At 42.2% G+C, this 135,548-nt stretch overlaps 4 protein-coding genes, 2 long non-coding RNA genes and 2 pseudogenes across 15 annotated transcripts; 2 read left to right on the plus strand and 6 right to left on the minus strand.

Moving 5' to 3' along the window:
• Positions 1-961: 961 nt before the first annotated feature.
• LOC124043868 lies at positions 962-44,102 on the minus strand (annotated as a pseudogene). The gene is made up of 11 exons (XR_006840392.1): positions 43,921-44,102; positions 43,716-43,807; positions 42,193-42,336; positions 41,133-41,260; positions 22,447-22,622; positions 19,300-19,380; positions 18,607-18,704; positions 7,184-7,325; positions 6,512-6,608; positions 4,268-4,390; positions 962-1,473 (listed from the first exon to the last, which is right to left on the minus strand). The product of XR_006840392.1 is annotated as an obg-like ATPase 1 (transcript).
• Positions 44,103-47,262: 3,160 nt separating this feature from the next.
• Positions 47,263-48,997, minus strand: LOC124043870. Its single transcript, XR_006840393.1, has 3 exons — positions 48,805-48,997; positions 47,834-48,047; positions 47,263-47,418 (listed from the first exon to the last, which is right to left on the minus strand). It is a non-coding gene; the product is annotated as an uncharacterized LOC124043870 (long non-coding RNA).
• Positions 48,021-50,885, plus strand: LOC124043869 (transcription factor Sp9-like). The gene is made up of 2 exons (XM_046362960.1): positions 48,021-48,155; positions 48,717-50,885. The coding sequence occupies exons 1-2, from the start codon at positions 48,135-48,137 to the stop codon at positions 50,001-50,003; spliced, it is 1,308 nt and encodes a 435-aa protein (XP_046218916.1). The 5' UTR covers positions 48,021-48,134; the 3' UTR covers positions 50,004-50,885.
• A 4,054-nt stretch (positions 50,886-54,939) lies between these two features.
• On the minus strand, positions 54,940-58,565 carry LOC124043871. 8 transcript variants are annotated; one of them, XR_006840395.1, is made up of 7 exons: positions 58,419-58,564; positions 57,588-57,661; positions 57,277-57,329; positions 56,658-56,746; positions 55,941-56,047; positions 55,256-55,341; positions 54,940-55,122 (listed from the first exon to the last, which is right to left on the minus strand). It is a non-coding gene; the product is annotated as an uncharacterized LOC124043871 (long non-coding RNA). The 8 variants fall into 8 exon arrangements; XR_006840401.1 differs by having other exon boundaries at positions 58,025-58,552; XR_006840402.1 differs by having other exon boundaries at positions 55,941-56,789; positions 58,419-58,565.
• A 980-nt stretch (positions 58,566-59,545) lies between these two features.
• On the plus strand, positions 59,546-62,314 carry LOC124044414 (annotated as a pseudogene).
• A 6,079-nt stretch (positions 62,315-68,393) lies between these two features.
• On the minus strand, positions 68,394-80,646 carry LOC124043872 (integral membrane protein GPR155-like). 2 transcript variants are annotated; one of them, XM_046362961.1, is made up of 15 exons: positions 80,555-80,646; positions 79,245-79,770; positions 78,660-79,059; positions 77,690-77,861; positions 77,440-77,595; positions 76,222-76,305; positions 75,899-76,019; positions 75,644-75,728; positions 75,451-75,541; positions 75,145-75,367; positions 73,365-73,489; positions 71,214-71,309; positions 71,051-71,115; positions 70,818-70,955; positions 68,394-69,096 (listed from the first exon to the last, which is right to left on the minus strand). In XM_046362961.1, exons 2-15 carry the CDS (start codon positions 79,669-79,671, stop codon positions 68,901-68,903), a joined length of 2,379 nt encoding a protein of 792 aa, XP_046218917.1. In that variant the 5' UTR covers positions 79,672-79,770; positions 80,555-80,646; the 3' UTR covers positions 68,394-68,900. The 2 variants fall into 2 exon arrangements, with proteins under 2 accessions (XP_046218917.1, XP_046218918.1); XM_046362962.1 differs by having other exon boundaries at positions 68,913-69,148; positions 79,245-80,643.
• A 236-nt stretch (positions 80,647-80,882) lies between these two features.
• On the minus strand, positions 80,883-87,190 carry LOC124043873 (acetylcholine receptor subunit alpha-like). The gene is made up of 9 exons (XM_046362964.1): positions 86,991-87,190; positions 85,975-86,117; positions 85,825-85,869; positions 85,364-85,473; positions 84,783-84,978; positions 84,328-84,565; positions 82,630-82,853; positions 81,817-82,056; positions 80,883-81,725 (listed from the first exon to the last, which is right to left on the minus strand). The coding sequence occupies exons 1-9, from the start codon at positions 87,034-87,036 to the stop codon at positions 81,594-81,596; spliced, it is 1,374 nt and encodes a 457-aa protein (XP_046218920.1). The 5' UTR covers positions 87,037-87,190; the 3' UTR covers positions 80,883-81,593.
• Positions 87,191-89,278: 2,088 nt separating this feature from the next.
• Positions 89,279-106,339, minus strand: LOC124043874 (N-chimaerin-like). Its single transcript, XM_046362965.1, has 7 exons — positions 105,610-106,339; positions 103,808-103,892; positions 95,754-95,927; positions 95,025-95,102; positions 94,061-94,198; positions 92,158-92,263; positions 89,279-92,011 (listed from the first exon to the last, which is right to left on the minus strand). Exons 1-7 carry the CDS (start codon positions 105,862-105,864, stop codon positions 91,840-91,842), a joined length of 1,008 nt encoding a protein of 335 aa, XP_046218921.1. The 5' UTR covers positions 105,865-106,339; the 3' UTR covers positions 89,279-91,839.
• Positions 106,340-135,548: the final 29,209 nt, after the last annotated feature.

Below are 135,548 nucleotides of genomic sequence, written 5' to 3' on the forward strand. Positions count from 1 at the left end.
TGATCCTAGTTTTTGGTCATGATTCTATTTTTGATTATATCTTGAAGACAGTAATACAACTTTATTTCAATGCCAAACACTATGCTTTGCAGGGTTTGTGCAGTCTTTGTTTGGTCAACACACAATTTCTTTAAGCTAGTGCATGCAATGCACTTCCAGAGAAATGACAATTTTTATTCAATCTTTGTGCCTCTACGAGAAGGCCATTTTGTTCTCTGCAGAGAGGGGTATTTATAGAGGCAAGATATTCAGCGAAGGAGCTTGATCCGCTCTGTGTTCTCACTCCTGTGGAGCAGACAATTTCACTTTGCAGCAGCGTCCGCAGCTCCAGCCATACCATTCCATCAGCATAAATGCCTCAAAAACACTTACACACAAAGTATACAGGTGAGAAAAACACTACTTCAGTGGGACTAGGAATGTTTTTTTGTGTTTTTCTTTTTTAGTTGTGCTCCCGAATTGTGACTTCTATTTTATTTTAGACTTATTTTCTATTTTAGACTTAAGTGAAGACTATTCGAATGGAAATTGTTTTGGTTTAGTTGTTGCGTTTTCCCGGTCATTCAGTAGAATGGCGACACAGAGGAATTATTACAGAAACAGCCTTCAGGCATACCTAAGTCTAATGATAATGGCACTCTCAATAATAATGGGGTGCACATTTATAAGCAGTCTCTTTAAATACAGAACATCTCAGAATATCAGGACTCACCATGGAGAGGAACGGTTCATTCAAACACAATTTCACCTGACCAATTCTCTTGTATGAAATAATCAATATCCCACACTTAGGCCTCTACAATAAGAATCGCTTTACAGATACAATTATGGTTGTCCTCTCTCTGCCAGAGCCACTGTCAACTGTGTCTTTTAATTCTGTAATCAGTTGCCAGCAGGACCCACTATCGCCGTCTGCAACCCGCGCGCCAGTCAATACAGACATCCCCAAACACACACAGGCTGGTTTTGTCAAATGTTTTATTGAGTATAGACATCTGGGCTACTGTAAAACATGCATTATCTCCGGAAAGAGGAGAGGAGCAGGTCGCATTGTCCCTGCTGTCAGCTGTGTCAGGCCTGGCACCAGTGATGGAGATTAATGAAGTATCAAGAGAGTAATACGCTTCTTCAAATGCTCCTACCAAAAGCTGTCAACGTTTAGTGGACCTTTTCTTTGGCAAGGGGGACTGTATGGAATTCTCCTGAACCAAAAACAAACAGGGATAATGTGGCAGAGTGGGCAGTAGGTAGGACTGAGCCGACCTGGCAGGTATCAATCACAATCTCCAGCTTCATTCTGTCTAAAACAAAGAAGAGGAATTATCTAACGGCACAGTCCATTCTGGTAGCCAACAGACTGTGACGGAGTCACTTCTTAGTCTTGGGCTGGTTCGGCGTGTTGAATTTGAAAAAGATGACGTCTCCGTCCTCCACAATGTAGGTTTTCCCCTGTTGTCTGTATTTCCCCGATGCCTGTAAAACAGAGAAACACAACACATAATTAATGACAGTAATGAAAAACAAGAAATGGCTATAAATAGTAAATTAGCAATGAACACACGTGATCATCTCACTCTTTCCTGAAAACAGCATATACACACAGTCATGTTTTATTCATGGGGTGACTAGATTCCCACTGAGTGAACAACCCTCTTCTCTGTCAATTTCCATTCATATGTACAAGTAAAATGTTAATAACGCTCTTCATTATAGCAACCTCATACTTCTCAAGGAAACAAAATAAGTTCCAACATTTCTTTTGTATACATTAGATGTGTTTGTTCCCCTTCCCGGGCAAACTCAAAATAATTGACTTGAAGTGCTAATACGGACGGGTTTATGCATTCTGGTTCTGCACAGAGCACAATTAATTAGAAGAATCAATGTCCCTTTAAAGGCTCAGGAGACCATTTAATCCAGACTCTATAGCACCAGAAACACTGCTTGGAGGGGGGGGGGGGATCAATGGCTATTTGTGATTCCAGAGTATGTATTAAACCAGACACGTCTAACTGGTTCATTTGCACTTGAAAGCAGCCATCTGGAGGAGCAAGCTTGGCTTAAGCAGATATGATTACTAATAATGTGATATCCCTGTACGCTGGCCTATTCAAACAGCCCATTCCCACAACTGACATGAACTAGCATTGGCCTTAATGCTGCAGTCAAAAATGCTCCATGTCCACATATACACGAGGGAACGGGGATTGGAAGGAGAGCATGCAACAGGACCTGAGGCTCTGACGTCAGGCTTCTGTAACAATCATGTTCAAACCCCTAGAGCCCTGCACATTTCACCCTCTCCTGACACTTTAGGAACTAGTAACCAGAAATACATTACAGAGGATTTATACACATTTTTTTTTAAAGAATTGAGGTGAAATATTATTGAATTATTCAAATGTTTTGGTCATTTCCAGATCCCTATAGGGTTAGTAATGTAGTGCATGGATATCTGCCAGACAGAGGATTTGGAGATCTACTGGGTGACATTAGGAGTCAGTATGCCAAGCTCTCACTCCTTGCCAGTGCTAATCATACATCTCCTGCACAGGATTTAGGAGGGATTACTGTCTGATACTCATCTAGAAACTCTGTGATCTCCACTTTGTCCACATCCCTAATGGTTTAATCCATATATTCCATTGGTGAAACAAACTTCTCACTGTTACTTTTAGACCTGCTGCATTTTAAAACAGAAACCAGGCCAATTTCAGGTTAAAAAGTATCCAATTACCACATGGTTTGATGTCATCAACAGCTATTGGCTGGTGGTCAAGTTCAATCGTGTTTGAAGCTTAAGTACCACAACTATCTACATAATAGGACTGTGAAGGGCTTTGTACCCACTAATAACAGATGCCAGTCAAGGTTCTGGAGGTAAACCAATAGAGGCACTTCCTCCAGACACGTGCTAACCACTGACACGGACAGATTCATGTCCTGCTGTGTCAAGGGCAGGACCATACAAGACAAACCAACAGCATCAGACGCACTAGTCACGGTGGGTGTCGGGAAATTGCTACAATCCATTGTGTGACATGGAACACTTTGGAATGTTGTTCCTTGCCCTGAGCTTTCTTCTGAAAAAAGAAAACGCAAGACCCAATAGCGTTAACTCGACCAGGCCCGACAAGAGGTGTTGTAGTTGAAGCCAATGTCTTACAGTTACCCTGAGCATTTCCATGCACTCATAGACTGCGAATAAAAACGTTTAATGATCCAATGCAGCCATTTTTATCTCAATATCAAATCATTTCTGGGTCAAAATTAAGTACCTTGCTGTGATTGTTTTAAATTAAAATGGACAAAAAGAAACAAAACTGGCTGGGACTGTAGGGGAGTGGTCTGAGTGGGGAGGGGCAAACTCAAAACTAGCTGTTATTGACCAAGAGATTTGGAACTATTTCTTATTGGTCTATTAACCAATTTACCGCCTGGTGATGTTACCAGGCAGGCCAAAACTCAATCCTAACCAAACAGGCTGAGATTTCAGGCAGTCTTTTCAAACAGCCCTTACACTAAAAGGGCATTATCATAATTTTCACAGTATTATTCCAACCTCATAGTGTGGAAGTATGTACAACCACAGGCAAATCACGTTTTTGACTGCACTGGGCCTTTAAGTGCTCAGCGACATAACCTGCTGTATTTATCGTAGAGCTATTGTCTTCACAAATTCACCATGAAGTACAGTGATTATATTTGACAGAGCAGAGCCCATTTAAAAGCCACATCCCAGTAAAAAGGTCAAAACAAACATTGGCAGTTACATTGGCAGTTATAAAAGAAGATATGCAGGCCACACTTATGTGCTGTTCATCCGTGAAACAGTCCTTGTGTAAAAAAAAATGTCACACTTTATTTAACTTGCCCCTTTATATCGCTGTAACAGTGCTGCTACAGTGGCTTGGGGATTTGGCGGCAAAGAGTGTAAATAAAGCTAACGGTGTGCTCTAAAGATGTGACTGGTTAACGCCTGGTGGGGTACCGAGAGCTTCCTCTGAGCGGCTGGTCTGAGGTATAAGAAAGGCCTACCATGAGCCTGTTAGAGCAGATTGGGATAAAGATATGTGTAGCAGGAGTAGAATTGCAGTGTTTAGAGACGGAATCAGTTGGCTTGTCAGGTGCGCTGGCGGAGTGTGTGCAGTAATTTCTTCCCCTGAGTAAAGGTGAAGAGCATTTGCAGTGCGAGCGGTGTGGTGACTGTCAGCTCCACTGATCACAGGAGACTTCCCTCATCTCCTGGCGCACCCCGACGGCTCACCTTGACAGCGTTCTCACTGCCTCCCTCTTTAAAATCCTCAAATTTCATTACTTCAGCCATAATGAAGCCCTTCTCAAAGTCCGTGTGGATCTTGCCGGCTGCCTGTGGAGCCTTGGTTCCTTTCTGTCAGGAGGAGGAAAGAGAAAGGACACACAAGGTAAATTAATTGTTTTGGAGAAGATGGATTACAGCACAGGACTGACATGCTGTTTGATAGGGGGATGGTGAAGTGAGCATGGCTAGGGGGTGTGTTGGGGGTTATTCTTACCTCGCTCCTGATTTCTGGATAGCACTACACACCGTTGTGCATTGGTAGAGCAGCCTTGAGGCCGATAAGGAGTCAGAGCTGCTATCAATGCCCACCAGCAATTTCTGATTCCCATTCCAGGGTGCTATTGATTTCTGTCCAAGCAATCTTGCCTCATTGTGGGTTGCGACTTTGGCCTCAGGTCGTCAGAGAGCGAGAGGGGCAGTGTTGCAGTGGGAGAGACACTATATTGACCTGGCTGTATCATACCTGACCATTTTGAAATAGAAACGTTCACTATATTTTATATACAGTGTATACTGTCTGCATATGTATTTGTACATATTCTTACTCCTCTTTGTCATGTTTGAACTTCCTCAAAAGGTTTTCATAGCACAGCAGATGATTGAAGGGCAATGTAAAAGTTCCCTTTATGGAATATACATTTGAATTGAAACGGAACATACATTATAATGGAATAACCATGGAAAATATCAAATTGATTGTTTTAGATGTCCATTCCGAGTACCAAAAACAACTGTTTTCCCTAACTGTTTTATAAATTCTTTCTACATTAAATCCCATTTAGCGCTAGAAGTTACAACTGTCTCTGATAAAATACGCAATTTATATGCATTGAAATAATGCTGGGGGAAATTGACAAATGACCCAAATAAGTGACATTCCTGCTCTGCATCATTATGACTTGTGCCTGTCGACCTGCTCTCCCTCTCTCCCTCTCCCTGCTCTGTAGCACTGTGCCTCGAAACTGTTGAGCAATTTTAATTATGTATATAATCAGGTTGGGGTCAACATATTTCATGCCAAAAGAATGATGTGTATTTAATGACTCCAATACATTACCATCCCTATGCAATCTCATTGACGGAGTGCTTGTAAGTTTAACTACCATTAATCAGCATCAAGGTTTGTCTAGGTGGAGAAAAATAGATTAGGGGATGATTTTGTCCTATGCCACACTACAAGAGGTACACATCATAGTAGTTAACAGCTATGCAGAGCAGCCTGATAGATAATGGTCACCTCGAGGCTGCCTAATAAAGCATGCTAAAGGGCTTAGCAGCACCACGTTACAGAGTGCAGTTTTTACAATGTAAGATGTATTGGGTTAATATAGTTACTCACCGATGCTTACCAGACTAAATGCCTCTCACACACAATCAAGGCTAGCCATACTCAGTTATGTCAAAGGAGACAAGCCCACAGGAGAGAAAGGCTTGGAGGACTTCTGTTACTTTCCTAAACACACCGAGGACATCACTCATGGCTGGGAGGAGGTGGCTCATATATTATTGGCAATCAAAAACTTTAAGCTCAAAGTCGTCTTTTTCTTAAGAACGTACTGTACATACTTTCAGTTTAGCCAGTTGTCTTAAACACTGCTCACGTTACTTACATGTGTTAGGATGAACCAATGCATCGGTATGCTACTCCTGACAGGTAGAACACATTATTAGGACGGCCCTTAATCCTTTTATTCCCTCTAAAACATTTGCACAATACCAGTGTGCCGAGCCAACATCTGTATCGATGTCAATCCGCCTGTGATTCAGTGTCACCCAGGCTCTCGGCGGGCTCAGTAAACTGAGACACAGGGAGGAGGAGCCCCCAGCAGGGCCCACAAATGGTCAAATGAAAAGCCACATCAATTTCAGCACAGACAACCCCCGTCACACAGATTAGGCAGGCACAATGCTAGGGCCCCTTATCTCCCGCGGCAGGAGGAGGGCAGGCAGATCTGCACTGGATGGAAACATTCTCAGGACGTAATGGGCAAAATCAATTGTTGCCCTCCTCAATCAATGTAGCCCCCCACTTTCACTGTTCAGCAGCTCACCAGTAATTGAAGTTATCCTTGGCCTGTAATGACTAGCTAAAGCAGGACCATGACAAAGTTGAAAGTGGCTGATATCAGGCTGGATGCCAGCAGGGTGGAACGGCTCGCGGCGCGGCCAGCCGCTGGGACAGGGTCTTACCCGGATGGTCCACGCACGGACCTCGTCTGGTCCAGCTGTGAAGAAGTACTCCAACTGTAGGGCTCCATAGCCAGCCTTGATGATCCTTGTCAGAACGCTGTCAGAATAAGCAGGGTGAAAGCAATATCAATTTTCATGTTGTTCACGGTGCTGTAAATGCTAGGTCATTTAGGGTATTTTAGTATTGCTTTGATTCGTAGCCACCTCTCTGGCAAGACCACATCAATCCCGGCATATAAACTCATTAAATAAATAAAATAGGATCACTTCGTTTAACATAGAGCATTTAATTCTCCAGTGATTTTTTTGGATTAATTGGCACGCTTGCCGTCTCATTTAGCACCTTTAAGAATTCATCCCAACGTCTCTCAGAGCTCGGGAGAAGAAAAAAAAATCTGCTGTCACAATTTCTCTTCCTCCATAGAGGTTTTCACATATGAACAATACACCCAAAATGCCCAAGTTATAATTATACCTGTAGATGACAGATGACAGTTAAAAACTTCATTTAGAAGAAAACCCTTGGACTGAGTTGTTCCCGTTAAGAGAGGGATCCTCGCTTTATAATGGTAATTACTCTCCCATTTATTATTCTATCAGCGCATGTAATTAAAGGAGTGCGTGGAGGGCACAGTTGATAATAAAGTGTGGGGAGACTGAATGCTAATTAACCTCTGAGCCTTGTGCTCGGTGCAGTACTTCTGAATCTCCTCTTCACTCATGTCCTGCAGGACACTCTCCACTCCTCCGCTGAAGGGGATGACCAGCGCCCCCGGGGTCATGACTGTCCACCCACTCCTTGATTTTCACCAACCTGGACAGTAGACACAACAACACAGACAGGATGGAGCTTCGTGGTGTTGGTGTTGACTGACAGAACAGAACAGAGTAGCGTTTGTTATCCGTCGGCTGGCCTATGCATATTCATGAGAGAACAGCCCGGCCTGTTTACCATGCCGTTTCGGAACATTGCCCTGCCAAGGTCGCCCTGCGATTGCACAGTTTCACTTTGTTGCTAAGTTTCGGTTATTAACAAGTTCCCAGTTCAGGACTACGTTTATGTGACATTATTATATTATTATTATGTCATGTGTAGGTATGAAAGAATACATGCAATGACATCCCATTAAGAAAAAGCAGATTGTTGACAATTATATAGTTAAAATGGCAATGTTTTACCCTAAATCCATCCTTACGGTTGGTTGAATCTTTACTGTAAAGGACAAGTAGATTTATTTCAAACCGTTAGCACCCAGTCCAATAATTGGTCTAAGGCCTGCAGGATGGATGTAAGTATAGTGTTCCCACTTATGAACATCTTAGTTATTCACTTCCCTTAAAGCCGTTTTAAGAGGTTTTTCTGCCCTGTGACTCAGCGGGAAACCTGACATTGCAGGACAAAGATATCCTCACAGTTAATGGTAACTCTCTGCCAGAACAATGTGGGAGGGGGTCGGATAATTATGAGATTAGCCCCACACGCTTTCAGCCTGGCCTGGGATTGGACGAAACCCAACGAGCAGCATCACACAGACCCGTTTTAACACTTTGGGCCCGACAGAGAGAGCTCCCAGACTTGATTCTAAAGGCCCCTGTCATTATCTGTAATCCTACTTTCCTGTTTAAAAACCTATAAATCAAAAGGCAGGGAGTGACCGCACAACCTCAATGCCACAGCTATTCCAATAACAATGTCAACCGTTTATCATCTCGCTATTGGATCACTGGTGCAGTCAAATCAACTCTAGTGTATTTCTACCGCTCACAGCTTACAACAATACAATCAATGCTAAATATGGGAAAAGAATGACAACTTCAGGGAAATGTCATAGCAGCGGTTGCTTGGATGCTTTTTTTGATCATTTAATTTATCTTACTGAGTGATGCCAAAATTCGCTTCTTACACCATCAATGGATTCCCTCTGCAGTAAACATAACTATCTATCTAGAACCATCGCCTAATATTTCCCTTCCTGCTAAGAGTGAGGCTGTGATGCGCTTAAACGAGAGTTGAGGATTTGACAGCCGCCACTATGAGCTGGCCACCACTTCCCATGAAGGGAAAGAAACAACATTTAGTGGAAACCTCCAGCTTGAAAGCTAAGGAGATGACTGCCTCTCCAAGAGGGGAAAAGAATCCAATCTGGGATAATAACAGCTGTAGCCTGTCACTTTTCGGAGCCCAGCCGTCTATTGGCTGGCAGATTATTTGCATTCCTCAGGTATCGCATTCTCTACAGGCAGCCGAATAATGATTCACAAATCACTCTCCCCACACCAGTCAAGGGCTGTGATCCTGTGAATAGACCATTGTACCTGCGACTGTAATTGGTGAAGACTTGACAGAAGCGAGCTTCGCCAGCCAAGTAACAAAGAGGCTCTTGGTGGAGCGCTGAGGGATGATTTTAATAATGCGGATGCCGAGATGGAGAATGTGAGCGCCAAATGAGCACGAGGGTCCCTGGGTCCTCGCATCGAGTGACACAGGAGCAGACAAACACCTTGCCACGGGAACAAGGTACACCCCCTTCTCCCAACAGAGGCAACGCAGCACTGTCAATTAAGAGATTTGATGTTCTGTCAACATGACTTCTCCGACCAATTTCAGGAACTTCACCACTGTCTAGTCACGCCACTTTACAGTAGCTACATCCTCTCCAATTATTTGTGTGAGAACGCGTCTTGACAAATGAATCGGGTAAATGTTCATGCCAAAACATCAAGAATATTGCTCCTCTCCAAGAGGCTATTCCATCACGCATACATTGGTAAATAATGACATGCAAAGTGTCATGTGATGTCAGTCCGTCATGACAGAGTCGGACCGTGCAGGTAATAAGTGAAAAGTTGTCTGCACTCAGATGGGTCCATGTCCTGTATCTTTAATGCGCTGACAACTTGATACTGAGTCTGGGCCATCTGTCTCAACTATGCACTCTACAATCTAAGCAATGCCGAGCTTAATTCATCAGAAACGGGCAAATAAAATGTATATTCTATTGTCGAAATGTTTCACTTTCAGTATACAGTTTACACAGTGTTGACTCAATCCAAGAATGCTTCAAAGTACTCGTACTATTTGAGAAAAAAAACATGTTTCTTAACATGCTGTGCAATTGAGTTCAAATGTGTTGTTTGTAAAAGCAGGGTGACCACTGTCAAAGATGCCAAAATATCAAAGTAGATACAATACATTACTGGGGGAAGAGAACAAAAGACTGTGAAAGAAAAGACACTCTGTGTGTGTGTGTGTCTTGTCACTGTCCCATTATGCCTCAGTATAGAGTGCCATCTCTCACAGCTCTGCTAATAGAAAGATTCAGCACTTTCAAATCTAGATCTCCTTCTCTGAACAAATGACGCCTGAAATTTTTATTCTTTTTATAATGGAATTTCAATGGCCTTCGCTGCAAATCTAGTGGAAATTTTTGCATATCAAGTAGGAAAAATTGAATGTTAACCACGTTTTAATGTGATTAAGGGTGACAGGGACATTATTTCTGCTAATCACTCACCGGCCTAAAAGCCTCAAACAAGACTGGGGAACGAGCCAGGTTTCTGCTGCTTTTCCTGCTAGTCTCCTAAAACAAAGTATGTATATATATCCCGTATATAATCATTTAAAAGCAAATATAATACATCAATATTTTCTTTAAAACCAGCCTCCAACGATTTCTATTTCTAAATGTATTTATTTTAATCTCTATTCAACCTAATATATATTCATTAAATTATGCATATTTCTGGTATGTCTTCATAATACTCTAACAGTATTTTCTTGCGGTCATGTTATTTCGATTATTCAAAACAACCACATCCTAAACATGCTGTTATTCGATACCCTAATAGCCTTTTTTGTGTGTCGCCTACATATTTTATTCCACAATAAGCCGACAATACCTACACATAAATTAACACAGGTTATTAGCTCTACAATACACGCCTGCAGCAATTACAATACGTCTGTCTATTCAACGGAACAACCTATGGTAAAGTAATGACAACCTACTAAAAACAAAAGAGCTTCCAACACACAGTAGGCTGGAATGAACACTTCCCACAGGGGTGTCTTGTCTATTTGTCTTGTTCTGTGAGAGAATCCTGAAGGGGGAATAATTCCTGTGTTTCCGCCTGCCTGGGGCTGCCCTGGGCTTTGTCACAGCTTTGATCTGCTTAAACGACTCAGGAGGGAGGACACAATGGGAGCTCCTAAAGTACAGGTGCAGTTACCTGAGCCTGTGACCTGGGCCTGTGTCTGCCGTGCATTCATACGGACCGGCTTCATTATCACTGCTTAGTCAGGTAAGCCTGTAAAAAGGTGAGGACAAAGGGACCCAGCACCTAGGCCCAGAGTGGCCTCCTTTCAGATGCAATTGAATGCTGACAGGACTGAGAAGTAATCCTCTAACAATCTCTCCCTCTCCACTACTTCATTACTGACCCACCCACAGGTGGACAGACACACAGCCAAACAAAGCTCCTCAGCACTTGAACCTGGATAGCACGCGCGCGCACACACACACACACACACACACACACACACACACACACACACACACACACACACACACACACACACACACACACACACACACACACACACACACACACACACACACACACACACACACACACACACACACACACACACACACACACACACAGCTAAAGGATTCCCCATCTGTCTGCTGTTGCTGCTGCTGGCTTGCATGCCATGCACCAACTAATACAATAACAACCCAGAGGCTTTATCCCCCCCCCCCTCTCTGTTTCTCAGTTCCCGCTGAACGCTCTGGAGCACGCAGCATCTCGACCAGCTCTCCACCCCTCCTCCCTCAGTGGAGGGGGGAGATGAGAGGTATGAGCTCACGGTGCCGTTTGAGGCTGGGAAGTCAGGGGCTCTGTGGGACGCTTTTCATCCTCCCAGTGGTGCGCTCCTGTGAGGACACGAGTGCAGAAGCTCTCTGCTCCTCGTGGCCACGGCTGGATGGAGAGGCGAAGAGAGGCAATACATACAGCCCTGAGAGGCAAGCAGCCAGCACACAACCTCAGCCTCTCTCACTGCTTTCCTCACATCACAAGCAAATATTGTGAACTTGTTTCCCTCTTCACGGCTGAGGGGAGCAGAGCGGTACCGGCACAATGGGAAGAGGCTTAATTAAGAGCATCCTCTTGCTCTCTTTTCTCAAGCTGCACAACAAGGCCATGCTAACAACAGGCTTTTTCAATTGTTTTTTTCGCTAACAACTTTCTTTCATGAAGTACAAATACTTGAAAACAAACATAGATCAAATCCATAGTGAATTTGGCTTTATTGAATGAACAAACACTCCATAAAAATACAAAAACTAATATCACGATCAGAAATTCAAACAGTAACTCCCAAGAGTACATCCTACATCACCCTAAATAATTCTCTATACGGGGCAGCAGGGCTGTCATTCATTGCAATTGACTGCGAGCAAGAACACGAGGGGGGAGAAAGTCATCAAGATGTGACAATTGTGACAAGAGCAGGCAAAGTGTAGCGCAAGCAGCAGAATGTAAAGCGGTGGATTTCTCCATCTCTCCCTCTCTCTTCCTGGATGACAGCTTAATGTGTACCACATGCAATATTTATTCTCATCTTGTGTCAGACTGTCTACCCGTCCAAGGGAGTACAAAGAATGGCACTTATTAGAATAAAAGCAGAGGGAAGGTAATCAAGGACATATGGAACATCAGCCAATCATGCACCCCCCTCCATCACCCCCCCCCGTTTCCTTTTTCCATTCATAACAGTTCAACAATCACTCTGATAACAAGCTTTCAGGAGCTGTATGTGGCAACACTAAATTCATTAATTTATCTCATTAAAGCTGTCAGGCTGCAGGACACTTGCTGTGACATGTGTGTTTTGTTTTAACCCTTATCACAAAAGATAATAAACAGCACAACTTGCCAAAGCTATCAAAATATATCATTAGCTTGACTTAAAACACACAGAGATTCTTATGCTCTCAATAGCACAAAGAATGCTTCCGAGGGCTTCCCCCCACCCCACCCCACCACAGACCTGCTTCTGAATGCTTTGGAAGAGTTAGCATACTGTGTTACAACAGAAATGGCTATTCTTATCAAAAGAACACGGACTGAACGGAATGAGGCTGTGATCGTGTATTATATGCTGACACACACGATTCAAGCAGCGGATTCAAACCAAATGCAGCGTTGTCACGGCAGTTGACCTAGTTAGTAACACAGAAAGTATGGCCAGAGAAAGTAGTGACACAATAATCCCTGTGTGTCCTACGAGCGGGTCAAGAGCAAGAGGTAAGTCAAATCAAATCAAATTTATTTATATAGCCCTTCGTACATCAGCTGATATCTCAAAGTGCTGTACAGAAACCCAGCCTAAAACCCCAAACAGCAAACAATGCAGGTGTAAAAGCACGGTGGCTAGGAAAAACTCCCTAGAAAGGCCAATTTGATTTGATTTGATTTGATTTGAAGAGGTAAGTGAGCTTTACTCAGTTCAAAATGGGACTTCTGATCAGTATCGAACCTGAAGCTATGCCCTCTGGTCAAGTATGTAGCCCAGGTTCACCCACTTGGCATTGTCCCAATCTTTATTACACAAGGGGACCGTTTCGGGGAACACGTCGCTGTCTTGTGAGGTCAAATGAGAACAAACGAGTGTCTGCTTTGTTCCTATGGCCAGGAAGGAAGGCTGTGACACTCACCGTTAGGATCTCATTAGTGATAACAACAACCGAACAGAGCCGTCCCTGCCTGCGTGTCTTCCCCAACAAACCAGACCTCACCAGACCAGACCACAACAAAAGGCAGCCAGGCTACCCAGTGTCTTCTACTCATCCAACATGGTGAACAACAACAGTGTGATAGACCAGGCAAACAGACCAGGGACGGTCAATAACAAAGCCAAGTGAACTGATGCTCCGGGACTTTTATTAGAGCCCATGTGGATATGGTTTACTCCTCTCCGAGCCTCTCAAAGTCATCCACACTCATTACAAAGCCTAACTGAAGGCTTCCACTAGGAGTGTGTGTTTTCAGCAGGGTACATGTCTTCCTTCCACGGGAACGCGGTTTTTCTCTCCAGGATCCCACAGTACATAAGGGGAGAGGGGACGGCTGTGGATAGAGTGAAAGGGGACCCACTGATCATATATGTCCCACATCGCTTTGAAAGGCAAACCGTGACTCCCTAGACAGCAGTTCCTTAAAACTTGGATGGAGCCAGCGGTTTTGCACTCAATAAACGTTCAATTCTGTTTACGGGAATTATGGTTTGGAGTAGTGGGCTGCTGCCACCGCTTTCCTGTAACGGTTCTCAGCAGACCACAACAATGCCTTCCCTCGGTGACAGTCTGCCTCACAATCTGATGGGGACCGAGATGCGCCCGCTTGCCAGTTCATTAACAAATCCTCTAACATTAAAGAAAATGTACAGTTATCATTACTCTGCACCAAAATAAAAGTTAAAAACAAAGTCAATCCTGAAATCAAATGAATAGAAGACCTGCACAAAATACAGATGAGTAGGTTGTAGAGAGAAGCCGAGGGACAAACGGAGCACGTCCTCTCAGAGAGTGCGATCTTAAAACTAAACGTGGCTAGACCATCACCCTGCTGCGATTCACTGCAGAGGTACCTTTACTTGAATTGTCAAAGCACCACCTACAGGCCAGCTGGGGTAGTTCAATAAGCAAACATACCTGCTGGTTCACTTTCCATAACAAGAGAGAAATGAAGAGACAGCCAGTAAGAACAAAGTAACATGTCTGGAGACACACAACATAAGCAGGAAGAAAGTAATAAACATACGACCAATCCACAGACAGACACGTGCCAGACACACACACACGCAGACAGAGACAGACAGACAGATACACCCCTTGCATGTAAAAGCCCCCTGTGAAGAGCCACCCCGCTCACGGTACAAACTCTGCACACTCAGAGAGGTCACGCTTTCCGGTTTTCTTAAAGGTCAACACACCTACTTAAGAGGCTCCAATTTACTTTAAAGCACATTATGAGGAGGAAAAAAAACTCTTCAGCAAAACAGGCTGGCTCTCAAGTGGAGCTTTGCGTTTACTAAATGCGATGACAGTTGGCTGTCTGCTAAGGACATTGGATTAAATATCTGATAATATCGAGGCTAATGAAAATATTTAAAAAGGTTGAAAACTCCACCGACCAGGAGCTTTTAAATTACCAGCTTGTGCCTTGACAAGTGAAAACATACAAACAGCAGACAAACACCCACATTATAAACTGAGGAGTAATGACCCTCTCTAATACACAAACTATGTGACACAGACAAAAGTGTTCCAGGCAGCCTACTGACGCCGAGGGAAGAGAAAGCCTCTTGGTAGACTCTTGTAGATGCCATTCCCTATCACGCAATGCCTCTCAGTCATAAACACATGACAAATGCGGCCTTAATCATTTTTTACGAGCGGGGATGTGCAGGAGGCAGCGCATGGCTGGAGGGGAGAGGGGAGCTGCGCGAGCAGCAGGCAGCCCCCGCTCCACAGAGGAGAGGGCCGGAGTGGTAAAGGCTCCTCTGGAACATCACTCGGCCAGCCGGCCTTTGATCTCCACACCGCAATTACGCCAACATCCATATGAGCATGGAGTCGCCTCGGCAACAGACTTCAAACATGCACATGGACACATTCTCATACACACGCACTGTACTGTACTGTATGGAATTATACCCACGTGCTCCTCTCTACAGTAAATGATGTACCGTCTCCAGCAGAGAACCTGGGGATGAAAGGAGGCCCTGTTCCCTCTCTGATCCCTCCATTAATGATGGCTGCTTGCTAACGCTAATACAGTTTACTCTTGTTGAAATGAGGTCAGCTTGGTATGTAGTGGTTTACAACACTGCACTCCAAACAGGGATATGATGGTCTAGCAAATGGACGCGTTTTCCTCTGGCAGAATTCTTTGCCTACGTTATATAACATGGAAGTCATATCTGTCAGGGCCGTGCACAGACATTTCGGGGGGCAGGTCCAAAACGCTTACTTTCCTAATTCATTACTCGAAATTCGTAAAATGCAAATGGTCTCTGTATCAGAACATTTGTATTATGGCCTATTTATTTTCTGCAATATCACATTCGTCACTCATTGTAAGCAAGCTAGAGCCAATGACTCCTAGTAGGCTACTACCTAGAGATGAGATGAGTGACATCAGAAAAGTGTCTACCAGCTGACCATAGTGGATGATGATGTAAATCTCCTAGTTAGCTAGCTAGTTTGCGATGCTGTCAAAACAAACCATTTTACTTCATGTCAGTTTGTTCTGCTGATGACATTTGCTTATTACCACCAAACACTTGAATTCGCCCCTTCTCTGTCCATAACAGTGAGAAACACACATAACAGGTCCAATTCCATAAGTAGCCTACCAGTAGGCCTATTCAAACTATCCACCCGGCGCCCGTAGCAAGCACAGTGCTTGCTACGGGCAAGCACAAGCACAATGCAAAAGTCAGGCGAGTGCACGCTTGAGGCGGGAGCGCGGGGGGAGGATTTATGAGCTAGTTTGATTTGCAATTCGTTACATACATTTTTTTTAAATATAAAATTCAAAATAAAATAATTCCACTTAGCTGCGAAAGCACTTTCTCATAGGAGGGCCAAAGGGCAGGTGCTCGAGCACTGGTTGAGCCCTATCTGTGCACGTGCCTGTCTGTCACGCAACAAAAGGCCTTTCCATTTGCAACGCTATCTGAACATGGTGATCAAACAGGAAATGATTGAAAAGGAAAGTGTGTAGCCAAAACGTATGCTTGTGACAAAAATATGAGAACACACCATCATCAACAACAACTGAAAAGTCTGCCTGAAAGTGAATATGTGATTAACAGACATTGCAAACACTGCACTATGTAAATGAACACAGTGCCGTGGGCCTGGAAAATGGCCCCTCGAGTGTCCCGAACCAAAAAAAAGACAAGACTGGCCTGTTTACCTTCTATGGTGCTCCTCTTTATTCTCTACTCACATTAAAAGCTGAGATTACAATTTGTTTTGCTGTTTGCTTTGAATAGTCTTTAACCATATCATCATCTCAACTGTTCTGGGGGAAAACACGGGAGCACGGCGACAGCCAAATGGCAGTCTGGCGTCGCCACAGCAGACTGGCTGCTATTAGGGCTGAGAGCAGCATTTAGTGTACATTTAGGGGCAGCTAAATCTACCTGTAATCATCTCCGTACAGGTGTGGGCTCCACTCTGGACAAGGGAAGTGGCCCATCACTTGTCAATCAGAAACACTTTGATGTCTGCATTGTTCCACGCTCAGCCCTCAGGACACAACGGCACTACTGTTTGCCCATTTGAAAACGCCCCGAGATTTATTGCATTTCTCACAGTAAAAAAAACAGAACCACACAGAGGTAACATAAGAAAAAACAAAATCCTGCCAATGACTGACGCTCCGCAACGTCATGATTCATCAGATTTATGTGTTTCTGTTGCAGCGTTCCCTCCTCCTGCTGTCAGACAGACAGACAGACAGACAGACTGTCATGTCAGGAACATTTTTGAACAGACAGTCATCAGTTGAACAACTTCCCTCCGAATCTAACGAGTCTGCCAAGCGAAGCAGAGACAAACAAAAGCAGGAACAAACTGTTTGACGCCGAAACCTAGAGGGCAATTGAAAAAGTGCGATACCCATCCTTCAGGTGAGTGGTTATGGACAGTATGTGACTGTTGCGTAGATAAGACAAGTATCCCTTTCACCTGTAATGGCCATCTCCCAGTCTGCTCTCCCTGTGGCCAGGGAAGCTCCACTCCCCTCAAGGTGCTCAAGTGAAAAAGCCCGTTCTCATCACCCCTATGGCCACACCAGCACTCTGCAACAGGCCGTGGCAAAACCATAGGGCCCATATATCAGGTACTGCATGAATGGGACATAGAGAACACTGTTTACCAGACCTAAACAGATAGATTTGGAAACATTCTGACACAATCTCATTTAGTCTGAGTTCACCTGTAGAGTTTATGAGACAGAGATAAGTCAGGCAGGGCTTGAGATGACAAGTCAAATAGAACCGCTGATTACACCAAGAACCCCTCTGACCTGTTTACTAGGAAACACATACAGTAGTTGAAAGCACATGTTTGTGAGTCACTATGAACATCTAAGTTGCAGATGTCATTCTGATTTCACTTGAATTCCATGCAAAATATGTATTTGGAGATGGCGAGTCAACCCAGTAAGACAAAGTATTCATATTTTCGAAGAAGAGCAAACAACACATGTAAACAGTGAACTCTTCAGACAAAACCAAACATTTTGGGGGAAAACAATTGTAGACATCATAATATTTAAAGAGAACCATCCTTATGATTTATTGGCCCTCTCCATACGACATGCATTCCTATTTTGGCTTTGAGTCACTGAATGTTAATTTTTGTTGTCATTTAAAGCCTTTCCCCCTTTGATATCGTATGGAAATGTGCCATTTTTCATGGAAAATGGAAGCCAGATGGTCTTAATACTTAATGAAGTGCAGAGTTTTGGGGGCTGCTTTGGTTTTGCAGGGTTGACTGTGACTGGAGTGTCAGAGCGGGCTGAGTGCCACCCCCAGGCAAGTCCTGTCACAGAGAGACTATCTTATTGGTCTGGAGTCAGTAGAGCAGCGTGGGTACGGTAGTAGTAGACAAACCAACTCCACAGTGGCTGAGGGATCACTTTAACATGGGGAGAATAAAGAAGCTTCACAATAGGACTTTACTCTGAGCACTGTAAGCCTACGGTATCGAAACATCACTCATAACTATCTGCAGTTACTGGTTAGAAGGGGGACACGCTTTAAAACCGTTATTGAACATTGGGAATTGACCATGGAAGTGCTTTGGAAAACATTGGTTCAATGTCTCGCAGTTTGAGCTGATATAACATAAACTGAAAACAGGACTCATTCATTCATGGTTATGGATGGGTGAGGTGTAAGGGAGTCGACAATTAATAAGAAAATACACATTTTGTAAAACGGAAGGTCTGTGGTTGTCCATGCTGTATGTAAAGTCAGCGGGGTTCCTCCCTATTTCTGAGCACTGACTTACCATTTGTTCTTTCTTCTGATGTAGTCTTTCTCTGAGAGGTTAATGAGGTAAATCATTGGCTTGGATGTCAAAAACAAGTATTTGTTCAACACTTCGATCTGTGAGAGAGAGAGAGAGAGAGAGAGAGAGAGAGAGAGAGAGAGAGAGAGAGAGAGAGAGAGAGAGAGAGAGAGAGAGAGAGAGAGAGAGAGAGAGAGAGAGAGAGAGAGAGAGAGAGAGAGAGAGAGAGAGAGAGAGAGAGAGAGAGAGAGAGAGAGAGAGAGAGAGAGAGAGAGAGAGAGAGAGAGAGAGAGAGAGAGAGAGAGAGAGAGAGAGAGAGAGAGAGAGAGAGAGAGAGAGAGAGAGAGAGAGAGAGAGAGAGAGAACAAGAACTGAGGTTCCAAACTTTCCAAAGTAGTCTTTGAGGAGGATGCAGAATAAAAAGTGAAGCCAAATCAAATTAGGATCTTGTTTGGACTCTGCAGGGAGCCTCTATAAAGCGTTTAGATCAATATCAGGCCGGACTGATGTCATTAGTTTGTTAACAAAAAAGTCATATAGAAATACCCCCCAAAAAGACAGCATGCGCATTCAATTGTGATTTGCATATCAGACCCATTTGTCTCAAAAGCAGGAGTCTGACTTTCAGGCCAGATGAAAAGATAAAGCTGATAAATGGCAGTAATACATTTGAGTGTGACATCAAAGTCTTACCTCCTTCTCAGTCCAATCGCGACAGTAGCGGACATGTTTCTTTTCATCCGCGACCCAGTTCTTGATTTTGAGCATTACGTCCTGTTCGGGATTAAAAAAGAATGAACAAGAAGCCATTAAAGGAGATGAAAAAGAATACAAACCCAGCAGGGTACAGGGTAATTATTTCCTAAATGCACGGCATCCTGATGACCAAATGAACAATGCCTGCTCGTATTGAAACAGGAGAGGCCGGGCTTTGACAGGGATGGCACGCACAAGCCCCCCCCCCCCTCTCTTAAAACAGAATAAAATGCCCTCTAGAGAGTCGCACTAAGTTCACCTGTTTGGCACACGTCATATTCAATATGGACCATCCAATAATCAAAGTATGAAGAGAGAAAGAAAGGGGAAGAAAGAGAGAAAAGGTAAGGCTAGTTGGTTAGTAATGTGTGTGTTATTTTAAATCCCTCAGGCTCTCTGCAGTGAGCAGTCATAGAATATGCACTAGTCAGGTACTAATTACACACTGTTCCTCCTGGAGAAAATATTAGGCTTTTCCAGCAATGTTTGCCATATTCATTACTGAAGCAGTTGTGGGTTGAGAACCCATAGGCAAGACTGGGCCATGACAGGATCTGGGAGCGGGAATGGGTGGGAACATGGGAGGGAGGCAGTTATAAAAATTTGTAATAAAGAAATTGAGCCTATTATTGTTGATCCGACCCCCACAGAAATTAGCGGAACACATTCTTTTTGTTCCTTTCAACTTAACCTCCCCCTTCATATAAAAACTCCTCCACCCCCTGCAACACTCCCCCTACCTCCTCTTTCCTCCCCAAACCCTCGCAGCACTTCACAATCACACAACCCTTTAAAGAACAGAGGAAAAGAGCCTGCCAGAGCCTCAATTACACAATGGCAGAAAAAGCTCCACACACTGACCCCCAGGCAGCTGCATTCCCTCTCTGCACATCTCTCTCTCCGCAGGAATTCTAAAGGCCTTTTAGTCAGGCAGCCAGAGTGCGGCCAGCAGGAGAGAGAGCAGGAAGAGCGCCACACAGTCCGCCCGCGTCAGCCCAAGTCTTCACAGAGAGATTAATCATGTGTGAAATGGAAACAGCAAACGGCCAGTGACACAGGCTGAACTCTCTCCAGGTTTCCCTCATCAGCTCTGGGCCTCCGTGCAGCGCTCCTCTAACAGGCAGGTGTTAATAAAAGGCATATGGGTCCCACAGGGGTCAAACACATACGCCTGCCACCAGGAAACACTGCTGGGGGTCCATGCTGCTGAATATTATTGTTTGTTACGGACAGGGAATTCTGGGATGAAACATTGTCCTTGTTCAATGTACATTATGATCTCAAAATGGATCGAAGTGATCATAACAACAGTCTTTTAATAGGAGTTCGAATAGCACATTATGTTGCAACATTAGGCCTATACAGTGTTTCACAATATGCAAAGACATATTTGCCTGTGAACCCACAATCAGCCAGTTGAATTCATGCTGAATAAATACATGCATGGTTCAATTGGCCGAGTATTCTCAGAAAAAGGCAGATGGCATGGTTTCAATCACTTTTGAACAAGTGCAGATATCATGTCTATTTTACAAGAGGAATAATCAGCCTCAGTTATAAAACACCCCATGTTTGTCTCAGTCCTATCAATACCCAACACATGTAGGTAGCTATAGAATATTAAGTAACATCATTATTTGTATAGAAATGTGTATAATATGTCACACTACAGAAATGTAAATATCTGTACTTAAATGCGTGTTAATTCAGTATTCAGGCGTATTTTCGAGAGAGAGAGGACTAAGTGAGGAGCTCTGGGAAAACAAGCTGCAGCTCCAGGAATCAGTGCTTCATTCTACGTTCTCGTTAATTACTCAGTAAGTGCTAATTATTACCGTTTAAATTCAAATACATGGTATTTACCTGGTTATTTTATGGTACTCGAGGCACTATAAAAGGACGTGCTGCTAAACCATTTATTTATTTACATTAAGGAGAATCATGGTATACGGTGACAGAGGTACTGCCTACCCTAAACCTGGACATAAACAGAAGGACGAAGGATGCTCCCAGTAAAACAAAATAAAACTCAGCTGAACGTGTCAAATACCAAATTCAGCCTGTAAGAAATGCAGCATTTGATAAGGACCATTCTCTCACTTCTAAAGGAGCCGTCTATAGATTTCACTTGGCAAGGCATACACAACCTTTGACAAGTAATGTAAATTATTTTTATTCATTGCCTAAAATTGTCAGCAATTATGTGCGTCAGCGGCCACCTGCCTGGCCTGAATGGCTGCCCGTCTGCCGGGCTGCTAAGGGGGATTACTCTGAGGGGGACCGACCGGCCGGGGCCCCTGCAGCAGGTGAAATGGCCCCGCTCGTTAGTGTAATGAGCGGTCAGAGGCTCCATGTGCAGGGGTTCTGAAATTGAGCACGTCGCTCCCTCTGAAAGGCCAGATTACCTCGCTTACTCTCCCATTCTGCATTGGGTCACACTCCCTCCGCCCTGCACAGAGCACATCATACAATCACGACAGAAGCAAAACTACCACAGTGAATACAGCAAAGCTTCGTTATATATATATCAATATTATTACTTAGGTTTGGGCCCCGCATGCATTTCGACATGATATACAGTATATTTCGACGCCCTCTAATCTTACACAGTCTATTCTGTGTCTCACTGCGGAGAACCGAAGAATGTTCTGTCAAAGCACATTTATTGTATTCATATCTGGGATGTGGGATTGTGGGTCACCCATTGTATGGCCTCACCCAATTTCCAGAAACTGCTGTGGGTGCGAGAGCGAGCTAGCGAGAGCTGTGCTGTGATTTGAGTATTACTTCAGATGAAAAGAGGCTTGTGAAAACACTTTCATTAGCCCAGCACTGTGACCCAGGGTTAGCAGCTGAATACCTAACTCTCTATTCATGATTTCAACAGCAGAAAACCCCTGACCCCCGATCACTTTCAATCTCAGAAAAAGAGAGAGAATGGCGCAAAGAGAGGAAGGAGACCCTATGGGGGGGGGAATAGAAGAAAAAAAATCCTCATTGACACTGTGTGTGGAACGCAGGGTTATTATTTGTGCTCAGGTGCTGTGTGGGAGCTGCATTGGACATGCTGAGACATTGACTCACGTATTCAGGTTTGAGTTTCTTGTCGCTTCCCCTCACGGCCACCTTCTCCAGCTTCTCCATAATGGGCCCGATCATCTCCTCATCCTTCAGCCTCAGCTCCTCATGGATGATCTCAATGTCCCTCACTGGGTCCACGTTCCCCTCCACATGGACAATGTCCTCATCCTCAAATGCACCTACAATACAGCAAGAGGATCACATCACTATAACACACTACCACATGCACAAGTACTTGAACCTTTGCTGTAGCTACAGAAATACATACAAGCACACACCACAGGAGGTTGGTGGCACCTTAATTGGGGAGGACTGGCTTGTGGTAATGACTGCAGCGGAATTGGTGGAATGTTATCAAATGCATCAAACAGATGGTTTCCATGTGTTTGATGCCATTCCATTTGCTCCGTTCCGGACATTATTATGAGCCGTTCTTCCCTCAGCAGCCTCCACTGATACACGCACACACACACACACACACACACACACACACACACACACACACACACACACACACACACACACACACACACACACACACACACACACACACACACACACACACACACACACACACACACACACACACACACACACACACGCACACACGCACACACACACGCACACCATCATCAGGATCAATGGCATCGACTGTTCCTCAGGTCACAAGTTGTACTATGAGTACTGAGATCACCAACAATGATTACATTCTCAGGGGAAAATTGGACGAATAAATACATCCACTTCAAAAAGCACAGTGGGAGAAAACCATGGTAAATGTAATAGCCAAATCACAATACATTTGACTATTCTACAAAATACATACCGTAAGCAAGCACACGTTTTGTAAGCACCACTATGAATCTTCAACTTGCAGTGTCATGGTAAATTCCTCTAACAGTTGTGGGCTCCCCCTTTTACTTACATGGAAAACTTTAACTCTTTGCCAACTTTAGTACCCCAATGTGTGAGTTTAGCCAAAGGCGTTTCTGTTTTTATTGTGCTGAGAAACAAGACAACTTTCTGTACCTGTGCCTGTGCCAGAATGTACATCTGTATGGTGTGTAGCTAGTTAATTTCTAAGAGGCTGTCTGGCACAGCCTCTTAAAATGGTGAGGTATAAACCAAACACAAACAGTTAAATAATGCCCACCTGGAAATAAAAATGTATTCATACGTAAAATGTTACTGTAAATATAAATACATAAAAACAGGGCCTTCCCTCTGCTAATCAATGGCCTAGTTGCAATGGTCTTGATGGTGATTAGATAATGAAGCACTTAACCACACAATTTAGCCAGCCACTGATGATGTCCTCCTCCTGATTCTGGAGAAGGGCTCAGGGTTCCGGCCACGGGGCAGGAATGGAAGGGTAGTGGGAGGCATCTGTCAGACGGGGACTGACATCCTTTAACACCAGTCATGGCCATCTCTCTGGCCCACTATCTACTATGTCATTAACTAGTGTCAGCACAGTGATCGTTACCATTCACCCAACTGGCAGGTGACAAGAATCATTTATGGCTTCCGGTTGATATTTTAACTTGTTTTCTGAAACTTTTACTTCTATAAAGCCACGAGTAAAACACCATGTAACTAAACACAAAGATGTTGTTTCTGTGTATGGTTAAGCTCATGAGCAGCATACCCTTACACATCTTCTTCTACCTGACAAGCATTAACAATGAGTTTTTTGAAAATCATTTAATCTGTTTTCGTAAAACACTGGTCTTCAGTTGCACTTAAACCTTACATTTTCACGATAAATGAAGCTTTATCATCCACCTGTGTAGCAGGGTTGTGCTAACTTCAACATTGAATTGAGAGAGCCTCGGAAATTCCAATTAAATTCTAGACGTTGAATTAAATTTGTCGCAAACAGGATACAGAATTGCAATTTGAATTTGAATGAAAAGGAAATAGAATTTCAGTTAGTGAAATTAAATCAAATTCAAATGCCTCTCCTATTCTGTATTAGGTGTAATCTATAACAATATACATATTGTACATAAAACGTGTCATTATATACATGCATCGCTCATCCATATATGTATATGTACATATTCTTATTCATTCCTTTACACTTGTATGTTTAAGGTAGTTGTTGCGAAATTGTTAGATTACTTGTTAGATATTACTGCATGGTCAGAACTAGAAGCACAAGCATTTTGCTACACTCGCATTAACATCTGCTAACCATATGTATGTGACCAATAACATTTGATTTCATTTGTTGAAACAATAGATTTTCAGGACAAAATCTTAAAATGAATGATTAATGAAAACAAAACCTATATGCGAATATTCAAAGTCATTCTTTTTCATTAATCACAACAACAAACCATATGGGGGAAATACTACATTTCCCAGGATCCACTACTTTAATCCTCAAGTTGGCCCTAAAGCTTTAGAAAAAAAGCCAAACAAATGAAATGATTTGTTGCCATAAATTTGCTTATTCTAAGCACTAACGTTAAAAGAGTACAGGAAATGAACATTGTTTCCAGAGAAAAGTGATATACTATTTGTTATCTAGTGACCTGTCAGATTCAATGAAACTCATGTTATATGACTAAGTGGAATTTATTTGAATTGCACTGAATTAAATTCTACTTCCTGTCACTCAAATTCAAATTCAAAATCCTGTGGGGTTTGGCCAATTCAATTTCAGTTTTAAATCGTGAGTTGAATGGGAGTCAATTCCAAAATTCTGAATTGAGCACAACCCTGCTGTGTAGTGTCTGTCAGGACATTGAAGCTCAGGTTAAAGCATTGCTGTGTTAATGGAAGATGCATGATATGTTTGGCATCTGCGTGTTTTGGCGAAAAGTTACTTTATATTCGAACAGCACTCCCGCTTGAAGTGTTGACACCTCAGTGGAGAGGAGTGTTGACAGTTGAGGCCCAGTGAGGAAAGTACATCATTTGATTGATTCATGCCACTTATCATGGCTGTCATACTTCTGATTTAGAACAAGTTTCAACCATGATTCATGTTGGAAATGTTGATGATTCATGGCATGGATGGGTGTTTTAACAGGTATTACAACAACACTGCAATTTCCTGAGACTTCCTCTCCCCTGTTTAACTAATTGAGTTATGTGCTGTGTTATATTTCAGCAATAAGGCCAAAGGGTGGCCAATATATCACGGCTAAGGGCTGTTCTTATGCACGATGCAACACGGAGTGCCTGGATACAGCCGTTAGTCGTGGTACTGTATATTGACCATATAAGACAAACCCCAGAGGTGCCTTATTGCTATTATAAACTGGCTACCTAAGTAATTACAAAAGTAAAACGTTTTTTTTTTGGTCATACCCGTGGTATACTGTCAGATATATACTACCGTTCAAAGAATTTGGGTTCACTTAGAAATGTCCTTGCTTTTGAAAGAAAAGTATGTCTTTTGTCCATTAAAATAACATCAAATTGATCAGAAATACAGTGTAGACATTGTTAATTTTGTAAATGACTATTGTAGCTGGAAACGGCAGATTTTTTATGGAATATCTACATAAGAGTACAGATGCCCATTATCAGCAACCATCACTCCTGTGTTCCAATAGCACGTTGTGTTAGCTAATCCAAGTTTACCATTTTAAAAGGCTAATTGATCATTAGAAAACCCTTTTGCAATTATGTTAGCACAGCTGAAAACTGTTGTTCTGATTAAAGAAGCAATACAACTGGCCTTCTTTAGACTAGTTGAGTATCTGGAGCATCAGCATTTGTGGGTTTGATTACAGGCTCGAAATACCCAGAAACAAATAACTTTCTTTTGAAACTTGTCAGTCTATTCTTGTTCTGAGAAATGAAGGCTATTCCATGCAAGAAATTGTCAAGAAACTGAAGATCTTGTACAACGCTGTGTACTACTCCCTTTCCGGAACAGAGCAAACTGGCTCTAATCAGAATAGAAAGAGAAGTGGGAGGCCCCGGTGCACAACTGAGCAAGAGGACAAGTACATTAGAGTGTCTAGTATGAGAAACAGACGCTTCACAAGTCCTCAACTGGCAGCTTCATTCAATAGTACCCGCAAAACACCAGTCTCAACGTCAACAGTGATGAGGCAACGCCGGGATGCTGGCCTTCTAGGTAGAGTTGCAAAGAAAAAGCCACATCTCGGACTGGCCAGTAGAAATAAAAGATTAAAGTGGGCAAAAGAACACAGACACTAGAATAACTCTGTCTAGAAGGCCAGCATCCTGGAGTCGCCTCTTCACTGTTGACGTTGACAATGGTGTTTTCCGGGTACAATTTAATGAAGCTACCATTTGAGGACTTGTGAGGCGTCTGTTTCTCAAACTAGACACTTGTCCCCTTTCTCAGCGGTGCACTGGGGCCTCCCACTCCTCTTTCTATTCTGGTTAGAGTCAGTTTGCATTGTTCTGTGAAGGGAGTAGTACACAGCGTTGTATGAGATCTTCAGTTTCTTGGCAATTTCTCACATGGAATAGCCTTCATTTCTCAGAACAAGAATAGACTGACTAATTTCAGAAGAAAGTTTTTTTGTTTTTGGACATTTTATGCCTGTAATTGAACTCACAAATGCTGATGCTCCAGATACTCAACTAGCCTAAAGAAGACCAGTTGTATTGCTTTTTTAAATCAGAACAACTAATTTGAGCTGTGCTAACACATGAGTGATGGTTGCTGATAATGGCCCTCTGTACACCTATGTAGATATTCCATTTAAAAAATATGCTGTTTCCATCTACAATAGTCATTTACAACATTAACAATGTCTACACTGTATTTCTGATCAATTTGATATTATTTTAATGGACAAAAAAAAGTGCTTTCTTTTAAAAAACAAGGACATTTCTAAGTGACCCCAAACCTTTGAATGGTAGTACATATATACATTCTTTATGTGCATGTTACACTGGCTTCTTCTTCTTCTGACATTACACAAACAAGCAATCAATCTATGGAAATGCAACTGCTTACGTCACCATTCAATCATTTTGAACTCTGATGGCGTGATGAGATCAACAACAAAATGACAGATTAACATGAAATCAAATTTGCCAGTCTCATTCGAGTCAACAGAAGCTCTACACCTTGGTGCAAGCTATCATGATCATGCGTGTCGTTGTCATACTCATGGTAAAATGAACTTATCCAATTACACTTTGCCTAATCAGGCTGTTTTGGTTCCTCTCCTCTTCCAGAGGTACTCCACAGTATAAACAGTTCACTTACGCCACACAGAAAGAGGCCAATCAGTGGAATTATTGTTTTGCTGCTCCAATTTGCCAGCTCCCAGTTCTACACTGATTGGAATGAAAATGTGCTATTGTGTGCACGGTCCCTTCATGAACTTAAAGTGAAAATAACGCAATGTGAATCATCTGTGAGAGGCATCAATGTATATACTGACAAAGGATAGTCCTTCTTTTTTGAGATAGATCAAACAAGAATGTGTGTGAGGGATAATTGTTCTATGGGCTGTATCTCTAATATATATATTTGTTGGAAAGGCTGGACATAACAATAACAGTCATATGTTGACAAGGTTAATCTTCTAAATAACAGGCCTCCCAACAAACAAATAACTCACGATTACACACACGGAATTCACAAGTGGATTGTGAGGAAGAAGCTGTACCGTCTAGGTTGAGGAGCAGATGATCCCCTACCCCTTCAGTGATCTACCAACAGCCTTTACTGAACACTACGTTGCAAAGTCATTTACTTGCATTTCCTCTAATTTCACATTTACATCACACCAGGCCCATTCAGGCCTTAGTAACTGGGCTACTATCTATGCATGAGGAGAAAGAGGGAAGAAGAAGAAAAAACCCGGAGGAGGTAAATCTCCACAATTAGGCCTTTAACGACTGGGTCTGGGTAGGCCTCTGTGAAGACGGCACTTATGAGACTGCGGCGCCACACAAAGCCACAAGGAAGACAGTAAAAAAAAAGAAAAAAAAGAAGAGGGTGGGGGGGGAGAGAGAGCCTGGTTTCAGGAGTCAAGTCTATCTTCCAATTAACATTTTACTGCTTTGTTTCAAATACTGTATGTTTTGAAGAGACCATTAGCAGGTGTTCCTTTATTGACTGAACAAAGGGCTTTATCTTTTAAGGGCCCGAGCGGCACAACAATGCTCTGACCAGAGAATGGCCGTAAAGAGTGGAGTCTGGGGAAGCCTTGCCTCAGCAAAGTCATGGGATAGGACTCTTGCGTTAGAGCACCAGTGAGAGCACCAGTAGCAGCACCAGTGGGAGCACCAGTGGGAGCTAGGGACTAGGGATACAGAGCAACAGTGCCTATCTCTCTAACATGCACTGCCTTCTCTTTTGTTAGCATGTCTCAATAGATTGACTTTGCCTTTTACAGCATCTGCGATGTAGAATTCCATTCCCATAGTGAAAATAATACAATTCACAGACATAAGAAATTACAAATAGGTATTGAACAAGGTCTGTTACGTCTCTAGTTCAAATCATTTGGCACAATAATGGGCTCATTGATTGTTTTTGGTTTTACAGCTTGTTACTCCTCTGGGTTGCTGACATGTGAGCTTTCAATGAACCAGGGTGACAACTGTTTCAAGAGGCCGTATATTTTCAGTTTGCAGAGGTGAAACACTTGAAAACAAGCAGCTAGTTTAAGGGACTGATGTCATTACTTTTCCGTCTAGTACAAAGACAAGGAGAGACAGGAGAAACATGTCACAAGTAAATACTGATCAAACTGACTCCTCTAGGCCTCCCGAGTGGCGCAGCGGTCTAAGGCACTGCATCGTAGTGCTAGAGGCATCACTACAGACCAGGGTTCGATCACAACCGGCCATGATCGGGAGTCCCATAGGGATTGGCTCAGCGTCATCCGGGTTTGGCCAGGGGTGGCTTTACAAGTAGGCTGTCAATGTAAATAAAAATCTGACTTGCCTAGCTAAATAAATGTTAAATAAAAAATGTATAAATCGTGTTGCTACCTGGAGAGGCTATGTGGTCAACATAATTCAGTCAAATTACAGTCATCGCTGGGGCTGAGCTCCTGCCATCCAGGAACTGTACACCAGGCAGTGTCAGAGGAAGGTCCATAAAATTGTATGGCTGATGTTTTACGTGCTCCTAACCAAATGTGTTATTTTTGTATTAAAAAATTACGTTGTTTGTAACTAGTTTTTATATCAGTCCCTTATTTTGTACATAATGATGCTGCTACCATCTCTTATAACCGGAAATAACTTCTGGACATCAGAAGAGCGATTACTCACCACGAACTGGTAGATGCTTTTCCTTTAACGAGTCCGACGTGAAGGATATACTGCATTCCCGGGAACAGGCCCAAATCCACGTCATTTGCCTTCTGTGAAATCGTAGGCGAGCGAGTAAAACCCCACTGCCATCCGCTCTATTGACAAACATCCAGTCATTGGAAAATAAAATCGATGACCTAAAAGCAAGACTAAACTGCCAACGGGACATTAAAAACTAATATCTTATGTTCCACAAGGACGACATGGACATCATACAGCTTGTGGTTTCTACACTGTATCGGCAGGATAGAACAGCAGCCTCTGGTAAGACAAGGGGTGGCGGACTAAGTTTATTTGTAAACAACAGCTGGTGCACGATACGGAAATCTCAAGGTTTTGCTCACCTGAGGTAGAGTATCTCATGATACGCTGTAGACCACACTATCTACCGAGAGAGTTTTCATCTGAATTTATCGTAGCTGAATACATACCACTACAGACCGATGCTGGCACTAAGACCACCCTCAATGAGCTGTATACCCCCACAGGAAAACAGGAAAATGTTTATCCAGAGGTGGCACTCCCAGTGGCCGGGGACTTTAATGCAGGGAATCTTAAATCTGTTTTACCAAATTTCCACCAGCATTTAAATGTGCAACCAGAGGGGAAAAGAACTCTAGACCACCTTTACCCCACACGCAACACATACAAAGCTCTCCTTCGCTCTCCATTAGGCAAATCTGACCATAATTCTATCCTCCTCATCAAACAGGCAAAGCGTCAATACAGGACTAAGATCTAATCGTACTACACCGGCTCCGATGCTCGTCGGACGTGGCAGGGCTTGCAAACTATTACAGATTACAAAGGGAAGCATAGCTGAGAGCTGCCCAGTGACATGAGCCTACCAGACGAGCTAAATTACTTCTATGCAAGTAACACTGAAACATGTAAGAGAGCATCAGCTGTTCCGGACGACAGTGTGATCACACTCTCTGCAGCCGATGTGAGTAAGACCTTTAAACAGGTCAACATTCACAAGATCGCAAGGCAAACGGATTACCAGGACGTGTACTCTGAGCATAAGCTGACAAGTGTCTTCACTGACATTTTCAACCTCTCCCTGTCTGAGTCTGTAATACCAACATGTTTCATAGTCCCTGTGCCCAAGAATACTAAGGTAACCTGCCTAAATGACTATCGACCTGTAGCACTCACGTCTGTAGCCATGAAGTGCTTTGAAAGGCTGGTCATGACTGACAACACCATTATCCCAGAAACCCTAGACCGACTCCAATTTGCATATCACCCTAACAGATCCACAGATGATGCATCTCTATTGCACTCCACACTGCCCTTTCCCACCTGGACTAAAGGAACACCTATGTGAGAATGTTATTCTTTGACTAGAGCTCAGCGTTCAACACCATAGTACCCTCAAAGCTCATCACTAAGCTAAGGACCCTGGGACTAAACACCTCCCTCTGCAACTGCATCCTGGACTTTCTGACAGGCCACCCCCTAGATGGTAAGGGTAGGCTAGAACACATCCGCCACGCTGACCCTCAACACGGGGGCCCCTCAGGGGTGCATGCTTAGAACCCTCCTGTACTCCCTGTTCACTCATTACTGCACGGCCAGGCACGACTCCAATACCATCATTAAGTTTGCCGATGACACAACAGTGGTAGCTAAATAGCTAATCAAATTGACCCTTTATTGCACTAACTCTCTTGCATTGACTCTATGCACACACATTGGACTCTACCCACAAACTCACACAAACGTACACTGACATCCCAACACACACATAGGATGTGTTGGATACTAATTTGAGCCAGTTGGTACAGCAGGAGAATTACCCTGCAGCAACAGGAAATGTGAATTATTATGTGGATTATATTAATGGACATTTTTCATTAGGTCAAATCGAGTCTGAAATTTAAAAACTAAAATACACTAAAAGTTCGCATTTCTCAGCAACAAAAGAGCGATCAAATTATCATACATCTGTACACACACTACATATGCCCACACATACATAGCAGGTGCACAAATGCATACTGACTCCACACACACTCATTCACATGTACCACATACGCTGCTGCTGCTGTCTATTATCTATCCGGTTGCCTAATCACTTTACCCCTACCTATATGTATATAGCTACTTCAATTACCTCGTACCCCTGCACATCAACTTTGGTACTGGTACTTCCTGTATATAGCCACGTTACTTTAAAAGTCTTTATAGTTATTCACTATGTATTTGTTCCTCGTGACACTATTTCTATATATTTTTCTATCTTTATCGTTAACTCTGCATTGTTGGAAAGGGACCCGTAAGTAAGCATTTCACTATTAGTCTATCACGGTTGTTTAAGAAGCATGTGATAAATAACAGTTTATTGATTTTATTTGACTCACTGGCTGCTAACTTCCTGTGCATGTTTTCACATGCGAGAGGGGGAAGAGCAGATCTGAAGCGCTTGCATTCCTGGCCCCGCTTTTAAGATGTTCTATACAAATCTAATACCGCAATTCTCCTGGTATTCAAAGCAGTAAAACTACTTTATGAGTTTGTCAGGAAAAGCCCATTATAGCCGTCTTCCCTGCATCAAAACTCTGGCAATGTAGACAGGATTATTTATGTTGATTTCTTTTTATATATATCATGAAAAAAAAATGTTGATAGCAGACTTGCATGTAGGACTCATCTCACTTGTTTTGGGTTATTTAGTTTCTCAACGGATTGCAAAAATGGAAAGTACATCTTTATCTAAAAAGAAATGTTTAAAGACATCAGAAATTGTATGTTTGTATATCTAAAAGGACATCCTCATGTTTCCGGCAAGAAACCATATTTCCGAATTGATTGTAAAGAAATGACAGTGTTTCATCCTATGAATATCAGTCGGCTACCTCAAGGTATCTCCCATTCCAATATAATCTCAAGCCAATTGCAGTACTTCCAAACAAACCGATGTATCAAATGTGTATCCTTTCAGCAATATTTTTGTCACTGAAAATAGGTGCCAAAGTGAAGAGCTGACATCTGACTGGGAAGATAACCTCTCAGTCTAGTTGGATATTTATGCAGTTGAAGAATGAATGCACTGGGGAGGCTACCGTTTTCATTAACTCTGATAGACAATAATGGTGTTCATTCGCTTTTCATTTAAGTCTCCTCTGTCATTTTTTTAAAGCCAGTGGGTCCGAGAGCGCCTTGATTGAAAGGAACCATCATATGCACATCACTGTTGTCCCACATCATTCAGAGAACAAACCTTTTTAGATTCTTAACTACCATAGCGGTGCTGATTGCACAGGCACCAGCAATTTCCTAACCAACCGCAACCTGAACAATGACGTGTTCGGCTTTCACACCCTCCAGCCTTTCAAAAGGTGAATCATTTTACAGTTTGGAAAGGGATCACCATAGCAACTCCTCTTTGAGGGGTTTAGAATCACCGTCCAATAATTCTATGATCATCGGGCCCAGCCATTCCCAATGGTTCTTTTCACAGCAGACAGGGAAGGGGGGCAGGAGGAGGAAGCAGAAAAATTCTACAGTCTATTTCAGGCAATTCATCCGCCAAGCCCCATTAGAATTCAAAATATTTCGACCTTCAATCACCAAGCATGTTATCTGGAGCTGCTGTGATCTCCAGTCAAGATGGGTAGACGTTTTAGTCTAATCACCCACGATGAGTGGAGGCTGACAAAAACTCTTCATTCTGCCAGAATCCCAAATGCTCATTTAAACGGTGAGACAGTATATATCAACACAGGCCACAAACACGCTGGAGGAGGATTCATGGTTTCCACCGGTAAATAGAGCAAAATGCCGTGGATCCGCTCTGTGTCTCTAGGAAATCACATCACTCTGTAAGACAGCAGATGATATAATTGCAGGAGCACACACACACACACACACAACAGCACATAGGCTGTGCATTTAAAAAAAAAATGATTGCGCTCTTACAGAACATAAATAGGAAGTAACATATCCCATCCTTTCTTTGCTTTGGCGATTAAATTAAACTATGGAAATGCTGTAATAATTGAATATACATACATGGAATACTTGGAAATGGGGCTGGGGTCACGTCAGATACTATTTCTCTGAATACTGGAAATAGTTTGGAGTATGTTGTAATGACTACTGAGTACAAATCACACCGTGATCAAACTAGTCAGTGACAAATGCTCCCACATACAAAACATGAGTTTAGACTAGTTAGACATGAAGTGCCTCTCTAGTAACGGAAACAAAGGTAAAACACAACCATTTGTGCATTTTGTGGCTATCCAACTGAACAATAATTTCCGTGAATGCAGTGTGACTAGCTATAAGCATTTCACTACACCCGCAATAACATCTGCCAAATATGTCTTTGTGACCGACAAACATTTTGATTTGATTTACTAGGAAGCTACAGAGTGCTACATTATGCTTTCATCACAGTCATTTCCTTTCCATCACAAACAGTATTTTACAATGTTACCAGTGGATGATTCTGTCAGTCATGTTTTTACCCAGGGGACACAGACACTAGAAGTGCCTAAAGGTCAGAAGTAACAGGGCGAGTTGTCATCACCAGAGGTTCCTGTGTACAACTTCTCTGCGAGTCACATGATCACCCTCCACACCAACACCACACAGGAAGGCCAGCATTCAGTCTCATTCCCCAGACTCCCGTTGACATCATTTGGCAGATACATCAATGCAATAGGTAAATACTACCAGTATCTGGGTTGTTGACTGGCAATTTCTTAAGTTCAGATGTTCAAGTTCAAAGTTTTTATTTATCAAATTACAGACAGCAAGCAATCCCTGAAATACTTGATATTACTGTTAAAGATTCAATACTCTGGCAATATGTGCACATGTAAGATATAGTATCGTAATGCTTTGCTCTGCCTTCTTCCGCTGGTTTAAGTAGAATCTTGGTTAAACGTAGTAGTATGCAGGTGCTCAAGGCATTTTAGAGGGAGTAGAGTGGGAGACAAGATAAACTGATGTTTTCCAATTGGTTGACCACATCCAGTCTTTGTGGATGAATGTACTACATTGTATGCTACTTCTTTGGCTACGCACATTGAGCAATTAATACACATGGATGAGAATGACTCACAACTGTGTACAGTATCAGGCTATGGCGAACAGATTCATAAGCATAAGATTTCTGATACTGCCTTTGGCCTGCTCATGCCGCTACTAGGGAGTAGTCTGTGAACATCCTGTTTCTTCAATAAATAGTTGGAGATCAAACCAGTGTGAATTAGGCCATGTGGGGAAGCATATGGTTACTGGTGAGGGACACAGAACAGTCGAGCTTGAACGTGTCCGTGTCTGAGGAAGAGGATCCAACGGTGTTACAGTCACTGTAGAAGCACTGGGAGCACATACCCTTCAAACCATTCCCTTGTGAAATATGGGAAACTAAGGCATTCAATAGAATCAGCCTTCAGGATGCCAAAATGCTTCATAGTTATTGGAAGGTTACGTTAAAAGCAAATCCACTGTTTAGACATTTTTTTTTTAAACCATAGGGGTTGAAAAATGTTCATAACATGCACACTACTGGGAGAATTGAGCAACTTGGTCTGACTTGACTTCAAAGTTCCAACGCCAGGCTGAAAAGCCTGTTTGACAACTGTCTGGCTTCCATAAGGCTCCAGCTGAGGTACGTAAAGTCGGAGAACGCACTGTTTAGAACATAATCACGCACTTCATCAATATGCCAACCAGTTAATGATACAAATATACATAAACAAGAGAGTGTTGTTTTGACTATAGAACAAATCATAGTAGGAACCGATCGCAATAATCGAATTGAAAGGGGAAAGTAGGGGAAAGTAGTGTCTAGGGGAAAGTAGTGTCTAGTGTCATTCAAGGAAAATGAAACGATAGCAGATAGGCCTACATTTACAAAGGGTTTCCATAATGGTCATTGGGAATAAAGTAAAAGGGTTCAGTTTTACAGCTGATCTAGTGTACAGTATGGCTGAGGATTCACAAACCTCCACCTCATTGGATAAGAATCAGGTCAACCAGTCTTCCAGTTTGGCACAGGCACATGCACTAAAAAGCACTTCACTGACACTCGGCTAGTGCTCTGCCCTGTAAGATGTTTGGAGAAACACGTTTCTAACTTTCAGACAAACATACTGTTCCAGACAAGAAAAAGTGTGCTCACCACAACCGTATAATCAAGCAATATAAAAGAAGTGCCTGGAATATTGCAGCCTGTACTGTAATTGCAAAACAAAACCAGCAATGTTTAATGGGTAACTTGTGGAACATACCGCTTAGTCTCTAAGGAGTCCACAGAGGGACAACAATGGTGTGTCAAAACAGATAGTCGTAAAGTCCCAGTTAAAGCATCCACATAATTTCATCCCTATTTAGAAAGACTGTTTTCTACACACAGAAAAAAACAGAGCTGGTTTTGGTTTGAGGATCTGCTTCATTCTTTGTGTCAACAAAAAAGGCAAGCACATACAGTGTCTCGTGAAAGCCTACACAACACTGGCAAAGCTTTCCCATTTTCCTGACATACAATTAAATAAACATTTATTTTTTAAATTGGGGAGTTTCCGAGGGATCTGCATAACCTAGTCCACACTTTCAGAGTGAAAGAAAATTGATAAAAATGGGTCCAAATTAATACAAATTTTAAAAATGAAGAAGTCTTGATCGTGCATGTCCTCACACCCCAGAGGCACTACTTGTTGGTTGAAGTGCTTTTGGCAGCCATTACAGTTGTGAATAATTTGGAATATGATTTTTACAACTTCTCAACACCTCTTGGAAAGCCATTCTGGTATGTCTTTTGCATTCACATGTGTGTAATTGTCCTGCTAAAAAATATAACTCCATCCCAGGGTTAGGTATTCAGAAGACAGAGGCAGGGTTTCATTTTTATTTTGATCCTGACAAACTCCCCAGTCCCTTGTCGATGACAAGCATGCTCATAACATGATGCTGCCACCACAATACTTGAAAATACAGAGGATCAACATTGCATTCACTCCACATTACTGGCCTGTATGGCAAAGTGAAAAGAAGCAGGTGTTAAAAAATATATTCCAAACCATCCATTATGTTTGCAACAAGCCCGTTAAGTAATACTGCAAAACAACACAGCAAAGAAATGCACTTTTTGGCCTAAATTAAAAACAAAAGGTTTGGTTAAAATCCAATACAACACAACAGAGTGAAACCCTCTGTATTTCCAAGTATTGTGGTGGCAGCATCATGTTATGGATATGTTTGTCACAGGCAGGGACTGGGGAGTTTGTCAAGATCAAAGAAAATATAGAAGGAGCAAAGCCCAGGTAAAAAGTTAGAGGAAAACCTGCCTCAGTCTTCTTCAAACTCAACCCTGGAATAGTTATATTTTTTCTGCAGGATAATTACACATATTTTAATGGCAAAGACATACCAGAATGGCTTTCCAAGAGGTGTTGAGGGTTCCTGGGTGGTCCAGTCTCAGTCCTGGCTTACATTTGTTTGAAATCTGAGAAAATATTTGAATATTGCTGTCCATCAATGATTATCGACCAAATTGACTGAGCTTTGAAAAACTTTGACAAAAACAGTGGATGGGCTTATATGTTGCTACGCAACGCTCCTCAGTTTGGCAACAAAAACAATAACAATGGTGGTGGGGCGGTCAGTGGCGCTGTTACCCCCTACTGCGGATTCCATCTCTGAGGCAGCAAAATGTGAAGACTGTTGAAAGTGTGGTGAGACTTTCACTAGCGGCTGTACGTAAGCACGTATCATTTGACGCAAAACCCGAATAACAACATCTTGGAAATACATTTCAATGCATCCATAAGTACAATGTCAAAACAAAGTCATTCAGGTAGATAGAAATATAAGCCTCTAAATGTAAGTCCCTGGGAAGCCTCTAAACGGTGTTTAGAAACAATATTAACACGGCTGCTTCTCCCTGAGGCCACTGCAGACAGAAGACAACACAGTATCACAGGAAACATATTGTACCTGTATCTTTAGTCAGAATACGAAAGGGAGAGGGGGATACCTAGTCAGTTCTACAACTGAATGCCTTCAACTGAAATTCCGCATTTAACCCAAACCCCTCTGAATCAGAGAGGTGCGGGGGGCTGCCTTAATCGACATCCACGTCTTCGGTGCCCGGGGACACATTCATCTAGTGATGTAACGTCTATATAGTACATGTTATACCTGTTAAAAACAGTACAACCTCACTAGAACAGGGATTTCCCAGAGACAGTCGACAAAAGTAATGATCACAACGTATCCTCCGTAGGCAAATCTCACCTAACATGACTTTGTCCTAGTGAGTAAATCATTGCTATAGCTTAGTTACAGTGGGTGGTCCTCAATTGCATCAACAAAAGCAGACAACCTCCTCTCAGACCAGTTGTCTAAGGGAACTAAATCCTTCCATACACAACACACCCTTTCATGAAAGTCATTTTACACTTGATACAGTACTATATTTCAATAGTTTGTTATAATAGCTAGGAAAGGAGGCTGCATTGTGATGCGGTTCTGTGTATTTGAAGAGAATATAACCGAATGCCTTCTTCATACCTTCTTAATCACAGGACAAATAGAAACCGTGTAGAAAGCAAGCGGCAGCAGGATATCTGTTCCACGGCTGTGAAGAAATATGAAAATGTCACAAGCTACACATTCGAGATATTCATCAGAGTCCTGAGGTAGTTCACGACGTACAGTCTGTCACACAAAGTCAGTTGAAAGGCTATTGGAAAATGGCCTCGGATCTGAAACGACACACTTATACTGTCCACCAAGTAATCCCTTGCAGAGATGACCTGGGAACAATATGAGAAAATGGTCTGTATTTTAACCCTGTCCATTTGACTGCTCTCTGCCTGCCACAGCCCAGTCACTAATCAGAGCTCTTTTCATATAATGGCAAAGTCAATAGCAGCATACAATCAGTAAACAAATTCGGCAATTTTTAAAATAGCCTCCATCCACATTTTTGTAGCAGCAATTTAAATTATTCTAGCGTGTAACACGTTAATTATGTAAGACAAAGACGATGTCGAAGGCACAAAAGAACTTCAGGCGTTGACCTAGACAAGTGAGAAGTATTTTGTGGGGGTTGTTTTGCGAATGCACTCACATCTGTGTATTTACTGAGAATACAAAAGGCTGTTAGTGGGCATGATAAACCGAAAGCAACAATACTGAATTGTACCTGTATTACAGAATGACCTTTCAGCTTTCACTGAACAGCGCCAACTAACCCTAAAAGCCATTTATCTGCACAAAAATGAGGGAAAACTCAGCAATGTTTCAATATATTTAGTGTGATGCAGGCTGGTATTGCATTGATTTCATATCATTTATAGGATATGTCATATAAAACACAGAAATAAAATATTAAAGGCCCAGTGCAATCAAAAATGTGATTTTACTGTGTTTTATATACACGGGAGTAAACAAAACATTAAGAACACCTCTTTCCATTACATACTGTCGATTGACCAGGTGAATTCAGGTGAGCTATGATCCCTCATTGATGTCCCTTGTTAAATCCACTTCAAATCAATGTAGAGGACGGGGAGGAGACAGGTTAAAGAAGGATTTTTAAGCCTTGAGACAATTGAGACATGGATTGGGTACGTGTGCCATTCAGAGGGTGAATGGGCAAGACAAAAGATTGAAGTGCCTTTGAACGGGGTCTGCCAGGCGCACCGGTTTGTGTCTAGAACTACACCGCTGCTGGGTTTTTCAAGCTCAACAGTTGTTTCTAATGTTTGGTATAGTCAGTGTATATTTCCACACTATGAGGTTAGAATAATACTGTGAAAATGTGAAAATGATGATAATGCCCTTTTAGTGTAAGAGCTGTTTGAAAAGACAGCCTGCCATTTCAGTCTGTTTTGGCCTGCCTAAGGGGTATCCTACATACCTGGTTTGAGGAGTTAGCGAGGTAACTTTGGTCAACTCTGAGTTCAACTCGGGATAACCAGTCATACGAAAGTGGCGCTCACCTTTTAGTCAGCTAAATTTCTATGGCAATGAATCCTTCAGAACTAACCTGCTCCGGGGCAGGCTAACTCACAGCTAACTCCCCTTACCCTAAATGAAATGACTGAGCCGCGAGTTGAGGACCAATGAAATCAGATTCCCTCCCTCTTGCAAAGATTGCGTCATCATCCCCTTCATTTGAGGAAGACGGCTGATTCAAAATGTTATTCATCAAATGTTTTTTTGTGTGTTAGAAAACAGTAAAATACCTATCACATTATTTAGTAATGACAGAATGCATTTGAAATGTAAAACTTTTGTATGACTTAATAACATTATTTTATCGATAGGAGTGGGATGAAAGTTGCTCATGTATTGATAAGCACATCAAAGATGGCATTAACTCTAAGTAATAAAATAAAGATTGCACTTCTGAAAGCCTATTTCACACCACAGCCTGCTGAATTTGCATTTTCCTTCATTTTGATTTTGGCACAAGTGAAAATGTGGCACTGACTTGCCCATGGGTTGACGGTTTCAACAATGTCTCAATGAAGAGTTCGGTGTTTGAACAGCGACATGCACGCGCACAGCTACAAGCCTCCCAGAGTTAGCGGCAGACGGACAAGCAATATCCACCATTGTAGTACGTACTGTAGTTCGGATGAATCCTGAGCTGGAATGTGATGCTAACTGAAGCTGGTTAGATTTAGAAAATGTTTGCTTCGCAGGATACCCCTCTGGTGACATCTCCAGGCGGTAAATTAGTTAATCGACCAATAAGAAAGAGAGTTCCAAACCTCTCTGCCAATAACAGCTGGTTTTTATTTTACAATCCTAGCAAAATTCTTGCTTGAGAAATTGCTCTTTGCTGAGAAGCTATTTTTGTGTCTTTTTGACCATTTTAGTTGAAAACAATCACAGTAAGTTAATTAATTGTTACCCAGAAATGATTTGATATTGAGATGAAAACGGCTGCATTGGGCCTTTAATCTTACTGTATTTTTGCCATATAGGCTACTTTCAGTTCTTGTGCTCAACCATAATCAACTGTGACATTTCGGGATCAAGTTACAATAATCTGTGGTCACAGGAAGCCACTAAAGACATCCCTCTGAGTCAAGTTTTATTTCCCAACCTCAGAGCATGCTACCGATTGTGTGCAGTGAGTCTCCCAAACCAGACACGGCTCCTTTCATTCCCTTTTCTCCGATTCCAATTCAGGGAAAAACTCTGGATAGGAATGTGAGTTTTGGGTCTGGCTTCACCTGCACTATCCCTGAATTTTGTGCTTATCTTGGAACCCAGCAGACAGAACAATATAGGCCTCGGTAGAAAAACTCTGTCAACAACATACGACAGGGAGGTATGAAATACATTTTCAGTAATTCTTCTCTTTAACCAGATGAAAAGCAGGTCATTTTACAGAGTGATATGCAGTGTGCTATAGTCTGACAGGTGGGACTCACGTGTCATGTGGAAGATGCCATCGCAGGCACTGATATGGGACAGGAAGGCGTTGCCCAGACCCTGGCCAGCGTGAGCTCCCTTCACCAGTCCTGCTATGTCTACCACGTTCAGGAAGGCCGGCACCTTGCTGCAGAACAGGCAGTGGAGTTAAGGCAGTGGAAAGGAAACAGGGGTTATATAAGTCAGCTAATGACTAAAGTCTAATATAATAAAATACAGAGACAAGCCCACAGCTTGTGAATCAGTCTTTCTTACGTTTTTGGATATGGGTCAACACTACCAGGGTAGATTCTTGGTGGTCAAACAGTTTCTAAGATTTCTATGAAAAATACACAACATACATAAAAATAATGTTTTTTTCCCCCCTCTCTCTGGCTACTGGGTATTAGCTATCTGTCAGAGTAAGTGGTATCCCTTGAGCCTCGGCTCTATGAGCCTTCCCACTCAATGTGGATAAATGAGAATAAAACCCAGCAGAACCCTGTACACTAAGACTGGTTCTACACCTCGCAATTATACTTCTACTACAACAACAGAGGTAGTGGTGCCATGCCTTGATTTCATCATCAGGCACCTAATACTCTGGAATGTATGGTTTGAGACACAAGAGCTATGACTAAAGGGTGATGGTGTGTGTGTCATACTGCTCATGGAAACGTCGTAGCAGAGTCATAATGAAACGTTTCACATTGCTCAGTGCTGAACATGTTATATTGCACTACCGTCAACCCCGGAGACAGAGAGATATTGGTTCAGTGCTGTGATTTATGACTTTCTCACATTAAACCAATAGGCTGGTCTAACCTCGCTCATAATGACATATGATAGCCAGCTACTGACACATAAATGCTATGGCCTCTTACTTAAAAATAAAATAAAAATAAATAACGTGAAAAACTGCAGTTATCATATGTATGGTAAAGGACTGGCAACTCAATGTCAACAACATTTCTGTATTTTCTCATGTCGCTGTAGTGTATACTTGCTGTGGCCTATACATATTTGGCAGAGATCCCAAGTCTGAAGTGTGAATAATACGTGAACAGTGAGACCCCATACCTGACAGGCTTGTGGAATTGGCACAGGAAATCGTAGCGTTCATCTGGAATGGGCACTCGGCTTTCATTTGGGTCAATGGTGCAGAAGGGGAAATTCTCAGCTGCAGCTTGACTCTTTGTCAGTACGTTGAAAAAGGTTGACTTCCTAGAAATAAAAACAGCACAGAGGTCAACGCATCCCAGAAACTGTTGGTGGATCCTGATGGGTTGAGAGTATGATGTTGGTTTATTCAAAGACCTCAGCAAAGCCTGCAAGGCAGAAAGACCATTTCATTCTCCACTACGACAAAGAAGTCAATCTAATATATTGAACATTTGATCTTCAGAATCATAAATGGCCTGATTGTGAAACACTAAGCCCAATTACAAGGTCAGATAATCCCATAATAGATCAATTGTGCTTGGAATCCAGGGGACAATTACGTTCCTGACAGATCTGAGCTGTTGAACGGGTACAGCCAAACATAGCCCCATGTCGTGCTCACTGAGCGATTTCTGTTCCACAGCACAAGCACCTCAAGAGTGCTTCAGGTTGCACTGACTACTCAATGAATGCAAGTGTAATAACGACAAGGCAGTTAAATATAATCCTGGACGTTTCTATCTTTATCCCCTCACCTGGTGCGCTCCACATTTTAAGGATTGGTTGGTTTAGACTCCAAAACCGACAGGACAGGAATTGCCCGGATATTGCTGTGATACAGCATGGATTCATCTTATAATCACAGGATTGTTCCGTTATCATATATTCCAAGGATGTTTTAGATCACCTTCAGAAATACACAATCTGCTTTAGATTTACATTTGTTATTCTGCCTACAGTGGTGGACAAAAAACCATGTCACTTCAATCAGCTCTCATGTCGCTATTCATCAGCCCGTCACAGTGCATGAGGCCAGGTCAACAGCAGTGGGGGCTAGGCAGGGTGGGGAGCAGGGTGAGGACAGTGATCCTGTTGAAGCCACATGCCTGCTATTATTTCATACGGGAGAAATGATCTCCAAAGAACACTCGTGCTACCATCCTGATCCCTGTACAGTGTAAATGACAGGAAATAGCAGAAGACCATAGTGTGAGAGCTGTTGCTGCTTGGTAGGCTTTCGGATTATACACCATGGTATCGTTTGTTGTATGTCTTTATCGGAGTTGGATCTTATACTTCCCATGTATCAATCCAAAGCATTTTGTGTCTGTTTGTTCTAATATTTTACGTTTAAGAGTGAGTCAATATTCTGAATTATTGAATGACATTAGGCAAATGAAATTACTGGTGTGGGGTTTGCGACCTTTAGGTTCACGTGTACAGTGAAATGCATGCACTCCATGACCTGTGTCCACTAGTCTAGTGAAAGCCTAATGGCATGTGGCCTGTAATGAACTAGTCAATGAATGACCAGAATACCTTTACACTGGCTCATGGGAGCCATATGAATACATTTAATACTGTACTTAAAAATGCATAGGCCATGTTGTTAAGCAGTCAAATGTATATTTCCAGTTTATATGTAACGACTATAGACATACCCTACATTGGGCAATCCGACGATTCCTATTTTCAAAGAAGTCCCAAACCGTCCAATCAGTGGTGGTGGCTGCTGTCCATCACCTCCCTTCTGCTAATAAAAACAATGTGTCAATGTCCATAGCGAGTCAGACCTCGTGGCGTTATGTAAATCGAGGCTACACATTCAGCTTTGGCCTGAGCTACTATAGTATACACAAAACACACCTTCTTGGGAGCCATGTCCTTTTCTTCAGTTTTCACTGCCTACTAAATCTACTCACAACTTAGAGTGAAAAAAAAACATATATTGCTGGTAATGTAAGCTCTGGAGAAGAAGCTAATAGCGGTCTAGCTAACAGCAAGTTCAGTCGACCTCACTCACACTGGCTAACGCCTCACCCTTAAACTAGGACATGCGTCTGGCTGAAATGAAAGATGACACTGGTAGCTGACCCATGTTTCTAAATTTAGCAGACACTTGTTAATGTTAGGCCTACTGTACTTGTGAGCTGAGCCAAGGTTCACCACAGAACATAGACAACACATGTACAAGCCAATATCGGCAACTGTAGGAGTTATTACAGGAGCCTATCCAAGTGTCAGGCATGTAACCAAAATGACAGTCCCTCACGCACAATATGACAGTGGCAGGGAGTGCTGGTTAGTCTGCACCTCTTATCAGGGAGGGTTAAATCAGTGCAAGTAAGCAGCTGTGGGACTATAGTGCCTTTAACAAGGCGAACAGGGGCAGAGCGGCCATCTGGCATTTTGGGCAAATACCAGATGTGCTAGTCCATTTTGTGGGGACCTCAAGGAACAAAAATGGGCTGGTGTGTTTGACATTTCAGGGCCGATTTCTGGTTCCATTACGCCCCTGAAGGTGAATCTTCTAGGCTACTCCTTGCAACAGACTGGTTTGTCGCTCTGGTTTATCTCCCTCCCCAATAAAATTATATTTCATACTGAACAGGAATATGATTCTATATCTTCCTGTTATGCACCATTATATAGTGAATACAAGTCTTCCCGCATTTGTTTTTGACTCCCTTGACAACCAGAATAATTACAAACATCGGATGCAAAATGTAAAAGGTGTCCAACAATGCTTACTGTGCGAGAGCCGGGCAGACATGGCTGAGAAACAGGTTGAATACTGTACATTGACAATTAATGGAAAACAGCATGGCATGCAAGTCTTTGCACACGCAAAAATAGACTCACGTCGATGATCTCGTGCGTTAGTCTACAAATCGTATAAAAAGAGACGTGTTATAGATTTGACAATATACAAAAAACGCGAGTTTATGATAAAATATTGTTTTCTATCTTAGAGGCTACCAATCACCATGACCCAAACAAGCATTTAGGCTAGGCCGAGTTGATTTAACGTTTCTGTCGGATTTAGTAGACTATCATACACCTGTTTTCACATAATGACATCAATTAACATATACAACTACTTAGAATTGAAGCATGGCATCATTGCCCCTAAATTGTTTCCCCTCTTGGACAGAAACAGGTGTAGGCCTGTGGACCTCCGCCACTCTCGACCATGAGATTACACCGATTAGTTAATTGTCCACAAATAAACTTTCCTCAAAACCAAAGCAAATGAATCACTGCAGGGACCAACCAGAAAACTTGGTCTAATCCAGCACCCTGAGTCGTTTAACATGCAGGAAACGAGCCTCTAATAATCTAGATTTGAAGCAAGTCAAAAGCCTTTTGTATCAAGAGTTTAAATGAATAGGTTTGTATTAATCATTTATCTTTTGTCGTTGAACGCCTTGATGGATGCACCGTCACTTAGCCTCACCACAATAGATGCACAGCGTTTTGTTCTACCAAATAAATCATTCTCATTGTTTAAGGTACATTGATCAATCTAATGACTTGTAATAGGCTCCTAATTGCCACAGAAAAGTGCTCTCGGGTGGAGTCCTGCATGCGAGATTCAACTCCAAATTCCCACTTGAATGACACTGTTCAAATATTTTTAATGACAAGATTTCGTCAAGGATGTTGGCATTGGGTAGGCCTACTACCAACTATTACGCAGGCTATCACATTGTTATTATGGTAGGCCTACATGATGAAATTCAATTTACAATGGCATTCAAAAAGACTAAAAAGTCAACACAATTGAAAATGAGTATTGGCAATCATATGTGAACCAACACCTGTAATTTTGAAAGATAATCTAATCCTAATTGTTTTCGTGTTCTTTTGTTACTAAAGTTTTTGTTCGTTATACATTTCCTTACTTGTTTTATTTCCAGAAGTGTTTCAATAATCAGTTAGATGTTGAATAATGTGGGGATAAACACTCCATCGAGGGCCTTATCTTCGCCTTGTTCATTGATAAATCCTTTATCTTTATTTTCGAACCAATAAATATAAATAAAACACGAAGAGACAGATAATACCAGAATACCATTATACATAGCAAAATAAAAAATAATAAAATAAACAATGAATGACACGGTCCTCATTTTAACCAAAGGTGCATTACACTCCAAAACATTTAGAACTCTACTTTAAAAATAAAAAAATAAAAAAAATAAAAATAATAATAATTACACGCGCACACACTCACGCTGTTCGAGACACTTTGGCATTGCAATCACATTTGTTAATGCATAATCGACATTGAATAGTGCTAATAGCACACCACTAAAATTGCAATGATTGCAAAAATGAAGCACTTTTCTCGGCTCCGTTCGTTGGATTTGATGAAATTGTTTTATATTCGCCGCTCAAAAGGTGGGGATTTAAAGCAGAGGAAGCCTTTGAACAAATTGCGCTTGGTTGACTGGCAGCATTCAAGCTCAATAATGGTGCATTATTCGCTCGTTTTGAATACTGTAATACACAGCTTTTGGCGAAGCCATTCTATGGAAAATTGCTTTACCTTTTTAAGGGATGAAGAGTCACACCAAAGCAGGCCATTGTTACATTATGTCATTACCCAAATGTTTTAACAAGCTGTGAAACACGTTTACATATATTACATTGTGATCTTTATAAATTCCAGAGGAAGAAAAAAATATATAGTAATTTGGCGAAAGAAAAAGTTAATGTTGATGCGCTCCACATGTTTTTTCAATGGTTCAAATTGTATCTCCAAACGTTATAATTCAGTTGGCCTAAATCTTTAGTGTGGAATGCTCTATGGTTTCATTGTGCCATATTAAATCAGCCTGCATCGTTGAATGAAATGCATTCGCCAGGCTGACATGAGGGAAACAACATCTCGTGATTATTATGACTGCAATATTTTTCAAATATTTTTAGTTTCCAGGCTGTAGCACTTAGAACACCAACCACTCATCGAGTTAATTGTCACTTTTTAATTAACCGAAAAGCCCCACTGTACAGCCTCAACACACGCGCGTAAATTGGCACAGACAGGCAGGGGGACGGGCGCGAGCGCACTCCACGCACACACGCGCACACACACGGATTAAAAACAAGTCCCCAATAGCCTCTTAAACGCACACATGGCAACACCGCTTGAGCCTATGGAAACTTTTAAGATAATTCACCTGTTGTATGACATACCTTGTATTGTAAGCGTCTTCACTTTAGTCAGCCATTGTTTATTGATAATGGGTCCGTTTATTGCACTTCTGGCCCCCTGGTGAGTACATGGGAACTTCTGCTTAACTTCATGGTACGGTGTAAGCATGCACATGCCCTGCGTCTATGAAGACGTTTCCATTCCTGAAAGTGCATGAAATCCTCAGTTTAAAAAAAAAAATATGAAGGCACCGTAATTCGTACATATATATATTTTTTAAATAATCACCAATCCCCTCATGTTATGACATGAAACATAAAACAATTTGGGACTCCACGAGGGATAAAAGCAGAGGCAGCTATACATCAGAACATTATATTTTACAATTATGTCTATATAGGCCTAGAGAAACAAAGAACCTGCAGTTGAAAAAAATAACAATTGGTCAGAAAGCTTTCTGAAATGCAACAGAAACAAAATACCTCTAAATAAATCATATCAAATTCTTACCTCTTGCAGAGAACTAGCTTAAACCAAAATGATCTCGATTCTACAATATAGAGCACATTGAGCCTTGATGGGAGAATACATAACATGTATAAAAATACCAAATCGTACCTTGCTTGACAGTCAAATCCGCACAAGAGTTATTGATTGGCATGAAGCTTTAGCGTTTCTGTCCTTGGTCGAATCTCTCATTGGCTGACGTCGTCCTCTTGCCAAGAATCCAGCGCTTAGATTGGCTGCTTGCTCTTGCCAGCTGTACTTCAAAGAACGCGCTCTCTACAACTAGGTAGTGTAGGAGCTCCGAGCCAAGAGAGAAATCGTGTGACTACGGAAAAGCAAAGTGTCTGAGTCGAATTGGAAAAGTACACTATTGCAGAATTGTGACCAATTCAACATAGCAAAGACCCTGGATATGGCTACGTCTATACTTGGGGTAAGCCGACAAAAAAATATATTGGTTTTCATGTGTGAAATAGGCTTTATACTTTCACACTTACTAAATTGTATGCGCTACTTTTCGGTCATTGTTCTCTTATCGTTGAGCTTTGTTGTTACTGTAGGTATTGAAAGTGCTTGTGTAGATGTTGTAATTTTCCTCAATCAAAATCATTTTTGTTTTTGCCAACTTTCATAATAGGCTACCCACATGCGCAAACTTTCGAGACCTGCAGTAAACTCTCTACTGAGTGACATTACTGTATTTCCTCCATGATTGTGTCTGTTTATTAGGTTCAGTGGATATTTAGTTCACATTTCGATACATCCTTTATGAATTAACATTTTCACTAAATGTATGTTTGAATCCAATGCGGTAAATAATTGTGTAGCCTATGCACTAATTGCTATCCAAACAAGCACAACAACCGAACGGTTGGACGACCACATAGGCAGACGCAAATTATACTTCTAGCAAATGCATGCATCTTATTTACAGAAAGAAAATGGTAAATGTTGCTTGCAATGTTCTAAAGTACAGTGATTTATCTCTCTGCAGGAAGAACCACGATTTGGAACTACACCTCTAGCTATGCTGGCTGCTACTTGTAACAAAATTGGCAATACCAGTCCCCTTACCACTCTACCTGATTCCAGTGCTTTTTCAAAAGGCGGATTTCATCCTTGGAAAAGATCCTCCTCTAGTTGCAACTTGGGATCCAGTCTCCCTGGATTCACTGTAGCAACAAGCCGCGGATCGACCGGACTAACATCAACTACTGGCACAGGCAACAGCGCGTTCTGCTTAGCCTCCACCTCCCCGACCACATCTGCGTTTTCCACAGAGTACAGCAGTCTCTTTTCCAACTCAGCAAGCATTTCGTCTCAAGAGTCTGGGCAATCAGCCTTCATATCCAAAGTCCACACATCAGCAGAAACCTTGTACCCGAGGGTAGGGATGGCACATCCGTATGAGTCGTGGTACAAGTCTGGTTTCCATTCAACCATCTCGGGCGATGTTACTAATGGGGCGTCCGCGTGGTGGGACGTTCATACCAACCCTGGCTCATGGCTCGAGGTCCAAAACCCTGCAAGCTCGCTGCAGACCTCCCTGCATTCCGGGACCCCCCAAGCCATACACTCTCAGCTCAGTGGCTATAACCCTGACTTCTCCACTTTGACACACTCGGCATTCAGCTCAACCGGTATAAGTCCCACGGCATCGCATCTTCTATCAACCAGCCAACACCTGTTAACACAAGAGGGATTCAAAACAGTCATTCCAACATACACGGACGCCTCTGCCGCCAACGCTATGATTTCAGGTTCCAGTTCTGGTTCCTCAAGGTCATCCAGGAGGTACTCTGGCAGAGCCACGTGCGACTGTCCGAACTGTCAGGAGGCTGAGCGGCTGGGGCCTGCGGGGGCCAGCCTCCGGAGGAAAGGACTTCACAGCTGTCACATTCCAGGCTGCGGTAAGGTGTATGGCAAAACCTCTCACCTTAAAGCCCATTTGAGATGGCATACTGGCGAGCGGCCATTTGTCTGCAATTGGCTTTTTTGTGGCAAAAGATTTACAAGATCAGATGAACTTCAGAGACACCTCCGTACCCACACCGGCGAGAAAAGGTTTGCTTGCCCAGTATGCAACAAGCGCTTTATGAGGAGCGACCATTTGAGCAAGCACATTAAAACCCACACTGCCGGTGGTGGTGAAGGCAAAAAGGGAAGCGACAGTGACACCGACACCAGTAACCTGGAGACCCCCAGGTCCGAGTCCCCAGAACTCATTTTAGACGGGGTAAACCCCAGAATCAAGGATCCATCTCCTCATGACGAGCACTGAATGGCTGTTATTTGAATGACCTTGAAACTAACTTTATAAAGCAAATGACCAGTAGGTTATCAAAACTGGTACATGTATTAAAACGGGTCTGGGTTTGAGAGATAGTATTGGAGGAAAATACGATTTTACGCAAAGCATTTGAAAACAAAAAATAATTCAAACTTAACACCATATTGATTATGTTTAACTCGTTATTCACCATCAAACGAAAAGCAGAATTATTCTATATTATGTGAAAATGACATAACTATAAAGCTGTCAACTTAAAAATGAACCGCGGGGTACTTTTTACGATCAGTGCTTAAAAGGGGCGAGCTAACCCAAATGAACTTGGTTGGCCCATGTGAGTCGCCATCATATTGTACATATTGACAACAAACAATGTGTTATTTTCATGTAAATGTGAATTATGATTGTTTTATTCGTGTTTGGGATCCTGAAATTCAGGGAGTTTACTTTCAACGCACTTTGTGGATATGTATGTACACAGCTTTTTAAATTCAGTTAACCATTTCATTTCTTTGCTAAAAAAATATATAAATGTTTACTTGTATAAAGTCACACGTATAAGACTTTCATTTTGTCATAATTAAAACGATCTAAAATCTGAGGCAGCAGTCGTGTGATGGGAATGTTTCACTGTATTGGGTCCCATACTTGTTTTCATTATGCGAAATGAAAATAAATTATGAACCAAGGTATTTTATGTGATGGTAGAAATGGTAAAAATGAACGATTGCCAAACCTAAAATGTAGATAGGCAAGAGTGTTCCTTTACATAAAATCAATCATACATTGCTGATATAGGCAATCGCACATTGACGTGCATTCTCTCTGAGGAATAAATCAATAGTTAATGCCCCGGAAAAGACATTTCATGCCCAAATGAAAATCTTGTTAAATGGTATTAATTATGACTTGGAGCACATCGCAACCCCATGTGTCTTGTATTTGCGATTAGGGATTCGTGTCTTATCAAATATCTAATTAATCTCCGAGACATCATTTGTTCAGCTTTACTTTATCTGGGGGCTTCCAGGGGGTTTTGATGACAAAAGCCCCCTGAATATTTATTTTAATTGTCCAAATTAACTGCTTTAATTTGCATGTCAAACGGAAAGATGGCAGTCCAAGAATAAGGATAAAGCATCTCTAAGCTTTCCTTGAAACTCTACACTTGATTTGATGTTATGGGAACTGTTTCTAAACTTTTGAAAAGGAAAAGGGGTAAAAAGCCATATGCAAATGATGAAATTGAAATGCTCTTGTCGCGGCGCAGTCAAATGGTTCCTGCATGTTATTTGAATATCAGTGGCCCCGTATTGAAAGGGTTCAAGGATGCTCTCTGACTTCTTTGTGCTTACCCAGTGCAGCGTCCGATCTCAAAGAAAAACCCGGGGAATAATTACAGCGTGAGCCCAGGCCTGGGAATATGTTAGGGACAGGCATCTCATCTAGATAACCTCTTTCTGAAGAGGAAGTTCAATTGACCAGAAGGCAATAGAGAAATTATTTTCATTTCCTTTTGTGTGGCTGGCTTTGAGATCACGAAAATAACGATAAAAAAAATCAAATGTAAATTTATCTATAACCACGAATTCGAGTTTAAAAATAAACAGCTTAGGAAAGACAACGTATTATAGCCTATATTTGTCATTTAATATAAATGTGAACTTTTAAATGAGGTCTACAGGCAAAATAAAACAGGACTATTCAATAGGCTAATATTATATAACCGAACATTCATGATCAATTAATACAGCCTTCAGTTAAGTGTATGTTTATTTTAAAAAATTAAATGGTGGTTTATTTGCAGTGATTTTATGTTCTTTTTTTTTTCTTCAGAAAAAATGGTTGTTATTTTGCTGCATAGACACACTAAGTAAATTACAGTTTTCTTGTGGGCAAATATATTTTCATTACACTTGAGTGAATTTGAAATTCGATCCATTTTCATAACAACGGAAATAAGTATTAATCTGTAATTCATGAGCATAGTTTGCTATTTTATGGCTACAAAAGGGCGTTAAATTCAACACGAGTTTCGGTGCGTTAAAATGCTTCGGGAAGAGAGACGCTTGGGGTTGCGGACAGTAAAGTGCTGCCATTTATCGCTTTGTTACTTTTCCATGAAAATGCCCTCTCGCTGAGCATTAGGCAGAAGTCATCTTTGTTTTCAAGCCACAATAAAAGAGAGGTCAAAGAGAACCAGTGCGACTTTACGGGACACGGGAAAACATCTCACTGCTCAAGGCCTCGGGCGACTCTCCTCTTGTCTCCAGGATTTTTTTTTTTTTCATCGCTCACTATGGAAGGTCACAAAAAATACTTGTATTGTGATAATGATAAAATAACAATGAATCAAACTAATTGGCATAGGTCTACAGTTTTTAGGTGCACACCTCGGGGCATCATTGCAAAAGGTTACATGGTCTGTCTATACAGAACATACACATTTGAAGCGACTGAAATAAAATAAAACATGTAAGAAATTCATTTTCCTGATCAGGAATTCTTAACAAATCATATCGACGCAGGAGTTGTTATTTCTTTGCCATAAAATATGTCTCCAAAACAAATAGGAACTCGACTCTGTTTTGTACATCATTTTTATTTGACCTTTATTTAACCAGGCAAGTCGGTTAAGAACAAATTCTTATTTTCAATGACGGCCTAGGAACAGTGGGTAGAACGACAGATTTGTACCTTGTCAGCTCGGGGGTTTGAACTTGCAACCTTGCGGTTACTAGTCCAACGCTCTAACCATAGGCTACCCTGCCGCCCCATCATTATGATAATGTCATGCAAGTAATGCAACAAGTAATCTCTAAAGGACGATAGGCGCGCAATGTTGCGTAAATCATGCACTGGGTTTTGCACAAAGACGAAAGTTTCATGCATTGATCTCGAGTCAGAATTAAGTATTCAGTATTAAATATTTGAAACAAACTTGACGTCTCCACACTAATCACTTACGCAGGCCTAATCTTATGCATCGCATAATGAACAATCATAGATTGATTGTCATTAGTCAACCATGCTCCCGTTTAGGCCACTTCCAGAAGACCACTTTGAAACAAGCCTACATAATTAAGCTAGACTTGTAACACATGTAATGAAGAACGGTCACAACCATGTGAACACAGTTCACTATTTTTAAAATTCGAGTTGCAATAATATTTTTTATTAGAATTCTGAAGAGGGTTTTCTGGACTAAAGTGACAACCATCAATAATAGTGCATGCAAGACAAGCATTTGTTCAATAATCTGACAAATGCTAAATATTTCTGTGGTTGAAGTTATTTTAGGTCTACTCTGCCCTCTAGTGGATGAAAATAAGAACTATTTGAGGAGCAGGGGTGTAATCACTAGTCCTAACAGTAGCAAAATGGAACATTTTGAACAGTTTCTATTGGTCAAATTCAGGTAGGCCCCTCCCGGTTTCATTCAGTTTGCTTCTGCTCAACATTTTGCAACAGAATCGGCATAATGAATACGCCCCTGCACTCATTTGACCGTAGCAGCCAACTAGCATGCAACACCAAAACATGGTGTTACTAAAACTTTGGTTTATATGTGTTTGTTTAATAAGTGGGCCCACCAAGAAAAATGTACATATTAACAATAGCATCGTAAAATCGTCAAAACGTGTCAAAAATGTTTACATCAGCAAAATAAAATGGTATCACTGGCCCAATTTGTAAGATTGTCTACTCTCACAGTTCAGTGCTTTCTCTCAGCTCTCCCCCTGGCTCTTTTCTCATTCTCCCTCCCTCTGCTCATGCTCCTCCCTTTGCCTCCCCCTCTCTCCCTCTCTCCCTCCCTCCATCTAGGATCCTACTCCTCCCTTTGCGGCTGCTTTATTCTTTGCTCCATCTCTGCTCCTACTTCTATCCATCTCTCTTCTACTGTTTGCCTCATCTCTACTGTGAACCTTGTCTTTATATCTCTCTCCTTCTGCTTCCGTCTGGGCCAGGCTGGGAGCTGCTGCTGGTTCTCTGCCCATCCCTGCTGTCGCGTCTCATCTCTACTGTTTCTTTCTCCTCTCTGGTATCATCTTTGTGCTGTTTCTGTCTGGAGGTTGGGCCTGGTCTTACTCTAGACTTATCCATCACTCTCAGTGTTGTCATCACGACAGGAGTCCTTTCTCTTGCCTTTCTTCTTTCTCTTCAGACTCTTAGTCACCGCTGCTACTTTCACTGAAGCTGTCAGTCTGAGTCACTGCTTCTACTTTCACTGGAGCTGTCAGTCAGTCACAGCTGCTACTTTCACTGGAGCTGTCAGTCAGCCACTGCTTCTACTTTCACTGGAGCTGTCAGTCAGTCACAGCTGCTACTTTCACTGGAGCTGTCAGTCAGTCACCTCTGCTACTTTCACTGAAGCTGTCAGTCTGAGTCACTGCTGCTACTTTCACTGGAGCTGTCAGTCAGCCACTGCTTCTACTTTCACTGGAGCTGTCAGTCAGTCACTGCTACTACTTTCACTGGAGCTGTCAGTCAGCCACTGCTTCTACTTTCACTGGAGCTGTCAGTCAGTCACTGCTACTACTTTCACTGGAGCTGTCAGTCAGTCACTGCTACTACTTTCACTGGAGCTGTCAGTCAGTCACTGCTACTACTTTCACTGGAGCTTTTATTCCTTCACTCTTCTTTTGTAGACCCTCAAGTTTCCTTTAAAATGAAAACAATGTCATATTAGTAGATAATGTTTATTTTTTTTGCAATAATCATCTTTTGTCTTATTTTACAATAAGCATATTCTATTCAAAACAACTAAACGTATGAATGTGGTCAACGACTTCAGGAATTCAACCTCAGGATCCTCCTCTTCTTCATTGACAACATACTCCTACAGCATAAAAACAATTCGTAATAAATCAAACAATGAACATTTTAAAAAAGCATGCATCAAACGCTAACAAAACATGAATCAGTCAGTCACTGCTACTACTTTCACTGGAGCTGTCAGTCAGTCACTGCTACTACTTTCACTGGAGCTGTCAGTCAGTCACTGCTACTACTTTCACTGGAGCTGTCAGTCAGTCACTGCTACTACTTTCACTGGAGCTGTCACTACTATCACGGTCCTTCACTCTTCTTTTGTAGACCCTCAAGTTTCCTTTAAAATGAAAACAATGTCATATTAGTAGATAATGTTTATTTTTTTTTGCAATAATCATCTTTTGTCTTATTTTACAATAAGCATATTCTATTCAAAACAACTAAACGTATGAATGGTGGTGCTCTCCTACCTGAGGAGCTTCTCTTTCTGTTTAGTGGTCAACGACTTCAGGAATTCAACCTCAGGATCCTCCTCTTCTTCATTGACAACATACTCCTACAGCATAAAAACAATTCGTAATAAATCAAACAATGAACATTTTAAAAAGCATGCATCAAACGCTAACAAAACATGAATAAAGACGTTAGAGAATAAAATATGAAGAAAAAACACAAATGGTTGCATTCATATGGCCCTATTTGTGACACACGATGCAGTTCACATTGCGCACAGGAGAATCACAGGTCATTAGACTGGACTTAAATCCATTCATTCCATCACTTATAACACCTTCCATACAACCCAATTGCGACGACGACAAGCAAAGCACATATACTACACCTGCCATAATGTAAATAAACACATCGAAGTGAAGCAAGTAAGAGCAGAATAACCTCTGTTGATTTCTGTTTGAGGGGAGATTATTGTGGGGGGGGGTTAAACTATATACTGCTACATCTGGTGTTGCAACACTCCTATAATTTTAACAGTTAGTCTCATCACATCTGCCCAATTGACTAAACTTGCAGCGACTGGAAGAGCTCTGTGGTTTACTCTGATAATTGGCCATTTTGCAGCAATCACATTTAGACTGGGGATCTGCCATGGATATTGTTGTCTTTTTCTTCATGCAGGGAAGAAGAACAGAAGATTACCTGCGATGGATCACAAACAGAAGAATTTCTTCCAAGGACACATTTCTTCAGGGCAAACCCACTGTTTCGCATCTCTGCCATTAACTCGGAGGGGTGCATCGACGGACCTGTTAACACAAATCACAGCCTCAAAGTCCCATTGACGCCTGTCCACATCCGCCACTGCTTCCGCAGTGGGGAATTCAGGGCCGGCTTTGTTAACAGAAAGGGACACCAAATCAACTCACTCATCTTCAGGCTGAGCAAATCATATAATATCATTCTCCCAAAGCAGTGGTTAGGGGAATCAGAATACACAATAAATGCATTTTTCTCCCAGCACAGGAGGGGCTCCATTATCGCCCTCCACCATCAACTCCATGCGCAGGACTCTCCCTCTGTAAACATTACTTTACTACTTCACTTCCTGATTGTAGGAGTCAGAACCAGCTCCACTCTGGAAGTTCTACAGGACACCAGGAGTGATGGCAACTACTGCTACAAGTATAGAGTTACCACAAATATCCAATGTAATACTGAATGCCCATTCTATTGGGACACATTATTATTGCAATTTGTCTGCATCATAAGTTCTTTGTTCAAATGCTTTCAAAGTCAGTGCAAAAATAAAAAGGAGGATTTTATTGTTGAGAATGAAAATATGAAGAAAAAAACCTTGATAACATTTAGTTTAAAATAAACCATTAGCTACATCTGTGAACTATTATTTGGAATTACCAGTCAACTCTTTTCCTCTATTCATCCAGGTAGGTCAGATTGTTATTGGTACCTGCTTTCTCTGTGGGCGCAGCGCTGGCATTGATCCCCTACAGGCCAAAGAGAGGGTACACTGTCTGCATTCATATGGCCCTATTTGTGACACACGATGCAGTTCACATTGCGCACAGGAGAATCACAGGTCATTAGACTGGACTTAAATCCATTCATTCCATCACTTATAACACCTTCCATACAACCCAATTGCGACGACGACAAGCAAAGCACATATACTACACCTGCCATAATGTAAATAAACACATCGTTATCCCGAGTTAGATATCATCCTTTGACTTTAGCACCACCAAGTGTCAAATGCCAACACATTTATTTTGTTAATAGGACAATATTTAGCCTAGCAATCACATGTAACAGTAGATTGTCATAAATAGGTATGTCATAAGTTAATTCAACACAAATGGGAAAACTGCACAATATTAATTTACCCAAAAGTTTACGAGCCATGACATCCTTGGCATACCTAAAAAGATGAAAGTATCCCCAAAAGCAAAGGTAACCTCTAATAGTAGGCTTCAAGTCATCTGAATATTTATGTTGATCAACACAATTAGTTACTTACTTCCCTCGAGGGGACGTCTTTTGCCACTCAAACTTGTATTCTGATTCTCCTTCCTGTAAAATAATATCAAAATGTAACATTTTGAACAATAATAAGCTAACACATGGCCTTCAGTCTACAACATTTACCAAACTAGCGACGCTTGCTTTGAGAAACAAGTATGCATCTGGGAACAAGAGAGGGACACATCCACCTCCTTGCTCTCCCCTTCGCAGTAGACTGCAGAGTGTGGGTGGAAGGTGTGCAGTCATATGGTTTGATTTGTATTATTTAGTATGGTAAAGATGCAGAACCAAGATGGATGTAGTTACCTTTGTCTGCCCCAGGTGGAGCTTCATACATGAGGTTGAGACCATTCTTCACACGATCATCTCCCACCAACAGCCTATGAGAATGGTTTTAACAACACAAATGCCAGACAATGGCTTGTATCTGTTATATGATACATTAAAGCTGTGATTTTACACAAGACAAAATATATAGTTGAAGCACGGGACATGCGTTCGCGTTCGGATGAGGCAGTGTAGCAATCCTAGTTAATTATATTTAAGCAATAAGGCCCGAAGGGGTATGGTATATGGCCAATATACCACGGCTGAGGGCTGTTCTTATGCAACACGCAAAGCGGAGTACCTGGACACAGCCCTTAGCCAATACTGGCCATATACCACAAACCCCGGAGGTGCCTTATTGCTATTATAAAACTGTTTACCAACATAATTAGAGCAGTAAAAGTGTTTTGTCATACCCGTCTGATATACCACGGCTGTCAAGCAATCAGCATTCAGGGCTCAAACCAACCAGTCTATAATATACATTATTATACCCAACAAGTGGGTTAACCCAGTTTAAATGGCGCGATGCGTTGGGTGTTTGCCTTTTACTCCTGCGACCCGAGTTTGCCTCCGTTCGCTACAATATCTTTCAGTGGGGAAATAATGAGAGACGAAATAAAAAGTATTGGAGATATGGATATGGAGATAAAATGTATCTGGAACATCTGCAATCAACTGTTAGCTAGCTAAACTAGCTACCATAGATGACTTACTAGTGAGGAAGGCTGGGCTAGAACAACTATTTAGCCACCCACCTTTTTATATATTTGACTTCGAAACAGGATGGAAAATCTTTATTGCACTTACAATTAGCAAATTACTTCCCAATGGCTGAAGAACAATTAGTTAGGGAATTCAAAGCGAAATGTTAGCCAGCTCGCGCTGACAAAAACAAAACAACGTGGTTAAAATCTTCTTCCGGATCAGCTCTGTGCGTGACCTCTGACGTACTACAAACAACACTGAAGCGTTCACAACATTCATTAATTGCGCACTTGTGAATTCTGGTAAATAACAAAATAAACTGAAAGTAAAAACGAACGGGGGGGACATGTAAAAATTATATTGTCGTCTACAATTTGTGATCCGGTACTTGGCTGCAGCGACAGGTAAACAAGCACCAAACTGAAATCAACAGATTATTTCGGATTGGAATCTGAGTTAAGCAATGTCCAGTGTATGGTCAATTGTTTGTTTGTGTGGGGCAGCGACTATGGGAAGAGAGTGCCGAGGACGAGGAGGCCCTTGGCATGGATTTTGTCAAGTGAATATCTGCCACCTGAGCTCCAAAAGTTTTTGTTGTTGTTTTGGCTCTGTACTTCAGCACTTTGGGTTTGAAATTATACAACGATAAAGGACAGACTGTCACATTTAATTTTAGGATATTTTCTTAAATATCGGGTGAACCGTTTAGAAATTACAACACTTTTTGTGCATAGTCCCCCAATTTTAGGGGATCAAAAGTATTGGGGCAAATTGACTTACATGTGTATTAAAGTAGTCAAAAGTTTAGTATTTGGTCCCATATTCATAGCACCCAAAAACTACATCAAGCTTGTGACAACACATTTGTTGGATGCATTTGCTGTTTGTTTTGGTTGTGTTTCAGTTTATATTGTTCCCAAAAGAAAGTAATGGTAAATAATGTATTGTCACTTTTATTTTAAAATAAAAATAGAATATGTTTCTGAATGATTACGAATATTCCTGAATGAATTGTGAATAATGATGAGTGAGAGAGTTACAGACGAATATCATACCCTCAGGACACGGTAACCTCTTTACCATTACAATATATTTTTATTTCACCAGGTAAGTTCTCATTTACAACTGCGACCTGGCCAAGATAAAGCAAAGCAGTGCGACACAAACAACAACAACAGAGTTACACATGAAACAATAACAGGGGATGTTAGCATTTTTCTGGTTGGGGTATGGTATTTCTGCATCGGTAACTTTCTCACTCATTATTCACGATTCATTCAGGATGATCAGTAATCATGGTTACATCCACATGAATGTAGCAGTGTTGAGAAAGATATTCCAATCTTATTTAGAATAAAAGCAACTTCAAAATGTCACAATACATTATTAACCATTCATTTCTATTGGGCACAAAATCATCTGAAACACAACCAAAAGAAACAGCAAATGCATCCAACAAATTAGTAGACACAAGCTTGATGTAGTTATTGCGTGCTATGAAATGAGACCAAATATTAACCTTTTGACTACTGTAATACATATTTAAGTGAATTTGTGAGTGTTGGAGTACAAAGCCGAAACAACAACAAAAATACTGTGCAGTGTATGTTCCTGTCTGTAGTTTGTCATTCTTCAACTAAGTATTGCTCCGGTATTTGAGAAATTGCATGGAGGACCAGTCTGGCTTTGCCTACCACAATAAGCTTCCTCATCCAAGGCAAGACTGAGGCCTGGATGATTGAGACGTCTGGGAAGTACTGGGCAGCAGAGAGAGTGGAAGGTTATTAGCTATCAGGGTTTGAGTTTGCTCAACTTGAAAACTTGCAGTCTGAGCAATAAGTTTTTTTGTTTGTTGACAATATGTTGTATCCTTTATATCTCCAATCAGTACTCAATAACAACCAAGATAGACAAGGAACACCCTGGGAGTATGCCAAGAGCCCAGGCTGGTGGGATGGGAAGGCCCCGTTTAGTTTCACCAAGACGTACTCTTTCATGACTACAGCCAGAATAGAGAACTCTGGCAGCCGTTACTGCGGAGTGCAGAACCTACTGGAGAGAAGCAAAGGTTAGTTGGTTAAATATGAAGATTATGTACGTCTTTAGGTTTCGTTGTTTGAGTCAAGCGTAGAAGAATTGAGTTTGAGGAGATCATTTGAAACAGCCTTGAATCCATATAGCTTGCGAACTATTGACAATGAATATGAGTATTTAGGACATAACACTGCTGAGACAATGATGGATATCCTAAGGGACAAGGAGAGTGGCATCAACATGGAGGGGATTTTCATGGCAACACGAAGCATGGTGTCTGTCGTACTAACAGACCCCAACCTGCCGGGGGTTGCACAGCATCACTGGAACTTCTGACCCTGAGAGGTACAGTATGGAGCTGGCCACCGCTCACACACCCTACCTAGCCATGTTATTGTACCATCTCATGTTTATGCAAATGTATGTACATTTAGGATCCTTTCTCACCCAACAGGTCGGTTTTCAAACCTTTTGTCTTTGTGAAAGACATTAAACAGTTGAAGCAGAATAGCTCTCTAGGTTATGGTCCTCATGACACTGTGAAGAAGATACCCTGCTTCCAGAGCAAGCCACATCGCAAACATCCACTGTTTGTCAAACATCAGGTGGTGGTGGTGGCTGCATCATTGATATCACCAAGGTACAAAACCTTTCCAAATCGATACAGTACATCTTAACTCTTTAAAGTTTAAGTGAATATTTGGCTTAATTTTGTATTTGTATTATTTTTAGGATAAAGGAAATAAGATCGTGCAGAATATGAGAGAGTTAGAAAAAGATGATTGCTGAGATGGAGAAACTGATAAACAACTGGTACCGAAGACCCTACTTCGGTCGGCCACCTGTTTTCTAACTCAATCCAGGAGTAAATGAGTGTTTACAGCAGTGAAGGCTCCTCTGATGAGGAAGGGGAGGACCAATCTCCCCAGTGAATGTCATAAAAATAGTGAAACATTAAGAAGAAACGATACTAAATATATTTACGTCACCAAATAATTGATTAAAACACTGTTTTGCAAAGGTCTACAGTAGTTTCAACAGCACTCAGTGGGGTAGCACCATGGTGTAGCCGGAGGATAGCTAGTTTCTGTTCTCCTTTGGGTACATTGACTTCAATAAAAAACCTAGCAGGCTCATGGTTCTCACCCCCTACCATGGATTTACACAGTAATTATGAAAACCTCTGGAGGACGTCCTCCAACCTATCAGAGCTCTTACAGCATAAACTGACATGTCACCCCATCAAAGGATCAAAGAATCAATCTAGTACCGAACACAAACTACAGATAGATAGCACTGCAGTGCATAACATCTGGTGAATAGTTGATTCAAAGAGAGAGAAAGACAATAGTTGAACAGTTTTGAACAAATTCATTTCTTAATAAATGAAGATGCAAGCAAGAGAGAGCGAGAGATAGCTACCTATATTTTGTTCTATTTTTTTCCCCACTTTCATTTACTTAGCCAGCGAATGCAGCTAGCTAGTTTAGCCTACTCAAACAGAGAGGGATGCCATGTTAGCTAGCTGGCTATGGCTATCCAACACTGAAACTTTTCCAACTCAAGGTAAGTGTAAGTGGTGTAACTGCTAAACTGCTTGCTGACAGTACACTGTATGTACTGTATGATTGTAGCGGGTCGACTAACGCATTAGTTCTAGTAGGAATGTTGACTATGACGTTAGCTAACATGGTGACTACAATATAGGCTGTGTGTAGTGGTTATGATATGAAAGTTTGTCTTTTTTTGCCTGGTCACAGACAGCTGATGTGTTGTGTACGGAAGTCCACAAGCAAGGGAAAAGGTGGGAGGTAGAGAGCGCATAGATGCGCATGGCTGCTATAACAGTGAACTGTGTTTGCATGTGATCAGGGGTGTATTTATTCCACTGACAAACGTTTCTTAAATGGAAGCAAACGGAATGGGATAAACATAACTGTATACAGTTGAAGTCAGAAGTTTACATACACTTAGGTTGGAATCATTTAAACTTGTTTTTCAACCACTCCACAAATTTCTTGTTAACAAACTATAGTTTTGGCAAGTCAGTTAGGACATCTACTTTGTGCATGACACAAGTAATTTTTTCCAACAATTGTTTACAGACAGATTATTTCACTTATAACTCACTGAATCACAATTCCAGTGGGTCAGACATTTACATACACTAAGTTGACTGTGCTTTTAAACAGCTTGGACAATTCTAGAAAATGTCATGACTTTAGAAGCTTCTGATAGGCTTATTGACATCATTTGAGTCAATCGGAGGTGTACCTGTGGATGTATTTCAAGGCCTACCTTCAAACTCAGTGCATCTTTGCGTGACATCATGGGAAAATAAAAAAATCAGCCAAGACCTCAGAAAACAAATTGTAGACCTTCACAAGTCTGGTTCATCCTTGGGAGCAATTTCCAAACGCCTGAAGGTACCACGTTCATCTGTACAAACAATAGTGCTCAAGTACAAACACCATGGGATCATGTAGCCGTCATACCGCTCAGGAAGGAGATGCGTTCTGTCTCCTAGAGATTAACGTACTTTGGTGCGAAAAGTGCAAATCAATCCCAGAACAACAGCAAAGGACCTTGTGAAGATGCTGGAGGAAACAGGTACAAAAGTATTTATATCCACAGTAAAACAAGTCCCATATCGACAACCTGAAAGGCCAATCAGCAAAGAAGAAGCCACTGCTCCAAAACCACCATAAAAAAAGCCAGACTACGGTTTGTAACTGCACATTGGGACAAAGATCGTACTGTTTGGCCATAATGACCATTTATGTTTGGAGGAAAAAGGGGGAGGCTTGCAAGTCGAAGAACACCATCCCAACAGTGGAGCACTGGGGTGGCAGCATCATGTTGTGGGGGTGTTTTGCTGCAGGAGGGACTGGTGCACTTCACAAAATAGATGGTTTCATGAGGATGGAAAATGTGGATATATTGAAGCAACATCTCAAGACATCAGTCAGGAAGTTAAAGCTTGGTCGCAAATGGGTCTTCCAAATGGACAATGACCCCAAAATGGCTTAAGGACAAAGTCAAGGTATTGGAGTGGCCATCAGAAAGCTCTGACCTCAATCCTATAGAAAATTTGTGGGCAGAACTGAAAAAGTGTGTGCGAGCAAGGAGGCCTACAAACCTGACTCAGTTACACCAGCTCTGTCAGGAGGAATGGGCCAAAATTCACCCAATTTATTGTGGGAAGCTTGTGGAAGGCTACCCAAAATGTTTGACCCAAGTTAAACAATTTAAAGGCAATGCTACCAAATACTAATTGAGTGCATGTAAACTTCTGACCCACTGGGAATCTGATTAAATAAATAAAAGATGAAATAAATCATTCTCTACTATTATTCTGACATTTCACATCCTTAAAATAACGTGGTGATCCTAACTGACCTAAGACAGGGAATTTTTACTAGGATTAAATGTCAGGAATTGTGGAAAACTGAGTTCAATGTATTTGGCTAAGGTGTATGTAAACTTCAACTTCAACTGTATGTCCAATATAAACTCTAATTTGCAACTTTTGGACTAACGATTAAACCCTAGTTCAGTGAGATGCAGGCAATAGTGGGCAAGGCTGTATTGAATGTGTCATTGTCACCGTGATTACTCACATTTTTTGTCTCGACCTGTGCACTTACGCTGTAAACTTTTCATAAGCTAGGTTTGTAGCAACCTCATGATGGGTATTGGGAAAATGAGTGTCATGTCGTAACCTAAACCAATCAATGTTAATCATTTTAGCTGGGCGAATGGAATATGAATGAGTCATCCAATATGCTGTGATAGAAATAAGGCCATAATCATAAAAATATAATTGTCATCTCTGGTTTACAGTAAAATTAAGATCGGTCTTTCATATCTAAAATGGCCAATGGTTGTTTCAAGACCAACTCCTGCATGTCCCACTATGGAAAAATAATACACTTAGTATATGAAACAGTAGTGGAGGCAAGAGCTTGGCCTGGTTTTACCACTGAGCAGTTTACTGAGTGATTTGTATAGGTTTATTTGAAGTAAAAAGACAGGACATCTTTTCATTGACATAGGGTGGAACAGGATGCCTGAAGACTGAAAGGCCCTGCAGGAAGAGCCACACCCGCACTTTACCTCAACATGTATCCATCAGTTCTGTTTTAACCCAGTATAAAAGGAGTCGCATAAGCCAGAGGTGCAATACAGCAGTTTATTTGTTTTAAAAAAACAGTCTGGGAATCATAGAAGAACATGCAGCATTAGTTAGCTTCAAAGTGCATGATACCGTACATTCTCTTTTAGTCAAGTGACATTCAAACATTCATAATGCCAAACAAGGTGAATACATGGCTCAATTACCTTATTAGCAACAGTAATAAGCACAATCCCATTAAGGAAAAAGTAACATGACTCCAAAATAACTCCAATAATAAAGAATATTGCATTTAATCTGGCACAGTCGGTATTGTACTCTCCACAAACCTAAAACAAATGGGAATTATAGTTGTGTATTTAAAAAACAAAACAATATATTTTTTTTTTAGCCAAGAATCATTCAAATAAGTTAACAAGGCATCAGTAAACATGTTGTCCCCCATGAATGATGCAGAAAAAAATTAAAATATTGAATTGGCGGAGCTTATAAACTCAGCAAAAAAAATAAACGTCCCTTTTTCAGGCCCGGTCTTTCAAAGATAATTCGTAAAAATCCAAATAACTTCACAAATCTTCATTGTAAAGGGTTTAAACACTGTTTCCCATGCTTGTTCAATGAACCATTAACAATTAACGAACATGCACCTGTGGAACGGTCGTTAAGACACTAACAGCTTACAGAAGGTATGCAATTAAGATCACAGTTATGAACACTTAGGACACTAGAGGCCTTTCTACTGACTCTGAAAAACACCAAAATAGATGCCCAGGGTCCCTGGACATCTGCGCGAACGTGCCTTAGGCATGTTGCAAGGAGGCATGAGGACTGCAGATGTGGCCAGGGCAATAAATTGCAATGTCCGTACTGTGAGACACCTTAGACAGCACTACAGGGAAACTGAACAGACATCTGATCATCCTCGAGGTGGCAGACCACGTGTAACACATGCACAGGATCGTTACATTCGAACATCACACCTGCAAGACACGTACAGGATGGCAACAACTGCCCGAGTTACACCAGGAACACACAATCCCTCCATCAGTGCTCAGACTGTCCGCAATAGGCTGAGGGCTTGTAGGCCTGTTGTAAGGCAGGTCCTCACCAGACATCGCCAGCAACAACGTTGCCTACGGGCACAAACCCACCGTCACTGGACCAGACAGGACTGGCAAAAAGTGCTCTTCACTGACGAGTTGTGGTTTTGTCTCACCAGGGGTGATGGTCGGATTCGCATTTATCATCGAAGGAATGAGCGTTACATCGAGGCCTGTACTCTGGAGCGGGATCGATTTGGAGGTGGAGGGTCCGTCATGGCCTGGGGTGGTGTGTCACAGCATCATGTTGTCATTGCAGGCAATCAATCCCATTGAGCACGTCTGGGACCTGTTGGATCAGAGGGTGAGGGCTAGGGCCATTCCCCCCAGAAATGTCCTGGAACTTGCAGGTGCCTTGGTGGAAGAGTGGGGTAACATCTCACAGCAAGAACTGGCAAATCTTGTGCAGTCCATGAGGAGATGCACTGCAGTGCTTAATGCAGCTGTTGGCCACACCAGATACTGACTGTTACTTTTGATTTTACCCCCCCTCCCTTTGTTCAGGGACACATTATTCCATTTCTGTTAGTCACATGTCTGTGGAACTTTTTCATTTTGTCTCAGTTTTGAATGTTATGTTCATACAAATATTTACACGTTAAGTTTGCTGAAAATAAACGCAGTTGACAGTGAGAGGACGTTTCTTTTTTTGCTGAGTTTAGGTCCTTATGGGAAACATGTTGCTCATGAGGGGCGGCATATACAACAGTGCCTTCAGAAAGTATTCAGACCCCTTGACTTCTTCCACATTTTGTTTCAGCCTTATTCTAAAATTGATGAAATAGTTCTTTCCACCTCAATAAATACCCCGCGACAAAGAAAAAGCTGTTTAGACATTTTTGCTAACTTATTAAAAATAAAAAAACATTATGTAAATTATATTTAAGTATTCATACCCTTTCCTTTACTCAATACTTTGTTGAAGCACCTATGGCAGCGATGACAGCCTAAAGTATTTTTGGGTATGACACTACAAGCTTGGCACACCTGTATTTGGGGAGTTTCTCCCATTCTTCTCTGCAGATCCTCTCAAGCGCTGTCAGGTTGGATGGGGAGCGTTGCAGTACAGCTATTTTCAGGTCTCTCCAGAGATGTTTGATCTGGTTCAAGATGGAGCTCTGGCTGGGCCACTGAAGGACATTCAGAGACTTGTCCCGAAGCCACTCCTGCATTGTCTTGGCTGTGTGCTTAGGGTCGTTGTCCTGTTGGAAGGTGAACCTTCACCCCAGTCTGTGGTCCCGGAGCAGGTTTTCATCAAGGATCTCTCTGTACTTTGCTCTGTTCATCTTTGCCTCAATCCTGACTAGTCTCCCAGTCCCTGCCGCTGAAAACATCCCCACAGCGTGATGCTGCCACCACCATGCGTCACTGTAGGGATGATGGCAGGTTTCTTCCAGACGTGACGCTTGGCATTCAGGCTAAAGAGTTCAATCATGGTTTCATCAGACCAGAGAATCTTGTTTCTCATGGTCTGAGAGTCCTTTAGGTGCCTGTTGGCAAACTCCAAGCGGTCTGTCATGTGCCTTTTACTGAGGAGTGACTTCAGTCTGGCCACTCTACCATAAAGGCCTGATTGCTGGAGTGCTGCAGAGACGGTTGTCCTTCTGGAAGGTTCTTCCATCTCCACAGAGGAACTCTGGAGCTCTGTCAGAGTGACCATCGAGTTCTTGGTCACCTCCGACCAAGGCCCTTTTCCCCCATCGCTCAGTTTGGCCGGACGGCCAGCTCTAGGAAGTGCCTTTGTGGTTCCAAACTTCTTCCATTTAAGAATGATGGATGTGTTCTTAGGGACCTTCAATGCTGCATACATTTTTTGATACTCTTCCCCAGATCTGTGCCTCGACACAATCCTGCCTTGGAGCTCTATGGACAATTCCTTCAATCTCATGGCTTGGTTTTGGCTCTGACATGCACTGTCAACTGTGGGACCTTATATAGACAGGTGTGTATTTCCAAATCATGTCCAATCAATTGAATTTACCACAGGTGGACTCCGATCAAGTTGTAGAAGCATCTCAAGGATGAACAATGGAAACAGGATGCATCGGAGCTCAATTTCGAGTCTGATAGCAAAGGGTCTAAATACTTATGTAAATAAGGTATTTCTGTTGAATTTTAATATTTAAAAAAAATCTGTTTTCGCTTAGTCATTATGGGGTACTGTGTGTAGATTGCTGAGGAAATTGTTTTATTTAATTCATTTTAGAATAAGGCTGGAACTTAAAATGTGGGAAAAAAATCAAGGGGTCTGAATACTTTCTGAAGGCACTGCGTGTACAAAATGATGGGACAGGAGATATGTTTGTTCAAAGTTCTCAGTTGATTACTACAGCGCCTCCTTTGGGCCCCTTTTTTAAATGGCAGGTCTCTATGGCAAGATGCATCATTCATCAAAGTTTCGCCAAAATCCCCCAATGGTGTCCGAGATATCGCGTGTGACTAACAATGTACAAACGGACAGAGAATTCAAACAATAAAATTCTGCATCCATAAAATTTGACACCATTCTGTCTACATTATTCAAATATATTAAAAATAGATCTAGCTGCCATATCTATTTTAAGTTATAAATTATGGCCAAATTAAGTGTATTTAGAATACACAGCAACATGCATTTTATTTGTTTATTTAACTAGACAAGTCAGGTAAGAGCAAATTATTTACAATGACGGCCTACTTGTAAAGACCCCCCGGCCAAACCCTCCCCTAACCCGGACAACACTGGGCCAATTGTGCGCCACCCTATGGGACTCCCGATCACGGCCGGTTATGATAGAGCCCGGGATCGAACCCGGGTCTGTAGTGATTGCAGTGCATTGGAACTCTGCACCACTCGAGAGGCCCATTACAGACTTGCATTTTCAATACCTGACAAATACCATTCTTGTCATCCAAACTAAATAAATAAAAATCTGAGCCTTATGGTATATGAGTGTCATCAAGGGGATACAAGCTGGTCTATATAACTTGAGACGATAATGCAAGATATTTGACATCAGTAATTTGGGCCGATCATTATTACCTCTGCCTCTTTGACAACTTAAATCTCGTTATGCATAAAGTACCTTACAAAACCCTCACAAAAACATAGGCAGTTTAAAAGAAAACTAACAAGTGCTCAATGCTTGTTATGATGCATATTTCAATGTGCAAAACAATGAAAGCATTTTTTTTTTAAATCAGCAGACTCTTCAAGTCAACCAATACTGCTAGTGTTATGTAGGTAGCGACCTAGATTCAGGTCTGGTAGATAGCCGATCTCTTTTTCATCTTGTGCCTCTGGAAAACAGAGACTGGGCCTAACCAGGGCCCACCTTATGCTGTGAAGCAGTAGTGCAGGTTGTCATCTTTGAAGCCATACTCCTGGGTGATGTGCTGGAGCACCCCACCCTGCTGCAGCCGGATCCCATAGAGCAGCGCCTCTCCTCGGTCCTGTGACAGACCCACCTGCAACAGCCACTCTACCAGCTCACTGCCAAGAAAAGTGTCCGCCACTGTCCTCTCCCCACACCTGTGTGTCAGAGGAAGGATTCACCAACGGGCCAGTTAGGCACTCCCCACAGCTGACAGGTCCAAGAGGAATGAGAGAGAGAGAGAGCAGATATAGTGCCTTCAGAAAGTATTCCCACACCCTTTTTCACACTTTGTTGTATTAAAATTGGATTAAAATGGATTTGGTCATTTTCTGTCAAGATCGACACAAAATACTAAAATGTCAAAGTGGAATTTGTAAAACAAAACACTATCTTGATTAGATAAGTATTAAACCCCCTAGACAACCATTTGCATGTCTTGCCATTTATTTTCAAGCAGATTGAAGTAAAAACCAACTGCCACATTCACCGTCTTCTTGGCAAGTAACTCCAGCATAGATTTGGCCTTGTGTTTTGGGCTATTGTCCTGCTGAAAGCTGAATTCATGTCCCCGTGTTTGGTGGAAAGCAGACAAACAGTTTTTCATCTAGGATTTTGCCTGTGCTTAGTGCCATTCAGTTTATTTTTTTATCCAGAGTCCCTAATGATTACAAGCAAATCCATAACATGATGCAGCCACCACTATGCTTGAAAATATGGAGAATGGTACTAAGCAATCTGTTGTATTGCACTTTGACATAACACGTTGTATTCAGGACAAAAAGTGAATTGCTTTGCCACATTTTTTGCAGTATTACTTTAGTGCCTTGTTGCAAACAGGATGCATGTTTTTGAATATTTTATTCTGTACAGGCTTCCTTCTTTTCACTCTGTCAATTAGGTTAATATTGTGGAGTAACTACAATGTTGTTAATCCATCCTCAGTTCTCCTGTCAAAGCCATTAAACTAACTGTTTTAAAGTCAACATTGGCCTCATGGTAAAATTGCTTAGCGGTTTTCTTCCTCTCCGGCAACTGAGTTAGGAAGGACGCCTGCATCTTTGTAGCTCACCATGCTCAAAGGGATATTTAATGTCTGCTTTAAACATTAAAAAAACATTTACCAATAGGTGCCCTTCTTTGCAGGGCATTGGAAAACCTTCCTGGTCTTTGTGGTTGACCCGGTTTGAAATTCACTGCTCGACAGGGACCTTAATAATTGTATGTATGTGTGGGGTACAGTGATGAGGTAGTCATTTAAAAATCATGTTAAACACTATTATTGCACACAGAGTTAGTCCATGCAACTTATGTAAGTTGTTAAGCAAATGTTCACTGCTGAACCTATTTAGGCTTTTCATAAAAAGGGGTTGAATACTTGACTCAAGACATTAAAAAAATAAAATGAAATATTAAAAAAATATAAAATTATATACAATTCCACCTTGACATTATGGGGTCTTGGTTGTAGGCCAGTGACAAAAAAAACCAACACTCAATATAATCCATTTTACATTCAGGCTGTAACAAAACAAAATGTGGGAAAAGTAAAGGCTGTGAATACTTTCTGTAGGAACTGTAGCTAGGATGGCACACTGAAACAAACGCAAGAGAGAAGTGCTCAACACAACCCATGCACCAAAACTCATGCAAAACAATGTATTCATATTAGTGATGATCAATGGGTATAATGCAGTTGTTACACAAACTGTCAGACTGTCCAATCGTAAGCAAAGTTGTGAATTACTGCATAATATGGGAGGTTTCATATATACCGTGAGCCGTTTTAGGAAATACACAGCGGGTGCACAGTAGAAGCAGAGGGTCTATTGAATCCCTGAGCAGAGCAGCCCTGTAAGTTGACTAATTGACCCCTCACCTCTTCTGCTGGACAATGTCCCGGACACACTGCTCTTTGTGGTATCTGATGAACTGAGTGCAGGTCATCATGATGTCATCAGATACAACCAGTTGAGGCTGCTCTTCTGGCTTCCTTCTGTGCCACAGACAGGATATCCTGGGCACAGGTCCAAAAAAAGGTATTCAAGGCTTCTTATTCAATACACAGCTCACTACTCGATCATATGAAATGCATGTCAGTGAGCCTCTTACTTCTTTTTAAATGGCAGTATTATCAAATGTTTGTCCAGCCCAAAAAGCCCGAACGAGATGAAGCCCTGAGAACAGCAAAACACATATGTAAACACCGCCACCGTTGAGTAAATACAGTGGCTCCAAATCCCAATGTGTCTATGGAGACCTATATGTACGGTACCTGTCCATAGTTGACCACAGCACAGAAGAACTGCAGCTCTAAGTAAAGTCTCCCAGGAACTCGACTAAAGAGCCACCACAGACAGCTGGACAGGTTCTAGAACAGGGGAGAGAAATTGAAACAGGGATTGTCACACTTGCCCAAAATTGAAGGACAGGACGGACAGCCGTAAAAAAAAACTCAACATACAGGCTCTGTCGCACAAGGCCATTTCCATGTAAAAGGACCCATGAGCGCAAACGTGAAGTTCATAGGAACACCACAAATTTGGTGTCAAAATGAAAGCTAAGAGGATATTTTTCAGAAAAGAAGGCATATACATTTTCCAATCATTCTTCCCAAAATTAGGAATAAGCGAAGGCTTTGATTTCTGGTCAAACCTTAAAAAAAGGTATTAGAAAAACATCAAAACACACTGTTGAAGTTAACAGGAAAGTTCAACCAAATTTACACATTGGTTTCCTTACCCTGTAAGCAGTCTATGGACAAGGTATGAAAGCAATCCATGCTTTGGTTAAGTTGCCCTGGGACTGTTTCCACGTGGCACTACTCACATACAAGTCATGGTACCGATATTACATTTTTCACACATTATGTCCAAATCACCTGAAAGTATCTAAAAATTATTGTGAAGCTTAACAAAGTCACTTATAGATGTTCTGAACATGTGCAAAAAAAATGCTAATATCGGTCCTATGACTTGAATGGATTTTTGCCACAAATACCTAAAACGTTAGAATGTGGAAACAGTGCCAGGGAAACTAAACCAATGCAGGGATTGATGTCATAGCTTGTCCATAGACTGGTTTCCTTACCCTGTACGCACTAAGCAATGTCATTTTGGAATTTGGGTGAACTATCCCTTTAAGACCCTTACCAACTAATATCAACATTTACATTTAATTTTGTGAAATATTGCCTAGTGTCTTCTCATTTTGCATAAAAACCCATATCTTTAAGATATATTCAAATCTCTCTCATGAGGGATGATAATGAAAATTCACTGAAGTAACAAGTAAAAGGTAAACCTACCAATTATAGTGTTTTTACTGATAACAATTTTGTGAATGATTTATGGGATTTAAACGTGTGATTCTGTTACGAAATCCAAAATAGAATGACTGGAAAAAAAAAATAATAATCAGTAACAGAGTGACTGCAATTAAATTAGCTAAAATGGGAAATGATAGTAGTCACAAACCACAGTTGGGGCTCCTGTTACTGCCCTCCCTTCCACTGGCATACTGTTCAGCTGAACACAGTCTGAACAACCCTTCCCTCTCTCCCACCCAGCATTTCATATGGCGGAGCACAATTGGCCCAGCGTTGTCCAGGTTAGGTCGTCATTGTAAATAAGAATTTGTTAACCGACTTGCCTAGTTAAATGAAGGTTAAAAAAAAGTTTAATTAAAAGGTCCAGCAAAGCAAAAACCTGATAAAAAATGAATTTATTGTTTGTTTGTTTGTTCAGTGGGAAATTAATATCAAACTAGTCAGTGACAACTGTGTTGAGATTGGAGTTTGTGACAGCAACTACGTGAACTTATTACAGTATTACAGACACTGTCCTTGGATTTTCTATGATCTTCTAGAAGAACCCCATACCTTCTGACAACTCTTGTGTAGCTTGAGTGTTATAGAGTAAAATATGTGTGTGTGTGCACGTGAGAGCCTCAGCTTTTCATAGATAGCTTTTAAGAAATGTGTATCTGAAACCATTCGGACTCTACATTTTTTTTTTTAAATCACAGATTATTGGATGAATCCAAATTGTACAACCAAGAAGTCGGTAGTTCAAACCCCCAATGTTTAAAAGGGGTTAGAAGTCCAAATCGTGTCGGCATGGCGGTGGGACTCATTGCATTAATGTCACCTCTCCCGGCTCTTACTGACACCCATCCAAGGCCCCTCGCTTTCCATTTACTGTAACCAGCGTCCTCAACCACTGAGCACAGACAGACACCGGATGTCCATGGACGTCAAAAAGTAGTTTACATTTTGTCAGTCCAAATCTAAACCAATCAAAGACCTCTGTTTCACAAAATTGGACAGCACATTACAGTAAAGAAAATTAGAGGTCAGTAAAGTATAGTACAATAGGGTTTAGTAACAGTCTCAGTGTCATTCTGTAATAGTGAGTCAGTCACTCACAGCTAGTAGGCTGACGATCAGTAGCAGGCATAAGAGCACATGGCGGGCCACCTGTCTGTCAGCCACCTGCTGCTCCTCCTGGGCCAGTAGACAGCCTGGCGACTCACAGCCAGTCTCACACGGACCTGAAGGAGACCACAGAGCAGACGCACTGTTAGTGACCCACAGGGTGATGACTGATACATTTGGTAATGCAGTGTATGTGGACACCTGCTCGTCAAACAACTCATTCCAAAATCATGGAGTTGGTACCCCCTTTGCTGCTGTTCGGAGAAGGCTTTCCACTAGATGTTGGAACATTTTTAAAATAATTTAACCTTTATTTATTGTATTTAACTAGGCAAGTCAGTTAAGAACAAATTCTTATTTCCAATGACGGCCTACCGGGTAACTGCCTTGTTCAGGGGCAGAACGACAGATTTGTACCTTGTCAGCTCGAGGATTCGATCCAGCAACCTTTCGGTTACTGGCCCAACGCTCTAACCACTAGGCTACCTGCCGCCCCATAAGCCACCACATTGCTGCGGGGACTTGCTTCCATTCAGCCACAAGAGCATTAGTGAGGTCAGGCACTGCTGTTGGGCGATTAGGCCTGGCTCGCAATCGTTCTTCCAATTCACCCCAAAGGTGTTTGATGGGGTTGATGTCAGGGCTCTGTGCAGGCCAGTCAAGTTCTTCCACACCGATCACAACAAATCATTTCTGTATGGACCTCGCTTTGTGCACACGGGAGCATTGTCATACTGAAACAGTAAAGGGCCATCCCCAAACTGTTGCCACAAAGTTAGAAGCACAGAATCGTCTAGAATGTCGTCATTGTATGCTGTAGCGTTAAGATTTCCCTTCACTGGAATTAAGGGGCCTTGCCCGAACCATGAATAACAGCCCCAGACCATTATTCCTCCACCAAACTTTCAAGCTGGCACTATTGTAGTGTTCCCCTGGCATCCGCAAACCCAGATTCGTCCGTCGGACTGCCAGATGGTGAAGCGTGATTAATCACTCCAGAGAAAGTATTTCCACTGATCAAGAGTCCAATGGTGGCGAGATTTACATCACGCCAGCCGACACTTGGCGTTGCGCATGGTGATTGTAGACTTGTGTGCAGCAGCTTGGCCACGGAAACCCATTTCATGAAGCTCCCGACAAACAGTTCTTGTGCTGACGTTACTTCCAGAAGCAGTTTGGAACTCGGTAGTGAGTGTTGCAACCGAGGACAAGACGGTTTTTATGCGCCAAGCGCTTCAGGACTTGGCGGTCCCGTTCTGTGAGCTTGTGTGGCCTAACCCTTCGCTGCTGAGCAGTTGTTGCTCCTGGACGTTTCCACTTCATAATAACAGCACTTACAGTTGACCGGAGCAGCTCTAGCAGGGCAGAAATTTGGCTAACAGACTTGTTGGAATGGTGGCATCCTATAACGATGCCACGTTGAGTCACCGAGCTCTTCAGTAAGGCCATTCTACTGCCAATGTTTGTCTATAGAGATTGCATGGCTGTGTGCTCGATTTTATACATCTGTCAGCAACGGGTGTGGATGAAATAGCCGAATCTTCTAATTTGAAGGGGTGTCTACATACTTTTGTATTTACAGTGCATTCGGAAAGTATTCAGACCCCTTCCTTTTTCCACATTTTGTTATGTTACAACCTCACTAAAATTTATTAAATAAAAATGTTCCTCGTCAATCTACACACAATACCCCATAAGAAAAAATGTAATCCGTATCATATACTTAATTAACTAGTATTATATACATGACATAAATCCAGCTAACATATACCTATGTTGATGCTTCCAGTTCCGGCTGGCTCAAACATGTCACGGATATCTGGGATAGTTTGGGTATCTGGGCCAGTCGGGAGCCTCAGATCCTCAATAGTGCCTAGCATAGAGTCTCTCTCCAGGACATGGTACATTGAGTCCCACGTGCCTCGACGGAGGCCCACCAAAGAGCACCCGCCCAGCACTATGCTGAAGGCAAGCACAACAGAGGTGCAGATGATCTGCAGAAGACACAAAGAGAAGGTCAGGATGATGAGGTCATGTTCTATGGGAGGTGCCGTCTTCTTTCCCCAGTCGGTCTCACCTGCGGTCTTCCATAAAAGAAAGCCGAATCGATGGTGTCGGGCATCCTCTCCCCAGTTACGAGGAGCACTGCTGCCACAAGGGCTGGGACTCTGTTGACATCACATACGAACTGTGTTTGAGCAGCAGATTCAACACAAAAGGTCCCTTGGTTTCCAATAATTCAATTATTCAGTGGAAAGCTCATGACTCACCCCCAGCCTGCAATCACCAGGAAGCCTGGCGCAACCTTCATCTCACCACCTCTCTTCATCAACACAAGGGAAAGTGCTATTAGACCTAAAACAAAGAAACATGGACTCTATGGTGAGAGAATCATTGCTCAACACCGCACCATTCACATTTTTTTTTTAATCACAGTATGTTAACATACCAACACAAAATCATACTATAAGAGAAAAGGGTGGTATTATTAAATGTTGACAATTTTGTGTGTGTGACAGACATACCTGGCCATACATAAGTACTGTACAGTGAGCCGTACAACAGTGTGAATGTCAACACGTGTCCAATGAAGCGGTCTTGTCTCACGACAAAGTTCCACATGATCATGCTAACACAAGCTAGAATCTGGACGCACGGAGAGGCAAAACGTCAATAGACAGCAGCGCGCAATCCTAAAGCGACATTTAGACAGTGATATTGCTAATTTGGCTTGGTACTATGGACAATATGATATGTACAACATTATTCAATGGACATACTGATACAATATGCATATGGGATGGATGTTTTTGTGAAAACTAACAAATATTCAAAAGGCAAGCCTTGCCTGTGCCAAGAACAGGTTGACGGTGAACATGTGAGGTAGTCTCTTAAATTTCTTACTCAGGAACATGACAGTAACTGTCCAAGCCTGTAACAAAGAGATAAGAGATCTCAGCATTAGATATGCTTGTCTACACATGCCATACAGAAAAGGATAGCATACTTATGTAAACTGCAATGGCAATTTCATCATCTCAGGTCCCAATAAACACCACATGCATTCGAGAGCAGTAACATTCAGTGAAACGACATCACAGGTTATAAGAAAGGTCATATGACCAGTCTAGACTGTCAACAAAATGGGCAGCCTAGAGAGAACAAGAGAAAATAAACTGTCCCAAATGAAAAGCTGCTCTGTGTTTTACTAGCGCCGTGTTGCCTTGAAGTTAAACTGGGGCAACATTATAGGAGAAAGTAAGCCTCAAGTATCATATCATTGGCACCAGACAGAGACATCCTGCTGATGACTTTGAACTGCCTGGTTGCAAGTCATATCTCCACCCCTACTGTTCATAGACTGAATAAACATAGCCTAGTCTAGACAGTATCATCTAACAATATCACCTGATAACTACTGTCCCCCCCAACTGCCCCCAAATAACACAATATGAATGAGATAATGTGAAAAGAAGCTTTAGTACAATCAACTGTCACGCCTTGGTCTTAGTATTTTGTGTTTTCTTTAATTATATTTGTTCAGGCCAGGGTGTGACATGGGTTTATTGTATTGTCGTATTGGGGTTTTTGTAGGCATTGGGATTGTGGTTGATTAGGGGTGTGTCTAGTATAGGCTTGGCTGCCTGAGGCGGTTCTCAATCAGAGTCAGGTGATTCTTGTTGTCTCTGATGGGGAACCGCATTTAGGTAGCCGGGGTTTCACTGTGTATTTCGTGGGTGATTATTCCTGTCTCTGTGTAGTTTCACCAGATAGGCTGTAATTATATTTTCACGTTCCATTTGTTGTTTTGCATTTGTATAAGTTATTTCATGTATCGCGATTCATTCATTAAAGAACATGAGTAACAACCACGCTGCATTTCGGTCCGACTCTCTCTCAACAAATGAAGAACGCCGTTACATCAACACCTGCTTGTAGGTTATAATTTCCTGAAGTCCGACCACCCTGCCTGAAATAAAATAACCAGCACAAAGCCAGTTGAAAAGTAAAGATTACAGTCAATGATAGTTCTTTGATAATGATGGGAGGCAGGGGGAAAACTCACCAGTGCAACTAAGCTGATGATGCTGACATTAAAGCTGACATTCTGCAGAGAATCCATCAATGGCTTAGGGTCCATCCATGGTATTGTCAGCAACCAAGCAGAAACATACATAATGGGAGCTGAGAGAAACGTGCTTATTACCATCCCTGAGGTAACCTGTTAGAAAACAATACACAAGAAAAATGTGACACTGTCCATGTCTTCATATGACCTACACTTCTATCCATATAGGAGAGAGTAGATGACTTACAACTTGTAGCTCCATGTTATAGTGAGCAGCATAGATGGCCACACTGGGGGCACTAGGGAAGACTCCATAGAGGAAGGCATAGTTGGAGAGACTGGAGTGTTCGAGACTAGAGCTGGTGTTGTCAGCGTCCAGCAGCTCCACAGTCTCTCGACAGATCAACGGCATCACCAACCTCCGGAAGATCAAACACGTTGTTAGGTTTCATTGTAATGTTGCGGTCACAAAATGTTACAAGATAAATGCCTGATTCATTCACAAGGAATCATCAGGTAAGAAGGAAGAGACTATATTTTCAAGGGTCTGGCTCGTAGCCTGGTCCCAGATCTGTTTGTGCTTTAGCCTACTCCATTGTCATGGACTTGAGGCTTACTTCCTCCTATAATGTTGCCTCAGTTTAAAGTCTTCAAGGCATCACAATGCTAGTAAAACACAGAGAGCAGCTTTTCATTTCGGATGGTTTATTTTCTCTTGTTCTCTGTAGGCTGCCCATTTTGAGACAGTCTAGACAGCCCTCAGCCCTTTACCAAAACAGTGGTGGGGTTTCCGCTTTGTTATCGTTTGAAATGCAGATTCCCCCTTCAAGATTGCATGAGAATAAATAAAGGTTTCAAGGTCAAAAATACTGAAACGTGGATGGGTGCCAGTATTCAAGAATGCTTGTATTACACAAAACAAAAATGGTAGTCATGTGCCAAGGTTGCCTGGTGTGTAGCAGACCAATACAAATCCACAGTTAGCTCTGAGTCAATAACAGTACACAGAACACATAACACTTAATTACAAGGAGATGTGGTCTCATGTCCTGACACTATGTCTACAGTGTGTTTTTAAGTGCAGTATGAATGTGTATGAGCTGTAGGCTATTATGAATATTAAATAATAGAAGCCTACATGTGTAATAATCTAACTTAACATTCTTAAACATTCTTAAACTCAAAACAATCCATCATAAATCCCTGTAAACACTCACAGTTTTGCTGTGATGAGCAGGATAAGGGCTACAACCGTGGACCTGGTGAGCTTCCCCAACTGGCCCACCATGGAGAGGCCCAAGTAGAACAGAGCTGCTCCTCCAAAAGAGTTGGCCAGGCCGTCCACAAACTGCTCCATGAAAGCAGGGATCTTCTGATCCAGGATGAAGTGGAAGATAATGCCAATAACAACCATGAAGACCATGGGGTTCTTCAGAACCTGCAGGATGACCACACCCACTATCTGGAGTTTGCCCTGCTGCCAGTCTCTCTGATCCCTCCACTTCTGGATCTCACAGAAGGCAAACCCAATGGGGTTGAGAAGCATGAGGGACACTGGTGCTACCAGGTAAATGTACTGTAGATACTCTGGGTGTGTGTTCTTGTACAAGGCCTCAACTGTGAAGAAAGGTACAGTTCAGGAAGTTCCCTTTTAGGGAGGAGAGCAGAGTGAATCAAACTTTTTGTCACAAACCAACAAGATTTTAAAGTATGACTTAAAGACATATTTCCTTTGTTCTGAGGTTCTGCCAGGAGACTATCAATTTTAAAAGGACTGAAACTGAACGGATGGAAAGACTCACCAATCGGGTATCCCAAAGCAAAGTCATTGCTTTGAGTAGCAAAGATGGAGAATAGGCCAGCTTTGCTGAAGCGAGTGTCAGGACTGGCAACCAGTAGTGTAATCACACACACAATGAAAAACACAGACACCTTGGCGATGAGAATACTCCACAAAAATGGCCAGATGACATTCCCAAAGTCCAAGAGTACCATGTTCTTAAAGAGCAATGCTGGGAGGGCAAACTTGGACACAAAGTTCCCCAATCCTTTGGCCTGTGTGGATGTGATGATGTTCGCTCGACCAGCAATATAGCCACACAAGATGATCCCAAAGCACTCCAGGAGTGCTGGGAAGAGCTTGTCAATGGACATGGTGGGAGGGGTGTCCGAGGGATCCAAGTCCCCATTTGAAAGGTTGAGGTTGTTACTGATGGCAGGGACATCCATTGTGGCGCTGGTGGTTTAAATCCTCAGATATCAGCTCTCATGCCTGGCCAAGCTGATAGGGTTGCTGGTGTCACTACCAGTTACTGAAAATCTAAAATACTTGGAGAACAGTCAAACTACAATTTCAATTTGCCGTCTCTAAAACTGCATCGTCGAAAAGGGGCTCGTAACTTAGTTAGCACTGTTGTATTCGGCACATGTGACAAACAACATTAGATTAGATTTCGATTTGAGCCATTTATACATGGTAGTTACATAGGTGAACCTTTCAGCCCACTGAATGTCCCAACAGACTCACGAAGTTGAGTCCTGACGCCAAGGTATAACCACCATTTACCGGGGTTTCTAGATATAACGTCAACGTTAAGCATACACTCGTAAACAGTCTATTACAGTAGCTACTTTGTAGCGATGTAACCTTCTCACAACGTAAAATGCTAGATACAACGTATCACTTACACATTTTTAAAAAATACATATCAACTGTTCTATAATACGCGTTAGTGAAAACATGGATAAACATGCATGCACCCAGCAATCTGAGCTAATGTATATGTATGGTAAAAAATAAAATAATAATAAATGGCTAGCATCGCTATTAGCTTGATGAAAAATAGAGCGCCATTCTTTAAAAAGACAACTAACGTAGCTAGCTACCAGTACCTACAGATAATCAAGGCATGGAGTTCGAGAGGGTTGGCTAACTAAATAACCTAACGTTAGCTAGCTAGCCAATTCACCTAACTCTAGCCAGTTAGTACGTGCGCTATTTATAAATAGGTGAAAACATGACACGCTAGTTTGCCAAATGCCAATATACGGGGTGCTATTTAAACCCGTTGACAAGTGACCGTAAAAAAATAAAAAATACAAGACAACTTACCGGTATCTGTCTCTCTATGTCGCAACACCCCGCAATTTCCTTCTTGTTCTGACAGCAAACTACTTCACCAATCACATTAGACTACATGGGGGACCCGGAGGGGAAACGATTTAGCCGAATGTTGCACTTGGGGCTATCACGTGGTCAAAATTCAGTCTTTTGTAGTATTCAGACCTCAACGTTCCACATGCAGCAGTACTGTTGAGATGTTATTGCATTTTTTTCTAGCGTTGATTGTTCTTTCACTTGTCAAGAAGGATTTTTATTTTATCCAAAGTATGCACAAAATCCAACTTAGTATACAGATATAGAAAATTGACTACCAGGGTCAAGTATGGACTTTATTTATTAAATACTGAATTATAGATTCATGAAAACATATAAAACAATGCATTGAGGAACTAGAACAAATACCTTGATTACAATAAACTTGATTAGAATGTGGCTCAACTGCTCAAAAATTAACACACATTAGTGAAAATATGGATAAACATGCATGCACCCAGCAATCTGAGCTAATTGTATGTTTCAGGTAAGACCCAGACAAAGTCGAAGTAACAACAGTTTATTAATAGAACAGGGGCATGCAAAAGGCAGGTCAATGGCCGGCAGAGGTAAGTAATCCAGATAGGTGGGGCAAAGATACAGGACAGCAGGCAGGGTCAGGGGCAGACAGAATGGTCAACTAGGAAACAGGAACAATCGAGCGACAGGAGCAAAAGGAAAACTGCTGGTAAGCTTGACAAAAGAAAACAAAACTGGCAACAGACAAACAGAGAACAGGGGATAATGGGGAAGATGGACGACACCTGGAGGGGGTAGAGACAATCACAAAGACAGGTGAAACAGATCAGGGTGTGACAAATTGCAAACCACCCAATAATAATGCATGTTTATACTGTGAACAGGAGGGTCAAAAACAGCAGCAAGCAAGTCTTCACACAGCAATATTTGACTTTTAGATTCACTTCGGCCCAGAGGTTTTTCCTGGTCAGGTCAATTAAAACGTCTGGCACTATACATGACACACCGCAGACCTCTAGGGCGTCATGCTCAGCTCAATGAGACGGCCTGCGAACACCCCCAGTGTTCCAATGATACACACCCCCATGAACACACACAGCAGAATGTGATCCAGCACCATGGCTACAAACTTCCACTCTTCAGCGGCCTGGGAAAAGAGGAGAGTAATTAGAAACATGTAAACGGATACTTAAAGGAGAAATCTGTGGGAAGGATGGAAATGAACTCCAGAGTCTTACACTGTTGGATTCCTCATCAGATTTCATGGTCTCAGCGATGTACTTCACCCCCTCGATAGCACTGCGTACGTCGGGGTTCTTGGTGATGGGGGACTGGTAGGTGACTGCAGTAGGGGTGGGCTTGCCTGAGATGTCTGAGATGTCAAAGTCAGCACCGTAGATGTTTTTGTCCTGTTTCTCCTTTGCAGGACGTTTCATTGTTGAGAAAAACATGAGGTTGGGAATGGTGTCAATGAAAATCTGCAAAGAAAAAATAAGAACAGAAGTTATACTGAGGACAAAATACCTACAATGTGCCAAATTCAGACACTTATCTGGCTCCTCAATTTAACAATATCATGGTCAAATCAGAAAATACAGTCAACTATACAGTTATACAGTAAACAACTTCAGTCATCTATATTCTGTCACTAGATGGCAGTACTGGGGAGGGCACTTTTTTTGTTGGTACTATTATGAAGACTTGATACCAGTGTGTCTGCCATGTTGTTTCATGAACAATTTGTGAATACTGTATGCTTAAAAATAGATACATTTCTACACTCTCACACACTCATAAGATTCACAAATCGGAATGCACAAGTCATCCTTTGGCTGTGTCATGTCATTTACATTGCAAATGAACCCAAATGTTATTGTTAGCAAAGCACCATGCTATTCAAACTTAACATTTACATTTGAGCCATTTAGCAGACACTCTGATCCAGAGCGACTTAAAGTAGTGAGTGCAGACATTTAACTTAACTCTAAGACCCTTCATATGTTTTTTAGATTTCAAAAACAAATAGTTAGAAATGTACCAGCTGTTCCCACCTTGCGAACCCAGGGGGACATGGTGTGAGTGCTGGGGGAACGGTGGTGGGTGTTGATGACGATGACAGTGATGATGATGGAGGCAATGACGAAGACCATGGTGAAGAGCATGTACTTCCCGATGAGTGGCACAGCACTGGAGGTGGAGGGGATGAGCTCAACGATGACCAGCAGGAACACAGTCAGAGACAGCAGGACAGAGATACTCAGAGTCATCTTCTCACCTGAGGACGCACGTGTTCACAAAACTCAGGTCTGCAAAAGCAGACGCATGCAGAAGCATTCATCTATGAAGAAAGGCACAATTGGAGCTTGCGAGGGATGCAAACTATGTTCCGTTGTGACATAAAGTTATCATTTTCACAATTATAATGGTTGCATACTAAATCAGTCATTCATACAGCACGCAGACAGCTTTGAACAGTTCAGTGGAGAACCCAGGCTCGTGACAGACTGAACACATGCTCATAAGGAGACAACTGAGCTTCATAACATATGACTGTTGTTGAACACTGTGAGAGCAGTTAATAACGAGGTAAGAATGGGTAAAGCAAATACTACAGTCACAGCATTGCTCCAGTGCAACTCAACTGTGACACCCGTTACAATTTAATTGAAAAATGAAAAAAAAATCAATAAATAGTCATTTGATCTCAGAACTTGGGGAGCTAATCCCCCCTCTGGTTGGTCCCCTTCTCTCAGATTAATTACAAGAGGGTGTGAAGTGAGTGAGGTGATCATTATGATAATTGATCTTCTGCATCGCTGCACACTGCAGCTTCAGAGAGAGACTGATAGCGAGAGACTGTCAATGGCATCACACCCTTTAGGGCACTAACTCATTCTGACCACAGGGAGGAGTAGCCTCTGTCACAACTCTTATAGGCTTGGTCCAATTGAGCTCCTCCAACCTCTCTTTCAGTCCTCCACTAGATGGGTAGGAATACTGCTTTTAACAAATGAACTGTGGGTTGGAGCCTGCACAATATTGCCTATACCATAGCTACAAGCAGGAGCAAAGAAATTAGTTGTTTAATTTGTCCCATCCCATGTAGCCTCCCTTACACATAGGCTTACACACAAATAACCTCAGGTAAGCAAACAGACACAATATAAATCCTAGTATGTGTTATTTTTAGTTGAACACCTTTACAACCAGAAGCCAATTTCCTGCTATTCTTCACACGTCTGCTGGGGTGTGTGTCCAAAACATATTCACAGAGATTCTACAGTAGAATGTGAACTCTGTGTTGTTTTTGCTGTTCAGTCAAATCAGTAAACCTAGAGGACTTCCATTTTGCATCTCAGCCCCTCCACAGTATCATGCTGTAGCAGCAGCCCTATCCGAGTTAGGCAGCCAGAGATGTATTATACATGAAAGGAAAGGCCTACTCACAGACATGGCAGCACACAGGGTCTCTGGGTAATGAGGCAGGCCTCAACACTGGGAACAGGGCCAGATGCTAGCCGAGACACATCACTGTTACAGCTAATGTAGCTACTAGGAACTTCTGAAGCCAAGAGACAGTTAGCAGGACAAGCATGTAGTTGTACCAGCTGATACAGGTACTTCACAACCACAACGTAAACGATCAATGTCGCGGCTATGATGACAACATATATTTCAGTTCATCTTCAGCCACTTGAAAAATAAAAGGGATTTAGAACTGAAATGATTGAAGTGGATGCAATACCAACCAGAGTCAGTGGGCAGATAGAAGACGAGGCCAGTGAGGAATGAGAAGAGCATGCAGGGGATGATGACGTTGACGATGAAGTAGAGGGGCAGCCGCAGCATCAGGAAGTGGTAGGTGATGTCCAAGTAGGGCGTGTCTGGGCAGCAGGCATAGTACACCCAGTGTTTCCAGCTGCGGTAGTCCTTCATCACCCACTCTCCACTCTCCATGAAGTTACTCAGGTCAGGACGGTCGCTGTCCTGGTGGAGACAGGTAATAAAAATGTAATAAGGAAGCAACTGACCAGAAACGGCACAACCTTATTGGAAGGTTTTAGGACGTGGGGTGTTTTGTAATGGGACTTAGAACAATATGTCAAATCGGCACTGGGCTGTATGTGTATACACAGCTGTATCACAGGAGATACACAGGGGATCAATTAGAGAAATATGACAAAATAGTGATGATGATTATTACGGGATTGACGACAACCAAGTTGCCATCATAGGTCCAGGTACCCAGCTTCATGCTGCAGTTCTGCAGGTCGAAGGGGAAGTACAGCACGATGATCTCACAGTAGCTCCTGAAGATGGCAGGGGGGTTCCACGTGATCATGCCAGTGTGCTCCAGCAGTACTTTGGTCTCGTGAACGATGGCAAAGTCACCATCAGCACTGTGGGCACACACAAACACGGGCATCAGCACGGGAGATAATGTTAACACAGAGGGACGTCCCTGCCTGGGGCTTGGCATGGCCCTGCCATCACAGCATCCACACAGGCCAACCAACCAGAGCTGAGACTGGTACAGGTTGCTGTAGCATAGGAGCTGGTTGTCAGGGAGAAACAGCAGTGTGTCAGACGCAGGCATATGGTGTGGGGGGGAACCTGTGATATAGAAGCCAGATTTAGCCCGATGCTATGTGAGCTCTTACCCACTATGCACAGGGAAAGATGGGAAACATCATGACATCCAGTCTGTCTGTCTGGTGACATTTTATCACAGTGAGAGAATGGTAAAAAAAAAGACATTTGATGCAAATATGGCCTGAATCTTACTTGTTATAGAGAACGAGGTCAGGGCGCCAAATGTCAGTGGAGGGCACTCTTATCTTTCTGATTCCACCGTAATCCTCAGGATTCCATTGCAAGTTCACGTCCTTCCATTGCTGTAAAATGACAGTACAAGGTACAAAGAGCATACCAAGAACATTTCAGATAGACTATTTGAAGTTCCTGAAATGAAGTCGGATTCAGATGAAATTGACAAAGAGGGGATCATTTCAACATGGATTTTTTTCCAGATAATGTTTTGTTACAGTTGCTTTAAAATGTATATAAATCGACGGTTTATAGGGATTGTTTACTGTATCTTCATAAATAATTCTGGAATTCCTTCTATTAATTATCCATACTTACAACTTCCTTATCATTACTCTCTTACAAAATAGCCAGAAAGAAAAATACTTTAATCTCAGATTTATATTGCCATGTTGATACAGGAAATGGCAGAAACAAACCTGTTTCAGTCGAACATTGCTGTTAACAATCTGGTTGACCTCATCCTGCAGAGAAAGAGAATTGATTTGAGTTTCCACACAGTGTTTGACAGTGATGTGAATTGCATGATAAATATTGATTGATATGGGATGGTGTGATATCTTTCTTACCACACTGATGAGTTGAATGAGCTGCAGGCCAACTGTAACCACCACTGGGTCCTTGAAGTGAGCGACAGGACGCACCACCTTGTTGTAGCCAGTGAACAGGGTTTTCACCAGACGGGTCTCATCATCAGAGCCCCAGGCAGAACCTGCAAGGAACACAGAGACAGCTTGGTGTATGGCTCGCATGGTACAGTTTGGGGTTTACATTTACATTACATTTAAGTCATTTAGCAGACGCTCTTATCCAGAGCGACTTACAAATTTACAGCATCAGAAGACTGATAGATAGTGGTTCATGTAAGTGCAAATAGTATATTTATTATTAAAGGGCTTCCCTCCTTCCTTCCCTCATTCCTTCCTTCCTTAATTACTTTGAATCATACACTGTTATAGACCAGTGGTATACTATCATCGTGGGATGCTGGAGGTGATGGAGATGAGAGCTCTGTCAATACAGATAGTGTTTCAGACGTGACACTCGCTATTTCCGCTACATATTTGACCCATGCCGGAGCGGTATCCCATTTCATTTTCCTGCCTGCCTGCCTGCCCTTGAAATGAAACCTATTTTGCTCAAGAACGTACCCCGAGAGCTTGAAAGACGTTTTGAGACATTCAAAACGGTATATCTATGAAAATTGGCTACAAATATACAATGTATTTCACGAAACAATCGACTTGTGGAGTCAAACACAGATAAAGCACACATGCCCCTGTCAATCATCAGAGCCTAAGGCGGGATGCCTTTTAAACTATTCCAGCATATCCAGCAGTCACTAGCTTACCTAAGATATACATCAAGTAAGATTTCAAATCTTATAGTTAACTAAAGGATAAAGCATGACCAAGAATCAATGAGAACTTATCTGATGTAGATATCCCATGAATGAATTAGATTTGTAAGATATTCAAATATTGGTTTAGGATAGATTACCGCCTAAAATATCCTGGCAAAGGTATGTTATAGTCGACAGAAGAACAGTCAGTAAGCCAACAAGCATGGTTAGAATATGCTTTACCTGCCAGAATGATAAAAAGATGAGAAACAAAAAGCAGCCGATTCATTTTTGTGCTATTCTCCCATCAAATCTGGGGTATCCAATGTCCTGAGTCTTCGAATAGAGGGTGAGCAGCTAGCAAGGTGACAACATTGATTTCTGTACTACTTCAAAACGTGGTCAGAATCATGTCAACGCTGACTTGCTGCTTCATGTTCTGTAATGGGGAACAGTATTGTTGTTCGCTGACACCACATGTTATGAGCCACCACCGATAGCTGTCATTTGAGAGGGTCACATTCTTTGTCATCCCTCACATGTTATAAGCTCTACATGGCTGGCTAATCTGGCACTGAAATATCTTACAGTGCAATACTTCCCATATTATTAGACAGTAATAGCATATGGCTGCTTTTCCAAAACATGCCATTTGTTGTGATATACTGACAATCAGGCTATCAGGATATTTGATACGGGTCCCATTGGTTAACTTGTGTTACATTATAATGTCCTTTCGAGAATAATTATTCGGGAATACTATACGATTAGTTTGAGAAAAACACAATGATTTTACATGTCAAATACAGTAATCAAACTGTCACTAAAAGTTGTCCTGTTTGATCTCTAATAAATATGTTTTGTCTCCCTCTGAGGGTAATTTTGGACCAACATATCCACAACATCTATCCCATCTAGCTACTGCAATGAGTTTCCAGATGGCCAAGCACCACACCCCAACACCCCATCTCCACTGTACACCTGCCCCTCCCCACTAAGGCAATGATGGGACCAGGCAAATCCATTTCCCTACAGCCTCCACCTGTTCAATCAGCCAGTCACTCAACCAGCCACATCATTCATCTTATTTAGTGGCAAATTGCAATTTTGTCAATGTCTGAATCAAGAGAGATCTGTCTCTCTACCCCCTCCACCCTCCCCATACCAATCATAGACCACCTGAATCCTACAACCTCTAAGTACCTCCTGCCTGGAACCAACCCATGTGACCCTGGAGAAACCCATTGAATCTGCTCATTCAACCTCAACGTGGTCAGGCAGTGGGACTGTGTCATCCTATCATTGCGGTTGAGAACCAGTTCATTCTTTCAGCAGGAGTCGGCCCTTATTTAGCCCGGCGGGAGTTTCTCTCAGTCAGACCTATTTGAGTCTATTTTCTACATGTGATTAAAACGCTCTCTTAATCTGAATAATAGTAATGTGGTGTCTGTGGAGCATCTGCTCGGCATGGCACTGCATTGAGCATCTCCCGCTGCCTGTTTCTGCTCCCTAACAGATTATGTGGATTACACTTTCCATGGAGTGTGTTTTGACACACTTTCCATGGATATTTTGACACAATATTTAACCCCAAAAATAGCATTTTAGTTTGATGTGTATTGTTTAATGTTCTGAAGATAAATTATATTTACTATCAATATATTCTATCATTTAACATGAATTACAATTAAAGCTATTCTAAGAGCTCTTTGATGTTGTAAGGGTATTTTACAGGTCAATTGTTTAATGTACATTTTGTTTTATGGGTATGATGGATGGGGGAAGCGTTGCAATGGCTGTATAGTACGGGATATTTGTATTTGGTGATGCAATTTTATTTAATGTAGGCCTATGCTATTTAAAAATGTCTCCAAATTTCTACAATATGATAGTGACATAGGCTATAGAAAAATATAGTAAATGTCCACATTGAGAACTCAATATACGACTACCGTATCTGGGACAAGCATTACATACAAATATTTCAGCATATTTTAGCAGTTGGAAATGTAGGTCAGCCTATATGCAGGACAAAATGTCACACAGCTTCATCCAATCAACAGAGAGAAGACAGTCTCATGGATCAGAAGCACTAAAACATTTAGATTCATTAATGTGCATATGAATCAGCCATCCCATGGTATATTTAGCAAATTCTATTTGATCTGCATGAAGATAGGTCTGTCATAACATTGTCACAGCAGTAGTCTGAACACTTAAATGGGTTTCTTGGTTTGGTCGACTACTGGCTGCAGCTAATAGAGATGCATAATAAAAACGCTGAAATTAAATAGAATAACAAGAAATTACAATTTTGTCGACCAATCAACCCGAAAGTAGAGCTGCATTATTTCACCATTAATTCAAACCTAATGTAAATGATAAACCCCAGCGATAAAGACGTCAAGATTTCCTGCACAGGTATAAATCATACTGAAGCATGAATACAGTAGCCACAAAGAGTTGAGTATAAAATGGGAAAGCATTAAAAAAGCATGAGGTGATTAACACAGAAAAGCTTGGGGAAGGTTCGTGTAGATCGTTTTTAATAATCCAGCCTAAATGCGTAGTGTTTCCACTACGAGAACAATGGCAGAGCATTTAATGGGATTTCACATCATGGGATTTCACATGCTGTCATTCAGGATGGCTGTGGTTCTCCACCAAGAAACCATGGTCAGTGAGATCTCCTAAGGGGTATACTACAAAGCAGGATCAAGGAATTAGCCAGCTAACTTGCCTAAATATTTTTGGAATGAACTTTTACTTTTAAAGAAAGTTCAGCTTAAAATGGGCATGCTCTAATTGACTCAACAACCAAAACACATATATAGTCAGGTCCATAATTATTGGCACCCTTGATAAAGATGAGCAAAAATTATTTTATAAAATAAATAATATAAATAGTGAGGAATAGTGAATGCAAAAATTGTTTGGGAAATTATATTATTTTATACTGATACAATTGCTCAGTGAAAGAACATTTGTTTAACAAGTAATAAATAATGTGCTAAAAGAGATAGGTGTCAAAATTATTGGCACCCCTGTTTTCAATACTTTAGTACCCTTCCCTTGTGAGGATAACGACACTGAGCCTTTTTCTAAAATGCGTTATGAGATTGGAGAACATATTGTAAGGGATCTTAGAACATTCCTCTATACACATTCTTTCCAGATCCTTGATGTCCTTCATCTGTGCTTATGGACGGCCCTCATCAATTCAAACCACAGGTTTTCAATGGGGTTCAAGTCCAGAGACTGAAATGGCCATTGTAAAAGATTGATTTTGTGGTCAATTAATCATTTATTTGTGGATTTTGATTAGTGCTTGGGGTTATTGTCTTGCTGGAAGATCCACTTGCGGCCAAGTGTCAGCCTCCTGGCAGAGGAACTCAGGTTTTTGGCAAAAAATGTCCTGTTACTTGGTAAAGTTGACGTTAACATCAAAGACACCAACACCATATTTGACTGTAGGTATGAGATACTTTTCTTCATATGCTTCTATTTTTCAACGCCAAAGCCACCAGTGGTGTGCATGGCCAAAGAGCTCTAATTTCATGTCGTTTGTTTTTGTAAACAATATAGCTCAGTCTTTTGTATTATTTATTTTATACAGTCATTTTTGCTCATCTTTATCAAGGTTGCCAATAATTATGGACCTGACTGTTTAGCCTTCTTAATGAATCTGAAAATCAAATGTTTTTTTATGGTTGCTTATTAAAGTTAGCTGGCTAACTCATTGATCCTATTTTATAGTATACCCCTCAGCGGAAAGTGTATGAATCAATCAGGAAAAACACATGAACCAAAATAACAACAGCTTTAGTTCACTGGCAGCACAAATGCAAGGGTACACTTTGATCTTATAATGAGCCGCGAGTAAGGAAGATAAGACATCACTGGCTTTTGGAAAATGTGTGGAAAGAAATTGCTTGTGGGTTAATTAAACCTAAAAATGCATAAACCCCAAGGGACAATGTTTGCATATGTATCCAGCAATTAAACATCTGGATGGAGAGAAGGCCGTGCCTAAAGGTATTGTGGGTTTTGTTTTAATCTCAAGAGCGAATCATTGTGATTGACACATAGTTTGAGGGGACGCTGCACACGGTCATGTGGGCCCTGGGCCGTCTATAGCACTGCCTGTTCATTTCAATATGCAGATTGAGAGGAACAGCCCCCTTTATCAAGGTCATTTTGCAAGTGCACGCAAATGTAGCATGCCATGTACTTCAATGTCTGGTGTCTGGACATATTGTACCATATTCTAAAATTATCATGCACTGCAATAAATGCTTATTCAACAGCTTCATTGTTACTGGAACAATTGCGATGACTCAGGCCATACCAGTGCATTTTCAGAAAGCAAGGTTTAATAAATTAAAATGTACATGAGCAAATTAAGTAAACAAATATTACAATAAAAAAACATTAACTGCACAAATGTAGTAGTTTGAATGCAATAAAGTTTTGACTGTCGGGAAATGTAACAGAACATTTAAAAGTACACTGATTACTTGTTTTCTGATTGAAAGAGGCTTTGAATTTCCCCTAAAGAAGACTTGCATATAAAACAGCTGAAAAGGCAAACAAGACAGGATCAGTCAAAGATCATTACAAAGGTTCAGAGAAGACACAGTAGTCTATTTCACATCCAGGTATACAATGTTTCACAAAAACAATTGCCTAATAGGCAACCGGGCGGGAGGTACTGTACATCTACAGGACAAATAATAGCAGAGTAACAATGTTTCACAATCTTTACCACATGCTGGGTTACTTCTACAAAGCTATACAAAATAAAGACGTGGCCAAGTCTGGTCCATCAGTGTTCTACACAAGCCCCGACAAAAATGGGGAGACAGACATGCAAAGTTTAAGGTACATCATCATCCACACCCGTTACAGGGGAAGAAAAAGTGTGGTTCAGCACTAATCCACTAGAAGTGGAAATGGATATATAACAAATGTAATACAAAGATGCCTTACTATTCAAGTCCTCGCACAAAAAAAGTGATTAGGCAGCATCAAGCTGTTTTACAAAAAAAAGTGTCTCGTTCCTTCCATATCTCAGCAGAATGGATGTATGTTTTCAGAAGAGGGTGTCTTCATTTTTTATAAGGAACTCCACCACCTGCCGTTGGTAACGGATGTCGTTGAGTGCCGTCATGGCATCCAGGTTTGGGGCACGCAGGAGGGTGGGCCCGAAAACAATTCCCAGGTTCTCGGCATTCATCAGGTTGTCCTTCTCATTCAACGTTACCCTGTAGAAGAGGCACATCAAGGAGAGGCAATTAACAATCTGAGCATTCAATTATAACCATATGTCTCAGATAAACAAGGATGCTCTTACAAATCACCAGGGTAACACGTTGTTTTGCAGAGAAGCTAGAGGGTGTCAATAACTCACCTCTTTAAATGGACCATGAGGTACCTCAGGGTTTCACTGTGTGCTGCAGGCAGAAGTTCCAGAGCCTCACGGAAGGCCTCTTGCTGCTTCTCTGGGTCTTCCAGCTCTGAGAAGCAAACAGAAGCACGGGGTGAAAGCAGAGCAGTCTCTCTGTCTACAGACTCTCACAAGACACTCTCAAAACCTCCCATAGAAATATCCGTGCTCAATGGTTCTCACTGAAATGATTTACTATCGTGTGGGTTGTTCCACCTCAAAAAAGCACAAGAAAGACGATTTTGAAACTCACCATCTCAGATTGTTCTGAAATGGTTTCTGTAGCTAGAAACAGGTAAGATAAGCATTCCTGAAATATTATTTTGTCGAAATATAATTTGATCTCAGAGAAATTAAGCTAATTGATTGCACCCAAATTGGCCATTTTAATTTATAACTGAAGCTGTGGCTCTATATGTATTGTGATTAGTGACATAAACCATTAAACCCAACGCAACCCAATTCCATTACAATTGCAAAACACTATACAGTGTGTGTTTGGGCCTTTTACCATTGAAGACCATTAGAGACCTTAAAATTGAAACCATTAGAACTGCTGTAGCCTAATGGTTTGTTTGTTCACCAGGAATGGTCTAAAGGTAACTAATCCCTTTTTTGAAGGGGACATTTCCTGGACACAGGTTAAAGCGTAAAATATGAACAAACTAATTTGCTTTCATGGAGGACTGGCTTGAATTGTGAGGATGACCACACAATTTATGTTAATCATGAGGCAAATCTATTGGTTTTCTACCCAAAGTTGCAAAAAGGCAATGTTGTGAACTATTGAATAAAACAAATGAGACCAGTATTTGGATAAAAGAGTGTGGTTGGATAGCAGGTACAGTGGCATCTAGTGGTCAAAACCTGGTATTTTCACACTACTTTTTGGTAAATAATGCGAGTGAATTCAATTACTAATTTCTCTGAACAATGAAAAAAAACCACCAGATTCACAGAGAATACATTTCATAGTATGGAGAAGCAATACTCCAAGCCGTGGCGTTATACTACATGACAAACATAGAGAACTAATACTGTATACTGGTTGTTGGGGTGGGGTTGGCATGGGGTGTGGGCATCAGTGGGTTGCTTTTCACTATTATTTTGGATTCATTGTGTCTTACACATTGGTAGGAAGAAGTTTGGTCCAAATCGGATGTTGGGTACTATACTTATTGAATATTATCTGAATCGTATAAATTAAAATGGACAATTTGAGTGCAATCAATTAGCTTAATTTCTCTGAGATAACACTTCATTTCAACAATATAATGTTTCAGGAATGTGAATCTTACCTGTTTCTAAATACAGAAAGAATTTCAGAACAATCTGAGATGGTGGGTGTCATGGCTTGGCGAAATGACATGGAACAAGGGTTTTCCCCTTCACATCAGAGTGCACTCGATATAACTGATTACCACACAAGAGTCATTTTCTAAAACAGAACCATAAGAACTTCAAAGGGAGAGAAGCATCTGATGCTCATTTTATGTGGACTGCATGAAAGTACATTACATTCTCCACTGAATGCCCAGGATTGGTAATAACGATACATAAATAGTGGAAATTCAGTAAAGCACAACAATGAAAACTAAAAAACATCACGATCTATTTTGCAGAATCATTTCTGAACACTCACAGAGCAAAAAGGAAGACCTGAATACATTTTCACTGAATGCTTCCATAATGCATCATGGCTTTAATGTTGAGGGATTTACATAATTTAACCACATATATGAAAAGGCACATCAATGGTAGTTCTTCTTGCATGGTACATTTTCCATGGTGCTGGTGCGTGACGAAAACAATTATACATGGTTTTAACCAGCAGAGAAGAGGAAAAAGCTGCTTTTGTTGAACTCACTTGCAACCTCAATGAACCTGGGGTAGGCATCGTATGAGATGACAGGAATGGGTAAATCCCTGAGGTACAGTTTAAGTGCTCCCGTGATGATGTTGATATCTTCATAAGCGTTTGCAGAGATGTCTGTCTTCTCACCATCTGTGAAGAGATATAACACATTTGTTAGAAAAGAGGGAAGAACTGTCTGGATGTGCATAAGACATTACATTACATTCGTCTTGCTGATTGAACTCAAGGAAATTGAGTTCAATCAGCATGGTGTGCTTGTGGTATAGTGTAAGTTGAGGACTAAAGGGATTGTGTCACCGTGGGGGATGAAATCTAGGCTGGTCCTCTGCTTTGACTCGCCTGGCCTGCTTTCCTCCGACTGTTCCTGAGTCCGACACAGTATCCAGAGCAGGCCATGGCCTAATTCTGAGGGTCTACATATCACAGTGTTGTGAGCTGGAATGACACGCTTGTCATAGGTGATCTCCCATACACTGGTCTAGCTAAGGTTCAGCCCATAGCTCCAGGGTTGCCCTCAATCCATTTCTAAACTCACTCTGCACTGGGTAGAGAACGAGGCAGGCTAACTGCCTCCTTAACTGGAGTAGATAAATGAAGTTGGAGGTTTAATACTACGGTGAATTACATTTCGGTCAGCTACAGCCTTTGAACTAGTCCAATAATTTGCCATCCCCAGAGCTGGCCCATGGCCCTATCTGTAAATCCTGTGAGTGGACCGTGTCAGGATGAGCCATGCTCTCCAGATGGAGATGAATCCCTCCACAAATGTGTCACTTTCCCATTAATCACAAATATGCAAACACATCACATTGTTTAACTCAAAGATTAGTTCAATGTAAACCATCACATTGAGCACACATGGAGGCGCTAAGAGCTGACAAGCTACTGTGAGAGGCACCCGAGGGGGTTTGGTACCACTCGAACAGAAGGATAGGGGTGTCAAAAGAAGACGCACCTCTGTCAAATGCCGACTTGACATCTTCGACTGAATCGCTGAATCCAGACATCCTGTAGAGCCCTTCAGACTTCAGACCTATGACAGAGGGATAGAGGGAGATTAAATGAACAATTCTGCATTTCCATAACACAACATAGGACTGAAGTGGGCATCCAAGAGCAAAATAAATGGAGGCAAATTCACCTTCAGCGGTCACCTTGGGCAACATAGAGAATGTCATTAACAGCTCTTCGATATGCATGAGAAATTAAGAATGTCTACAATAGCACACAGGGAATAACATGGGCAGATGCAAATAGTTTTCCGCACCATTGGACAAAATAATAAAGACATAAATCAAACATAGCATTAGTTACAGACGTAGATTACCGGGCTAGACAATGAGGTAGAAATGAGGGTTTTTACACCGTTGAGTGATTCAACTGGAATGCAATCAACTGAGGCAGCAGCAGCAACACAGTAAACTATTCTCCATTACACGTGTACAATTACCAGGCCTCCCATCAGCTCTCCAAGTCATATTAATGGATAGGACCAACGTTACAATCATTAGTCCTTCACCTTCTACTCCCTACACTGAATTGGGTTTGTGCGCAAGTCCAGCACATTACATTACAATTCCGTTACAATTCTCAAAATATAACATTTCCTGAAAAGGAAAGAGGGAGTGAACGGTGTCATTTCCAAGTATTTTCATAGAGCCATGGCCATCTATCTTCTGCTCACCTCTTGATTCAATTTCCTGTATGCACATGTCCACTACCATGGGTCGCTTGGTGTTGTGAGCTTTCACCAGAGTTGTTAGCTCACAGCTGTACACTTTCTTGACGTGTTTCAGGTCTGGCACGCAGTTGCGGGGTACCATAGTGGAGCACTGCTTGTGGACGTTCAAACCACAATCTGAAAGACAAGAGGAAGAGGAGAGTCAGACTGGACAACCTAAGAGGGAGATCTTCCAATGATACTATCTTCCAGGGAAATAATAGACCTGATTGAGCATGGAAGTGCACCAAAATGATTAGCCTGCATCCCCCAAATTGCTCATTTCATTTGAGTTGACTGGCGTGTTTTGTTTTTGCTTGCTAAGGCCTACATCTTCTTGATCAATATTTGCCGTCGGCATGTCATTGGACGACTGGAGAATTCTGTCCTAGCTGTTGACTTCACTCACTGGTCAGCTGCCAGGGGTGTTAATGGAGTCACCTTGAGCACCGGAGTGGAACACAGGTCCACAAACAATCCCTCATTTAGACAGTGTGCCATTCATGCATAAAAATAATTCATAACAAATTCCACAAAGTTTGATCTTATAACTACCAAATGTATTCTTGATTTTCCTATGTAGCTTGGTTTGTTTTGTCATTTTTACACACACAAATAATTTGTAGCTCAACATGCTCCTCATTTATGCTCTTCTAAGCAGTGAATATGTAGTTTTAATGAGCATCTCACGCTGCTTTGGTCTTCAGTACTAGTGATTGGGGCCTGAGGTGCAACTGCCTGCCTCAGAATCAGAGCAGATATCAGCTTGTAGGGAGCACAGCACACTGAGCACAGCACAGCAGCCTACAGAGAACAGACGCAGAGCGACTCCTGCTCCGCTTTGTAACAGACGCTCTTAGAAGGAATTAGAGGCCACTGAAAACAACGTGGCCTGGAGGAGGGAGAGTCAGGCATGCATGCTCCATTCTCCCCCAGAATCTGGGCTCGCACACAATGGCCGTGCAGGAAGAAATTCAGCCGCGGCGGGCAACATCAGACCTAGATTCAGAGGAAATATGTCATCAATTTTGCTCCTCAAATATCAATAATAAAAAAATCACAAAAAGACTATGATTTACTGGTATAACTATAAATATTTTGATTAATATGGGCCCTCAGAGAAATTTCACCAGGCTTTATTAATGTGCATTGATGCAGAAATGTAATTACGTTTAAGAGATGATTCTCTTAAGGGTATGAGACAAGCAGTGTAATAGAGGGCAGCCTCTCACCAGGCACAGGTCTGCTGAACTGGTGTTGTGCATGTGAGCACGCACGCACACACACACACAATGATGTGGTGGGAGAGCCCCAAGGGAGCCTAGGAGCCTGCAGAAAGACACTGCTTTACTGCACTGTCAGCTCTGTTGCCATGGCGAGGAGAAGACACTCCAGTGAGGATAAGCTCTGCTCTGATATGGCTAAAAGGGTTTGACACTGGAGGTGGGGATAGAGGTAAGGGTCCAGTCCCGCTGGTAGCCAATCAACACACTATCATGTAGTTTAACCTTTACCGTGCCTGGGATCCCCAATGGTTCTCTATCTCACCATCTCTAATGCCACAGCATAATACACCATCTCTAATGGCAGCAGCATAATACACCATCTCTAACGGCAGCAGCATAATACACCATCTCTAATGGCAGCAGCATAATACACCATCTCTAATGGCAGCAGCATAATACACCATCTCTAATGGCAGCAGCATAATACACCATCTCTAATGGCAGCAGCATAATACACCATCTCTAACGGCAGCAGCATAATACACCATCTCTAACGGCAGCAGCATAATACACCATCTCTAACGGCAGCAGCATAATACACCATCTCTAATGGCAGCAGCATAATACACCATCTCTAATGGCAGCAGCATAATACACCATCTCTAATGGCAGCAGCATAATACACCATCTCTAATGGCAGCAGCATAATACACCATCTCTAATGGCAGCAGCATATATAATATTATATGTAGTTCTCCACCATCAAATCAAATTGTATGTGTCACATGCGCCGAATACATCAGGTGTTAGCATTTCACCTTACAGTGAAATGCTAACTTACAAGCCCTTAACCAACAATGCAGTTTTAAGAAAAAACCTAAAATAAATGTTTTTTAAAAAGTAAGAGCAGCAGTAAATAACAATAGCGAGGCTATATACAGGGGGTACCGGTACAGAGTCAATGTCAATGTGTGGGGGCACCGGTGTCGAGGTAATTGAGGTAATATGTACATGTATGTAGAGTTATTAAAGTGACTATGCATAAATAATAACTGAGAGTAGCAGCAGCGTTCTGGGGGCGGGGGGGCAATGCAAATAGTCTGGGTAACCATTTGATTACCTGTTCAGGAATCTAATGGCTTGGGGGTAGAAGCTATTTAGGAGCCTCTTGGACCTAGACTTGGTGCTTCCGGTACAGCTTGCCATGAGGTAGCAGAAAGAACAATCTATGGCTAGGGTGGCTGGAGTCTTTGACAATTTTTAGGCCCTTCCTCTGACACCGCCTGGTATAGAGGTCCTGGATGGCAGGAAGCTTGGTGATGTACTGGGCCCGGTGATGTACTGGGCCGTACGCACTAACCTCTGTAGTGCCTTGTGGTCGGAGGCCGAGCAGTTGCCGTACCAGGTAGTAATGCAACCCGTCAGAATGTTCTCGATGGTGCAGCTGTAAAACCTTTTGAGGATCTGAGGACCCATGCCAAATCTTTTCAGTCTCCTGAGGGGGAATAGGTTTTGTCGTGCCCTCTTCACGACTGTCTTGGTGTGATTGGACCATGTTAGTTTGTTGGTGATGTGGACGCCATTGGCGTGTGCTTGGTCCTCCTTTTCCTGTAGTCCACAATCATCTCCTTTGTCTTGATCATGTTGAGGGAGAGGTTGTTGTCCTTGCACCACACGGTCAGGTCTCTGACCTCCTCCCTATAGAGGCTGTCTCATCGTTGTCGGTGATCAGGCCTACCACTGTTGTGTCATCAGAAAACTTAATGATGGTGTTGGAGTCGTGCCTGGCCGTGCAGTCATGAGTGAACAGGGAGTACAGGAGGGGGCTGAGCACGCACCCCTGAGGGGCCCTCGTGTTGAGGATCAGCATGGCGGATGTGTTGTTACCTACCCTTACCACCTCGGGACAGCCCGTCAGGAAGTCTAGAATCTAGTTGGAGAGAGAGGTGTTTAGTCCTATGGTCCTTAGCTTAGTGTTGAGCTTTGATAGCACTATGGTGTTGAACACGGAGCTGTAGTCAATGAATAGCATTCTCACATAGGTGTTCCTTTTGTCCATGTGGGAAAGGGCAGTGTTGAGTGCAATAGAGATTGCATCATCTGTGGATCTGTTGGTGCGGTATGCAAATTAGAGTAGGTCTAGGGTTTCTGGGATAATGATGTTGATGTGAGCCATGACCAGCCTTTCAAAGCATGTCATGGCTACAGACGTGAGTGCTACAGGTCGGTCGGTAGTCATTTAGGCAGGTTACCTTAGTATTCTTGGGCACAAGGACTATGGTGGTCTGCTTGAAACATGTTGGTATTACAGACTCAGACAGGGAGAGGTTGAAACTGTCAGTCAAGACACTTGCCAGTTGGTCAGCGCATGCTCAGAGTACACTTCTTGGTAATCCGCCTAGCCCTGCGGCCTTGTGAATGTTGACCTGTTTGAAGGTCTTACTCACATCGGCTGCGGAGAGTGTGATCATATAGTCGTCCGGGAACAGCTGATGCACTCATGCATGTTTCAGTCTTACTTGCCTCGAAGTGAGCAGAGAAGTAATTTAGCTCGTCTGGTAGGAAGGCTTGTGTCACTGGGCAGCTCTCGGCTGTGCTTCCCTTTGTAGTCTGTAATAGTTTGCAAGCCCTGCCACATCTGACGAGCGTCAGAGCCGGTGTGACTCAATCTTAGTCCTGTATTGATGTTTTGCCTGTTTGATGGTTCGTCGAAGGGCATCGCGGGATTTCTTATATGCTTCCGGGTTAGAGTCCCGCTCCTTGAAAGCGGCAGCTCTCCGATTTAGCTCAGTGCGAATGTTGCCTGTAATCCATGGCTTCTGGTTGGGGTATGTACTGTACGTACAGTCACTGTGTGGACGACATCATCGATGCACTTATTGATGAAGCCAGTGACTGATGTGGTGTACTCATCAAAGCCATCGGAAGAATCCCGGAGCATATTCCAGTCTGTGCTAGCAAATCAGTCCTGTAGTTTAGCATCTGCTTCATCTGACCACTTTTTTATAGACAAAGTCACTGTTGCTTCCGGCTTGAATTTTTTCTTGTAATCAGGAATCATTTGCCAAATGGAGAGCAAGGGAGAGCTTTGTGTGTGGAGTAAAGGTGGTCGAGAATGAGTTTTTCCTCTGGTTGCACATTTAACATGCTGATAGAAATGAGGTAAAACTGATTTAAGTTTCTCTGCATTAAAGTCCTCGGCCACTTGGAGCGCTGCCTTTGGATGAGCGTTTTCCTGTTTGCTTATGGCTGTATACAGCTCATTGAGCACGGTTTTAGTGCCAATACAGATGAAGACTCTCTAGGTAGAGTGTGGCCTACAGCTTATCATGAGATACTCTACCTCAGGCGAGCAAAACCATTGAGACCTCCAGCTGTTGTTCACATATATGCATAGGCCCCCGCCCCGTGTCTTACCAGAGACTGCTGTTCTGCCCTGCCGATGGGGTGTATAACCCGCCAGCTGTTTGTTCTTAATCTCGTCGCTCAGCCACAACTCGGTGAAACATAAGATATTACAGTTTCTAATGTCCCGTTGGTAGGATATACATGCTTTCAGCTCGTCCCATTTGTTTTCCAGCGATTGAACATTAGCTAGCAGGACGGAAGGCAATGGCAGATTAGCCACTCGTCGCCTGATCCTCGCAAGGCACCCTGATCTCTTTCCGCAAAATCTACGTTTCCTTCTCCAGCGAATAACGGGGATCTGGGTTTGGTCGGGTGTCTGTAGTAGTATATCCCTCCCGTCCGACTCATTGAAGAAGAACTCTTCGTCCAGTTTGAGGTGAGCATTCGCAGTTCTGATTTTTGGTCATAAGAGACGGTAGCAGCAACATTATGTACAAAACAAGTTACGCACAACACGGAAAAACAAACAAAATAGCATGGTTGGTTAATAGCCGATAAGACGGCAGCCCTCCTCTTCGGCACCATCGTAGTTGCATAGAATGGGGATGAATAGAGAATGGGCTGTGTGACCGAGCTCTCTGGTTTTTAATGCGGGAGGAACTGGAGTTCCTTCCCAGCGCTCATAGCTCAGAGCCCCGAGCCCCGAGCTTTGTTTTCTTCATGGGCATGATGGTATGAGACTGGGGGGCGTCCTCTGATGAGGAAATGTGGCACAACAAGCACTGGCAGGATCTGGCTTCCTGGCACTTGCCCAAAAACACATACAGAAAGAAAGGGGGAGCACATTTTTGGAATGCTAAATTCAAACATCGCATAAGACTTCACTGTCCTAGATTCTGGTCGCCATGGGTTTTGTCTGAAGGAATGTAAAAAAAAGTCTACAGAGAATCTCCAAAAATAGGCGCTTTTCATTCGATTGTCATCTGCTTTCTAAGGCAGCGCATAAATTATTCATGGCTCAGCTTCCACAGACATATGTGTGGCTCACTGTGACACATCAATAATATATTAAACACACACATCAGTCCACGTTAATACCTCATTATCAACACCTGGGGACTTCTGTTTATCAAAAAACAATGATAAAAACATGATAATTTTGAATCATTTCGGATATTTTGTACATGTGAAATCATTCACGTGGTTTTTGGACACGTGAATTTCTCACTTGTTTTCTCCCCACATTTCATTATTTTTCACATGATTATGTTCACCACCTCCAGCTACATCTGGTCTCTCATCTAGGGACCAACCAGAACCAACCCTGCTTAGCTTCAGAGGCAAACTAGAAGTGGGATGCAGGGTGATATATTGCTGGAATGAATGTAACAAAACTTCAAAAAGGCATGGAAAGCAAAGGCCAGGGTAACAACAAAAAATTGCAGAAAAGAGGGAGGCGTTATATTGAATTGCATTATCATTATTATTATTTATTTTTTATTATCACTGAATATGTTTTTTTCCCCTCGCATTTAAAAAGTATTTCCTTGCAATATTTGGTTTTGCTATTAATACTTGCTATTTTGCTTTCAGTATCATTATTTTTGTTGGCAATTCGAAGAATGTTGTTCTCGACTTCAGAAGTTTTACTTGATATTAATGGCGCAAAAGTAACTCACTTAATAGAGGATTACACCATATAATAACACTATTACTCTATTGAAGGTGTTTTAAGCCGCAATCTTTAATTTAAACATTAACAAAGTGTATCCCCGCCACGGTTTCGGTAAAAAGCAGAGGGATGGGGCTGGAGAAATGCAACCACTCTTAAATCCATAGATTACGCTAAGAATGCATGGAATAACCATCCACGATATCAACATTTTTGTTTTAAACATGTTTGTTTACATTTACTTTGCATACAAACATTGGAGTAAATATCAAGTTTTCTTACATGTGAATCAATCACGTGAAAGTTTTTCACATATGAAACTGCAAATTCGATTTTTCCATGTGGTTGTTTTTCACATGTGAAACTACATATCCAATTTCCATGTGAAAGTTAACATGTGAAACCACAAATTTCATGCGAAACTGCAACTCACATGTAAGGCGAAAACATGTAATTCTCCTCACATGTTAATAAAAGGTGGTGTTGACATGTGAACTCTAAATGTAATACATGTGAAAATATGGTTTCACAAATGAAGGAAGTTTAAGCTCAACATGTGAAAACAGATACTGTGTTTCATATGTGAAAGTACGATTTTTTACACGTGAAACTGCAAATTTGTCATGTTTTCTTTTCTGTAAGGGTGGTGTGATCCAAAACCTTTTGCTCTCAAGCTAATTAGTTCATCCTTTTTAGAGACCTTCACAATGGCAACGCATGCATTCACCGCAGAAATATGATCCCATTTTTGACATACGACATTCATTGGATGCCACAATTATACCACATTTTTATGTTATCCTAGCTTTATAAAATGGCTTGTTACCTAATATCCTGTGATAATAAAAATGATATAAAATCACTATAATACATTCAAAAAACATTTTTAAAACACTTAGATGGGAACAAAGGAATCTCATGACTATACTGTACATCTTGTAAATGGCGCCAAAACATCAGCTACTGGTTATTGTTCAAAAGGCAGCAAAATCACTCAACTAGTAATATCAGCCCTGATTGGATAAATAGGCCTAGACGTACACGTGTTAGAACATTGTGAATCTATTCAGAGACCATCAAGTGAGTATTTCCGCATGAATCCACAGAGGCATTCTCAACCCCCCACTTCCCCTGCAACTGGAGCAGAGAGAGAGAGAGAGAGAGAGAGAAGGGAGAGAGGGCGAGGGAGCGAGAGACAGTCTGAGTCCGAACGCCACTGTACATTATGATAATGGACTGATCAATATGACAGGATATAGAGTGCATATAGAGTGCATATAGAGTGCATATAAGTACACTATTAGTCTGACGTTGAGTGGAAAACAACTGCTTTGAACATTACGTGAGAATATGGGAATTTTCATTATAGCTTGTCATTTGAACAGTGGAATAGTAGCTATAAGCAGACTCATCAACTTGACCTCTCATTCATTAGTACAGTAACACACAATCTGCTCTTAGAACATAGCTTTCACATTAGTGGGAGTATGGATTACATCACACTGAGTAAATGCTTGATGTTGAGTTCTTATTTCACTCTATTATACAACTCCTCTAATCTATTCCCAACACATGGTGGGATTTTAGATTAAGGGACGCAATAGGACACATACTTACAAACACTCACATTAAAAACCAGGTTACCCACATACTGGGGTGAGAACCTAAAAGTCCATTACATAAATAGAGAACAGCGTGTTGTTAAGAAAAGAGCAGCCAGGAGCAGCAGCTGTATAGTGGCTGTCTACTGTTAAGTATAGCACAGTACGTACCTGCACACTTGACTCCCTGAGCCTTCAGCCCCCACATGAAGTTGGCACAGTATTCACACCAGTGAGGTCCCCGGAACGTGTGGACCTGGAGGATAGAGAGAGAGACCGCGAGAGAGAGAGAGAGAGAGCTGGCAGTCAGAAGCTGCAGTCATGTACTGCACAGGTACCATACCTTCCCCAGGTTGCCCTGGAGAAAACCACAATGCCAGCGTCTTAAACTAGTTAAATAAAGGGATTATCTCTGTGTGTGTGTTGTAGATTAGGGGCGTTTAGAGCCCAGTCAAATCAGACAGGATGTCTAGTCCATGCTAACCATTAATGAGTGGCCAGGCTGAATAGTGGTGGTGGTGATGTGATGGTGATGCAGAACGGGGGAGGATGGGTGGGCACCGTTGACCCTGTGCCAGTGTGAGGGGGCATGTTGTCATGGAAATGTGCTACGGCAACGGTTAAAGGATTCTCACGCAGGGAAGGGAGCTCCCACTCCGCCAGGCAACATAACAACAGCTCAGCCAATCAGGAGTGCCTGGTCCAGACCTCTGGGCAGGAGGCAGTGCTGCCACCCTCTGAGGTGTTTTCCTACATGACGGAGGCAATAATGGCCCCTTTGATATAAGGTGAGAATACTAGCGCCATCAACAATACACTGTGTGAACTCACTATGGGAGCAGGGAAAGCATGAGAAGATCAGCAGTAAAACAATCCATATGCAATAGAGAAGATGGTATCAAGTCTGATGAACTGTGAGTTCATCAGACTATACTATTTGCAGGACGGTTAGAATCTCTTTTGTGATTCATGGTTTACAGGGAAAGGAAACCTTACTCTATTTGGTTGGAATAACTGAGCCGACAAGGTGAAGAAACTGTCGATGTGCCCTTGAGCAAGGCGCTTAAGCATAATTTGCTCCAGGGGCGCCATACTACTATGGCAGACCTTGTAAAACAACACATTTCACTCCACCTATCTGGTATACGTGACAATAAAACATGTTTTTGTGTGTGTGTGTGTGGAAAAAACAGAACATTTAATTAACCCATAAAACTTAGCACTGGTTGTTATGTCTGGCCTATCTGGTTAAATTTGTCTCCAAAGTTCATATTTTGTAATCATAACTTCAAAGAGATATCTTGGCTGTACAGAAGGTTTAGGATGATTATTCATTTTAATGCTCTGTCAATAACTATTACACCCTAACCATGTCAGCCCAGACTGCTTCCTGTTGTGAAGGGATCTTGAAACAGTACAATGTGTGACAGACCCTTAAAATGATTTAATGGCGCATTCAGCATGGACTGCATGGCAGAGTAATAAATAAATAAGGAAAGAGAGAAGCAGGAGTCCTGTAAGTGTCAGCAGTTCTAGAACCTTTGAGGGAATGTTTCTCAACTCAGCTCCCAACTTCATTAACTAACCCAAACAGTCAGAGCAGAGCAGGGGCTAAGCCTGCTGACTGGAACCTAATGGGGATACCACTCTTCTACTGCCCCCCCCCCCCCCCCTTTCCATCGCCTAATCTCCCCATCTGGTACCCGAACCAACAACAGTGGACTACAGACCGCCCAACAGATTTCCTTTTGAAAAACACTCATTGGACAGATCCAAAAACAGTCCTGTTTTCTCAGGCTTTCTCTCGCCCCATAACCCCCCAAACAGACCTTCTGGTGGCCAACTGCCACCACAGTAGTACTACAAAAAAAACACCGCCTGTCTACAACATGCTGAAATACAAGCCATATTTTAGAGTGGAATGGCATGAAGAGGTGCAACAGAACTACTGTTCCTGTGGCGATCTGTCTCACCTTGAAGTTGTGGACTTTTTCGTACTTGTGCGGCAGGCTGCTGTCCTTCAGCGTGGCTTTGCGGACCAGCGAGGTGAGCTGTGAATAGGCAAACAGTTTGAGAGGCTGCCAGATTGTGGCTGGAGGTTTCTGGGGTCCTGAGATCCTCATCCCCAGAGCAGCTGCCAGTATGTCCTGCTGGTTGGCCTCCAGCTTGGCCTTCTGCACCAGGGACTTCTCTCCCTTCTGGACCTCGTAAGACTCCCTGGATGGCATTCTGACACTCAGGTTGGACAAATCAGATGAACAAGCAGCAAACCTTCTAGCGCCGTCCAAAAAGTTAGAGGCCCCCTGGAAAAAACTGGATGCTTAGAGCTAGTTTAAACTATGTAATATTAATTGCATTGTTCCAATTGGACAATTCTCAACTAAGTGAACAAAAACAGCACACACAAATCGCAAAATCCAGTACGCAAAAGTATGTGTCCTCCTTTAAATCCTCTCACCACAGCAAGAATTGGATGAACAATGCTCCAACGATGAGAGTCTCAAGTCCTGTGATGGTTGGAGTTGGATAGACAAGAGAAGAAGCCTTGGGTGCTCATTTGTTCCCTGAATGTGTACGCAGATGAGCTGATGTTGTGTTAATCCTCTCCTCCCTGTGCAGAACTGATATATTCTCTCTGGAACAGAGACAGCACAGTGTGTACTGTGGATGGATGCTGCCAGCATTACCAGAGTGAGGGGAAAGAGGAGTAGTCACAACAGATTAGATGGATCGCACTGGCCAATCACAGTGAGGCAGGAGGCTGCTTATGCTTCATCGTTGCAGTTTCCCCGCCCTCTACAACCCCCCTCTCAGATCCAAAGCAGGAGAGCTTGTGTCGGAAGAGTCAGAGTGAGCGTGGGCTGATAATGAGCAATGAATGAGTCACGCATCATCAATGAGCTGCCACTGCTCACAGCTAAAGACAGAGGTGGGCTGTTGGAGAAAGGGTTATTTTCAAAATCTGGTTACCAACCATTTCCTGTTCCAGGGACCACAGAGACCTGTCCCCACACTCCAAAATTATATACAGAAAAACAAATAAACATCTCATATTTTCAGCTAGAATCTTTTTCGATACATGTTTAAACCACATGAATTTAGCACATGAAACATTTAAAACACATGCACTTTCACAAAATAAAATTCACAAAAATATGAATAATTTAGTTGGAAACGCTATGAATAGGGAGAGGTGATGCAAGGCCGTGTTTTTCAACTGCAATAGTCTGCCTGCAAGCCTATATTTCAGTCACCATGCAGACAACCCAGAGAGAATTAACGCAGATGTGCTCATCCCACACAATTACAAGCTCCTTGGGGTACCTTCGAGCTTTGTTTCGTTTCCTGGCTTCAAATACATAAACAGATTCAAGTAATATGTCAATGAAGGAAATCATGAAATACTCTTTCATCGAAATTCTGTTGAAGAGCAATATCGTTTATTCTTCCAATATCGGCTATGGAAAAATAATGTGCTGAATATTGAAATCGTTAATCACAGAATTATACTGAACAAATGTACATTTCTCTAATACCAAAATTCATAGATACTGTAGTCTAGTTTTTCATTTTTTTATACAAAAAAAAGAATGAATATTGGATGAATATGTATGTATGAATATTTCTTAATTACTATAATGAGAAATGGAAGAGGAAAACATTGAGCCTCTCTGTCAGTAGGATTCTGTCTGAAATTGTGCTAATTTATTCTATTACTGATGCCAACGCGGATGGTATGCAAATTCCGCATCACATACAGAGCACAATTAAAGCGCCACGTTGGGAATGATCTGAAGCCTGCTTACAATCCACACAGCCAGTCAAATGTGATTATACTCCCCCATCCCAGAGGCTGATTTGGGCTCAGTTGTTAGAAAGCCATCCTTACACCTCTTAAAAGACACTGGAGGTGGAGCAGCCCAGTATGAGTGCACATATACTCACTCCTCATGCAATCAATAAAGGAAGAGCGTATTGACGGTGTGTGTATCCCCCAACACAGAGAGATTGGGCGAAATGAGAGCTGCTAGAGACGAGCTGGCTTTGAAGATCACCGCAGGTATGATGACATCGCATGACTGCTGTGTGCATAACTGAAAGGGACTTAGGCTGGACATGAAACAAGAGGCTTCCAATGGAGCGTTCCTCTTCCACACTGTGGAACCCTCTCTCTTCAGGAGGTATATAGTTACATGTAAGAGGCGGATGAAAGGCAGCCCTTTCATATGCAGCCGTCCACACTCACAGACCCCGGGTTCTTTAGGAGGCTGTGCAGAGTAATTATGTAGCCTGCTGGCAAGTATGAAGAGAGCATCTGACACCCAGGATGTGGCCTTACTTTGAACGCTCCTCTAATTGACACTGATTGACGGGACTTGTTTCTCAAACATGTCCCAAGTAGGGCATGTTGAAGAACGGATGGATGCAAAAGCAGTTACCTTAATACATTTTGCTTCTCCGCCTAGACATCTGGGCAAGTCTGGGCGTCTGGGTTCATTTGTCTCCCAATGCACCTGCCATGTCTCGGATGATGTCTCTGATGTGGCCTAAACACGATTTCTTTACAACCATCCAACAACAAGCATTTTGTGTGGAGTTTCTAGAAAATACATTTCTGTTGCATTGAAACTCTTTTTGAATTTCTGTTGCACGAATACAAATGTACAGACCAACGTGTTTCTTAATACTATCTTTCATAATATTCTCCTCACAAAATGAGGGCTAAATTATTTGTGAGTTGGGATAGAGGTTAAGTAATAAAAGTCACCTGTGGCAGACAGCAAGATTGTCATATAATGTAATATTTTCTTAATGCATTTCTATGGCCTAGCACCATCACAAATGGGCCATTAAAGTGGACAGGGATTCTCTCTCATGTTCTGGTCATAAACTCTTACTGAGTACAACTACATAGACTATAAACTGGGAAATAAATGTCTCGCTTTGGGAGCATAGATTACAGGTTAACTCCATTGCTAAAAAAATAGCATTTTAGCAGAGTTAATATTCTAGATACTTGTTAAGTATGCTCTTAAAGAGGTATGACTGTATGTAAATGAGGAGAAGGAGTGGTGCTGGCAGTAGAAGGATGGATTCACACTAGAGGAGGCTGAGAGAACAATTGTACATCTCTTCTCAGCCTTGAACAGAACCAAAGGTCATTCTGAGCGTTACACAACAGATTACTTAGCCTGTGATACATTATCATGTTCTAATCAGAAGAGCAGGATCATTCTAATAATTGATTCGGAAAAGGCTCTTTGTGAGGTCAGTAGATTGATCCCATAATAACTAGGGCAGTCCAGAATTGCCCAAATGTCAAAAAAAAAAAAAAATGAAGAGGCTCAACATTAAAAGCAGGTCCTAACAACCCTAAGAGAGTGGCTGTCTGATAGTCCACAGTTCTCAATACAGTGTTTCATAAAGAGCTGTACAACTCTAGCCTGGGAACAAAACCTGGTCTCGGAGCATTTCTGTAACGTAGACGCAGGGAGTCATGAAGCAAATGTAGTTAGTGAGTTTAATGACGAAGAACATTGAACGATACAAAACAAGAACAGCGTCTGAACATGGAAACATAAACAATATTGCCTGGTGGGTGATAATGACGGAGTGTTATACGGTGCATTCGGAAAGTATTCAGACCCTTTGACTTCTTCCACATTTTGTTACTTTACAGCCTTTTTTCTAAAAATGTATTCATTTGTTGTTTTTTTCTCATAAAACTACACAATACCCCATAACGACAAAGCAAAAACAGTTTTTTATACATGTTTGCTAATTTATTGAAATAAAACCGAAATAACACAGTTACATAAGTATTCAGACCCTTTACTCAGTACTTTGTTGAAGCACCTTTGGCAGCGATTACAGCCTCGAGTCTTCTTGGGTATGATGCTACTAGATTGGCACACCTGCATTTGGAGTTTCTCCCATTCCTCTCCACAGAGCCTCTCAAGCTCTGTCGGGTTGGATGGTGAGCATTGCTTCTCAGGTCTCCCCAGAGATGTTCGATCGGGTTCAAGTCTGAGCTATGGCTGGGCCACTCAAGGACTTTCAGAGACTTGTCCCAAAGACACTCCTGCATTGTCTTGGCTGTGTACTTAGGGTCATTGTCAGGTTGGGAGGTGAACCTTCACCTCAGTCAGAGGTCCTGAGAGCTCTGGAGCAGGTTTTCATCAAGGATCTCTCTGTACTTTGTGCCGTTCATCTTTGCCTCGATCCTGACTAGAGATGGTGCCAGGTTTCCTCCAGACGTGACGCTTGGCATTCAGGCCAAAGAGTTCAATCTTGATTTCATCAGACCAGAGAATCTTGTTTCTCATAGTCCGTGACTCTGTAGGTGCCTTTTGGCAAACTCCAAGCAGGCTGTCATGCACCTTTTTACTGAGGATTGGCTTCCATCTGGCCACTACCATAAAAGCCTGATTGGTGGAGTGCTGCAAAGATGGTTGTCCTTCTGGAAGGTTCTCCCATCTCCACAGAAAAACTCTAGAGCTCTGTCAGAGTGACCATCGAGTTCTTGATCACCTCCATGACCAAGGACCTTCTCCCCCAACTGCCCAGTTTGGCCAGGCGGCCAAATCTAGGAAGAGTCTTGGTGGTTCCAAACTTCTTACATTTAAGAATGATGAAGTCCACTGTGTTATTGGGGACCTTCAATGCTGCAGACATTTTTTGTTACCCTTCCCCAGGTCTGTGCCTCGACACAAACCTGTCTCTGAGCTCTACGGATAATTCCTTTGACCTCATGGCTTGGTTTTTGCTCTGACATACAGTACATGCACTGTCAACTGTGGGACCTTATATAGACAGGTGTGTGCCTTTCCAAATAATGTCCAATCAATTTAATTTACCACAGGTGTACTCCAATCAAGTTGTAGAAACATCTCAAGGATGATCAATGGAAAAAGGATGCACCTGAGCTTAATTTTGAGTCTCATAGCAAAGGTTCTGAATACTTATGTAAATAAGGTATTTCTTTCATTCTTTATTTTTACATTTGCAAACATTTCTCCAAACCTGTTTTCGCTTTTTCATTATAGGGTATTGTGTGTAGATTTCTGAGATTAAATCTAAACAGAACAGTCTGTTTAGATAACATTCAACTCCTTGTACTCCATGTGATATGTTGGGCTTCTGAGTGGCGTAGCAGTCTAAATCAAATCAAATCAAATTTTATTTGTCACATACACATGGTTAGCAGATGTTAATGCGAGTGTAGCGAAATGCTTGTGCTTCTAGTTCCGACAATGCAGTGATAACCAACAAGTAATCTAACTAACAATTCCAAAACTACTGTCTTATACACAGTGTAAGGGGATAAGGAACATGTGGTCCTTCTGTAGCTCAGTTGGTAGAGTAGTGGGTTCGATCCCCGGGACCACCCATACGTAGAATGTATGCACACATGACTGTAAGTCGCTTTGGATAAAAGCGTCTGCTAAATGGCATATATTATTATTATTATTATTATTATGTACATAAGGATATATGAATGAGTGATGGTACAGAGCAGCATACAGTAGATGGTATCGAGTACAGTATATACATATGAGATGAGTGTGTAGACAAAGTGGCATAGTTAAAGTGGCTAGTGATACATGTGTTACATAAGGATGCAGTCGATGATGTAGAGTACAGTATATACATATGCATATGAGATGAATAATGTAGGGTAAGTAACATTATATAAGGTAGCATTGTTTAAAGTGGCTAGTGATATATTTACATCATTTCCCATCAATTCCCATTATTAAAATGGCTGGAGTTGGGTCAGTGTCAATGACAGTGTGTTGGCAGCAGCCACTCAATGTTAGTGGTGGCTGTTTAACAGTCTGATGGCCTTGAGATAGAAGCTGTTTTTCAGTCTCTCGGTCCCAGCTTTGATGCACCTGTACTGACCTCGCCTTCTGGATGATAGCGGGGTGAACAGGCAGTGGTTCGGGTGGTTGATGTCCTTGATGATCTTTATGGCCTTCCTGTAACAACGGGTGGTGTAGGTGTCCTGGAGGGCAGGTAGTTTGCCCCGGTGATGCGTTGTGCAGTCCTCACTACCCTCTGGAGAGCCTTACGGTTGAGGGCGGAGCAGTTGCCGTACCAGGCGGTGATACAGCCCGCCAGGATGCTCTCGATTGTGCATCTGTAGAAGTTTGTGAGTGCTTTTGGTGACAAGCCGAATTTCTTCAGCCTCCTGAGGTTGAATAGGCGCTGCTGCGCCTTCTTCACGACGCTGTCAGTGTGAGTGGACCAATTCAGTTTGTCTGTGATGTGTATGCCGAGGAACTTAAAACTAGCTACCCTCTCCACTACTGTTCCATCGATGTGGATAGGGGGTGTTCCCTCTGCTGTTTCCTGAAGTCCACAATCATCTCCTTAGTTTTGTTGACGTTGAGTGTGTGGTTATTTTCCTGACACCACACTCCGAGGGCCCTCACCTCCTCCCTGTAGGCCGTCTCGTCGTTGTTGGTAATCAAGCCTACCACTGTTGTGTCGTCCGCAAACTTGATGATTGAGTTGGAGGCGTGCGTGGCCACGCAGTCGTGGGTGAACAGGGAGTACAGGAGAGGGCTCAGAACGCACCCTTGTGGGGCCCCGTGTTGAGGATCAGCGGGGAGGAGATGTTGTTGCCTACCCTCACCACCTGGGGGCGGCCCGTCAGGAAGTCCAGTACCCAGTTGCACAGGGCGGGGTCGAGACCCAGGGTCTCGAGCTTGATGACGAGCTTGGAGGGTACTATGGTGTTGAATGCCGAGCTGTAGTCGATGAACAGCATTCTCACATAGGTATTCCTCTTGTCCAGGTGGGTTAGGGCAGTGTGCAGTGTGGTTGAGATTGCATCGTCTGTGGACCTATTTGGGCGGTAAGCAAATTGGAGTGGGTCTAGGGTGTCAGGTAGGGTGGAGGTGATATGGTCCTTGACTAGTCTCTCAAAGCACTTCATGATGACGGAAGTGAGTGCTACGGGGCGGTAGTCGTTTAGCTCAAAGGCACTGCATCTCAGTGCTAGACGTGTCACTACAGACCCTGGTTTGATTCCAGGCTGTATCACAACCAGCCGTGATTGGGAGTCCCATAGGGCAGTGCACGATTGGCCCAGCGTCGTTAGGGTTTGGCCAGGGTAGCCGTCATTGTAAATACTAATTTGTTCTTAAATGACTTGCCTAGTTAAATTAAAGAGGTCGAAGAGTGTTTATCATGACATGAGTGCAATGATGGCTAAACAGACTGGTACCCAGACTAGTACCACTCTAAATTGAGGCGTATCAATTTTTTCATAACTAATGTCCTCATTGGGAACTGTGATGGATGGAATCAACTATGGCCTAATGGCTAATTGACTGAGGGGCAAGAGAACAATCCACTGAAATCTGGCAACAGAATGGAACCATCCCTACTGTACCTGCTCATTACGCATCCCCCCACATTGAGAGCCTCCATAGAGGGGAAGACTACAGTTCAGTATTGATATCATTACAGCTGTGGCTTGGGCAACCTTTTCCCCGGGAAATGGTACTGTTGCTGAAAATCTCACCCTTTTTGCTTTTGCCTGGTAAAAAAAGAGAGACCATTCACACCGTATTCCTCCAAGACAAATACATTACCTGGCTGTGATTTCGGCTGTCGCCTCGACGGTGATGTATGCTGTGCTGCTATCCCACTTTGCCATCCACAGTGGATTCCACACAGCAGGGTTATACAAGGACACATCCACGCAGCTTATGGGATGCATAGGTACTGTACTGTGTGTTAATCCACACTACACTGGTATGTGGGGTATGGGGATATGCAGTATCTCTCTCCTGAACAACGATGACCTTTCATTAACTCAAAACATGCTCATTTAGCTATATTAGAGAAACTGTACTAGTCAACCTTGATAAGAATGACTTGTCGATCTCATTAAATATGTTAAATAACCAGCGAATGTAAACTCAGACTGACCATTCTCTGGTCAAACGTCCACTATCTTTATCCATGTCTAATATTAGGACAACGATGCTCTGTCTCTGACTGAACAACGGATGGCGATCAGCATACGCTAGCAACATTAGTCCTCTCCAAAAAGCAATCAAATACATTGTCCACAGATTTACACTTATCTAATCCCAGTTATCAGATAAACTCGACTGCCTTTAGATGTCTCTTCGTGAAACTGATGAAGGATAGCAGGGAGGGATTACAGAGAGCGTTGGTTGAGAAGTTCACAGATCATAGCGGCCTGGTATTAATACCTGCATTTGCTGCGACCACTCTGTCCATCTCTCTCAGTGTTCTGTGGTTATGCAACCGCGCTACCTGTGTAACACTCCGCCGCGTGACCAGAGAGAAGTCCGCACAGCTGCAGCTCCCTGCGCATTGAAGTTACAAGGAATGTTTCATAAGCGGAATGTTTCATAAGCGATAGCGCTGACAGTGCTTCTGTAGGCTGCATGGCCATTTTCGCATAGAGACAAGATGTGCATTTAATTGTAAAGAATCAGAAAGCTCACCAACTCAAAGCTAGGAAGGGAAGTAATTTCCAATTTCCATGTAAAAGGACCCATGAGAACCAACATGGGAAGTTCATAGGAGCAAATCCAATTGGATGTCAAATGGAAGCTAAGAGTCTAAATCTATTTATTTTAAATGAATTCATGTATACATTTTTCAATCATTATATATGCTAAAAAATTGGAAAAAGCAAATGCTTTGATTTCTGGTCAAACAGATGGAAAAGGAGTCTTAGACAATTGTAACGATGTGCGCTGAGAGTCAGGAAGCAAGTTCAGGGAGTGTTTTAATAAAATAAACAGAACTTAATACAAAACAAGAACACACACACACACACACACACACACACACACACACACACACACACACACACACACACACACACACACACACACACACACACACACACACACACACACACACACACACACACACACACACACACACACACACACACACACACACACACGCACACACACACATGAAACAGAAACAATGACGCCTGGGGAAGGAACCAAAGGGAGTGACATATATAGGGCCGGTAATCAAGGAGGTGAGTGTCATAATGCGCGTAACGATGGTGACCGGTGTGCACCATAACGAGCAACCTGGTGACGTAGAGGCCGGAGAGGGAGCACATGTGACAACAATACTTACCAGATAAAGTCTTAAACGGTATTAGAAGTACATCAAAACACAATAATGTTGAAGTAAAGTAAAACCAATCTGTAACATAATTACTGCAGTTGAATTTGCTGCAATGGGAAATCATAGTCACAAACAGTTGTGTCACCTGATACTGTCCTCCCTTCCACTTACATGCTGTTATGTTCAGCTCATAACAGTTTTCTTCTCTCTTTCTGTTGTCTGGTCTTCAAAGGAAGAGTGTGAAAACAGTCTGGACAACTCCTCCCTCTTCTGCCCGCTCTTTCTTCTCTCTGTCTCCAATTAATGTCACTTTTCTTGGCTCTTTCTGACACCTAGCATCTACCCTCTTTCCATTTACTGTAACAAGCACCCTCACCCACTAAGCACCGACCGACACCAGACGTCGTGTTGTCCATGGACGTTGAGACTTAGTTTAAATTTGGTCAGTCCGCCCTGACCGGACCAAATCTGAATCAAATCAAAGACGTCTACGTTTCACAAGTATAGACAGCATGGTACAGTACAGTAGAACACAGTAGAGAACACTATAGTACAGTACAGAGCAGTACAATTAAGAAGCGTACAGTACAGTATTATACTGTAGTGTACAGCAGAGTTCAGTACAGTAGAGCACTCAAGAGTACAGTATAATGTACTGTATTGTACTGTACTCTACTGTACTGTACATATCTACTTTCCTGTACTGAACTCTACTCTACTGTGCTGTACTGCGCTGTGAAATATAGACGTCTAAGGGTTTGGGTTAAATGCGGAAGACACATTTCAGTTGAATACATTCAGTTGGACAACTGACTAGGTATCCCCCTTTCTGTTATAGTAATTCCGTTACCGGATTTAAATCTACCTCACCTACTGTAGTTCAATAACCAAAATAGATTTCTGTAATGTCATAGCTGACACCCGATTCTTTCTGCAGACATCTTTGAATCTTAATCCGGAGCAGAGTTTTTGGAAAACGTGTTCGCATAAGAAAGGGACATTTTACTGTAATTCTGTTACCAAACTTTGCATCTGCACATTTCTTCCAGTAAATGTGCTTCTGTGAAATTTTCAGGGGGAATTTCAGTAGTCCTTGAGCATAGAGTTGTATGGTTTGTCAAACTTTTAAATCAATGGTTTTTGTTTGGCATATATTTGAAAGTGAAAAATCGGAGTCAAAGCCTAATTCCGTTACCCTGGAATCCGTTACCCTGGACCCACTCCAATTTGCTTATCGCCCCAATAGGTCCACAGACGTCGCAATCGCAATCACACTGCACACTGACCTAACCCATCTGGGCAAGAGGAATACCTATGTAAGAATGCTGTTCATTGACTACAGCTCAGCATTTAACACCATAGTACCCTCCAAACTTGTCATTAAACTCAAGACCCTGGGTCTCGACCCCGCCCTGTGCAACTGGGTCCTGGACTTCCTGACGGGCCGCCCCCAGGTGGTGAGGGTAGGAAACAACATCTCCATCCCGCTGATCCTCAACACTGGGGCCCCGCAAGGGTGCGTTCTCAGCCCTCTCCTGTACACCCATGACTGCGTGGCCATGCACACCTCCAACTCAATCATCAAGTTTGCAGAAGACACTACAGTGGTAGGCTTGATCACCAACAATGACGAGACAGCCTTCAGGGAGGAGGTAAGGGCCCTCTGAGTGTGGTGTCAGAAAAAGTCTATACCATCTACTGCATCTTGCCTATGCCGTTCGGCGATCGCTCATCCATATATTTTTATGTACATATTCTTATTCATTCCTTTACACTTGTGTGTATAAGGTAGTTGTTGGGAAATTGTTCGATGACTTGTAAGATATTACTGCATGGTCAGAACTAGAAGCACAAGCATTTCGCTACACTCGCATTAACATCTGCTAACCATGTGTATGTGACAAATAAAATGTGTTTCGAGGTCATTGTCCTGTTGTAGGTGGAAATTGGCTCCAATTAAGCGCCATCCACAGGGTATGGCATGACATTGCAAAATGGAGTGATAGCAAGATAACTTTTACTCTGTACAAATCTTCCACTTTACCACCACCAAAGCACCCCCAGACCATCACATTGCCTCCACCATGCTTGACAGATGGCGTCAAGCACTCCTCCAGCATCTTTTCATTTTTTCTGCATCTCACGAATGTTCTTCTTTGTCATCCGAACAACTAAAACTTAGATTTGTCAGTCCATAACACTTTTTCCCAATCCTCCTCTTTCCAGTGTCTGTGTTTATTTTGCCCATCTTAATATTTTAGTTTTCTTGGCCAGTCTGAGATATGGACTTTTAATTTGATTTTTCTCAGTCGCCTCTTCACTGTTGACGTTGAGACTGGTGTTTTGCGGGTACTATTTAATGAAGCTGCCAGTTGAGGACTTGTGAGGCATCTGTTTCTCAAACTAGACACTCTAATGTACTTGTCCTCTTGCTCAGTTGTGCACCGGGGCCTCCCACTCCTCTTTCTATTCTGGTTAGGGCCAGTTTGCGCTGTTCTGTGAAGGGAGTAGTACACAGCGTTGTACAAGATCTTCAGTTTCTTGCAAATTTCTCGCATGGAATAGCCTTCATTTCTCAGAACAAGAATAGACTGATGAGTTTCAGAAGAAAGATTTTTGTTTCTGGCCATTTTGAACCTGTAATTGAACCCACAAATGATGATGCTCCAGATACTCAACTAGTCTAAAGAAGGCCAGTTGTATTGCTTCGTTAATCAAAACAACAGTTTTCAGCTGTGCTAACATAATTGCAAAAGGGTTTTCTAATGATCAATTAGCCTTTTAAAATGGTAAACTTGGATTAGCTAACACAATGTGCCATTGGAACACAGGAGTGATGGCTGCTGATAATAGGCCTCTGTACCCCTATGTAGATATTCCATAAAACATCCGCCGTTTCCAGCTACAATAGTCATTTACAACATTAACAATGTCTTCACTGTGTTTCTGATCAATTTGATGTTATTTTAAATTGACAAAAAAAAATGATTTTCTTTAAAAAACAAGGACATTTCTAAGTGAACCCAATCTTTTGAACGGTAGTGTATGTTGAGTTCACATTCTTTAGATAATATTCAAACAAAGACCATTTCAAAATGTATGAAAGGAATAAAATACTGCCTTTTGAAACAGCCTGACTACTCTGTCTGTGCAGTACAGGATATAAACATGTGGAGTACTGTACTGTACTGGCCATATTGTGGTTTATCACGTTTGGTTGGCTGTAACAACATCTGTTCAGGAGTACAAGGTTCCCATGGGAACAGCACTGGTGTTTCTCCACTTCCGCCATACACCAGCGCTTATCTTGTTTGCTGAAATAAGCCTGCCAGTCCCGCGAGGGGACAAAGTTAATGTACGCTTCAGAGCTACTAATGTTTGAATAATTCAATCTGTGAATTTCATACACTGAACGGATATTACATCCTCAGCAACAGAAACACTTGAGTGAATTTGTGCAACGCAAGTATGCCTCACACTCGCAAAGCCCTAGTCTATTCCAGGAGGAAAACAAAGCATCATTACTTATTCAAAGATGAATCAAGCACAGTAAATATTAGTGCCATTATCACCATTGATATGCAATAAACAAGCAATCTACCGCAACCATGCAGCCTAGCATCGAAGAAGTGGCATCCATTGTTGTTTATCAGTGGCATCCGTTGCTGTTGAGAATACATATGGAACTACTGGGAGACCTGTATGTGTTGTTTGGCTTGAGGCAGTGTTCCAACCAACAGGCACCAGGCCAGGAATATCAAATAATTCAGATTGACAAATAACAGACCGGCTGGTGGACATCTGGCCATCTCATGTCTAAGGATGATGATGTCTCCATGTTGTCTGCTTGTTAGCATATCTAAGGCCGAATGGCAACCAGCTACGTTAACACACCATAAGGAGAAAGAAAGAAAAAACTACCAACGTGTTTCAGAAAAACAGACTGTGTTAAACATGGAGGAATAGGACAATCTGGTAGAGGGAATAAACTGGTGTGTGAGAATGAGATGGAATGGAGGCAGACATTTTCCAGACAACAAGTATTTGAGAATTCCCAGCCTCCCTGTCCACAACAGAGAGAAACTATACCTGTCCTCCTCAGCTCTCTACTAATGTCAGCCAGGTTGACCTAACTAGCCGTCAGGCACTACAACCAACAGGATGGTCGACAAAGTATGGGCAATACACAGTACAACTTCATACAATGTTCTGTAGCCAACCATTTCAAATGACCATGGCTGTATCTCAATGGATTTTCTAAATCAGGCAGATAGCCAAAATGTCATGACTGCATTGTTTTGGGGATTTTAGTGAGACACTCATTTTTCCATGCTGGTCAATAGATAGGCGTTGTGCATGGAGGCTCTATGCAGCTATACAAGGTTACACAACACAACACACACTGAGGCAAGTTCGCTGTAGCAGCAAGTCAGCAGTAATGAATTTCCTGGACCCAACTCTCGTCTTTCAATTGTTTTCAGAGCCATTTGCGCCGGTCAGTTATGACATAATCTCATTTTGGGCTGTTAAACGAGGACAATCCCTCCGCTGTGTAATTCCGTTGCCCTGCTCCTCCTTGGCTGTGAGAGAAATGTGTTTTTCCTTTAACTGTTTTACTGGGAGCCAGGGCTCATTTACTGTCCTTGTCTCCACCGGATGAATAACCCTATGACACAACCACTAACACACACACTGGCTTGTCCTAGCGATCTTGTGATCTGGACCCAGCATTATTTAAAGGAGTAGTGCCTGGAGTCATTGCAATTCTGCATAATGTGAGCTAACAAAACTGTTGTTATTGTGTAACAGTTCAGACAATAACTTGTAATGCACAACTAAATGGATAACCCTTACGGAACATAAAGTTGAAGTCGGAAGTTTACATACACCTCAACCAACTACATTTAAACTCAGTTTTTCACAATTCCTGACATTTAATCCTAGTATCAATTCCCTGTCTTTGGTCAGTTAGGATCACCACTTTATTTTAAGAATGTGCAATGTCAGAATAATAGTAGAGAGAATGATTTATTTCAGCTTTTATTTCTTTCATCACATTCCCAGTGGGTCATAAGTTTACATATGCTCAATTAGTATTTGGTAGCATTGCCTTTAAATTGTTTAACTTTGTTCAAACATTTCAGGTAGCCTTCCACAAGCTTCCCACAATAAGTTGGGTGAATTTTGGCCCATTCCTCCTGACAGAGATCTGACAGAGCTGTTATAACTGAGTCAGGTTTGTAGGCCTCCTTGCTCGCAAACACTTTTTCAGTTGTCCCCACACATTTTCTATAGGATTGAGGTCAGGGCTTTGTGATGGCCACTCCAATGCCTTGACTTTGTTGCCATTAAGCCATTTTGCCACTACTTTGGAAGTATGCTTGGGGTCATTGTCCATTTGGAAGACCCATTTGCGACCAAGCTTTAACTTCCTGACTGATGTCTTGAGATGTTGCTTCAAAATATCTACATCATTTTCCATCCTCGTGATGCCATCTATTTTGTGAAGTGCACCAGTCCCTCCTGCAGCAAAGCACTCCCACAACATGATGCTGCCACCCCCGTGCTTCACGGTTGGGATGGTGTTCTTCGGCTTGCAAGCCTCCCCCTTTTTCATCCAAACATAACAATGGTCATTATGGCCAAACAGTTCTATTTTTGTTTCATCAGACCAGAGGACATTTCTCCAAAAAGTACAATCTTTGTCCCCATGTGCAGTTGTAAACCATAGTCTGGCTTTTTATGGTGGTTTTGGAGCAGTGGCCTCTTCCTAGCTGAGTGGCCTTTCAGGTTATGTCGATATAGGACTCGTTTTACTGTGGTGTCGTGTCTTTGGCATCATTAAATTGAACTGTTATTTTATCAACTCAATTATCTGTAATTATTATTACATGATTAAACTAATCATATAAATGTAATTAACTAGGAAGTCGGGGCACCAAGGAAAATCTTCAGAGTGCAAAGTTATAATTTTCCTAATATAACACTTCAGATATTATAATATCTGATCAATTAGTCTTCTAATTAATGATTTATTCTTTACCTCACGTTAGTCTCATTCCGAACGTTGGAAATCGTTGGTTATCTGCACAAACCCAGCCTTTACTATGAATCATTCATACATCAATTGTCTTAATCATTTATTTACTAACTAACTAAATAATCACAGAGATGCATAAACAAACAAACAGTAGATATGGTTACAAGGAAATGATAGGTTCCCTAGTGGGCTAAGCCAATATGACGGCTTGGTGGACAAAGGGAAGTTGGTGTGGACTGAGAACGGTGGGAATTACAAGAGTCACTACACAGTTGATAATGATATTGATTGAAATGCCAATCCTTTCCACATGAATGCTCACTCATTTGGGAATAATTGCAATCAATACATATTTACGCTCAGTGTGTCGTTGTGATCTCTGTTGGAATCGTCCATTTTTCTGTTGGAAAGTTCATCCGCCCGTCTCTCTCTGCTCCCATGAAGTCTCTCGTGGTTAGAATGGATAATTCAGAGTCCCATTCAGAATTGTTCTTATAGATAGATGTTTCAGCGGTTGTCGGTCTATGCATTCAATGGTACATAATTTCTAGCTGCAGACTAGTAATTAGTATCTGTCGGTATCGATAGTCTCAGAGTTTAACCCTGTGGTATGGTTAAGAATTCAGCAACCATTACAACCTTAGCTGAGGTTTTTGTGGTCTCTACTCCAACCTTTGCTCCCTTAGCTGACCGAGGAATGCATGGTCTCAAGTGGGTTTCTTCAGGTGGGGGTTTTATTCAGGACAGTAGAAAAGGGCTGTCCCATGAGCCAGATCATGTCTGTGTTCATGGGGGCAGGCCAATGACTTAGTTCAACTTTAAAGGAATACAATTCTCCCACATTTAACGGCTTAAAATCACATTACATAATTTCACAAATAGTTTCATCTTTACTCATTCATTTTATACAATAATTAGATGCAACCCTCAACCCTTTGTATAAACAAAGTTATGGTAATGTGGCTGTATTGTCTTTCATGAGGTCACAGCCTGAAACAAAACGGACCGGGTCGTAGCTGACTACTCCACCGACTGTTTACACATTCTCCAAAACATGGATATTGTTCACTTCTCAAGTTATGTGGTGTAGAAGAAGTTCCTTTGTTCTACTGTGAAACTCCCTCTCTCTATACTGCCTGGCCAGGGTGAGAGAGTCTCTTCTAGGAATGTATGACCTGAGATAACAGAACCTGGGTATAGGAGAGGGAGAGAGAGGGGGAAGGTACTCACTATAGCCAAAGAGGGCCACATCATGACAGTGGATATAGATACTTTTGTACCTGTTTTCTCCAGCATCTTCACAAGGTCCTTTGCTGTTGTCCTGGGATTGATTTGCCCTTTTCGCACCAAAGTACGTTCATCTCTAGGAGACTTCCTGAGAGGTATGACGGCTGCGTGGTCCCATGGTGTTTATACTTGCGTACTATTGATTGTATAGATGGACATGGTACCTTTAAGCGTTTGGAAATTGCTTCCAACGATGAATCGTACTTGTGGAGGTCTACAATTTGTTTTCTAAGGTCTTGGCTGATTTCTTTTGATTTTCCCATGATGTCAAGCAAAGAGGCACTGAGTTTGAAGGTAGGCCTTGAAATACATCCACAGGTACACCTCCAATTGACACAAATGCTGTCAATTAGCCTATCAGAAGCTTCTAAAGCCAAAACTATAGTTTGATAACAAGACATTTGTGGAGTGGTTGAAAAACACGTTTTACTGACTCCAACCTAAGTGTATGTAAACTTCCGACTTCAAATCAAATCAAATTTTATTTGTCACATACACATGGTTAGCAGATGTTAATGCGAGTGTAGCGAAATGCTTGTACTTCAACTGTACTTAATGCCTTGTCATTTTAACATAACAGGAACATGACATATTAAAATAATTCAGAGGTATATAAGGATGACAACATGCGCCATACATGCGACATCACCGCCTGGTATGACAACTGCTCGGCATCCGACTGTAAGGCGCAACAGAGGGTTGTGCGTATGGCCCAGTACATCACTGGGGCCAAGCTTCTTGCCATCCAGGACCTATATACAGTGGGGCAGAAAAGTATTTAGTCAGCCACCAATTGTGCAAGTTCTCTCACTTAAAAAGATGAGAGAGGCCTGTAATTTTCATCATAGGTACACTTCAACTATGACAGCCAAAATTAGAAAAAAAATCCAGAAAATCATATTATAGGATTTTTTATGAATTTATTTGCAAATTATGGTGGAAAATAAGTATTTGGTCACCTACAAACAAACAAGATGTCTGGCTCTCACAGACCTGTAACTTCTTCTTTAAGAGGCTCCACTGTCCTCCACTCGTTACCTGTATTAATGGCACCTGTTTGAACTGGTTATCAGTATAAAAGACACCTGTTCACAACCTCAAACAGTCACACTCCAAACTCCACTATGGCCAAGACCAAAGAGCTGTCAAAGGACACCAGAAACAAAATTGTAGACCTGCACCAGGCTGGGAAGACTGAATCTGCAATAGGTAAGCAGCTTGGTTTGAAGAAATCAACAGTGGGAGCAATTATTAGGAAATGGAAGATATACAAGACCACTGATAACCTCCCTGGACCTGGGGCTCCACGCAAGATCTCACCCCGTGGGGTCAAAATGATCACAAGAACGGTGAGCAAAAATCCCAGAACCACACGGGGGGACCTAGTGAATGACCTGCAGAGAGCTGGGACCAAAGTAACAAAGCCTACCATCAGTAACACACTACGCCGCCAGAGACTCAAATCCTGCAGTGCCAGACGTGTCCCCTTGCTTAAGCCAGTACATGTCCAGGCCCGTCTGAAGTTTGATAGAGAGCATTTGGATGATCCAGAAGAAGATTGGGAGAATGTCATATGGTCAGATGAAACCAAAATATAACTTTTTGGTAAAAAGGACAAAAGAATGCTGAGTTGCATCCAAAGAACACCATACCTACTGTGAAGCATGGGGGTGGAACATCATGCTTTGGGGCTGTTTTTCTGCAAAAGGACCAGGAAGACTGATCTGTGTAAAGGAAAGAATGAATGGGGCCATGTATCGTGAGATTTTGAGTGAAAACCTCCTTCCATCAGCAAGGGCATTGAAGATGAAACGTGGCTGGGTCTTTCAGCATGACAATGATCCCAAACACACCGCCCGGGCAACGAAGGAGTGACTTCGTAAGAAGCATTTCAAGGTCCTGGAGTGGCCTAGCCAGTCTCCAGATCTCAACCCCATAGAAAATCTTTGGAGGGAGTTGAAAGTCCGTGTTGCCCAGCAACAGCCCCAAAAAAGCACTGCTCTAGAGGAGATCTGCACGGAGGAATTTGGCCAGTGTGTGAAAACCTTGTTAAGACTTACAGAAAACATTTGACTTCTGTCATAGGCAACAAAGGGTATATAACAACGTATTGAGATAAACTTTTATTTATTTTTTCCCTCATTTTGTGTGTCATAGTTGAAGTGTACCTATGATGAAAATTACAGGCCTCTCTCAGCTTTTTAAGTGGGAGAACTTGCACAATTGGTGGCTGACTAAATACTTTTTTGCCCCACTGTACTAGACGGTATCAGAAGAAGGCCCAAAAAATGGTCAAAGACTCCAGTCACCCAAGTCATAGACTGTTCTCTCTGCTACCGCACGGCAAACGGTACCGGCGCGCCAAGTCTAGGTCCAAAAGGCTCCTTAACAGCTACTACCCCCAAGCCATAAGACTGCTGAACAATTAATCAAATGGCCACCCAGACTATTTACATTGATCCCCCCCCCTCCCCAAATTACCTCGACTAACCTGTACCCCTGCGCATTGACTCGATACCGGCACCCCCTGTATATAGCCTCGTTATTGTTATGCAATTTTATTGTGTTACTTTTTATTTTTTACATTAGTTTATTTTGTAAATATTTTCTTAACTCTATTTCTTGAAATGCATTGTTGGTTAAGGGCTTGTAAGTAAGCATTTCACAGTAAGGTCTAAACTTCTTGTATTCGGTCCATGTGACAAATAACTTTTGCTTTGATTTGATACCTAATGGGGAAAAAAGAACAATAGCAGGTTTTGTTTCATTCGGCACATGGATTCAACAAATGCACAATTTTATTCCGACCATAAAATCACTGCTGCTTTTTCACTTTTTCAATTTCCTGAAACATGGTTCCAGTTTATGGGCAAGGAGAAAGGCTTTCTAATTAACATCAATATCTCCCAGTCCTGGGGAGTGAAGGTGCTGTGGTTAACCCAGTGTGAAGCCACACAGCAGAACATGCTTCCGTACCTTCATGTTTTTGACCTCACAAACACAGACCCCCACATGACTAACAATACAACCCAGCTCCCTTTACATTCCACCATGGGTCAGAGTTGATGACGAGAGGCCAGCCTGGAGCCTTGCCTTTATATTGTGCCTGGAAGACTATGAAATACCATGGCTTCAGCTTCTATGTGCTGTGGCGAAAAACAGAAATCTAGTCGGTGTAGTAAGCAAGACTAAGATGGACATTCACCTAATCCCGTTATTGATTTTCTGGTCAGAACATAGTGGTGACATTTGGTCTGTTTGCAATGGACTATATTCCCAATAACCTTGTGACAATATCGGTGTGTACAGAGCCAGAGTCCCGGCCTGACAGAACTGTCAGAGACCAAAGGCCTTTATTTGAGGATTTTCATTTCTAATTACAAGGGCTTTAAGATATTAAACTCCAGAAACTCCACCTTTCTGGTCAAACCCACAGAGAGGCCATGTCATTTACACAGAAGCTTCAACAGAACATCCCTATCCTCTCACACTCACCTTGAACCACCTCACATGATCTGTGCCCCACAACAACGCCGATACAACGAATTCCATAGAAAACATCCAAAGGAATTTACCCTTGTGACTTGTAATATCCCATCACAATATTGTACCTCTGACCATCAGAAATCTTCTATTATTAGATTCTAGATTCTATTCTCTTTCGGCTTTCTTTTTGGCTATATTTTCGTACTCTGTTAGGCATACGGTTCTTCAATTACTGCCTAGTCACAGCTGCAAAAGCCCCATGTCTAAGAATACCGACATAGGCACCAGTTAGCTATTAAACATCTCCAATAACATTAAATGCAAATATTGCTGACACGAGGAGGATGTCTCTAAATGTTTGAATAATTTCCAGAAGCAATCATCTCACTTAATGTAATGGCTGATTGTTAAAACATTGATTATTGCGTCTTTGTTTCCCTGATTTCTACATTGGCAGAAACCAGACGTGAATGTGAACAGCTGCACGGCTGCTAATGAGTCGGAACAATCCACACTAGATTACAATCTTGACCACAGATTGGAGTTGGACCAATGTAGACATTAGGGAAGACAACTGGTCAATTTACTAGCCGACATGAAAGGACTAACTGCCCTTACGGTCCTTGTCAGGGAAACTACGGCTTTATCCACAATGAATTCTTCCTTATAAACCTAGGAGTTTTGCAGTGTGCCCGAATGTAATCCTACCTGCTTTTTTACCATATTGACACTGATACTTGCCATGATGGTAACTGCTGTCCATGCTGTGTGCCAAGAGGTTACATCTGCAGATGCATGCAATACACTAGTCATTTCTAATCCAAGCACACAATTGGAAACCAGCCACAATGAACTAGATAGATTTGCAACAAATTGCTCGAAGATTAGGCTAATTGATCCTGAACAACACTGATTCTGAAATGATTCTAAAAATGTGTGCAGTAATCGAGACCAGTTCACCAAAGACAGCGACACCATCTGGATTTCATAAGATGACGAACAAAGAGAGTTGCAGCACCTGGCCTATAGAGTGTAGAAGCTTTCGATAAAAGCAACAGTTCCACAACATAGAACATACGTTATTTATAGCATTATCTTCTGGCCTCAGATCTTTGAGTGGTAGACACACATGACCCCTTTCTGACAGAAGGAGAAGAGAAACCACCACAGAGTGCCTAGTTTGCTTGTTACTTGCTATTGTCCTGAGGACTCAATTTCCCCTTCAGCCTAACCTAAGAGTCATTTGATAACATGAGAAGTTTACTGAAGAGGGTATTTCAAGATATGTCATCTTATTGACATCACTTAAAACAAAAGAGCTATTCAGAGAACAGGTAACCTTGGTGTAACCAGCTCTGCAGGAACACAGAAGTATTATTGCATGTCAGCGTCAATAATAAACTCGATGCATACAGATAACATTACAAAGCCATCTGCAATATACCCAACAACCAGACAGGTTTATGTATAAAGCACCAACACTGAAAAGTATGATGTTGAAATGTTATAAGCAGGAAAGGGACATTTAGAAAAGGCAATTAGCCTTTTCCTTAAATCATTATCGTTAAGTAACATGATGAAGTGGGATGAAGTGGAGTACATACAGAAAACCTGCATCCTGATAAAACAGTATCTCGCCCTCTCTTCCAGGCCAGCCTCCTCTCTCACTGGCTCCCTCCCATCTGGGAGCTCTCTGAGTGGTCTGGGAGCTTTCTGAGTGGTATAGGAGCTCTATGGGTGGTCTGGGAGCTCTCTGAGTGGTATGGGAGCTCTCGGAGTTGTCTGGAACTCTCTGAGTGGTCTGGGAGCTCTCTGAGTGGTCTGGGAACCCTCTGAGTGGTCTGGGAGCTCTCTGAGTGGTTTGGGAACTCTCTGAGTGGTCTGGGAACTCTCTGAGTGGTCTGGGAGCTCTCTGAGTGGTCTGGGAACTTTCTGAGTGGTCTGGAACTCTCTGAGTGGTCTGGGAGCTCTCTCAGTGGTCTGGGAGCTCTCTGAGTGGTCTGGGAACTCTCTGAGTGGTCTGGGAGCTCTCTGAGTGGTCTGGGAGCTCTCTGAGTGGTCTGGGAACTCTCTGAGTGGTCTGGGAGTTCTCTGAGTGGTCTGGGAGCTCTCTGAGTGGTCTGGGAACTCTCCGAGTGGTCTGGGAACTCTCTGAGTGCGGGCACGTGTCTAGTGGTTAAGCACGTTGGGCCGAAAGGTCACTGGTTCAAATTCCAGTGAAATATCTGTTGATGTGCCCGTGGGCAAGGCACTTAAACCCTGATTGCTCGTCAGCTAAATGACTAAAATGTTAAATGTAAATGTGTCTCTTCAGCACAGACTCCCTGTGGAGCCAAGTGGAGGCTATATGTCTCTTCAGTACAGCCAAGTGGAGGCTATATGTCTCTTCAGCACAGCCTCCCTGTGGAGCCAAGTGGAGGCTATGTGTCTCTTCAGCACAGCCTCCCTGTGGAGCCAAGTGGAGGCTATGTGTCTCTTCAGCACAGCCTCCCTGCGGAGCAAAGTGGAGGCTATGTGTCTCTTCAGCACAGCCTCCCTGTGGAGCCAAGTGGAGGCTATGTGTCTCTTCAGCACAGCCTCCCTGTGGAGCCAAGTGGAGGCTATGTGCTAGTAGATGAGGTTGATGGGCACATGTAAGATGAGGGCCATGAGGACAGCTCTCAATAGCAGTGAAAGTGAGGAATTCACCTTACACATGGAACCAGGAGAGGCACATTCTTGACAAATGCACTCAAACTGCCAAAGAGTGGCTGGTCTGAGAAGAAATGTCTTGCTCTCTTTCTGTAGCCCTGTGTGAGCTATCCTGTAGCTGGGGCAAATAAAAGCAAAGTGCAACACTATCCATTGGAGATTATGACAGCAGCATATACTGTAGGCCTATATCATATTACCCTGACCATACACTCAGCCATTCTGATCAATATTGTGATCTAAAGCCAACGTTGACTCTCCCGGGCGGCGCAGCGGTCTAATGCACTGAATCCCATTTCTTGAGGCGTCACTACAGACCTGAGTTCGATGCCAAGCTGTGTCCTTGTCCCATCTCGCTGTAGTGACTCCTTGTGGCAGGCCGGGAGCCTGCAAGCTGACCCGGTCGCCAGCTGGACGGTGTATCCTCCGAAACATTGGTGCAACAGGCTTCCGGGTTAAGCGAGCAGCGTGTCAAGAAGCAGTGCTGCTTGGCAGGGTCGTGTTTCGGAGGACACATGGCTTCCGACCTTCGCCTCTTCCGAGTTCGTAGAGAAGTTGCAGAGATGGGACAAGACTGTAACAACCAATTGGATATCACGAAATTGGGGAGAAAAAGAGGTAAAAGTACAAAAAAATGTAAAAAAGCAAACGTTGTGTACATATTTGATAGGCCATGGTACACTAACTGCAGTTACAAAGTAAATGCTGTAAACCACCCACTACTAACATAAAGTCACATGAACTAGAGCTGAGCTGATAAACTGAACATTATCGACGCCGACCCAACCGAAAACTTATTGTGGACATTTTGCTGATGTCGTTCATTACGATAAATAACCTATAGGTCTCTACTAGAGAAATGTGAAGTTTGGAATGAAATCATTTTGCGAATATGGGTGATTGCTAATGGGACAATTGATAGTTACAACGTTAAAAATAGTAGTATTAGTCTCAATGTTAATATAAAAAATAAAAAAACTGTGGTGCAGATTAATATAATAATAATAATTATAAAGTGTATTCGAAAATTATTCAGACCCCGTCCCCTTTTCCACATTTTGTTATGTTACAGCCTTATTCCACAGTTGACAGTGCATGTCAGAGCAAAAACCAAGTCATGAGGTCGAAGGAACTGTCTGTAGAGCTCTGAGACAGGATTGTGTTGAGGCACAGATCTGGGGAAGGGCACCAAAACATTTCTGCAGCATTGAAGGTCCCCAAGAACACAGTGGCCTCCATCATTCTTACGTGGAAGAAGTTTGGAGCAAAGACTGGGTCAAAGGTTCACCTTCCAACAGGACAACGACCCTAATCACACAGCCAAGACCATGCAGAAGTGGCTTCGGGACAAGTCTCTGAATGTCCTTGAGTGGCCCAGCCAGAGCCCGGACTTGAACCCGATCGAACATCTCTGGAGAGACCTGAAAATAGCTGTGCAGCGACGCTCCCCATCCAACCTGACAGAGCTTGAGAGGATCTGCAGAGAAGAATGGGAGAAACTCCCCAAATACAGGTGTGCCAAGCTTGTAGTGTCATACCGAAGTAGACTCGAGGCTGTAATCACTGCCAAAGGTTCTTCAACAAAGTACTGAGTAAAGGGTCTGAATACTTACGTAAATGTAATATATTTGTTTTTTTTATTTTAATACATTTGCAAAAATGTATAAAAACCTGTTTTTGTTTTGTCACTATGGGGTATTTTGTGAAAATTGATGAGGGACAAAAACAATTTAATCAATTTTAGAATAAGACTGTAACGTAAAGAAAATGTGGAAAAAGTCAAGGGATCTGAATACTTACAAACGCACTGCATCCGCCATTTAGCAAGACACTTTTATCCAACACGAATTACAGTCCTGCATGCATAACCTTGACGTATGGATGGTCCAGGAATCAAACCCACTACCCTAGCATTACAAGCACCATGCTCTACCAACTGAGCTACAACTGAGCTACAAAATACTAAATGTTTAATGTTACAAAATTATCGATCAACTTATAGTTATCGTGGTAATTCGGTCAATTTACCGAGATATGGATTTTTTTTCCATATCGCCGCACTCTAAGCTTGAACTCATGTTTATCCACTTTAGAGACCAAATCAGAGCATGGATCAAGACAGCAGTCCTCACTCTCCATGTGTGGAGAGGAGAACAACTCATCGGGCACTGCCATGGCAACTCATCGGGCACTGCCATGGCAACTCATCGGGCACTGCCATGGCAACTCATCGGGCACTGCCATGGCAACTCATCGGGCACTGACATGACAACTCATCGGGCACTGCCATGGCAACTCATCGGGCACTGCCATGACAACTCATCGGGCACTGCCATGACAACTCATCGGGCACTGCCATGGCAACTCATCGGGCATTGCCATGACAACTCATCGGGCACTGCCATGACAACTCATCGGGCACTGCCATGGCAACTCATCGGGCACTGCCATGGCAACTCATCGGGCACTGCCATGGCAACTCATCGGGCACTGCCATGACAACTCATCGGGCACTGCCATGGCAACTCATCGGGCACTGCCATGACAACTCATCGGGCACTGCCATGACAACTCATCGGGCACTGCCATGGCAACTCATCGGGCATTGCCATGACAACTCATCGGGCACTGCCATGACAACTCATCGGGCACTGCCATGACAACTCATCGGGCACTGCCATGACAACTCATCGGGCACTGCCATGACAACTCATCGGGCACTGCCATGGTCTCAGGGCCCTGTGGTTAAATGTACTCAATAGTATTTTATCCAATGTCTGGGTCCTCAATACCCAGGAACCAGAGTGAGATATACTTCAGGCCTAAGAGCCTATAGCTTCTAATGTGAACCCCATAACACCGTCTGGGAGCAGGAGTAACAGACGGCTGACTTTACTAGAGGCAGTAATAGCAGTGACCTCGCGGTCCCTGGAGTCGTCTTAGGAACACACAAGTCCCGCTCCCTTCATGTGTAATGAGAGGAGCCCTCATTAAGTCAACGCTGGTCTTAAAATGTGTATAGTTAAATCCTGGGTAAAGAGCCCTTTCTCTAATCCCATTAAGTCCTCCAAGCACAACCCTTAGCTTAATTGTTGGAGAAATTGGGTCTGGGACCGTGAGCTCAGCTCACCCAGACAGAACAAATTCTGTCAAATTGTGTGCATCTTGAACCCATTTACAAAATCCACATTCGGCTAATTCTGCTTTTAATAAACCCACTTGGCAGATTGATGGAAATCTCAAATAAAGAGACTAACTAGTGTACAAATAGTCGCCAAATAAAAAAGTGGAGAATTTATTAAAAACAAATAACCCAGCAGTCTGTCCAAAACCACTGGCATTTTCAACACATGACCACCAACAATAGAAGTGAGAGGTGGATGATGCAGTCACATACTGACTCATATGACTCACACCGCAGAACAACCTTAGACAAGGCTTGATATTAAACATCCCCTCCATTTAGAAAGCTGCATATGTGCCAAGCCCACATCATTTCACACGTCAAGAGGGATGTGTAACTTGTGTTGATGTGTGACGAATTACCATCTAGCCTAAATAAGATAGATGCCCTCCGCAACACTAGACAAAAAAAAAACATTGAACAAAACAGATTCAACTTAGTATTTTGATCAGAATGAAGGTCGGTTCTTAAAGTCAATCCAGAGAACTAGACAAAAGACGATTATGTCTTCTTTTAGATTACGCTGATGTCCTCCTATCTATCAGACCATCAAGAGAACTGAATGATCACACTACCCTTATGAGCTACAACATTCTGATGTAAATGAGCTGAACCCATTAATATGGTGCTGGCCAACAGGGAGGACCCAGTGAAGGAAGGAACATAGAATACTGTGAAAAAGCCCTGTACAAGAAATACTGTAGAGGTAAACTGAACAAAGAAGGATTTCAGATGAAGGTCCATTGTGTTAGGATGACGAAAACAAAGCAGGCAGGACCTTGCATTTAACCTTGAGATGGTTGTCTGGGTGTTGCTGTTGGTAATCAGTGAGCTCCATGAATAGAGAACAGGGATAGAGTAAAGAAGCATTAGGTCATTTGAAGATGTATTGAAAGCTGCACGCTTTGCATTCACAACAGACAACCCCTCCCCCAAGTCCACAATGGGCCCTACTGCAAACGATTAGCTAAATGAATATTGAGGGGGTTTGACTGAGCTGGTTATGGTTGATGGGATCATGGAGGGGGTTGGAACTGAGCTGCACAAACAACCCACAAGACAAACCGGCAGAAGCCTACAACAGAAGCCTCCAAATATTGAAGATACCGCTATCTATATTCATTAGATATGGGTAATATATCCTATCAGTGAAAAAAACCTATCCTTTTCTCTATCAGTCAGTTTCAGTGTGACTGTCAAAGCAACGCAGTTCTATATCTACAAAGTAATTAAAACCAGTGGATCACAAATGTGAGGGCAAGGTGTCTATCACAGCGGCCACACACAAGCACTCCCGGCATGGGCTCGATAAGAGCTCTGGACGTACAATAAGGCATGAAATGACCGAAAGGGTAATGAACAAGCTAATGAGGGGAATCAAGACTGCTGCAGGGCCAATAAATCAAAGCAACTGTGTCTGCAATGATATAGGAGCAATCTGTAACAATGGCCAGGAGCAGAGAGCAGGAAGGGCGTGAGGTGGAGGAGAAGGGCCATCAGCATAATGCATGTCAATGTCAAGGCCATGCTTGCGGTTGTTGGCTTCTAACATAGCGCACAATCAAAGCCTTGTTTTCTGTAGGAGATTGTGTCAAATGAAAGACTTCCGGGCATTTCCTCTACCAAATGAAAGTGCATAAAGCAACCTTTTATAAATCTGTCTCTGTCCTACTGACTAAATAAAATAGAGACTTCTTGTTGACTCCTCACAGTTTCAACCTTGAAGGATTTTTTACACGTGACGGATTAAATTGCCAAGCTGAAACTGAATTAAAAGAGGACAAAATATGCAGGCTCAACAAAATAGCTTGAGCAAATGAGTTTGAAAGAATCAATAGAACCCAGTCTTCGAGAATCAGGACACGTGTCAATAATCAGAGATCTTTCTCGCTCAACGTCATACTATACAAACAATGAAAATGAGTCCGGTATACATTTACAATATTCAGGGGATGTTCAAAGGAGAAATATGAGATATGGGAATAGAGTTGAGAAAAACAATTACAGTGATATGTGGGGAAGAAATAGTGTAATAACACCATAAAGGTTCATTGTAGGCGAGAACCAGGAGGAGATATCCACGGGGAGGCTTGACACACAATAACCTGAAACTGCACGGCTAGGACATTTATCCCCACAAAAATCCATTGACATGTGGGAACTTCATCCTTCAATAATTCTGTCCGCTACAACGTGATAAGAAATCGATGCGAAGATTCTCACGAGTTTTGCTACAGTATCGAAAACGTTCAATATGGCTTTGCACTCATCAGCATTTGACTCTAGATTCCCTGTTGTGAGCATGCGAACTAAGGCAAGGTACGGTCAATTCACGCGTCAATGTATGGCGGGTCGTCACAGTTTTCAATTACGAGACCGTTTATAAATGCAGTTCGGAAATAACATTATAATTCAACTGAAGCAATGTCATCATTTTCTGTCTGGGGTTAAATCAGAGTTTGATAGGGAAGTGAAAGCCTATAGCTTATTCTCTGAAAAAAACAAGCTATTTTTATTACCAATAATCTAAATAATTAAGTTCTGAGGACCTTAAGAACACTTATTACCTCTAATAATGGATTCTACTAAGTGCTTAAGGGTCTGGACAAAACAATGCCTCAGGGCAGATAAAAGCTTCCGTCCATATTTGGGATGCCGACGTAAGTAGGTAGTGCATTGAAACAACACAAACAGACCTTAACATTTCTATTAGGTTATTACCGACCAATAACATCACCTCAGGTGAGGTTGAGGATTAAAACTCAAGAGGTGCCACCGTGCTGCTCCTATGCTATGAATAGACCTCTATGCAAATGTGGTTGGAGGCTGAGTAGCTGTATGTGATGTCTGCAGACGCTCCAGCCAGAGATAGTATGCCCTGGGGATGGATTGCAGGGAAGAGCACAGCCTGGGTACGTGCCCAGTGGGGATTGTCTCTACTGCTGTTTGGCCTGGCATGTAGCGCTGAGCTGATACACTCAGGGTAATTCTATTAAATAGATGCAGGTTCTGGGTGATAAAGCCAGACGCCATGCCCAAACGCTCTCTGATCAAGATTAGGGAGAAGCAGCTCCAGTCTGACATTATGTCCTAGTAGTAACTGAACTGAAAATAATGACTGGCTACTGCTTTATGTAATATGGTAGGAAAATACACATCGCCAGATCCAGTGATAATATATGGATTTTGAATTGGGGGGGGGGTCTGTGGGGGGAAATAATATGCAACCAATCTAAATGACAATGGAGGTTATCATCTGGTTGTATTGTGTCTTGTACTGAAGGTTTGGACTAGGACACTACTAGCATAGAGAATTAGCATATTCTGAATTAAATATAAATCAAGCCGTTTCATCTCGTTTTTTTTGGGATTAAAACGAGTTCAGGTCTGTGCACACAAAAACAACACACCTCCTAGGGGAATAGGGCTTTCTGGTGTGAAACCTCGAGCCAGAAGCCTACAGCAAGTCTTTTTAATGGAGAAGCCTCAAGATTCTTAATACTTACTCGTAATGCTCGCTCCAAAAGCAGGCGGCCAGCTTGTATTTATGATACAATTCACATAAATGAGGCCGTTTGGCCCTTAATCCTTGCCTAATTAAGTGAGCGCCCAATCTGCTGAGGTAGACTGCATAGGGCCATGGCGTAATACCTGTCGAATTACGGGAACAGCAGGACCAGTCTTCTCTCTGTCAGCCGATCAGCAATATATTAACATTCCTCTCAGTTATACAGGGAGCAAAGACAGAGACGGCAGAGAGATTTGGTTTTGTTTCCAAACCAACATCGGTCTTTGTTCATGTCTGTGGTTGGGGCCCTTCCTTCCCCAATTCTACTTGACTTCTACATATCCACAGATATATCAGAGCTTTGTGTGTATATTTACAATGCCTTCGGAAAGTATTCACACCCCTTGAATTTTTCCACATTTTGTTACGTTACAGCCTTATTTTAAAATGTATTAAATCAAATGAATTCCTCAGCAATCTACACACAATATCCAATAATGACAAAACAAAAACAGGTTTTTACACAGTTTGGCAAATGTATTTGAAAATAAAAAACTGAAATTACTTTTTTCCT

This window comes from Oncorhynchus gorbuscha, linkage group LG09 (genome assembly GCF_021184085.1).
Source record: "Oncorhynchus gorbuscha isolate QuinsamMale2020 ecotype Even-year linkage group LG09, OgorEven_v1.0, whole genome shotgun sequence".
Taxonomy (NCBI): domain Eukaryota; kingdom Metazoa; phylum Chordata; class Actinopteri; order Salmoniformes; family Salmonidae; genus Oncorhynchus; species Oncorhynchus gorbuscha.

Coding starts and splice junctions, on each gene's coding strand:
- LOC124043869 (XM_046362960.1), top strand. CDS start 48,135: ATGGCTACGTCTATACTTGGG. Junction 48,156..48,716: donor TGGCTACGTCTATACTTGGG/GTAAGCCGACAA, acceptor ATCTCTCTGCAG/GAAGAACCACGATTTGGAAC.
- LOC124043874 (XM_046362965.1), bottom strand. CDS start 105,864: ATGCCATCCAGGGAGTCTTACGAGGTCCAGAAGGGAGAGAAGTCCCTG. Junction 103,893..105,609: donor AAAAAGTCCACAACTTCAAG/GTGAGACAGATC, acceptor TCTATCCTCCAG/GTCCACACGTTCCGGGGACC. Junction 95,928..103,807: donor TCAGGGAGTCAAGTGTGCAG/GTACGTACTGTG, acceptor CTTGTCTTTCAG/ATTGTGGTTTGAACGTCCAC.
- LOC124043873 (XM_046362964.1), bottom strand. CDS start 87,036: ATGAATCGGCTGCTTTTTGTTTCTCATCTTTTTATCATTCTGGCAG. Junction 86,118..86,990: donor TCTTTTTATCATTCTGGCAG/GTAAAGCATATT, acceptor TGTTCCTTGCAG/GTTCTGCCTGGGGCTCTGAT. Junction 84,566..84,782: donor ACTTGGTTGTCGTCAATCCC/GTAATAATCATC, acceptor TGTCTCCACCAG/GACAGCGACCGTCCTGACCT.
- LOC124043872 (XM_046362961.1), bottom strand. CDS start 79,671: ATGGATGTCCCTGCCATCAGTAACAACCTCAACCTTTCAAATGGGGAC. Junction 76,306..77,439: donor TCATCAGCTTAGTTGCACTG/GTGAGTTTTCCC, acceptor TCTTTGTTACAG/GCTTGGACAGTTACTGTCAT. Junction 73,490..75,144: donor AACTGGAAGCATCAACATAG/GTATATGTTAGC, acceptor GGTCTCCTTCAG/GTCCGTGTGAGACTGGCTGT.